This window comes from Oreochromis aureus, linkage group 9, assembly GCF_013358895.1.
Source record: "Oreochromis aureus strain Israel breed Guangdong linkage group 9, ZZ_aureus, whole genome shotgun sequence".
Taxonomy (NCBI): Eukaryota; Metazoa; Chordata; class Actinopteri; order Cichliformes; family Cichlidae; genus Oreochromis; species Oreochromis aureus.
Genome location: NC_052950.1, coordinates 6,912,591 through 7,039,111, shown reverse-complemented (window position 1 = coordinate 7,039,111; position 126,521 = coordinate 6,912,591). Strand labels below are relative to the sequence as shown.

Below are 126,521 nucleotides of genomic sequence, written 5' to 3'. Positions count from 1 at the left end.
AAATACGAAATAAAGAAAGCGCAGATCCGTTTGACTTCCACAAGATGGCAGTAATTCACATTTCAGGTTCCTTTGAAGTACACACAGAACGTCAGATCAAGTATTTACACGTCTTACAGAAATGTAAACCGGAGAGCTTTACAGTGTGAACATCTCTCTCATAAATACTAAGAGTCTAAAAAAGAAACAGTGTGTCAACTCTGTTAACTCTGAGATCACTCACCTGTTAGTTCTTTAAACTGATGTTTCAAGTTCTCCAGGATGTTGCCTGTTTTAATAAGTACACTGAGAACAATCCCAGTTCCTTGCATGTGTAGTACATAGACAGGATTCAGGTTTTCATTCTGTTCTTATGTGTTTATACAACACTCTGCATTTAATCATTACTTTTTGTAGCACCCTGAAGGATTGACGTACGCACGATGTAGTTATAGAACAGGGTTTATTCTGGTCTTGGCAACCCATGAGAACTGCTCACGGACAAACAAGACAAAAACATCACATCAAAATGCGCTCTTGTACTTAGTGTCAATCAATCAAAAATCCTTAATTACAGAAAATAAAACATTTAAAACACACAAACCTCGTGAGCTGACATCCAGGAGGTGCTAAATAGTCCTTTATGGCCTTATCCTCCATCTTCTTTCTCAATTATTTCCACTCTTTAAACGATATTTTCTCCATGTGTGGAGCTAACTGTGAGCTGCAGCATGCAGACACCGGTCGTGTCCAAATTCATGGGCTGCATCCTCCTGAGGCCGCATTTGTAGACCGATTACGTCACAGCGACGCGCCGAAGGCTGTCCAAATTCGTAGACTCCGAATGCAGCCGACAAATGCGTCCTCCTTTTCCCCGAATTTGAAGGATGGGTCGGGTGTGTCCTTCGTGGCCCACCATATCCCAGAATTCATAGCGCGGCCCAGCCAAACTCCAGTTTCCGGCAATGGCGGCCGCTACTAAGTTTTAAAATTACTTTTATTAATCTTTCTGGGTCACAAAATAAACTTTTAACATATTTTCAGGCGAGAATGTAGCTGTGTAAACTTCAAATATCTGCTCGGTTTATCAAGGTATTGCATATTTGCAAAAGTGCTTCGACGTTTTCGGAGACGTCTGTTACCCACCAGCTTGATAGCTAACCGATAGCTAACTGAGAGCTCGAGGGTCACTGAAGCCGCCGAGAACGGCACAACTCCCGGCACATCATTTTCAGATCACCGCGGACTTTCGCTACTCAGGTTAAACGTAATATATAAGTCACTTAGACAACCTAAAAATGATATTGTTTGGCTTTTTTCAGTGTTTTATTTGTTCATGAGTAAATCGGTTTGGCTGAGATTAAAGATATTAGATTAGATTAGATAAAATAAAACTTTATTAATCCCCTGGGTGGTTTTCACACAGCTGAATAAACGTCAAACAGAAAACCGATTAAACAGAAGTGTGAGATGGTCGAGAATTTACGCCAGTGTCCTGTTATATTTTAGATAGCAAGGAGCAGACGGCTGAGTTCATTAAACTCCACCGAGACAGCGGTGACGTTACTCAGAAGGCTAGACCGTCCAATTTCACAGCCGTTTACTTCCGGCCTACCCGACCTTCTGAGGACCCGGCCTACGTAGACCGCGAAGGCCGGGTCCTCAGGAGGATGCAGCCCATGAATTTGGACACGACCACCATGTGCGCTAGCAAAAGAAAAAAGTGGCTGGGTGGAGACCCAAACAGCAAAGCTGTACCCTACACAGTTCACCACCAGAGGGCGCAAAGGGACAAAATCCAGACATACAGCTTAACAAACATCAAATGCAACAAACATCAAATGCAACAAACGTCAAATGCAAAAGACCGTTACACTCCCACCAATCACTCGTGATTTTAAAGGATAAAGTATTGCCTATGAACTAATGAACGGCTTTTGAATGAACTATCATGAATTATCCTTTAAGCAGAGTGCGGTGGAGATTCTTCTTCCGCTTCCATCAGAATGACTGTCTTCTGAATGGGTCTTTCCAGGTGCACAGGTTTGGAGGTACGTTTTCCTGCTCTATCCAGGGTTGAATCACTCAGCAGCAATTTCACCTTCCTCACTTTTCCATCCTTTCCAGGATACATTTCAATGATCCTTGCCAACTTCCACTGGTTGCGTGGAGTTATCTCATCCTTCAGGAGGACAACATCATTGATCTTAGCATTTCTGTGCTCTTTGGTCCACTTCTGTCTGCCTTGAAGATTTAACAAATACTCCTTTTTCCACCTTGTCCAGAAAGTGTTGGCAAGTAGTTGAACACGACGCCACCTCTTAAGGAGATAAAGATCTTCTTTCACAAACCTTCCTGGAGGTGGAGAGATGATTGTGGACTTCATGGTTAGTATGTGATTCGGTGTTAAAGGTTCTGGGTTTGATGGATCACATAGTTGGTCAGTAGTCAATGGTCTGCTATTAATCACTGCCATGACTTCATACAGGAATGTCCTCAGAGAGGAGCTGTCGAGTTGTTTGGCTGATTGTTCCAGAATGGACATGAGAACACTTCTTATGGTGCGAATTTGTCTTTCCCAGACACCACCCATGTGACTAGATGCTGGGGTGTTCATCAGAAACTCGCAGTCCAGTTTCCCTAGCTTGGCTTGATCCATTTCCTTAAATGCTCCAATAAACTCATTTCTAGTGCCGACAAAATTCGTGCCTTGATCGCATCTTATCTGGCGAACTGTACCTCTGATGGCCATGAATGCACGTAAGGAGTTGATGAGGGAATCTGTAGAGAGATCGTCAAGCATTTCAAGATGCACTGCTCTGGAGCACATGCAAGTGATTAGCAAGCCATAACGCTTTAGCTCCTTGCGGCCTTCTTTGACATAAAAAGGACCAAAGCAGTCCATCCCACAGTAGGTGAATGGCGGTGTGGTCTCCATCCGATCCTCTGGGAGGTCTGCCATCTTCTGCTGCTCTGTGCGCCTTCTGAACCTTCTGCATTTTACACATTTATAGATGTAAGATGACACAATCTTTCTGCATCCAAGAATCCAGAATCCGTTAGCTCGAAGTTCATTCATGGTGATCCCTCGTCCTTGATGGTATGTCTTCTCGTGATAATGTTTGACATGTAATGCCGACACGTGACTGTCTCTTGGCAGGATCGCAGGATGCTTGACATTGGGGTGCAAAGCTGCATGTGTTAAGCGTCCGCCTACCCGAAGCATGCCTTGGTCATCAAGAAATGGACATAACTTGTGTAACTTGTTAACCTTGTCTTTCATCTGCATCACATCATGGTGTTGCAAGGTTTTTATTTGCTGAGCAAAGGCTGTTCTTGAACCATCTTTATGATTGTTAACTCTGCTTCCTTTCTCTCTTGTAGGCTACTGATGTCGTGTGATCTACTCTTGTGATCCTTTGCTTCTTTCACATACCGCTTGAGTCTAGCAACTGCCTTAACCATTCTCGACCAGTCGGAAAACTTGTGTAGGCGATCTAACAAGGACCTTTGTTCCTCCACTTGTATCTTGTGGACTTGAACCATCTTAACCTCCGGGTCACTGGTTTATAACTCTCCCACCTTAATTTCACCACTGGGTATGACCTCTGTGGGAGAGATAATTTCCTTTATTTGAGTTCTGTAGACATAGTGAACCTTGTTGGTGAAGTTTGAAGAAGGCTGAATGTCAGGCACCACTTCCTTCACAATGACTTGGTGACTTATTCCGAAGGCATCTCCATAATCGAGACATGGATTGCCATAGCCCACAATACTCCATCGCAGATCAGTTCGTTGGGCGAATGGCTGATTTTCCTTTCCAGACACAACCTCACGAGGAACAAGTGCTTGGGGGCAGTTATACCCAATCAGCAGACCAACATCACAGCTTTGTAGTGGAGCGATCTCACTTCCAATGCATTCAAGATGAGGCCATGCCTTAGCTGTTGCAGGCGATGGAATGTGATTTCGGTTTGTGGGAATAAAGTCTCTGGAATATGTTACTGGTAGGGAAATGGTCTTATCTGAGTAGAACCCTCTGACTTGTAGACCTGAGAGCTTGCAACAAGACACAACTGTGTTTCTTGAAGACATGATAGTGAGCTTTAGCTGAGTCGATTCACCTTTGATATGCAGAGCTTGTGCCGTTTCTTCAAGAATAAAGGTTGTATCGCTCTGTGTATCAAGGAGTGCGTACACAAGAATTTCATGCTCTGGCTCACCTTTGGTTGACACCCATACTGGAATAATGGAAGATGTGTGAGTGTCGTCAACATTCTGCGTGACTCTGTTAGAAGTTGCTTCACTTGTTGTTGGTGTGACACTGTTGTCTTGTGAGACGTCTCAGTTCGTTTGTCTTGTCCTGTCACTGTTCTTGGTTTGATTTCTCCTTGTTCTGTCTTCCTTAGTGCGATTGTCATGAAGACATGTCGGATGTCTTTTATTACATGTGTCACTGGTTTCTCTGCTTTCACAATCCTTGGAGCGATGACCAGAGTTCAGACAGCCAAAACATAACTTCTTGTCTTGAACAAACTTTAGTCTCTCAACAATGCTCTCATTTATGAACCTTCTACACTTAAGTAGGCTGTGACCCGACCTTTCACAGTACACACAACTAGCACTAACAGTCCTTTCATTTGAGCGAGTTGCTAGCACCTTTGCTCCATTGCCTCTGTTCCTTGTTGTTTTTGCCCCTTCAGTTTCACTTGGCTTCAGAGCATAGAGAGATGTTATGGGATTACAGGCAATTTTGGCTTCCTGTGAGATGAAATCTACAAATTGGCTGAAGCTTGGAAAGGTGTGGGTCTCTTCTTGCACTTCTGTAACCTTTCTGTTCCACCTTGTTGAAGTCAGCCAATCTGGAAGTTTTGCAAGCATTTTTTTGGTTTTCATTGCAGTCATTGAGCACTTCAAGCCCCTTCATTTGCGACATGGCTGTCTTACAGCAGCAAAGGAAGTCAGCAAATGCTTGAAGTTCCATACTGCCTAGAGCTTATCTTAGGCCATGCGTCAAGTTTGTCTCTGAAGGCCTTTGCTACGAGGAAGGGATTGCCATACCTCTCTTCGAGAACTGTCCATGCTGCATAGTATGCAGACTCTGTGCCAAGCGGGAAGTAGCCTTCTATTGCCTTCCTTGCGGGTCCACTTACATATTTCCTCAGGTAATAAGTCTTCTCTTCAACTGGTATATTTTTCCTGTCGATCAGAGTAATATTCCAACCAACAGGATACTCTCTATGACAGCAGGCCTGACACAAGAAAGAGGTTGCAGTTAGGTCATGTCAGTTGTGTCAGTTCAAATATTCCAACCATTATATCTGATAGGATCACCACTGAATATTGTTGGCTCTGGTACCGGAAGACGACTTGCATTAAGAGACACTGCAAATGCTTTGACCAGATCTTCTGTGCTCACCTCTTGTTGCGGTGTCACATTTTGTGGCGAGGAACACTGTTTCATATGCTGGTCATTGTTTTCAGACTTGACTTCATTTTTCTTGTCAGATCTGTGGTGAAGTAGGTAGGTTGTATATTTCTTCATCTGAACATTCACTTTGTTCATACACCCGCTGTCGAGCCTTTGCTGCATTCAGCTTTTTTACAGTCTCAAGTTGCTCTACTTCTCTGCGCTTAGCCTCTAGAGCCTTTTGTCTTTGTGCTATTTCTGCTTCTTGCCTTTCAATTTCCTTCATATGGATTTCTTGTTCAAGCAGAATTTGGAGAGCAGCCTCATTTGCTGCAACTTCAGCAGCTGCATCTTGTCTTTTAGCCGAGAGCCTGCTGGAGTGTCTAGAGGAAACCCTTGAATGAGAAGAGAGCTTAGTGTGGTGTGACTTAACACTCATCCTGTCTGAGGCTTCCAACTTAGGGATAGACTCAGTTTCCTTCCATTTTTCATCCCTTTGACTTTCCACATCTCAGGCTACGGATTTAGATGAAGACTCACTGTCCTTCCAAAGTTCTTCATCTCTTTGAACCTCCGCACTACTTGGGCTTGGACACTTTCTTACAGATTCGATAATTGTCTTTGTTATGGCTTCACACGTATCCATCCTTCGTCTTGTGTCACTATCTGGAGATTCAATACGTCTCAACTCATCATAGGCAGCATTCACATCCTTAGAAGCACTCAAAACCTTGGAAACATGTTCTTGTAGGAGATCCTTTGAGCATTGACCATCTATAGCTCCTTTGGCATCCTTAATGACAACCTTCCACTTCTCATAGCACACACTGAAACGATGTGCAGCCTTCTTTATGTGCTCACTGTACAGTTCTTTGCCCTTTTCCGTCAACGTACGGACTCGTTGGCTCTGTCGTACTCTTTGTGAGGTAGTAGAAACATCATCAGCTGTGCCTTCAACTGCTTGTAGTTCCTCATCTGCAGAAAGTTGTTCCACATCACCCTTTTCACTGACTTCTGGATTAGCGTCAAACTCTGCCATTGCTGGAGGGTTTGTTTTTTTTTAAAAATTGTATCTTACTTAGCCTTAATGTAAAGTGCAGCACCTTAAATTTGATTTGGTAGTTGAGGAGCAAATGGATATTAATCTAAGTTTACTGTTACAATTTTAAAGCACAGTAATTACTGTTACTCTTTAAACATCACTTAACGTGTATACTTAAGTCACTTTAGCTATAAGTCACCATTACATATGTTGTCCAAGCCAGTAATACTGTTTCTTACAGAAACTGCTGAAACCCACCATATGCACAATGCACAGGTTACTCATCACACATTAATTTAACACTGTATGAATATCAGTCACTTAAACAGCAGAAATGTGAACAATGAGAAAGAAAGAAAAAAGAAATATTCCAGTCCTTTGTTCATTTATAAAAGGAAACTTATCTTAATTATTTTTACAGTCCTTTTTCCTTTTTATTTCTCTTTCTTGTGGTTAATTATATTGAGTCCTTTAACTGAGGCAACACTTATTTTCGGGGCACCTGACTTTCCTGCGGGGCTGCGTCCTTTCATCTACCCGTGCAGAGCGGAGTTCTCACTGTAGCACCCTCAAGGATTGACGTACGCACGATGTAGTTATAGAACAGGGTTTATTCTGGTCTTGGCAACCCGTGAGAACTGCTCACGAACAAACAATAAGACAAAAACATCACATCAAAATGCGCTCTTGTACTTGGTGTCAATCAATCAAAAATCCTTAATTACAGAAAATAAAACATTTAAAACACACAAACCTCGTGAGCTGACATCAAGGAGGTGCTAAATAGTCCTTTATGGCCTTATCCTCCATCTTCTTTCTCAATTATTTCCACTCTTTAAACGATATTTTCTCCATGTGTGGAGCTAACGGGCTGCAGCACGCAGACACCATGTGCGCTAGCAAAAGAAAAAAGTGGCTGGGTGGAGACCCAAACAGCAAAGCTGTACCCTACACAGTTCACCACCAGAGGGCGCAAAGGAACAAAATCCAGACATACAGCTTAACAAACATCAAATCCAAAAAACATCAAATGCAACAAACATCAAATGCAAAAGACCGTTACACTTTTTATTCATTTCTGGCTTTCTTCCACAGCGTGTCTTTTGTTCTGTCTTCGTGCCCTCACTCGCAACTGAATTCCACATTAGATAAGAGTAAGACGTTGAGATATGTAGAGTAGATGGTAAAGTGATTAATAGTGCTGGTTGGCTGCTCAAAGCTTAGAATGGTAGTGTCAGATTTGAGTCCTAGTCCTGGATATCGGTGTTGAGTAAATGTCATAGGATTACGAGATGAGAGGGCATATGTAGGCTGCTTAAGTTGGGGATAGACTGCAAAAGTGTATCCCCAACTTAAACCTCAGTAAAAGGTTTCAGAACAGAGATGTGTGAGCCTGCAGGTCAAGCTGACCTTGGATTGCTGTTTCATATGGTTCAGTAAGAATTTTGCCCTATAATTTTAATTTATGATCCACTTTTAAGAACTCGAAACACTGAGGTGGAAATGATCTTACCCTCTAATAGTGCAATCAAGCTTCGTTCAGTCTCCAATAGGTGTAGAATGATAGCCTCCACCCTTCTAACTACACTAATATTCGTGGGGATGTTATTCCAGATGTAAACACAGCGCCTGGGAGCGTTGTGAAAATTAGCCAGGGCGAGATGTGAGGATACACTTTTTTCCCTCCAAACCACGTGGACAGCAAACAGCTGGCTGCAAGCTCTGTTTTTACCGGGGGGAGCGGTGATGTGGAGGCTACCACAGGAAATCTGTATTCTTGTTGACAAAAGGATGATAGTTTTTATCCAGCTTTAATGAGCTAGGTGTCTCTTTGGTTTTTACACAATATGTGTCTGTCTGCACAGCGTTTCAGCTCCAGTGTGCGTCACTTGACCAAAAAGATCCAGCTGTTGTTAAACCGCTGCGGTCTATCCACAGAGGAATTTTACAGAATGTTTCCAGCGTCTCAGTAAGAAGGCCCAAAGGTCCACTGCTCTAACTAACATCTTCCTCCTCCTCTACACCCTCTGTCTCTCCATTGTGACCGAGAGAAAAAAAAACAAGTAAGCATTGCAACACTAAGACTGTCGCTGTGGCAGGCAGTATTTTTTTTATTTGCCGGACTGAAAGAGTAGAAAATCCAGAGTGAGGGGAACATCTGGCACAGATCAAGCGAAGAAACTGAAGAAAGGCTCTGTGTGGATTTTCTGGAATGAAAACTTCCAAGGCAGAACAGCCTCACTTGAAATGACATTGCAAAATTATTTGAGAGTTTTGGGAGCACACAGTGAAAAACATGACTTCACTTTGGGGAAGGTACGCCCAGATGAGCATCATGAATGCTTGGCCAGCTGAGAGACTTTGTGCTTTGTACCATCACCAGCTGCTGCATTCATAAGTCCTGCATAACAGGCCATTTTTTAGTAGGCAGCCTCCTTTTGCATCTGACCAATTATGTAAATTACCAAAGTATATACTGTATGTCAGTGGAAAGGAAACCTGCTTTTAATTATTCAGCCTGTATAACAGTTGGCCATAAACATTACAAGGCCTAACCATCAATTATGGATGAAGGTTAGAGACCTGAGTGGCACCAGAGTTGCTTTGAGGAGACGAAGCGCTGAAGGTTTATCCTGTCAAAGCAACAAATAAACCTGTTATATACACATGTAAAGGCCCATGTATTGTGTTCAAAAGATATCAGCCTAAGTTTAACTGGGCTGGGTTTTACTTTTGTCTTTATACAGATATATACCACACTCATGATGGTGCAGCGATTCAGTGTTACCTTTGAAGTGAGGAAGATTTGTCTATTCCTGTCACAGAGGTGGCAAAAAGGACCCAAACACAGGACTCACAGACAAAAACAAAGTAAATGAAAACTAACATGTAATTAGGGTTGAAAATGAATGAATAAAAGTTGCAAAATCCACAGTGATGAGTGTTCAGTGAGTTGACCTGGTCATGGAGCAATGCACAGGAGCATTTCTGTGGGTCAGCCTGAGCCAGGCAGTACTGAAGACTGGTTCAGAGGTTCTACCCAGAGGATGAGCTAGGCTGAAAAACCCTTCAGGAGGCCAATCCGCAGGCTGAGCAGAGCAAACAGACCTCTCTGGAGGGCAAAGACCTCTGGGGCTGGCCCTGTTTCCAGGCAGCATCATTTCTGTCAGGCCAGGCAGCTGCCAGGTTTGGTACTGAGTTGCTGCTGCTCAGACGAGGCTTCAGTGCTGGACTGCCACAGTGATGAAGAGGAAAGTGGAATTTGCACAAAAGATAATAGAGCAGGGATGTCAAACTAATTTTACATCATGGGCCACATGCAGCCCGCTTTGATCTTATGTGGGTCAGACTCCAATTTCTGTCAGTGTAAAGTTTAACTACACATTTAATCTGTGCAAAATTTTAATATAAGCAATATCAATAGTATGTCTCAGTTTTTCTGCATGATAAAGAAATGATAGTGTAGTAAATGAAAGAAAGCTGTCAGCAGAGCTCTCTGGGGTTAAACTATATGTAAATGTGCAAAATGACAGAAATCTATCATTAAATTACTTTTTGATTGTTGTGGATGACCACAGGGGAGCACTGTATCTATAGGAAAGGCTGGAAAATGTGAAAATACAGCTAAAAGTCCACAATTTATGTCTCGCTTACATTTTCCAAAGCCATCCAGTGGGCTGGACTGGACTCTTTGCTGGGCTGATTATGGCCCCAGGCCTTTTGTTGCTACCAGGGTATAAAAATAAATAGGAAGCAACAAACAGGATGCAAATACTAGAGACCACTGGGGAAGAGAAATAAATATAAACCAGTACTCAAAATGTGAACAGAACCAAGAGAAGAAAAGCAACCAAAGCTAAAGGCTAAAAATCCAAACGACTAAACTGAGAATACAAAACTCAAAACTCTGAGTCCAAGACACAGGACCATGACAATTCCTCAGTTATTGTTAATGAATAAGCTTTGAGGTAAAAGGTTAAAGAATGCATCCAGGCAGTGAGGTTCCTCATAAACATGGCCATGCAAACATGTGTCCACACCCTAATTTAAAGTTGAGCAGGTCAGAGGTTATCAACAAATGGAAAGTTTGGAGGGTGGCACACATACAGAGAGCTAACCTTCCATTTGCTACTGGCTTTGTTGATCAATATGAAATTACCTGCAAACAATGCCAATTTTTAGCTGATATAATTGAAATCATAAAATATACTTTTGATATTTAATACCTTTTAATAAATGTTAATGAACAAAAACAGATGTGATAGCTATGGAATTTTTAAATATTTATGTGAATGACAGCAAACTTATTTCTTGTTTACTGTAAGTCTGTAATTGATTTTATATAACTAAGTACTGGTTACAGGACCTGTGTTTAGTTTATTATCCTGCCATGAGTCCACAGTTTTACTGTGAGACCCCACAGCTCACTGCACACTCACTGCTGTGGCCTGCTGCGTGGGTACTGAATTCATTCAAATGAATTCATCTTGACGGTGTCCACATTTTTGCACGTACAGTATGTCCAGTATGCACAGTAAGCTACTGTTGATGTGTATCATGTGTTCGTGTGGGCTGAACGCACTGGAAACTGAGCTTGACTGACCACAAGCAAATTCTTCAAGTTGTTGCCATGTAGTGATTAAACCTAGACTTCTTTTCCAAATAACTGGCCGATTACAGTTATCAGCAGGTTCATCGCATGTCCTGCTTCTGTCTGCTGCAGTCCAGAAGTCCTGTTCCTCTGAATCTACGAGGGCCGTGCGTATGAAACTGAAAATGCTGACTTTGATAAAGAATTTTTATGAGGATGTGAAGATCAGAGCAGGCCAAGAATTTATCTAAAAGATTTCTAGCCGGCCTGCAGCGGACTGAAATGTTGTCTGTGCTGACCACAAAGTTAGTTTAATTAAGTTGCCATGACAACTGCGACCTCCCCCAGTATCCTCTTTGCCCAGGGAATAGAGAGACCACAAGTTTGTAATCTTTCCCCCAAAGCCAAACCTTTCATTTACTTAAAATAATTTGTGTTCCCATTCCAGCCAGCTCACATTCCCAGGGTGTCAAATACTGCTGTTCTGGCTGTATCTCTGCTGTTTCTGAGACATGTACAAGCTCTGTTTTGACATCAGTGCCATAACTCACCAGATTATGGCACTCCAAACTCATCTCTCATTAATGACTTGGCTTCTCATGTAAACGCGCTGGGTAGCTTTACGCATCATTTTTTCACATCAGGGAAAAATTTTCCATTTGTTGAACAAGGACAACTGTGACACACAACAGCATGTCGGCATTAGAAATTCCAATTGTACAGAAGGTAAGCGATAAACTTCTTGAAAACCAAATGCCAAGCAAAGCCTGCCTTGTGTTACAGTTGATGGAGATAAATATTCAGTCCAGCAACAACAGGCATTTGCATCCTTCCACATCAAAAGAGCCACTTTAGTTCCTCCTAGCAAACTCAGCTCAGAAGGTAGAGTATGTCGTCTGCTAATCAGAAGCATTTTGGTTTGAGGCCTGGCTGCTCCAGTCTGCATACATAAGTTGCTCTCTGATGCATCCATTGGTGTGTAAATGTTAGATAGAAATCACTTACATAGAAAAGGCATTGCAAAATGAGGTAAGTTAAGTAAAGTGCTTTTCTACTCAGAGTAGAAAATCACTATAAAAGAACACATACAACTACCAACAACTCTTACAATTTGATCTCCTTTAAAAAAAAAATGGAGACAATAACTCTATGAATTGCGGCTTCAGCAGCTTCCAGCATCAGATTTTACACTAAAGTTGAAAACTTTTCCACTTGTGCAGATGTTTATTTGGCTTTATTTGCATGTCCCAGTGTGCATCAATTCATGATTACATTTGGTTTGAAAAAAAAAAAAACACTTCCAAAAAACACTTGGCTGTCTGATAGCTGTGATGCACATGCAAATAAGTACTTTGGTATATTTACATTGACTATAAATAGGTTGTGAGCAGTTGCAGTGTACTACAAGTGTATGAAAATGTTTCTAAAATACTTATCCACATTTATTACTCTTACAGTGTGGACACTGCTGTGTGTCCTGAGCAGAGAAGCTTTGTTATAAATGTATGGCAGCAGTGGGGTTGAGAAGAGGAGAGGATGGATGTACTGAGAGGTGGGAAGGAGTGAGGTAGTACTAGTAAATCAACATAATCACGCTGACAACAGGGGCGGACGAGTTGGATGACTGCGGTTGTAGAGACCACCCTGGATCTGGCAACCCAACAGACAGAGTCAGTGACCGAGAGGCCGGGCTACTGCTGTGTCGCTGACAGAATCTGACAGTGACCGAGCAGCTGTGGTGCCATAGAGGTTGGGTTTCTGTTGAGACAAACACTCATGCACATACAAGCCAGGGAGACGTAAACTAGGTCACACAAACAGGCCAAATGAGACCAAACAAATGCACAAAATAGCTCCAGGCAAATAGATTAGTGCAACTATACACTACAAAGTCATTGACATCCATTTTAGATGTCTATGACTTTGTTTTTGTTTTTTTCCACGTATCCATGTATATTCATTCATATGAAAAGAGTCAATCGGGTCTTGGGAAGCAGCAGATGATATTTGACTCTAAGGAGGTAACTGAGATTTATGCTTCTCCACAAGGTGTCACAAGTACAGACATGGTACTTCTTAATTCTCAGTTAGATACAGGCTAAACAGTCTACATTACCTTCCACCTTTAGCATGTTCCCAAACAAACATACTCTGTTCCCCACATTTGGTCTGTTAGTTTGTCTCATTCAGGAATAATGCAGCACTTGTACAGTTTAATCAGTTATGCCATATTTGTAACTCTTTATTTTGGGTACAAGGCTTTACACTTGTGCCATATTTGACTATTTCAGACATCACAAGCTCTAAAAAGTATTTTATAAACACATTATGAACTCAGAAGTTTTCATAATTATTTGAACTTGAGGAGAAGTGTAGATTGAAGTGATAATATGTTGCCTGGGGTTTAAAATTACACAGAAACATTTAAAGCATTTTGGAATTTTCAGTGAAGTAATCATGAAGAAGGAAATCAGTCATGAAACCAAAACCCTTTTTGTGCCAGGCTGCTGACATGTCTATTACCTCCGCCAAGGAGTTTACGTTTTTGCTAGCATTTGCATTCAGGCATGTTATTCTTTGTGTCTGTGAACACAATAAAGTTATGAAAAAATTCTGATAAAATTTTGTAGGGGTGTAGAGTCAGGGTCATGTAATAATTCTGCCTTAAGTACACCAAGGTCCTCAAAAACTGAAAAGAAAAGCTTGGGAACTCTGATCCTTAAAAGTGTGGTGTGTATTGTCAACATATTTAAAATACTATAAGTATTTAAATATCATGTCACACTTGACCTCTGACCTTTCCTTCAAGGTCTAGATTGAAGGTCAAAGTACTAATAATGCTAGAAAGAGCTATTAAAAAATTTAATTCAATTGAATTCAATTCAGTTTTATTTATATAGCGCCAAATCACAACAACAGTCGCCTCAAGGCGCTTTATGACAATAATAAAATGACAATAAGTTTTCACACTGACAAGAACATGCTGGCCTTGGATACTTTTCACATTTGTATGAGTTTATGTGCGTTACAGTGATACTTCATAACCGTACAGTAAAATATGTTTCTGAATATTTATTTATGAAAAAAACAAACTTGTGATCAAAAACCTTTTTCATTTATTATTTATTACTAAACATTTAAATGAATTTTACTAAACAATGAAATGAATGCTAAACATGTACAGTATCCACATGAATGAATAAATTAAGTATAATAAAATGGGTTTCAACAGAACAAACAAAAAAGCCTGCCTCAAGTGGTCATTTGAGGAACTGCACTCATGTTACAGTATTAGTTCCATGTTGCGATGCTGTATGTTATCTTGTCTTGGAGTTTGCTGCAAATTCTGCAAGACTGATGTTACAGTTTATTTACTAGGAACACTTTAATGTTTCTTCTTCATTTCTGGTCATTTTCTGCATTGATGCCAAGATGGAAGTACAGCAACTCTACCGTCAGCATAATAACCTTAAACCTTTCACCACTGCATCACCAGACTTAACACCTGCTTTACCTTTAGGCCCGCAAAAGAGAAAACAAAGCCTCTCATTTCACAGGCTTGGTCTTCACAACCATAGAAATACTGGATTACACACATGCAAACAAGTTGTTTTGATAATCAGCTCATACAGCTGTCTTTCACTTGTGTTTCCTCCCCTCTTTTCCTGTTCTCATCTTGTTATCTTCTCAATTTCGTCATGTTTTCTGTTGTCCTCTGTCTCTTGCGTGCAAAGATTTCCATCAACACAAGTCTCACTTGTAAGCAACAAGAAAATTGTTTTCTGTTCCCTCTTTAATCTGCACAGCCCGCTGAGCTGTTGCATTATTTATATGTTTGTCATTATTCTCCCTTTGAGCCCCAGAGGCACACGCTTTTCTCAAATATTGTTCATTTTTCCATGTGACTCTGGCAAGAGAAGAATACCAGGCGTGGTTACACAGATACTGATTGACTGTGGCATGCATAGTTACAAAGGCTGAAAAGGTTGTGTACAATGTAGCAACGGGACAGCTAATTAATGCCATCCGCCCATTTGCACAGATCAGGCTGAGAGTGTATCCAGCTGCCACTCACTAGTCTCCAAAATTTAGTTTAAAAGCAAAAAGAAACAAACTTTCTCATAACTTCTGTGCTTATGAAATCAATTGTGCTCTATTTGCGAATAGGCCTAATATAGTAGTTTTAACCGTGTATTGGGTAAACGAGGTCTTCTGCCGCAATCACCTCTCAAAAGTCTGTGATTATCCGTGAACCACGACTTTACTTAAAGTGACTGCACATTATATCATGCACTCCTTCCAGCCCACATCCCAGCCATCTCACATAGTTTGTTGTTACTTCACAATAATCAGCTGCAGATGTGAAATTCTCATGGCCTGGCCTCATTGCGGGGTTGTAATCTTAGAAAAACACAACCTTAAGAAAAGCCCTATGACATACAGTTTCCTTAATTCGCCAGCACGTAGGACTTACAGTTTTTACACCTGTTTTTCATTTCTACCCACACTAAAGGATGACATATGCACCATGATTCTTCATGCTGACTCTGATGCAATACATCAAAGGGCTAACAATCATGTTTAACACAGTACAGGGTCTGTTATTTACCAACTAAATAATTGTGAAAATCACAGTACTACTAGAGCAACATTCAAAGCTGAATCAGTAGTATTATTAATAATGCACACATGAAAAACACAGTTATCAGTTCTGTTTAAGTCTTCTCAGTAACTGATGTAATGCGTACAAAATGTAATCCACCAAGTGCTATTGTATCAAATTCTTTCCTGTTCGAGTCAAATTTTCCACACGATTAGTTCAAATATGACAATTTTAATGCCACACTTTCAATCTCACAGATTAACGTGAAATAACCACAACCTCTTTCAAACGCGTTATGTGGTGGTGGCATGTATTGTTTTACAATTACGCCACAGAGTAAAAGGCAGTCAGTTCACAGCATTGTTGTGGTAGATACATGAATTCCCTGGTGGTGATGCTACATAATAAAAAACAGTTGTCAGTAAGAGGTGCAGCATGCGAATACACGACTCACACCATGGCGAACTGGGTCAAAATCCCTTGTGGGGACGTAATAATTAGATGGAAGCAGTTTTTACTGTTGGTTTTGTAGAAGTTTGGGAAACAGAATTATTAAAATGTGGTCATGTGAGTAAACTGATTTCTACAGCGCAGGAATGGAAGCGTGGTCTTTTCATGTATTTCTGAGAAAACAAAATATTTTTAGCAGATACTATATGTACTTGTGCAGCTAGCAGCTAGTTAGCCTATAGTACTTTATATTCTTGGCTGACTGGTCTCTTGATTGGGTCACATGCTTTCATAATTTCTGAGCCTAATTTAATAAGGAGAACTGTGCTACAGGAATAGCTAACCAGGATTAATACATTATTTTTTCACCATCAACCTGTAACAGTGACAAACTGATTGATTGAAGACCAGGCCTAGCCTAAAGATGAAGTAGGTTTAGCTATCCAATAATTTTTTCTGCATATCCAGTCAGAGTCATGCAGGGTCTGGAGCCTACCCAGTATGTCATAGGCTGAGATTAAGGGCACACCCTGGACACTGCGTCTTTACCAGTCGATCACAGGCATAATTGAGTAAAAGACAAGTTTTCATGCACAGATTTAGACTTATGGCTTTGAGAGAACCTTCACAGGCACAGGAAGAAGAACACCACACAGAAAGACCACAGCCAGCTGGATTCAAACCCAAGACCTTGATATGAGGCATTAGTGCTAACCACCACTCTGCCCAAAGTTAAACACTTTGCCTTAATCTGTCAAAGATGTGTGACTCTTTCTTCAGCCTGCTGTTTGCTATCTCTTTTTTCCACAAGGCTATGCTAACGTAGCCCGCTGATATCTCCAGCTTTACACTAAAAGCACAGATACTATATAAGAAAGTTTGTGAGCTCCTATTAAAATTCTCTACAGGAAAGTCATTTAAAGATTAAAAGTTAAAGTCCAAGAAAATCAAAATGATAAATGTTAAAAAAAAATTTAGTAAAAGTTACTTTGGTGTAAGGGCCTCTTGCTTACATCAAAGTAGCGAATGCTCTCTCAGTCAGCTTAATACCAGATCAACTGAACCATCGCTTTCAATATATATGTTAGACAGGTATGAAAACATGTTGGGAAATAAGGCATTTATGTTATAATATTGGGTCAGTTTGATGCACTTTTATGTTTCAGTGCCACATTATTTACCTAATTTACCATTAAAACAATTCTGAAAGTGACAAGTTGAATTGGATTTTTTTCCTGCACCATCACCTCGAGCCAGTACTGTTACCAAAGGCCATTGAAAGCATGCAGATGTAATTTGTAGGGCTTAACAAGTGGAACAAATTTATGGGGTCAGTCTGGAATTAAATCCTAACAGCCAGTGACTTACAATAGGTCACTTCCACCCCCTGCCTTTATCCTCCAGTCAGTGATATAATGTGGGCACATTCAGAACCTTCATGGAAACAGTTAAGGAATCTAACAATCATCCGCATGTATTCCAAAACTGTAAGTATTTTTCAGGCTTAAATAATGTCAAATATGCAGGTTATTGGCTTTGATTTGATTAATGAGATTAGATTAGAGCTCTATGTTCAATTCTTTTTCTGCCCCAATTATTCTGCATAGTTCAGAGAACATAGTGAGTGGGCTGTAATCACAGTTTACAAGATCTTGCCCCAGAAATGTTATTTCCTGGATCAACATCATAGTAGGGTCATGACATTATAAGGTCATAGTTTTAAAGCAAGTTCTCATGGAATGGCTGAAACACATAAAGTATCTTTATGAATAAATTTTAAATTCACATGAATTTAAATATTATGCCATACACAACTTTGCACTGCTGACCAAAATAATAATAATAATAATCTCTCTTCATTGGAGTGCCAGAGATTGTTAGTTTTGTTGCTGTTGTACATTTGAAGGTGTAAACTCTAAAAATGGAAATGGTTTGCTGACAGCATCTTGGCTGGAGTCTTTTTAACAAGCGCATCATTTATGTGAGAACTTAACCTCATATTAGCAACCAAGCTAGCAGGCTAGCCAGTCAACAGTTGCAAAGGCCACATAACAATGAAACTGCAACCTAGATGGCCGCTTGTTAGTTTATCTGTATGTTATAAATATATAAATAAGTACATCATTTTAATAAACTGTGTGAACCAGTTAGAATGTAAACTTGGTATAATGTTGGAGCCATGTTACTTGCTAGTGGGTTAGCCATTGGGAGCTAAATGTCCATCCATTAAAAAAAAATTCCTTTTTCACCATAGGAATTTCATATATAGGAAGATTTATGGTACTGCTAAAGTCTTAAGGCACATAGATTTATTGGTATATGAACCAAACATTCGCTCAATAAGAACTTTGACTTGCAGAGCTTCCAAAGCAATATGGTGCAAACAAGTTTAAGTTACAAAACTTTTTGCTTATTTTTATGTTTTAAAACACAATAAACGTCTTAACTGTGGCAGATTCAAACCTTTGATTTTTAGGCATGTATCAAAGTGAGGCAAAGTTCAGCTTGCTGAGTGTGTTTGTTCAGGGTTACACTATACTGCATACAGGCTCTGGCTGAGAGCATGATATATTATTGCTGTGCAAAACTAAACTATGAAAATGTGTTGTGCTTCTTCTAAAACATAAAGAGAGTCAACTGGAAGACAAAGTTCTGAGCTACACAATGTGGTGTACAAACAAAGCTCTAGGGGAGACCGGGGATAGTTGTAACGTGGGTCAGTTGTAACACTTCCAATTTCTCCAATCAGGGCTAAGTTTCAAATGATGTGATTCATCCTGTGCATGCCCAATTCAGTTCTTCTATCACATGTGAAAAATCAGCACATTTTGTCAAACACAGACAATTTAACAAAAAAAAGTAATTTGTATGCCAAAAAGTAAGTTTTTCTACTTTATTTCAATTTCTAATAGCATTATCTGCTTTGCAGTTAAACTCATTAAACTTAAATGATGTTATTTGTATGTCTATGGGGATATATTCTGTGTAGGTCTTTAGTGCTAATGTTTTAGCCGTTGGCTGTAATGTTAGCTAGTTCATGGCTATAGGAGTCTGGGTCAGTTGTAACAACAACTACGGTGGCCCTGAGAGGCCAAACGGACTGCAACTTCAGAAAACACTTGCAAAAAGAAAAACACTTGCAAAAAGAAAAATGCTGCAAAAAGAAAAATGCTGCAAAAGAAAACACTTGCAAAAAGAAAATGCTGCAAAAGAAAACGCTGCAAAAGAAAAAATGCTGCAAAAAGAAAAACACTTGCAAAAAGAAAAATGCTGCAAAAAGAAAATGCTGCAAAAGAAAAACACTTGCAAAAGAAAAATGCTGCAAAAGAAAAACGCTGCAAAAGAAAAAATGCTGCAAAAGAAAACACTTGCAAAAGAAAAATGCTGCAAAAGAAAAACGCTGCAAAAGAAAAATGCTGCAAAAGAAAAACACTTGCAAACAGAAAAATGCTGCAAAAGAAAAACACTTGCAAAAGAAAAACGCTGCAAAAAAAAAAAAACACTTGCAAAAAAAGAAAACGCTGCAAAAAGAAAAATGCTGCACAAAGAAAAAACGCTGCAAAAGAAAAATGCTGCAAAAGAAAAACGCTGCAAAAGCACACAAAGCACAACGGAAATGGGAAAAAGACAACGGAAATGTTTCTGGGGAGACAATAACCGGACGGACCAGTTGCACGAACCAAAACGTATGTATGGCTGTATCCCAATTCAGGGACTGTTTCCCAATTCAGGGTCTGCAGCCTTAAAGTACGCAGCCTTAACGGTCCTTAAGGGCCGCACTCAAAGACCGCTGAGGCCGGCTTGTAGGCTTGTAAGATGGGACGGTCTAGCCTCCGTCGCGCTGCCCAGGTTGCCTAGCAACCATGATACTAACAGCTGGAAACGTTTCATACAGCTTTGTTTGACAGAAATGAAGGAGAACATATTTTGTACATTTGTTTCTACATGAGCTTTGTGTGATTTGATAAGTATCTGAGGCTGATGATTTTTGGGCTTCATTTCTGTACTGAACAGTCATTTAAGATTAGCTAGTAAATAACAATTAGCTCATGTTGTTCATGAGACTAAAGTCATCTCACTTTGGTAATGTAAATATAATATGGCCAATATTTTATTAATCATTATTAGTTATTACAGCAGTGAACATGAACTCTGTGCCAAACACTGAGCTTCAGTAAAGATTCAAGTTGCATTTATTTATATTTCCTATCACCTTAAATCTTCACTCAAAGACAAGCATCTTTGACAGTGTATATATAGATGTATTATATATAAGAGACAAATATTGTTTTTTTTTAATATGTTGGCATTACTAAATTTGGCTCAATGCTTATATATGTGTGGAAGAAGCAAATGTACAAGCTGTGATAACTGTTTCTGATAGAATGAAGAGTAGACTGATATATTAAATATTCCTTTATTGGGTGAGAAAATCAGAGCATGTCATAACTGCTTTAAGTCACACAGAATAGATATCAGAGCCTTAAACAGGCTGACTTCTGCTAAATGGGTCAAACTGGGCAGAAAGTACACAAACACATAACATCCTTATAGAATATGATGTAACACTATAGATCAACTTACCTCAGACTATATAAAGCATATAAACAGTTACAGCAATATGATGCAACAAACACAGCAGTGCTACTAATCCAAAATACTCAAAGCTTCATAGAACTGAAACAAACATTTTTTTTAGCTCCATTCTGCTGCTGATACATACTTTAGGTTTCTGAATATTAAACTTGTTGCTGCCTTTCATAGTGTGTAACTTGAAGGCCCTGAGTACTTTCTCCCACACTGAAAACACTGGAATGATAACATTATTTGAACATTACCTAATAAGACTGATTCAGGACAGACAATTAGTTATGTTAAACTTTCCTAGCAGTCCTTCACAAACAGGGAACAGTCTGTCTATTCTCTCCATCCGTCAGCTGCTGCTGGCTCTTCCTCCTCCTCTTCCTCACACACTGCTGAGTTTGTCCTGGTGGATCATCAGGGTGCAAAGCCTCACAGATGATGTGCAGCAGTGGGTCCCTCAGTCTGTCCTCACTCTGGACACTTGCAGTTGTCACACATGGAAATCAAATGTGTGATAAGCTGCAGGATTCAAACACAAGTGTAACTTATAAATACATGTTCATACTTTTATTCCACAATCAGAGAGAAAGAAAAAGGAGAGAGTGCAGGACAGACAGACAGGTGACAGTCTCAGGTGTATACACTGCTACAAAACAGCACAAGAGAAGGAGGATTTAGTGTTTGTGTTATTACGAGTGCTAAACAAGAAGAGTTCCCAGATGGTCCAGTGGACACATGTGTGACTCCTGTGATTAAAGCATCTTTCTTTCAGCTTAACGATTGAACCGTCAGCTCGTTCAAACACACGTTAAACTCCGTTTGGCTCGACACCACCGAACAGAGGCAGCAATATAACATAGCGAACATTAACAGTGCAGTGAATCCTGCTTGTGCCGTCATATTCAGGACTGCAAACCGAGCAGCATCACTGACTTTCAGCTTGTTGTGTTTGTGGATATATGACTGACTTTAATTATCCACAAAATCATCAGATTCTCTGTAAGATTAAGGTCAACTATCTAACGGCGTATAAAGTAAAGGCTTTAAAACAAAGTAAATGCTGAAAGTACAAACATCGCTAATGTCACATAACTTTGCCGGCATGTGGCCAACAGTAATGTTTTAATGTTCCTCATTATTAAACATTTGCACATAAATAAGTGACATAATATTCAGAACTTACTTTTGAAAGTTTACTCTTTGGCCGCTCCACTTCTTTGAAGTGTCTCCCAGTGCACTTGTTAGCATGTTTTGGTTCGTGCAACTGGTCCGTCCGGGTATTGTCTCCCAGAAACATTTCCGTTGTCTTTTTCCTATTTCCGTTGTGCTTTGTGTGCTTTTGCAGCGTTTTTGTTTTTGCAGCGTTTTTCTTTTTGCAGCATTTTTCTTTTGCAAGTGTTTTTTCTTTTGCAGCATTTTTCTTTTGCAAGTGTTTTTCTTTTGCAGCGTTTTTCTTTTGCAGCATTTTTCTTTTGCAGCGTTTTTCTTTTGCAGCATTTTCTTTTTGCAAGTGTTTTCTTTTGCAGCATTTTCTTTTGCAGCATTTTTCTTTGCAAGTGTTTTTCTTTTGCAGCATTTTTCTTTTGCAAGTGTTTTTCTTTTGCAGCATTTTTTTCTTTTGCAGCGTTTTCTTTTTTGCAGCATTTTTCTTTTGCAAGTGTTTTCTTTTGCAGCATTTTCTTTTGCAGCATTTTTCTTTTTGCAAGTGTTTTTCTTTTTGCAGCATTTTTCTTTTTGCAGCATTTTTCTTTTTGCAAGTGTTTTTCTTTTTGCAGCATTTTTCTTTTTGCAGCATTTTTCTTTTTGCAAGTGTTTTCTGAAGTAGCAGTCCGTTTGGCCTCTCAGGGCCACCGTAAACAACAGTCTGGGTTAGTTGTAACAATAATGCAGATGTTACAACTTACCACACTATTACTTTAACTTATATTAAACAAGTTGGGGCAACGACATCAGCAGAGAGAGGTTCACTGGTCGCCTTTGTATATGCAGTTAATGCCATTGGCAACACAATTCCTCCACTGTTTGTGTTCCCACACATACATTATGCAGACCACTGTGTCAGAGATGGACCAGTAGGAAGTATTGGTAGTGGTAATAAATCAGGATGGATGCAAGAAACAGATTTCCTCATCTTTCTGAAGCACTTTGCAAACCACACCAAGGTAAGCCATGATAAAAAGTAATGGATTTGCGATGCTGGTGCACAACTACATTTTTTCAGCTTCATTGTTATGTTCAAAATTGGTGCAAGAGTTGTAGGTTATAATGCCCACTGAGCCAATGAGGCCAAACTCAAGGAAGACCAACCAAAATTAATGAAATATTCAGTTGCAGAAAATTCCATCATTTGTCTTTTTTGGGGGGGTTGGAATATGTTCAAAAGCTAGATTTCTGCATTCTGTCACACACACATAGCTACATAAATGGCTCTAAGTGCATTCATGTGTTGAATAAAAAAGATTACATGTTAATGTTTTGTCAGTACCCTTATTTCATTGTATTACATTTCACCCCACGATATGTTACAACTAACCCAGACTATGGGGTTAATTGTAACATTTCACTCTTTGTGTTTGAGACCATACCATGCAATGGGTAATTGTGCTGCAGAGAAAATAGCTGCACTATTTAATAGCAGAGACATGTAAATACTTTGCATTAAATTTTCAATCCACTACCTTAAAAGAGCTCCAATTTACAGACAGAAATGTCAAAAATGTTACAACTATCCCCGGTCTCCCCTACTAAAGTCCAAGATTACTCTCATTAGAGTACATTATTGGCCTTGAATAACATCTCATTTAGCCAACTTAGGCAGCCACTATAATTTAAATGCAGAATATAGATTGCACTGGGTGAAATTGTTTAGCTTGAAAAATGCAAAATGTTGTAGCTGGTGGTGGGTTTTTTCTCTCATTAGGCCATTTCCTGCTCTCATGCCAATGGAGTTCCATCACCAGGCATACTGATGATGAAGAAAGTTTTCTTGAAATCTTTTCCTCATATAATTTCTCTGTGATAACCATTATGAGTCCTGAATGCTGCATTTTTCTCCACAATAGGCACAAAAGCTTCTGCTCTCAATCGATATTGTCAGTGGAAATTAAAAGCAATAAAGGGAAACGGCCTTTGAAAAAACATGGCTATAAGGTAAACAACACCGAGTCTAGTCCATCCAAAGATACAACAAAAGGGAATAAAAGAGGTCTTGTTAGTGTTTCTGAAGCTGCCAGAGTACATTGCTACTTTGACCTCATTACTGGGGGCTTACTAGTCACGGGGTTGATGAGGGGCAGAGCGGCACAGTTAAATGCCCAAGAATGCATACTCATTTACAATGCAGCAATGAGACAGACCCACGCAAACCCAGCTCGACCATTGCTCTGAAACCTCCCAAACATGACTATGTACAGCAAGGGCCTGAAACATTACTGAATAACATGCAAGGCTGTGAAAATAAGAGCACATACATGACAGTCCTTGTATTTCAGGTGACTTGTTCAGATAAACTTTCAAACTATAAAGTGGTTGTTTAACTCATCACATTTACTGGTGGAAAAATGCACAGTGTTGGTGCATTAAGTGTGTAACCACATGTTATCATCAACATGATGGGAAAGACATCATCTCCTAGCTGTGCCTCTGGAGTCACATTTGAAAACCTCTTTACTCTTTGATGCCTTCCCAGTTTGGTTGGAAGTTCCTGACATACATTCCAAGAGCCCAGTCTTATCATTTTCTTTCCGTTGGTGGCCCATGGTCGGCCTTTTTGAATTGGCCTTATGCATTTTGGTGTGACATTAGGGGCAAAACTGTTTTTGTTTTTGTGTTTTTGCTTTTTTTCACTTCTTTTAACCAATGGTCTGGAGGGCTTTGACCACACACCCAAGTCTGCTTTGAACCATGAAGATGCAGAAGCCTGTTAGTGGAACCCTGCCTCTGCCCAAAAAGCAAGAAAACACACGGTTGTTCAAAAAATCCATTCTTTCTTGATGGATAAAAGCATCACAGTAGCCCAAACCAGTACACCTCCTCCACCTCGTTGCCTTCTGACTCTAAGTGGTGTCCTTTGTCCACTCATGATCCAGCCGCGAGTCCATCAAAAGTCCTTCTTATTTCATCTGTCCATAAAACCACTGAAAAATCTGTCTTCAGTTAGTTCTTTGCCCAATCTTGACTATTCAGCTTGTGTGTCTTGTACAGTGGTGGTTGTGTTTCAGCCTTCCTTACCTCAGCCATGTCTCTGGGTACTGAGCATCTTGTACTTCTGGAAGCTATTAGCTACTTCAAAAGTGCTGCATCCTTCTGAAAGACTTTTTTTTTTTTTTTTTTTTTTTTTTTTTTTTTAACAATTTTTGAGCTATCTGTATCCTTTATGTCCCTTTTTTGAACCATTTTGCCTGAGGTAAAGAAGCTGCCTAATAACAGTGCACACTTTGATATAAGGTGTTCCGCATTCTGGGCCACATTACACAAATAAATATCACCTGAGAATGCTTAAATCCAACAAGTATTGCGGTTTATGTAGCTTGGAGTGAAAAAATATGCATAGAAATAAAGATGAGGTCAAAATACTCACTTGCTTAATAATTTTGCACAAAGTGTATATGCCACAAAAGTATTATGGCCCTGCCATTCCTACTGTAATAATACAGAAATAAATTATAGCCTCCATTAGCAACTTGGAGTTAGTGAGAATAACCTGGAGGTACCTGCAGCATCAGATTAGGCTAACAACAGTGTAAGCAACCTGCAACGGATCAGATGTTTCTGTACAAGTGCAGTTCTACAGCATTTTTTGCAAACAAGCAATTTTTTGTACCATTTCCTGACATTACATTTCACGGGAATTGGGAAATGGTCGCAGTTGTATTTTCAGAGGATTCAATTTTCCAGGATTAATCCATATTGTGTCCAACTTGAAAAGCTCTGAAAGTTCCCTGTGAATTTGTGAACTTGTTAAGCATATTAATCCTTTCAACTGAAGGTATTTCCTTCAGTGACACTCTCAGGAAAGACGTATTTTTAACTCCATTGCTTGTAACACTCTAAGAATGGACAGAAAAAAGATCATTGTTCTCTGCATCCGTTCATCCAACGCATGACAAATTTCAGGATGTAAAGAAATGACAGCCTGCAGGGATCACTAGAGGTGCTTCTGACTTTTAATTTTACTTGAAAAGTAACATCATGTCCATTTGGATTGTCTGAGCTTTACAAAATCACAGAAAACTTCTTTGGTGATATATTTTTTTAAATCATAAATTGTCTCTTAATTCTTTTGCTTTGACAAGATTTTGACAAGATGTACAAGATGATGATGTTTTTCAGATGGCTTCCACTCAGCATGTCTGTGTTTTATGTAAAGGCTGAGCACATCGCGGTTATCCTGGCTGTTCAACAGATGTCAGAATCATGTGTGCAACATGACAGCCTCAAAGGTCAGCTGGAGCCACATGTGGATCTTGTGGAGTGAGTGCCAAATGGAATTGCCATCAAACCAGTCCTGAAGTGCTGGAGAACCTGGTTTTGCTTATAAACCATAACACTCTGTATTTCTGTCAGACTAAAGGGTTACAGTTAGAACAACAATATGGAGCTCATGATACGCTTTCCCACCATTAAAAAGGTGAAATTAGTATTGGCCTTCATCTTTTTCCAAGAAACAGTGCTGGTAGAGTGCGCACACATACACGCAAAGGTGCTCGCTTGAAATGCAATATGGCAAAAGGGAAAGGGGGGGAAACATTACTGTAACCTAGATGTACTGTGATAATGTTATGTGAAAACAGCTTCAAAGCCTGGTATGAACCTGGGGAGCTAAGGGGGAGAAAGAATTCCCGTGATGGTTGGTGGTCCTCTTACAGACAAAAATGGACCCGGTGGGTTGTTTTTCCCCTGAAGCTCTACTGACGGAAGGCAGGATTCTCAAATTTGAACGACTTTGGTTTGTTAAAATGAGAAGTAAATACATTATTTTAAAAAGCAGACATTTACACCGAATATTTCACTGAGAGAATTCAGTTAATTTGCTGTGGCTAATTATTTCCCCACCCTCAGAAGTAGTAACACAAGCTTCTAACTTAAACTTTCTTACTTTCTTACATTTTTGAAGGATTTTTTCAACAAGTGGAACCGATAAAGTACATAAATCATCTTCAGATTGTTTGATTTGATTTTAATCCAAGTTTATAATTAATGTTAGTTTTGAATTTTGATTGCTCAACCATTTATACCAATTTGGTATGTTTCTAAAGTCCCATCTAGTCTGAGATCAGGCTTAAATAATGCTATAACTACCAGCTGGACTGACATAAAATATCCACCATGAAATGCTTTGCTGCTTTTAAAATGTTTGAACTAATGTTTTTTTTAGAGTCTTTAGAGCATAAAATCCCAGACCCTTCATTTAGCAGCATTGTTTGGTCTAAAGTTTAACACTTTTGTCAACCAAATACCTGCTTTTCCATTAACTTATTGCTAATTAGCATGTTAGCATAGTGCATATAACATGATATTTACATGTTGTCATTGTTCTAAGCATGTCAGCATTTAGCTAATAGCTGTGCGTACGAGTGAAAGCTGTTTGCTGGTCTAAAGTCTTGTGTCTTCTTTACCTTTTTAGGCCATTTTAAATACAAGACAGTAGTTTTTCTACAGTATTGGGTCCCTGGCACTTCCTTCAGGATAATATTATGCTGTTTATGAAAGATGGTAAGGTACTAGGTATAAATACTCTGTCTTTGCCGAGTCTTAAGGCTATGCCAGCATGAAGCATGTCCAGCTTATCAAGTTAAATAACCATTTGCACAACTGCTTGATGGACCCTTGCCAACCTGTTTTGATTATCAGGTATTCATTCTTTCATCAATAATTAGAGAAATCATACAGGAACAGGTGCATGTACACAGACTTAGCTGTGAGCTTGCCTTACTGAATAAATAAACATCACAGCTTCACTAAAAGCTTATGATATTAATAAACTGTTTCCTAATAGTTTTTATGTGGATGATACTGTAATATTAATATGTTTAATGTGTCCTCTCGCTCTTTCTCTCACACACACACTCACACACACACAAACAACACAGCACCTCTTGTATAGTTTATCTCTCGCTGTCTGTTACACTTGGTACTCATATGTAACTCATGCTCATGGTAAAAACAACTCTTTTGTGATCTGACCACTTCAAAAAGGAATGAACACTTTTATTTATATTTGTCAGGAAAATGAAAAAAACAAACAAATAAATAAAAATAATAATACAGGCAAATAAATTTCCTCAACACTCGTTTTTCTTTTTTTTGTGAGGGGCAGCAGGCGCTTCCCTGATGAATGTCTTCATTTCGGTCCGTCCAGAGTTTGGGCTCATAAATCCACTGTGATTGTGAGCTGTTGTTACAGCTGACCTCCAGATTAGCTCGCATGTTGTCTTGTCTCAGCAAGTTTAACGTTAACTGCTTCATGTTTTTATCTGAATTGAATGGATTTAAAAAAGTCAATTTTCAAAAAGGTTTCACATTCGTCATTGGCTAACCTCATTTCTACCTGGTTCATTTTTTTTGGGAAGTAGTCTATCAGCGATAGTTAGATGAGTTTGAGAGAAACTACTAATCTCAGCATTGCGGGGCACGAAGGGGCAGGTGAAATATGGACTACTGTATATAAGCAACAAATATAGGCCCAAGATTTTCTTTGCTTCTTTTCCCCTTTTTTGCCTCTTGGATGGGTCCCCAACTCTGCGTGAGCCCCTGAGCATGTGTCTTGAATGTCCATTACATAATCTGGCCAATGCAGAAAGTCACCCTTCGAACTGAACAGTAAACTCTTTAACTGTCTTTTAGTACAACTGAACTCCAGGGAAGACAAAACTGGATCCACTTGGACTCTCACTAAGAATGACATTTCTCTTCATTATTGAAAGCCATTAATGTAAAAATTCACACAAGCTGATGTCTTTCGTGAACTGAAGAATGAGCCAGAGACCAAAATGGTTTTAAAAATGTCCACTGGATGCTTTAACATGAGCACAATTTTAAGAGCTGCAGTTCCTGGCACTTTGAGCAAGGTGCCATAGGAGCACATCATGGCATTCATCAAAGTGCCTGTTGGAACCCACTGGAACAGATTTCAACATAAGAAGCCTTTTAAAAAAAACAACAGCAAAAAAACCAAACAATATCAGATGCCTTGTGTTCACATCCATCCAGTGTTTACTGAAAGCAACCTGTTTCTAATCAGAGAGAGCTAAGAAATCATCTGATATCAGCAGTAACAGCAGAAGGTCACTTGGCAGCCTTTGCTCTATCTGTCTGTCTTGTGTGTGTCTGATTTACAGCTTTTATATAGCTGGTGGCATTTATGGAATGCTCTATTGAACATCATAACTGTGATCCTTTTCAGCAGCGTGAAACACCTTTGGTAGCGTTTCAGCATCAACAGAAGCATTATGTATGAGTCCTCCTTTGTAAACAAAGAATCTTTGCTCTTTCATGGTTAGCACATAACTGCAACAATAAGACAGAGAACTGCAACCACAATTCTGCATAACTGGGAATATTATCCTACACTGCAACTAGCAGGTCCACCCCGCTCTCTCAGTGTTTTCCATATGGCTGCTGGAGAGTTTCGTGTTTACTACAGGCTCATCAACTATTCTGACTGTGGTTGGGGATCATTTGTTTGCCATTGGCCTGTTTCCCTTAGCAACCTGCCTCAAAACCTGCTGCTGCGCAGACCATTCAAAGGAGGCAACGCGAACAAAGAGCAGAGGTGACAAGTCAGTCAAACAAAGTCACATGGTTATCTTTCCACCTCAGCAACTCACATCTGATGGAACACTTTTAACCTCCAAATAATGTATCCTCTCTTTCAATGACAGCAAGTAAAAAAAAACCACACACACACACACAGACCTATTCACCTACAGCACTTTGCATTTTACAAGGCTGTTAAAGGATGGAGTCACAGAGATAGGAGTAGCTCAAACTGTGGTCACGCTGAATGTTGATCTGGGCTTGTTTTTAATGGAGGGGACATGTGGATGGTTAACTCTGCCATTAGAGCAGAATGGGAATTGATTGTCCTTTGATCTCTTGAGTGCTTTGCTTTGTGTTTCTGTGCATGTGTGAGTGTATCAGGGAGATTGCTGGCATACAGGCCAAGCAATACTTCATGAAGAATGAGGAGGAAGTAGCGGCTTCACTTTTAAACACAGGCGCAGCAGCGACAGATGGCATGCACTTCCACATTGATTCTGGAGAGAAAAGTAAATGTGCTGTTTGAAAAAGAATAGAGTCAAGTCATACTGTAGAGCTTAACCAAGATACTGAGTTCAGCGCTAATGGGATGTTGCCTTCAGAATAAAAGTCCAAAATGTATTGTTTATACTGTTGTGTTGGTGAGATCACTTTTGAAAATCAAAATCAGCTGTGAGTCATATGAAAATAATAAACTGAACTGACTGCTTTTGATGCACATTTCTCAGTTTTCACTTTTAGAGGGGTAACATGACATTTGTTCCCTTCTCATAAAGGGAACTGAAATGTGATGCACATTTGTCCCACTTTATGTATGACGACACAGCATTTTTATCTGTCCAACATTTTGACTGGCGCTGCTATTCAGACGCCTAGGCCGCAGGGAGGATACTTGTAAGTAACTAATGGCTTTTAAGTGACAGTATAACAGTGAAAACAAATACAAAAGAAAATAGTCCAGAAATAAATATTTTTTGTTTGTTGCTTATTTATTTCATGTACAAAATACATTCATTACACAAGGGAAAAGCTGTTTTGTACCAGATTTAGCTAGTAGCTAAATTCCACCTGCTGTCTCTGGAAATGAAAAAAAACAAACAAACCCTGTGAGATAGTTTAAATCTATTAACAGAGACACAAGTACACACAAGTACACAGATACAACTAATTGAAAAATACAAATATGAAAATTTGTATCTTATATATAGAAAATTATATTCAAATTCAGCTTATTGCATTGCAGAAAGCAGTTATCAGAATTAAATTAATGCCCACAAAACTACGAAACCACTAAAAATCTTTTTTTCACGTCACGAGACGTTTTTAAATTACTTGAAAACATATTTCAGGCAATAATTGCTTTATTTGCTGCGTAAAAGCGGTGCTACAGTCTCCCTTTTATGGTTCCTATCAGCAAAATATTTGAGTAAAATACCTAAACGCCAATCAAATCACGATAATGTTCAAAAGAAGAACTGAATTATGAAAGCAAACAGACGCTTTGTTACAAGTGTATGTTTGGTTGGCCAGTGTTGGCTATTTCAATTAAGCTTTTATTTTGAAAACCTCCTGCCGGCAGCTCTCCTTGTAGATGCAGTGGACTTGAAGTGAAGGCGTTTACAGAGGGCGGCGGATTTATGCGTGTGAGTGACAGTCTGTGCGCGTGCTTGTGAGTGTGAGAGTGTGTGTCTGCGGGATATTACCCGAGTTTGCGTTTGGTAGTGCTCTCACAGCCCTTTAGAAACAAGCTCTTCCACCCGGGACAGCGTCGGTAAGTGAATGCGACTGAGTGTTTGTGCGTGTAAACTGAGCTAGTGCGGCTTTCTAGCTCGACGAAGAACTTAAAACATCGTTTGAACTTGGCAGTTTTTTCTCAGAGCTGAAGAATAAGTGGAGTTTAAGAAGTTTGAAGGCTGTCAGCGCGATAACTTGTAACAAGACGCGATAGGAGCTAACGTTTGATATCAGTTCTTGAGCGTCGGTGCTTTATTTATTATTATGGCTCTTTATATAATGCATTTAAATGTGGGTGTATTTCAAACATAAAGCGGTGTGGCATTTATCACGTGAGCCTTGAAACACTGGGTCGCGCGCGGTACGGTACATCCAGGTGAGCCCATCCTCTCTACAGGTGGAGGAGGCTGCTCATATTAGGCGTCACCATCCACACATTACAGGACGGCAATGAGGCTTGGTTTAGACAGCTAGTGAAACTAAAGACCCGAAGCTTAGGTCACAGTAGACATTTTTCTTTTACGTTACCATGTACTATGACACCTAAGACCGCTGCAGGGAGGCCGACACTGCTGTATGGAAGGACAGCAAAGCCAAGCTGCGTTCTGTGTTGGTAACTTGTACATAGCCAGCAGGATGGACCTTTAGGTTTTGCACCAACCAGTACACCCCTGACTTTCATGCAGCATGTATGTGCTTACATTTACAGAAATGGAAAAAGAAACATTTTCTCTTCTAAACAGTGCTGGAGTCATCCATCATTGGACTGCAGGGTAGTGGCAAATGTGCTTACACACTTGGATAAATGCACATTTAGTCAAATTATATTACACACTTTATACAAACCCACACCCACATGCATACACAGAGTAGCGTCCAAGTGTATTTTATCCTTTCCTCCTTCTTTGGCCCATACTCTGCTGCTAGGAGTCTGCCAAAATAAATAACCTGCAGGTAATTAGGTAGGCTACTTCTGTGTTCTGTTTTCACTGTTGGAAGTGCATAGGGAAGTTAATTAGCGGCAATTCCCCTTCACCAAACTGATGTGAGATCAGCAAACACAGAGGGATCGTGACAACGCTCTAGTACCCTGTGCTTGATTACTCTAATAGCCACAGAGTGGACTGACTGCAGACTGAGGTGTGAATTTTGAGCTTTCCCTGTGCCAAATTTTGGCGCTTCCCTCCCTCTGCGGATCACATTTAATGTGACCTTTTGTGGATCCTTTTAAACAGCAAAAGAGTTTGTCATGGTTCTGAACAGGAAGCTTTTCCCTTTGTTCATGTTGCCCTGTCTACATATTGATGTGTAGCTTGAAGAAAGTAAGATCCATTTCAGTTTTGTTGCTGTTTTCTTTTTTTCTTTTTTTTCTTTTTTTGGACACTGGCTTCATAATCTTAATTTTAAGTGGTGGTTCATAGCTTTTGTACATGCTCCCGTTAAACTGACTCTAAGTCCACTTAAAAGCTTGGCCTTCAGGGCCTCTTGGCTTTAGCCTGCAAAAGAAACAATGTCCTAAAAGTATAAGAAGAAAGAACTCTTGATCGCTGGTGATGATACCTGGGCATGTGTAACTAGTGATTATTATCCAGAGCCTTTTAGAGAGACGCATATCAATCAGTGAGGATGATTAAGCCTCCAACCTGTTGGAGGACTTGATAATAATCTGTGGTGATTAGCTGTGTAACCAAGGTGTTAATGCATGGGTCCTGTCTCCACCTCAGACTGCTATTCAGGTGACTCTTGTCACCATAAGATGTTGGAGTTCAACTTTTATTATTGTTGTTGGGTAATATTGTATGTGTTGAACTATTTGTTCAATTATTTGAAGAAGTCATTATACAGTTAATGCACAATATATTTTCAATTTAGATATTGGTGTGGATCTGCAAAGGCATAAATCCTGGAAGTCTATCCTGGAACTAAACTACAGGCTTTTTTATTAGTCAAACAAATTTTAAAGATTTAGAAATCTTTTTATTTTTGCAGTCTTTTATATTACAGATTATTAGTGCTGACATCACTACACCAGCTATAGAAGTGGTTTTTTGTTTTGTTTTTTGAAAAATTGGAAATATTTAGGACTTTACTGCAGTGGTAACACTTTGCAAATCCATCCAGGGGGATAAAATGCACCCTTTGGTGAGCCGCTGCTGGCCCATGATGTAGGCCAGTGGTGTTAAACATTACATCTAGGTTAGATCTGAGTGAGCGTAAACCCCAATTTGGCCTAGATGTTACCTAGATGTGTGGCCCGTGAGTTTCACAAGGATGATCTTATGTTTGTTTTGTTTTTTACCCATCCTCTAAAATTTCACACAACTGTATTACACCAGTTGTTCTAAATCCATGATCCACTTGTTTTAGCTAGTGAAGTCCGTGGTGTTGTGTGTATGGGATAAACAGCATCCAGTCTGAAAACCTTGAACAATGTAAACATGGACACCATCTGCCGGAAAGGTCACAGTGTTTTAACTTTTTTATTCGTAGTCCTAATTTCTTTAAAAAAAAAAAAAGTGTAATATTCATGACTTATATTAAAAAGAGAGAAAAAAATTACTAGAATACATGTTTGAACAGCTTTATGATGACCTATAATTATGTTTGGTTGCTACTTCCCCCTCTACTGGCCACAGTTATGTCGGAAACAAAGGAGGAAGTAAAAGCCGTAGAATCAAGTATGCGTGGGGAAGAGTTTGGGTTGGATGGACTGATGATGATGGTCCTTTCAAGCTTTGACTCTTGACTTGTGGTCAATCTCTGGCATAAACAGTGTTTTATGTTCACAACCATGCCTTTCCTACTAACTTTCCAAGTTTGTGCTAATTGCAGCCTTGACTACGTTTCTGTTATTGTTACCTTGATCGTGAATTTCATCCTAATTTCTTTTTCTTTCTTTTTTTTTAAAAATCCCAAACCCATTCCCTCCCATCAGACTTGCAGATGTTTGGGAGTGGTTATTGCAGCCTAATGAGTTATCAGCTCAAGTTACGCCATCTTCTCTTTTCCTATTGTGCTATGTGGTTTACTTGTGGCGCAGCTATGTTTGATTCTTGATGCTGATCAGGAGGATGGTGTGATTTTTCTCCTCACAGCTTTTTGCTCTGCCAGTGATTATATTGTTATACATGCTTTCCAAGCTCAGTTGGGTCATGTAGGCATTTTGGAAGGGCCGTGTACCTTGATTTGCTCATTTTTCCTCCTCATAATAACTGAGCTCTAGCATGAGAACTAGTTTTTGCAGTGCAGCTTTATTTATTTACACAGTTAAGTGCAAATGGTGACCTATGTGAACTTGCTTTTAGGCTAAGTATCAATTTCCAAACAGCTGGTATGACTGGGCTCCAGAGGAGATGTGGTTGAGAAGAACCCTCCTCTGGGTCATTGTATGCAAGTACAAGCGCATGTGTGCTCTCAATTACAGTGGAGTGTTCCCAGGGTCTCCACCTTCTGTGTTTCAGAGTGAGAAGCTGCTAGAGGAGGTTGGTTACATAAGCCTGTTGGGTGTTGCGTCATTGTTTTGGGGGCCCCAGTTCAGAGAGCTGGGGCTGAGACTTCAGTTGGGTCTGACCCACTGCCTCCCACAGACCCCCCCCGCCCCATTGAAAGCAGGTGCTCAATGACTCTCCTGCTGGGAGACATGGCTCAGTATTGGCAATGAAATGAGGCTCCACCTGTAACATGGATGGACCTCTTGCATTTGTCTATCAGTGTGTGTTGATTAGCTGATGTGGAAATCTGTTTCGGGTGGGCTCGGTTGCCATGACATCAAAGAGGAAAACATGCAAAACAGCAATGATTTATAGATCTGCAATCCTCCAAACATCCCCACCTCTTTAGCCTCGGTACCAGTAAATCAACCTCCCAAAATCTCATAAATATTCATAAAAACGTTGTGGGTCTGAGTTGGTTTCTAGTTAAATACAGTGGTGTTTGAGAAACAAAACCAAAAGCAATACCCTCTGATTGTCCTCATCAAACGATCGGGAGTGGATGTTTTTGCTTTTTTAGTGTTTCTGTGAACTGGATCTTGGGAACAAACGGCACAGAAAACCCGAAAAGAAAAAGTCTGGAATTGTGTGCTTTTAAGTGGCTGAGTGACCTTTTGGGTCTGCACTCGTATTATGTTCCACATCAGTGCTCTTTGAAAACAAGCTTGTAAGTAACCCAGAGTTTCCCTCTGCGTGCTAGAAATTCCCCAGACCTGCAAATGTAAGAGCCTCAGGTGTGTACCAAGTAAGTGAACTGTACTGCAGAGTCTTTGGTGTCCCTCTCCTGCTTTATCTTGTAGTCTGGTTAATTTCTCTTGTCATAAAAATAAAAATCAGTTCTAAAAGCTGGCTCTCATTACAGTACCCACACCCTGTCTGTCGCCAAGTAACAAATGTAGAGCGTTGAGCAAGAAAAAATGAGCATGGCCGCCTTTATTGGGTGGAAATGTAAATGGTTTTGGAGGATGAAGTGTTAGTCGAGTCAGTTTTTAGCACAATTAGCAAATTCATGCAGAACAAAAATTGACCAAAGTGCTGCAAATGTTTAAGTAAAGGGATCATTTAAACCATTCTAAGAAATTACATTTAATGCACGACGGGAGGGGGGTGACCTGATCTGGAGGGCGAGGATGTTCCAGAATTTAGAAACTGCAACTGAGAAGCCCAGCGGGCTGTAAAAGCCAGTCTGAGAACTCACAACTATTAAAAACTGCTGGACAGCAGAGCTAAGCAGAAAGTGTAGCTGATTAAAAATGGATGGATAACCTGAGGGAAGCCCCTGCAAGTGAGCATTTTTATTTTAAACATGATCATACACTTCCCAGGAAGGTAGTGGAACAATGCAGAAAGAGATAAAATGTCTCAGTGTTTAGTCCAAATATGACGCAGCGTGCACTCACATTAGGACTACTTTACAGTGTAATGGCAGATAATGATGTCGTATGTCTACCCTGTTGAAACTACAGTGTCCTAAAGATGAACTACAAAAAGTGCCTCTTAGACCAGGGGTGGGCAATCTCAGTCCACGAGGGCCGGTGTCCCTGCAGGTTTTAGATCTCACCTTGGGTCAACACACCTGAATCACATGATTAGTTTGTTACCAGGCCTCTGGAGAACTTCAGGACATGTTGAGGAGGTAATTTAGCCATTTCAATCAGCTGTGTTGGTTCGAGGACACATGTAAAGCCTGCAGGGACACCGGCCCTCGTGGACTGAGATTGCCCTCCTCCTTCTTCTTCGTCTTCTTCTTCTTCGTCTTCTTCTTCTTCGTCTTCTTCGTCTTCTTCTTCTTCGTCTTCTTCGTCTTCTTCTTCTTCTTCTTCTTCTTCTTCTTCTTCTTCTTCCAAAATCCATCTTACTAAATGCTCCAAAGAAGGAAATACATTTAGAAAAAGGAAAACTGAATACAGCAGCACAATGTTCATCGTTTGTTTGCGGGAATAAAAAGTTTTTAAAACATAACTACATATTAGCAAGTTATCAGATAAGATGGGAAATGCAGCAGAAAATAACTTGGTGATCTGTGTCCCTCCTCAATTCTGTTGACTGTTTACTAATGGAGGTAGTAACAAAGGAAGTACTGAAGCACCTCTTCTTAATATTTAGATTTTATTTTTGCAGCCACGCGATGGTGCCACGTCAATCAATTAGGAAGTTTCTAAAGTAAAACTGACTGCAACCTGTGTTCACATCTACTAATCAGAAGTCCAGCTGTGGCAGTTTGATCCGAATGCAATCCTTCAGTCTCAGCTGGGGAGCTGAGACTGAAGTCACTTGGATGAGTGACGAAACGTTTCTTCCACTGAAAACGCTACATCCAGATGAACAGAATCCATTTTTTAAGAACAACAACAAAACTGCAGGAATCTTGTCATGATACGATGAAAGCATAAATGGCCTTCTCAAGACCATTAAAGGGAAGAATGTATTGGGCTGTTCAGGCTGGACGGTGTCTGCTTTGATCCTGACAAATCTTGAAACACCATAAATTTCATGGCATTACCCATGGTGTACTGGAACCTGCTGAGATTCTGTCATTAAGTGCTGTCAGGCACCGAAGCCTGTTCCTCCATATTGGCTGATGTAAGTCATGGAGACAGTGTTGCACAGGCATGTCATTAGCTTTTGTAATAGTTCATCAGTTCATTTCTTCAATTTCATACTTTTCCTCTTGTCCACAGCATTATGACCTGTTATGTTGTGAAGAATAACCAGATATTTTCACACTTGGTTATAAATATGAAGCTATACTCCTTGTTTTCATTTATGTCCGTGCAGTTACAAGAACAGCACACAATGTTAATTTGTTTTTGTTCTCTGTACTTGCTCTGATAGAAAGTTGAAATTTCCAGCATGCTAGTGACTGAGTTGATGATTTGTTGTTTCAGGATCAAGTGGCATTGAGAGGTGTGGATGGTGGAGGAAGAAAACTGAACTCTTAAGTGTTCATCTTGTAAGTATTTAAGTTGGGTCCATTTGTACCTTTTGTTAAAAAGTGACTCCTCTGAAACTTTGAATGTTTTGTACGATAGAAAGAAAGAAGAGGACAATCATGTCCTATATTTCCTGCGATCAGCCATCCATGAACCTCTGTGTGTTTGGCTGACCAGTTATTAGTAACCATTTATCAGGGACATAATAATGTGCAGCGATAATGAGGTGAATGAACGTTGGGCCCTGGCTGTGCATACAATACACGACTCCTCACTGGTGCCTGCTGTTATGTTATGTTTCCAATTTTCCATCAGTTGATATTTTCCTCTCAAACTCTCTTCCTTTTAATGAGCTTCCAGTTTTTGATGTGGTTTGATGTAGTCTGCAAACATTTACTTAATATTAAGTAATGTTTAATCAGAGTCTGGGATATGTTTATGATATAATGGGGGAAAAAAAGCTGAGATCGGTAAAGTCCTTTGAAATATTTGTATTCACATTAATTATGCTGTGTTTTTTAAAGCTGCCAGAACCTTTGTTTTTAGAGAATTTATCTTGCTTCATCCCTATGCAAAAATAATTCATGAAGGGGTATTTTGTGGCAATATTATATTGTGTATTCAGCTTTTTTTAAACAAATTAAAATACCCTGGAAATGCAAATAATTGCAGTTTAATTTATAAATGCAGACAGTTTGCCGTCAAGTCTGAATGCGTCTTTGTCAACGAGCACAGCTCAACTGGCTGCCAGCTCATTATATTCTGGTTATATTCCTATAGTGCAGAGACTGAGACCAAATGTAATGGTTAAATATGAATTTCTGCCTATGTAGACAGCTGCAGACGCTTGATTTAATTTTTAATTTTTTTTTTTTTTTTTTTTTTTTTTTTTTTTTTTTTTTTTTTTTTTACAAGTAATTGCCGTACTGTCACAAACAGATTAGATGTTATTGCCAGCCTGACTCCGTTTAATAGCTGGCTGATAGCTGGCAGTCTGTCTTACTGCAGGTTTTAGTGGCAGTAATTGTTTGTTTGACAGCCTCCTTTGTAGCTAAAAAATTAAAAAAACTGATCTCACTGGATAAAATTATATTTGTAGCTGCAAAAGGTGAAAAATTGCAATATGTATTACTACAATACTCAACCACAGTACCGCAAGATGTTAAGTTACAATAATGTATTGTCAGTGAAGTATTGTTATAATACTGTGTTGTATTCCTGGATCTAATTTATTGTAAAAGACAAAATATTTTAAGTTTTTAAAATATCAAAATAAAACCCAGCTCAGTTTGTTTTCCTAACATCCCTCTTCCTCATTACTTAAGTTCACTGTTGCCACCTTGATACTTTTGTCACTGGATCAATCCTCTTTATACCCATAAAGAAGGGTTTTACAATGTTGCTTTACAATGACATCTTGCTCTTCTTGCACAGGACCCGTCTTTGTCTCTCTCTGCTGTTTCTCTGCTGTTTTAATTGGATGAATGAGCAGTAAGGCAGAGCAGCATGTGATCAGTGCACATTGTGGTGGTGTGGAGAGGATGAGAACCCTTGTGCTGCGTCTAACTTTTTCTCTGAGCCATCATTTTGCATGTAAAAACAGCTGAAATCCCACCATAGCCTTTCTTCATGGTTTTGTTCATATTTGCTGCATTTAGAAAATCTGACCTGATTTGTTCTCCTGCTGGCACTTGCCGGCGTTATTTGCCGTTGATTACCACTTAAGCTCTAAAGCTCAGAGAATGGTATTTGGGTCGGCCCTTTTGTTTGCAGAAGTTTCTAGAAACTGACCAGATTTATTTACACCTTGGACTACTTCAGATTTCTCTGAAATGAAGCAAGCTCATTTAATGGCAGCAATGACACAACCTGCTCAAAGACTTGCAACACTGAGGCTCTTTTCTCATTGTTGCCTGTTTTCTCATTGTTCATTTTACTGAAGCTGAGTTAAAGGTGAAGAAGAAGAATGGGTTCCTGAAAAGCTTCATATTTCTCTGCTAGTCTTTAACAACCTGGAGGAACTGGCCCTGACAGTCTGTTCGGGTTTTATTGTTGGCTTCTGGCTGGCCTCGTGTCTGTTTCTCCCCATTGCTTTGTACCTCTTTGGGGAGCCTAGCACATACAAACAGTTCCTCCTCTGGGCAGCTGACTTTCTCTCCTGTCCACATGGATACCTGCAGGATTTAAATCACATCAACCAGTTCAGATTTATAGTGTCTCATCCTGCTGTTGTAGCAATCATGGTTGTGTGAGGGTACGCAGAGCTTATAGTTTCTTATTGGTTCTTCCAAAGCAGTTATCTAGGTAGTTTACACTAATAATTCAATATTTTATTATTAATTAGCTAGCACCGTCACTGCCATTAATGGCCAAACTTTCTGCTGTTTATGTTGTGTGTCTTTGTAGATGTTACAAAGATTGGACCTCAGCAGCTGTGTGTTGCCATAATAGGGTAGTATGTTGCCAAATACACACACACGGGCTTAAGTGGCCTAAATGTGACACTGAGTGGTAGAATGCTTATATGGAGACCCTCATTGAGTCACACCAATGTTTTATTTTTATTTCTATTGTCACAAATAATCAAATATATTGCAGTTCTTTTTTTCTTAAGAGTGATCGGTGGTCCTGTAATCTAGTGTAGTTGGAGAAAAGGTCAAAGTTATTTATTGTACAATATTTTATTATGAATATCGATTTGAAAATCAATTAAAGAGAACTTTTAAAAAGTTTACAGTGTATGCTGCCAGAGGTCTTAAAAAAAATTGCATCAGAGTAAATGGGTAATTTTTAAACCGAACTCGGCAGTAAAGCGGCAGTAAAGGAACAGTTGGTGTTCCATTTTGATCACTTGTGTAGTTTTATTTGGTTAATGTTTATATATTCAGACAGCTGGAATTTGAATGCTGGCAAGTTTTAAAGGTGGGAATCTTCAGATTACAACCTTCCTTCCCACAGAAAGTGAACCTGGCTTTAACCTGAGATCTGCAGTAACAATCCAGAGTTTTTCTGAGGCTAAGAAAACACATGTAACCCTTTAAAACCCTGTGCTTATTATCCATCCAGTCACTCATTCATTTTCTCCCACTTATCCAATTCAAGGTTGTGGAGGGATTAGAGCCTACCTCAGTTATTGCAGGCCAAGAGATGGGCCAGACTATTGCACAGATAAACCACTGAGGCTTCTATTCACAACTACGGCCAATTTAGAATTAACAATTAACTTAACATGTGCATGCCTTTAGTCGTGGGAGGAAGTCGGAGTACATGGATACGAGCAGGGAGGACTTGCAGACTTCACACACAGAGGCTCTAGTCGACCAGTGGGTTTGAATCCAGAACCTCCTTGTTGTAATTTTTTCTACCACTTGGAGGCTAATTCTGGTGAATTATCACCAGGCTGCCCTTTGTCACCCATAATGTTTATGGACAGAATTTCCTGACATAGCCAAGTGGCAGAAGGCTTTCCCTTGGGTGGTCTCAGAATCTCATCTCTGCTTTTCGTGGATGATATGGCTTCATCAGGTGACGGCCTATAGCTCGAACGGTTTGCAGCCGAGTGAGTATCAGCACCATGGCCTCAAGGCTAAGGCCTTGGTCCTCAGTCGGAAAAGGGTGGAGTGCCCATTCCAGGTCTGGGACAAGTTACTGCCCCAAATGGGGGAGTTTAAGTATCTCAGGGTCTTGTTCATGAGTGAGGTGAGAAGGGAGCGGGAGATCGACAGATGGATTGGTGCTGCAGCTGCAGTGATGTGAACGCTGTACTTGTGAACGTTGTGGTGAAGAGAAAGCTGAGCGAAAAAGCGAAGCTCTCGATTTACCTGTCGATCTATGTCCCTACCCTCACCAATGGACACAAGCTTCGGTAGTGACGGAAAGAACAAGATCACAGATACAAGCAGCAGAAATGAACTTTCTCTGAAGGATGCCTGGCCTCTCCCTTAGAGAGAGAATGAGGAGTTCAGCCATCCAGGAGGGCCTCAGAGTAGAGCTGCTGCTCCTCCACATCGAAAGGAGCCAGTTAAGGGTGGTTCGGGCATCTGACTAGGATGCCTCCCAGATGAAGAACCAGGACACACTGGAGAGATTATCTCTCGGTTGGCCTGGAAACGCCTTGATGTTCCCCCTGATGAGCTGAAGGAGGTGGCCAGAGAGTGAGAGGTCTGGGCTTCTCTGCTTAGGCTGCTGCCCCTGTGACCCGGCCCCAGATAAGCGGAAGAGGATGGATGGATTCCTTCCTTCCTATCTTTTTATATTGGTTGCTGGCATGTTGTCTTTCATAGTCAGATATTAGATTCTCACCCATATAAGGTAAAGTGCTAACGTATCAGCTAACAATAGCTAGCTTGGGTAGTAAGCCTTATTCTTAAAGTGTAAAGGAAGAATACAGAGAGACACATGGACTTCTACGTGCTAACTAACACATTAATAAAACACTGGACTTCAGTCAACAGAACTGAAGTTTCTGGAACTTTACATACCAGACAGCCATAATATTAGTCAAATAATCCACTGAAAAAAGGCTCTAACAGTGTTTATGCACACACAGTTTAATCATGGATGTGGCCTTTTCAGACACTGGGTGTCTGGCTCCAGTACACCTGTCAGTCAATGCGGCTATAATGATGCCTTACAGCTGGATGTTTAACATGGAAGCTTGTAGGGAATGACTCAGATTTTGAGTACCTACAGGATTCACTTCATGTTTCAGCTCTGGAGGTTGCCCAATGGTCTTGACATTCACTGTGTTTTGCAGCTTGCCTGGTTTGGTGGAGGTATACATAATTTTTTTCCCTCTATTTCTGAAACAAAACCTCTTGGTTTAAGCCTTTGGATGAAGTTGTTCTGTGAACTGGAAGAAACATTGTGGCCTTCAAAACCAGAATCTGTGCATATTTGAGTAGCAGAGGAGTCTTTGCTGACAGGTTTGTTACAGCTTCCTGCTGTTTGCTTAAACCATAATTTACTCCAAGTTTTCCTGAGTTCCTTCAGTCTCCATACATACACGGACCCACCTCCAGTACAAATAAACACTCTCTCCAAATCCACCCACATGGTTCTCTCCATAAATTAGGAGTATGTGTATGTTATGTGTCTACAGTACATTCTTATTACGAAACTTTTTTTTGACATTCACCCATCAATTTAACTTCTCTCTCTTTCTCACATATATAAAATCTGTGTATGTGTGTGTGAAACTTGTAGCTCACAGAGCTGTGTGAGATAAATATGACTCATGCTGAAACAGGATACTCTCTATGACAGCAGGCCTGACACAAGAAAGAGGTTGCAGTTAGGTCATGTCAGTTGTGTCAGTTCAAATATTTGAAATTAGTTATACTTAGTCATGTCTGACTGACTGTTATGGAGGAGCTCCACATGGCTTAATCATCCAATAAATGGATTGGTTTGGCCGAGAAAACGAGAAACCTGACGCAGCTGAGTGAGGTCATGATGTGTGATGTTACCAGGTGCTTCCAGGTGCTCCCATCATCACCCTTCCTCCACCCTGTCACGTCAAGGCAGTTAGGGCTGATCAGAAGTAGGTGATGACTTAAAGATAGCGTCATCACTAAGTGCCACAGGCTGACAGACATACAGGAACGCACACCTACACCTGGTGCCGCTCATCATTGTCCTTGGTCTACTGCCACACTGAAGCTTACTTTCCTTTTATAGGAAAGCATTTGTGCAGGATGCCTGAGATGGCATGGCCACGTGGCTGTATGTGTAACCTTGATACACAATTGTAGAGCTGCTGAAGACTTCTGAACACACCAGTGATACTTGTTTATTCGTTATTAATCTGATGATGCATTTCCTGCTGGTTATGTTGAAAACCAGTTAGGTTACCAAGAGCTATAAAAATCAGTAGTAGATTTTAAAAATGACAGTTTTACTTGTTTTCCTTTCCACATCTACACACTCTCTTGTTGATTTTGATTACCCTAAACCAGTCTTTACTTGGGCTGTTGGTCAGCTTAGTCTGAGATGGTTACTGCACTTTTTTTCACAATAATCATTCTGCCTTAATGCTATTAAGTCAGATTTATTTGGGTTTGCTGCTCTTGTTGCTCGCTGTTTGGTTCACTTTCTGTTCCAAGCAGCAGGCAGCTGCTAATAATAATAATAATAATAATAATAATGCATTGGATTTATATAGCGATTTTCAAGGCACCCAAAGCGCTTTACAATGACATTATTCATTCACGCTCACATTCACACACTGGTGGAGGCAAGCTACGGTTGTAGCCACAGCTGCCCTGGGGCAGACTGACAGAAGCGAGGCTGCCATATCGCGCCATCGGCCCCTCTGGCCAACACCAGTAGGTGGTAGGGTAAAGTGTCTTGCCCAAGGACACAACGACCAGGACAGAGAGGCCGGGGATCGAACCGGCGACCTTCCGGTTACAGGTGCCCTTCCCAACCCCCTGAGCCACGGTCACCTTGTTGCTCACTGTTTGGTTCACTTTCTGTTCCAAGCAGCAGGCAGCTGCTAAACCCTCTGTTCTCCGCTCAGTGAAAGTGGAGCATTCAACCTTAACATTGACAGATGACAGTGCATTGAAGACCAAACCGAAGGTCCAAATGAAAAATGTTGGTTTATGTTTGCTGATTGCTAACTTTTTAAGACTTTGATGCTTACAACACAATCCTCTTTAAACTGACTTATGGAAGAAGTGATATTTTGTTTTTATTTTTCACTTCTACAGATATTTTTTTTTTCTTTTCTTTTTTCTTAAGTCCAGGATAATGTAAAAGATGCTTGTAATCATATTTAAATTCAGTACTCTGTTTCTGAGGCTCTCTGGTTATGACTTTTTTTCACAGCAGATCTTTTGAGTCCTTGCGTCATATGGTCAAAGGTGGTTTGGTGGCATCCAGAGAACCAACAACACAGGGTTTTCACTCATCCTAAGATAACGTGGGTTTAGGTTATTCTGCTGATTTACCAAGTAGGCAAAAGCTTATAAAAGTCTTCATAAAAAAGTATTTGGGAGTCTAAGGCAAAGCTGAAGCTTTCTATAACCTTTGAACAGTTGTTGCTTTTCATAAGCTTTAAAATGGTAGTAAATCTCAAAACTTCAGAAACTTCTTTGAAAGCAAACAGTCTATTCAGGTCTCACTTATTGGCTTTATGTGCTTAACTTTTAACTAAAGATTGAAGATTATTAAGATTCATATTTTTCATATTTTTAGACCTGCTAAATACTCTCACAACATGTAATGTAGAACCTGAATCCTGCTTGTGCCTGCGTTTGTTGCTTATGGCTGTTGGGCTGCAGCCATATGGGAAAGTAGCGGCCTCTGTTTTTGAGCTGTTGCTTTTTCTGGTTTATTGTTCCTCTGTTTGAGTCATCAGGGCCGCTGGAAGGAATGGTAAGGGATTCCTCCCCTTCCTATCTTTGCCGGGTGACTCGGCCACCCCACCCCGTTTTCATTCTCGTTCTTTGTTGGAGCTCATTACGACAGATTCCCATTTCTGTTCATCACCAGCATGATGTTAGTGACCGCGGTCAGACACACTCCTAGTTGTACTTCCCCTGACTGGTTTCATAGTGATCCCTTCCCAGACGTCTTGCTTATTTGCTAACTGTTGCTGCCTAAACAGGTCAGCACTTGTCACTGCCAAAAACCCACCCTGTTTTGATTTGTAAGCTGTGGTTACTGGTGAGCCACCAGTTGATTCCACACTGGTCATTTGATTCCTAGTCCGTCCAGTCCTAACCTTCTGATAGTCTGACACTCTCTCCGTCCTGCTTCTTTCTTTTTCTTTTGACTGTGGATATTTTTCCTGGAGACAATCTGTTCATAAGGAAAAACTGGAAGCAGGGGAGCTATGAAAGGTACAGCCCACTCATCATGCCCTCTTTCTGCACTGGTCAATCATTTACTAGTCTCAGCTGCTCTCTTTTCTCATTTTTGTCCCTTTTGAGCTGTATAATTGCTCTTGTGTTGGACATATCCGCCCATTAATGTCCTTTGAAAGCCTGTTAGCCTAACTGGGGGCCCAAGCGGCAGGCTTTGGTGAAACAGGGGTCTGGTTAGTGTAATGTCATTTCTGCTGCTGCCGAGTAGACATGTAGGTCAGTGGCAGTGTAGGATGATGGAGGCGAGATGGGGAGAGAAGACTGGAGAGCTGATAGACACAGAGGGAGCAGAGAGCCTGGAACTGTTATCAACGGGTGCTGTCAAGATAAAATTTTGGCTTTGTAAATAAAGCTTTGGGGGGAAAAATGCATCTTTTATGGTCATCTCTTTGCTTTTCTTTGCAATTTTAACTTTTAATCCGACATCTTTTTTTACCCCCACTTTTTTTCCTTTTTGTTTGACCCTCTAACCCCTTTATCTGCCCTCTTTGAAGCTCTTATCAGCTCTTTAACTGGCTATTCATGGCCACTGAGTGACACCTTGAAATCTTGTGCTGCAGTATAAGATGCTCATGGAAGGTCTGGACCTAATGCACATTGCACTAGAAGCTGAAAGTAGAGACTGTGAACTGTTTAACAAGAGAAAGAAACTTTGAGTGCGGCGACTCATCTGGATGCTTAGTGTGTAGTTTGAGAGAACAGAGCTGTGTTGAATGAAGGTTCAAGCTGGGCTGTAATGGGCCTAAACAAGCAGCAAAATCAAGGTGAGGTTTGAAGTTTTGCTGTGTTACTGAACATGTGAATAGCACATGTCCACCTACTTAAATTTTGTAGATGGAGCATTTAGTTGCAAAATATTTGGTGTACTTTTATTATTATGTTTTAAATTAATTCACTGGATGTTATGTATTTAAAAACTAGACGTCTAGGTTAAAATAGATTTTGAAACTTGTCACTTTTCTGGAAAATTAGCAAACATTTGGGAGATCCAGCTTTTTGAGAGTGCTTGCTGGTTGTTCACATTTCATTGACTTGTTACATTTGCTCATTACAAAAGTATGACAGTGGCTTTTCTTTCATTAAAGTCTGAATCATATTCAGTCATGGAAAACAGTTGATTCTTTAGTTACTTTATTTATTTGCGGTTTACATGTAAACAGTCACAAGAAATAATCTCCATGCAACTCTTCTCATAAAGATTTAAAGGATTATTCAGGTTTATTTAAACAAATATTTTCGCTTATGCTGTGGTTTTGTGCGTAAAACCTGCTACAGGGATTCTGCAAAATGATCTATGATGGTGATTACTGTTTCAAAGCTAGGTTGGAAAATATTAATTATCCTTGCAGACACAGACTGAATGCATATGTTAATGGGCCAAAATATTACTTTCATTGAAAGCATTATTTAAATTTATAACTTATTTCTAATCTTAAATCTAGAGCCCGACTGATATATCAGCTAATATTTAATATTTGCTGATATATTGCTATTACCTTTTATCATGACCAATAAATGAAAATGTAAAAAGTAAAGAAGAGTCAAGAATAATTGCCCTTCATCAATCTTATTAAGAAGTAATGCCTGCATTAGAGAATTTTTTTTTTTTTTTTTTTTTTTGATCCCCTAACCACTTCAACTGGCTCCTTTCGATGTGGAGGAGCTAATGTGCTCCAAGTCCCACTTGAATGACTGAGCTCCTATCTGTAAGGCAGAGCCCAGCCACTCTTGGAATGAAACTCCTTTCCGCTGCTTGTATCCGCATCCTCATTCTTTTGGTCACTATCCAGAGCTCGGGACCATAGGTGAGCGTAGGAATGTTATTTTTTATTTTTTTTTTTGTGCTCAGCTCTCTTCACCACAACAGATCTGTTCAGCTGCCCCAATCTGTCAGTCTTGCGGACTTGTGGATAAGACGTCAAGACACCTAAGTCCACTTTACACAAACTGCTCCAGTCCAAGCTGGAGGTCACCACCTGATGAAGTCAACAGAACCACATCATCTGCAAAAAGCGGTGTTACAAATCAATAATGTTTAGAATGAATTTGAGTATTTGGGCTTAGAGTTTTAAGGCTGATATGGATCTGTTTTAAAAAAGGGAATTACCCCCCCCCCCCCAGCTCTTTGCTAAAACATTCATTATGGCTGTCTTTAAGTAGCTTTTTCATGCTCTAGGTGGATGTCATCCAATGCTGCTGGGTGGGTTGTATAGACACAGTGGGCATGCTCTATTGTATCTCAGTAGCCATCTACTTCACAGGCTCTAATGTGGTACAGAGTCTTCCTTTAAAAGAGGAGCTGCTGAGTATGCTCAGACTGCCTGCATGGCTGATCCTCATCAAAGGACATCAGCCAATGAGGGGAGAGGGTTTAATAGTAGTCATAGTTCCAGTTTTTCTGCATCCCGGGGCATTGTTGTGGTCTGTCTGCAACTGTTTATGGAAAAACAGGAGTGGAGTGCTTTTTGCCCTGATTTTTCTGTTTTGCTGACAGTTCAGTGTGGTCCGGGCATGTTTGCAATCAGCATTCAGTTCTGACTTAACAAGGGGCTAAATTGAAATCACATTTGCTCCCACAGTTCTCTGCTGGCTTTGGAAGAGCTAATGTTTCTCCAACTGCTTTGCTCTGCTAATTAGCTCTGGAGCAGCTGAACCCCATCGCTCTCAAAGCTCAGAGCACAATACTACAGAAGCTCAAAGCTTGGCCCTGTGCCCACAGCTGCTTTTTATACCAGCTGAAAAAACGTTGAATTACTTTTACAGTTTACCTTTTCACACAGCCATAAACAAGCCAGAAATTCTGGAGAATGAGGTGATGTCAGGAATTAGAAAGCTACTGAGGCCTGTATTTATACTGTGGTTATGCTGCATGACCAGCACTAGATGGTGCTGTTTGCTGTAAAGCTTCAAACCACAGTGGAAGTATTTGTCTCTGATTCTGTACTCCAAAATATGTATAATAATATTTATTATTATTATTATTATTTATTATTATTATTATTATTATTATTATCATTATTATTATTATTATTGTTATTATTATTGTTATTATTATTAAAAAACCAAAAGACATGTAATGTTTTCTCTGCCTACCTACTACACGAGGCTGCCTGTCACGATGTCCTGTCCTTTACCCGATGTTCTCCATCCAGTGGCCAACTGAAGCAGAGCCCCCACCCTTATCTTTGAGTCTTTGAGTTCCTTCCTCTCAGTCTGTCCAAAGACTGGACAGACTGAAAGGAAGGTGTGATAGAAAGATGAAGCTTTCTCTGCTTCTTGAACAGACTGTTTACAGACCTAAGCTCATTACTAAGCCCATGGTTTATGTGTTTGGAGACCAGTAAAATGACCTGAGCTTTTTGTGCGAGTCTGGCAAAATGCACATGCATTTGTCTGTTTAGTTTGTGTACACTGGAAGGATTACTGGCCTGACAGCTGAAATTGATCCAAGAGACCAGCAGAGGTCTATTTTAGGGAGATTGAGTGCTGTCAGAACCTCAATGTCAAAGTTCTTAAACCAGTTTTGCCAATGACTTTATTTGTAGACACCTTCCATTAAAAGCAAGTTACTTTTATGTCCGAGGGGCAAGCATGGAAGAAGAACTCCCAACTATTCCGTACAGTTTTCTTGACCTCTGCAGTACTATACTGCCTGTAAGAGGAGTGGTACTATTAAGTATTATAAATAGTACTATTAAGTGGGAATGTTTTGGAATCAGCAAATTTCTGCATAGATAACTGATGTTTATCAAAGTCACAAACTAATTTGGCTAACCTAATAACTCCAGAGTTTCTGTCAGGTTTTTATTTTTTTTTAAACTTAGGTCTTATCTTAGTTACCATCAGAAAATATAGTGTGTGTGACCACTTTTTGCATTAACCTTTTTTTTTCTTTACTCTCAAAAGAATACTTGCTTACAATTTCTCCAAAAACTACTTGGAGTTGGATGTTCCAGTTAAAGTGATGTGGGTTGTAAAGATGCCCTTTCTCACAAAATCTGTTCTGAAGACAGACTAGTTGTTGTGAACCATGCATGAACCACGTTGTTCAAAGGGAACAGATTGAATTCAGTACCTGCAAAGATTGCATCTGACCTTAAAGAAGTTAAATAGAAGCAAAGGTAAACTGCAAAGCACACTCAGTGACTCTAAAATGGTAAATGGTCTGTTATTTATATAGTCCTTTATTTATAAGGTTTATAAAGCAGCTGCTTTGTTTTCACAGTGAGCAATAAATTCTTAATTTTATCAATAAAATTTAGAGGAGTGTCATGACAGCAGTTCATAACCTGAAATCTAAGAATTGAGGTTATACAACAAGAAAAAGTGTGATGGAAAACGTGTAAGTAATATATTGTTTTTGTTTAGGTTTTTTAAAAAGAAGGAAATTCAGGTTTGGGATGGTCAAATCAGTCCTTACTATAACTATGAGCTTTTTTAAGTTCCTAAATTCATCCCAAGTTTATAAATGTAAATTTCAATTCCAGCTTTTGAGTGCAGCGTTTTCCTTTGATTTGACTTCCCACTGTCCTCGGTTTAATTGGCCTCATGACTAGTACTTGTGATTTTCATCATTTGATTGATCTGGCCTGCCGCTGTTGGACTGGGAAAGCACCGTTCTAAATTTGTCACCCACCTACCCACCTCTCGAGTTCACGCCTGCTGTAGATCTGGCCACCGCACATGCGCCCCTAAAGGAGGCTTGTAGATAGAAGGTGGGTGGGGGGGTATCTGGGCCTGTGGGCCTGTCAGTCTATCTTTATGTCCCAGTAGTCCTATCCCACAAGCCTCCAGAGCGCTGACCTTCCACAGGGCTTAGAACTGTTAGACCCCAATATCCTGGAAAGAGTTCTGTATCCACCAGAAACACTTACTAAGGATCCTTGGCTCTTTGATTACCTACATCATCAAGGTATGTTCTCTATGGCTAGACGGCTAGTTTTAGATTGTTTCCTATGAACACCATAGTTTTCAGACTTGCTGTTCTAAAATGTCATTTTTAAGTTGTGTCGTTAAAATACATTTTAGATTATAATACATACAGAGGCTTTAATAATAAGCCGGTGTATTTGAACGTTTCTCAACTTTAACAGCTTTAAATTGCGCCAGCCTATACATGCCTACTTTTAACAGCGACTTGTTGCATATTTTATATATGATTTTTGTGGAAAATATGTCGGGTGGGAGTTATTCAGTGATTTTTATCTGTGTACGTTTCAAGCAAACAAATGGCCTGAGTGAGATTTGGAATCTGGGGGGCTGGTGAGCTCCTCCATGTGTGATTCATTCAGTGGTGAGTGACTGGTTGGGGAGACTACAGTTGCTCATTGTGCTGCACCTGCTCTCGCTCCGTCAGGACACACAGACAGAAATAGAGCCCTGCCTAACAGGGCAACACACACAAAACATTTTACACAAGCTTTTCCATTTATACAAACCCCATCTTTAATTATTACTCATGACGAGCTTTAGCAGTGTTCTTGAGCCAGCTACAGTCAAACTGCCTGCAGGTGGTGTGTGAGGAAGTATTTCTCAAAAATGTTTTTCGTGGAGAAAAAAAAAACAAAATAAAGAAAACACCCAAACTGTTTGGAATGAAACATTCAGGCTTCATATACAAACACTCCTGTATACATCATTTAGTCAGAAAGCCCAGAGCAAAGGGAGTTATTTTTACCTCTGCTCCAAAAATACACGAGCCCTGGTTCACAGTCACTTAATTGGCTGAGGTCTGATCTGATTTCCGACTTTGAGGAAGAAGGGAAAGCAGAGCGGTGACGCTGTGACCGTCTTCGGTTACACATTGTCAGTGGTTGACTGTCATTTACTTTTCTCAGCTGTTTGTCACGATGTCAGACTTTCTATGATTTCACTGGCTGAGATCCAAAGCGCCTAATCCAGGAAGCGTGCGTGTGCGTGTGCGTGTGTGTGTGTGTGTGTGTGTGTGTGAGTATTAATGTATGTGTTCTGTCATCTAGAGAACTTGAGGCAGTGTGATTGTCTATCATTTCCTTCCAGCGACTTGAGTTCAGGATCTGATGGCTGGTTTACTTGTCAGGATGCTAGTTGGGTCCTGTGCTGTTCTATCAGAGGACATGATAAATTTGACTTGGACCTTTATTTAATAGAATAGAATAATCCTTTTATTGTCCCACAAGGGGAAATTTGGGTGTAACAGCAGCAAGAAAGACACATATACAAACAAACAGTACACAAGACACAGAACAGAAACATACACAATTCTTACATATTTACATCAGGGACAATGGTTACCAAAAACAGAGTTCTGGAACAGGACGCGCCTTTATGAAGGGTTTCTCTCTGACTGAACAATCTTCACAGTGTTGTTCACAGCTTTATTTTAGCCTGGACATCCTCTTGTCATTAGCCGGGGTTCACTAAACACAGGACTGATGCATTAAATAGTACTTAGAATAGCTTAAGCTTTGTTTTGTTTACTGTTCTGTCATTACAGATCAGCCTTTAACCTTGTAAGGTTCCTTCCTTTGACATACTTTGCCTTTGTCAAATCACTGGATCAGTATGACACGTGACTTCACAGGTCATAGCTTTACCTTTCCATTGTTTGATTAGCCATTGAATATTTTTAAGGTAAGTGATCATAAAATTGTGAAAAATGCCACTAGAAGTACACTGGCTTCCCGTGGCTTGGTTATAGCTCCTTCTGATCTTTCTGTGACATTTAAAAACTTTTTAAACACTGAATTTCACTTAGCACTGTGCTAATGTGTCCAAGTAACAAATCTGTGTTGGCACAGCACAAAAAGTATTTCTACCTTTTTAATGTTTTAGTCAAACACTGGAGAATCAAAAAGCATAGATTGCATCTGATGGATGGGTTTATCTCACCAGTTGGTTAGTGAAGACTTACCAGGGCGTTAATCCTCTTTTCTGACTCCAATGACCAGAATTTACTAACTGACCTTTCTTCAGTATGACCTTGAACTAGCGATTGAGCCAATAAAATCGTCAGGGAAGTGTTTGATGGGCTCACAGAGTGAGGAATCCACAGACTGTACAACCTAAATTCTTTTTGTAGCCAGAGCAGTCGCCCCCTACTGGTCTTTATAAGAATGCTTATTGAAGGCACTTCGGCACTGGCTTCACTTTGTGGAACCATGAGCGTAGTCTGTTTTTATATTGTCTATGGTACAAAGGTTTGAAATTTGGTACAGTCATTTGGAGAAAGTCCTCTGGATTTGTGTTTATGCTAGCATTTTTTTTAACCATGTCTCTGTAACATCTCACAAGGTTCTGGAATCCTGGACTTTTTAAAAGTTAGTATATAGAAAATTTAACAAGCCACAGATACTTCAGACAGACAAAACTAAAAAAATATATACTGAGGACAATTGCCGTGAAGCCACTTAGATGCATATACACCATTCTTTATGTAGCAGCCAGAGTCTTGCAGGAGGCTTATTAGTCTTTGTGATCCCATGTGGTGATGCTTGTTCATTTTTACTCCTACATGGCAGCTTTTCTTTTCTTTTAAAACCACAAGCTCTGGGTCTGATATCTTATGAATGGTGTATGTGTATGCATGTAGGAGGTGAAGTATTTGTCCTTGGCACTGACCTCAACTTTTGGTTTTGGACTTGTGCTCCAGCTGAAAGCATAGTCATTTGATTTTTGTTGCAGTCACGTGTGGTTCAAATGTTCAAATCAGATTGTGTCATTGAATCCATGTCCCATTTTGGCTGGTTTTCTTGCATGAAGTCTGCCTGGATTATCTTGAAACGTTCAGTGTTACCTGCAGCATTGAGCTGTGGGGTTGGATTTAGTAGATGAGATGTAGCTGATGTAAAGTGAGGGTGAACCAACTCTATGAGAGTGTACTGCCAGCACTGTATTGACAGTCTATCCGCAAGTCTATATGTTAATGAAGCTCAAGAACTCATCTTAAACTGATGTGAATGTTGAAAAACTGGAATCATTAGGTTTGATACTAAGAGAAGACATAATTCCCCATGTTCTGTAAACTAGGGACGGATTGATCTGATATCTGTGCGATCCTGGCTCATATGATTGAGCCAGTCAGTGGACTCGGTTAGTCATATTCTCTGTTTACTCTAAAAGTGTGCAAGTTGCTAGCAGGAAAGCTAACACATAATGGAGGAATGCAGGAAGTTTGTAGCAAAGGACCAGCGGAAATATTTGACATGTGCAATAACTTTTCTTTGAATGTTTGCAATAGTTTTTAACTGGACTGCAAACTGTTGTCAAGCAAGTTGATGAAAAGCTCGGACATGTTTTAAAAAAAAAAAAAAAAAAAAAAAAGTCTTTGTTTAACATTAACTAAACCCTGTTACTCTCTAACATTTTCTAATAAATTCCAGTAAAGGTATATATTTTTTGGATGCATTTGTTTTTTACATTCTGTTATAAAAAGTTGGATTGATTCTCTTCCTCAGAGATATAAAAATGAATGTAACCCTACTATTGAATCTGCACTTGGTATTGGGAGATACCTTTATGCTTCATGTATCTGCCAATCTTAAGGAATCTGGAAAAAGTTGGGACTTTGAATCCGTGCTTGAAATGCTTTCAAGGTAAAGCGTTGTTCTTTTTTTTTTTAATCAGCGTGTAGAAGTCAACACGGGGGCTGACTTGCCACGTCTGCTTTTGCTGGCCAAGACATGACGATCACTGTTAGAAGAGACTATTTAGCAAAATAGTTTAGTTTATTTAGGTATTTCAGTGCTTTTAGCTGAGTACCTGTGCCATTGATAATGTTTATTCGGACATAGCAGAGCTGGACTACCAAGCCCATAGTTCACTGAGTTCCCAGCTCTTAACTCTGGAAATAATTGCATCTTGCCAGGCACTGATCATTGTAGCTACATTTGGTTCCCTTTACCAGTGGCAGCCTCCACTCTGTTGGCTCACCTCACTCTGGGTCGAGACATGAGCTTTCCTCCAGTATCTCTCCTTACCCTTAAGCGTTCCCGTCCTCCAGGATGACAGTTCCTGGGAAGGTGTCCGTGGCGCTTGAGGGTGGAAACAAATTCTCTGGCAAGCAGAGTTGATAAAGAATCTTGGTTCTGTAGCGCTCTCTCCTCTCACCAGATGTGCAGTGTTTATCACTCTCAAGCACACACGTGTTTATTTAACAGCTCAAAGCCGTGTGTGCGGACGCGTGTATGTGTGTATGCACCCTGACTTGGGTATAGATGTTTCCCCAGGGCTCAGTTGGAATCGGGTAGTTTAGACTTGTTTCAGCATTGCAGGTGCATCACATGGTTCATGGGTCGCATAATCATTGAGGAACAGATGGCTTATATAATTACATATTAATCCTAATTGCAGTTACAGGTATGGAAAGCATGTTGTCCACCGACTGTTAATATTTTAATTTAATTACGGGAGGAAATAATTCATTAAAATTTGTTGAGGGTTTTTGTTTTTTTGGGGGGGAGTTGTGTTATTCTCTGGATAATTTATTCAAAGTAGACTTCAGATAAGCTTGGTCACATTTATTTGCAGGTATTGGATCTGCATTTGGTATCGGCAGAAAGAGAGAGCATATTTTCATATTTCTATACTGGCTTCTCTACATTTGCTCCTTGTTAAAAATCGGAATCAAATCTAAAATCCTTCTCCTCACATATAAGGTCTTGAATAATGAGGTCTTATCTTATCTAACCGTATCACCCCAATAGAGCACTTTGCTCTCAGACTGCTGCCTTACATGTAACTTCTATGGCATGGAAAAGTAGAATGGGAGGCAGAGCCTTCATCTTTCAGACAGGCACTATCTCTACTTTTAAGATTAGACTTCAAACTTTCCTTTTTGATAAAGCTTATAGTTAGGGCTGGATCAGGTGACCCCAAAACACTGCAATGGGTCAAGGCTCCTGGGGGCTACCCATTATGCACTGAGTATTTCTTTTTCACTCACCTTTTTATGTATGTATGTATTTATTTAAACAAAGATAATTAAAAATCAAAATGCAGAGGAAAAAACAGACAAGATTAACAAAAATAAGGGATGGCATTTTCCTAATGGCTTTATGGGAAATTCAGGTAATTAAATTCTTTTCTACCTCCGTCCCTCTAAAAAGTCATACAATATTAGAACATTAGTATAGCTGAAATCATGTTTTAGCTCTGTGTTGGTCCTAGAGTTGAGCTGCTGGAGCACTTCAGAGACAATGAAGTCTGCTTACGACCTCTTATCTGTGTTATTCTGGGAAAGCTATGCTGAGGTGTTTGTGGGGGGTTTTCTGGGGGTTAATAGAGCGCTATTGCCAGAGAAGGTCAGCGTTGCTGGATCTATTTTCAGTATAACTTTTTCAAAGACCGTTCTGAAAGCAAGTTGATAACGAGTTTTTAAGATCTTGTTCAGGAACGTCTTTTGAAGTCTGATATAGGTCTGATATATCTGACCTGAACGGCTTTTCAGAGCTCAGGCATCCCATAAAGTTTCATATTTGAGTCAGCTAGCCAACTTATGTTAACACTAGCCCTTTTAATAGGAATACATATGTCGGGCTTTTTTATTGGGTGAAATATGTTTAGAAGCAGTTCTGCAGTTCAGTCCTTTTATTTCACACAACCCACCCACCTTTAGGGAGCAGTTGTCACTTCTATACAATTTATGAATGTAGCTTGATAACCAAGGTTGCTAGCATTGGATGATATATTGGTGCTCCACCATCTGGTCTAATTATTTTCACTTCTGGATGGGGTAGACAGCCTAGCTTCAAAGTTACATCACATTTATTATTTTTTAAATATGATATATATATGTTCACTACTTTAGCAAGAACAGTTTTCTTGCATATGTTGAAAATACTATACCTTGTTGAAGGTTGTTCAAGTACCTCCCTTTTTAGGAAATAAATCATAAACAGAGGGGACATGGAGCTCTCACACTCAAACATGCCTGGCTTGTCTCCTTGCTCATACTATGGAACTTGGATGCAAAACATTTCTGTAGCAATGACCTAACAATGTGACATTTTCATATTGCATAGAAATGTGTGCAGATGCTATAATAGGGCACAGCCCTACTTCTCCATAAAACTGACGTGAGGCTAATGTTAATTGTTAGGTCTAATTGTTGAATGTTGCCATTGTGTTTCTTAAATTTGTACAGTCTTAGTGCAAGCAGTATTATCAAAGCCATTCCTTTGATCCTGAGCACCTCTAACCACTTTGTGTTGGGGGAGGTTTTATTGTAGATACATCCTATCTGAAAGATCTGTTTCTTGTGTTGTAAGCTTCCTGCTTTTATGACCCTTTTGGTCAGCAGGAGGTCACACAAACGCACCCCCAAAACACACACACACACACACACACACACACACACACACACACACACACACACACACACACACACACACACACACACACACACACACACACACACACACACACACACACACACACATACACACATTCCTACTTACATATAGAAGTTCACACATAAGATAAGATAACCTTTATTAGTCCCACACGTGGGAAATTTGTTTTGTCACATAGATACAATGCCTTAGAACCATGTGGGCGTTGCTTGCTGTGTTTTGTGTGAACTGTCTCTCAATAAAAGGCAGCGAGAGGAGGCCATCGTTGGGGTCATTCGTGATGAGCTAAGATACCAACGAGGCCTCCCTTGCGCAAGTAATCGATCGATCGACTGTCTTGTTTTCTTTCATGATGAATAAGTCTCTAGAACTAGCGGGGTTTGTGGGAACAGACCCAACATTAATGATGCAAAATGAGTCCAGAAATTATGATGGGACAGTAGCTGTGTCTTTCGTATATATTATAAAATATAACATTTCTAGGCACTCCTGTGTTTTAGTTGAAGAGAAGACTTAAAATCTTGTTTTATCATATTTGGGTGGTTTTGGTGTTTTATTTTAGATACAGAGCTGTTCTAAGAAGGGTCAGCAGACCCAGAATCACTGTGGGGTTACATTTATACGAACAAAAAATTAGTGATCATGGTCCAAATTAAAGTAGTCAAAAGTTCAAAAACCTCCAATAAATTCAGCATCCAGACTGGGAGAAGAACCAAACCTCTTTTAAAGTAATCGCTCTATATTGAGATAGAGTTGTCAGTGACATGTTGCAAAAAACTTCTGTCTTAACACACTATTTGAAGGTCAAAGGGCATCTAGAAGAATCTATTTGCTTCATACTGAAAACCCATCATGCCCAGTAAAAGACATTAAACAACATGGCAAATGGAGTTTTAGCCTCAGCCTCCCCACCTCTAACTCCTTTCACGTGTGCATATGAATATCTTTACCTTTCATTCGGCAGCCCCCCTATATGGAATTTATGACTGTGATGCCGGGGTTTGAGCTCTGTTATGTATCTGCAGAGACAGCAGGGCCACATGCACTGGAACCGTGCACTGCTCTCTGGCCAGACAAAACGGATATCTTTCCTCGGGGATGCTATAAATCTGGACTTTATTTCTAGGAGTGCTGCAAAAGAGCCCAGAGAAAGAGAGTGCCTTGGAAAAGCTCGCTCCTTTCCCTCTTTCTCCATATTCTGTCTTTAGAGAGGTTTTCCAACCGGGAATGTGATGCAGCCATTAGGCACTTCTCTCCTCGCAGACACGTTGGGATGCCTCTCCACACAGGGGTTCATTCTAAGTGCAAACATGTCCTATCTGGAAGTGTTTATCTAATAATGACCCCGTGACTGGCTGCACATGTGAGCTTGTCCAGACTGAAACAACGTCCACCTTGAATGTGAACATCTGGGGAATGATGAGTGGTGAGGTGTGTCTCTGCTATTATGATATTAAGCACAAACTTCTTCACTCTCAGTGATGCTAAACTTCAAAAACGTAAAGTGTCTTTCTCACAGTGTTTAACACCTTTACCTACCGATACATCCATGCATTTTAACAACCAACTGCTTACATACCAAATGACACTGTTTGTAGTACATATTTAAAGTATCTTGGGTAATGCAGCTTCACCTGAAATGTTGCTTTCATAACTTGAACAGTTAAGCTGCTTTTCTATTCATACTAGTTACATTTCATTTGTTTTCATGGCTTAAGCTATGAATTGATTAGCTGACAATTCAGTTGTTTTCAGTTTTTATTGGTTAGCTTTTAATTGAATGCAAACTAGCAGTGCAAACTTAAATTTGAAACATCTCACCAGAAGCTCAGTGACAACTCAAATTATTTTAATCCTTGCCCTTAATTTACAGTATTTTTTTTCTTTAGTTACTATCATCCCGAGTGTCTGTATTGGGCTGTCACAATCTCTGGCCATAACAAAAGCTTTGCACTCACACTGAATGCATGCTTAGTTTAGCATAAACCCATCATCCCTAAGCTTTGACCATCAGAACAAATTCTTACTTGTCTCCTTTAATAGATGAATTTTGGTACTGTCGTGGGTTCCTCAAAAAGCTCTCGTTCAATAGAAACACTGTTGTAGTCAGAAATTTACATACCCTCATCATGGGCGTCAATATTTTTCTGTGTGACAACAAAGATGTCTTAAATATCTGTGTTCACTGCCATTTGGTCCAGTTTATGGTCTCCATTCAACCATTCGTTTACGTGTTTTAGGCTTTATAGTCTGCATGTGAGCATTTACAGGAGCAAATGCAAACTGGTTCCCACAGAATTTCTAAGGAGAGTACATGGTCCCCCGCATGGGAATTGTTTTCTGTTTCATTATAATGTGGATTAAAGAGTTTAAAAGAAGTAAACACAGTGAAATTAAGCTTAAACACATTTATTTTTCAATTGGGTAATCTGTAGCAGGGTTAGGTCAGCTGATTTGTTTCCAGTATTCAACAATACTCTGTTCACATTTCCCATATTTGATAAAACAGTTTTTAAAAATCTTTTTCTTTTAAAATTATTTTGTGCGCACTTGTTTATACAGTACTGCGTCATACTTTTCTCTAAGCATCCTGTAATCCTGCCAAGTAAAATCTGATTATCCACCACAAAGACGAAGAAAACAAGAACAGTGCATCATTGCAGCAACCTGTATAGTCTTGCCCATCCTTGGCAGTGAAGACTCATGATTGGTAATAACAGGGCAGAAACAGTCTAGTGGTTTTGTTGAACTGATGTCATTCCTAAAACCGATGAGTCAAAATCAAACATTACATACAAGCCAGACATCCAGATGGGAGGTAAAAGTTTTTCTTCTTCATTAGTACAGTTACCACACACATTTAGAAATATGCGTGGGTAGTGTGTATGTGATTTTGTTTTTCTTCTTATTTTTTGGTGGGGGGGGGCATTGACATGTTGACATGAACGGCAAGAGAAATGGCTAAATGCACAAATTTAAAGAGGCTGGTTGACTTAAATTAAAAGTGAAAACTGACCTTAACTTCTGTAAACAGATATGAACATACAGAGACTGTAGGCAAGGACAATATTGAGTTCTGGTGATTAATCAGATTTAAGCAGGCTTTGGTTGCACGCATTTGAAAACGTTGAATGGTGGATGGAAACGGATAACTGCTTGATGCTGTAAGCAGTCCCACGGTGAGTGGATGAGACTTTCATACTAAAAGACGATGCTTCTGTTAACTACTTCTGATAACCGTTTCAGAAGGGGAAAAAAACATCCTCAGCACGTCCTCAGACCATTGATGGTTAAATAATTTGTTTTTCAGCACGAATCACTGCAAAGTTTATCTAAAGTATATCTCTAGCCTTCATACCCTGTTATTGAAAGTAGTAGGTCTTTTTGGTCATTCCATGTCGAAGCTTTGACAGTGCATGCAAGGCCCACTGATATGTAAAAGGCAGAAAGCTGAGGGTTAATTGAAACTTAGGACCTGAAAACTCACTTGAACAGGGAAGTTGCAGAGTGGCCTCTAGTTAAACAACAACACTCATAATATTGTCGATGGTTGTTTCTTGCATTTTAAAATTTCCACTAATCAGCAGTTGTGAATATCAGTAGCTAAAGATCGGCTAACGGCCAGCATTGGCTGATAATATCGGTGTCCTTTAGCTCCTTTATCTCCTTAGGTAAATTTCACTTATACGCAAATTCATTCATTTTATGAATACACTGCATCAGTTGTTAGGTGTCTGTCAGTCTGCGAAACCACTGACATTGAAAGTAACACTTTGAGCGTTGCGTACAGGTAGCGCTTCCCCCACCCCAGGGGTCCCCAATCTCAGTCCACGAGGGCCGGTGTCCCTGCAGGTTTTAGATATCACCCTGGGTCAACACACCTGAATCACATGATTAGCTCATTATCAGGCCTCTGGAGAACTTCAAGACATGTTGAGAAGGTAATTTATCCATTTAAATCAGCTGTGATGGATCAAGGACACATCTAAAACCTGCAGGGACACCGGCCCTCATGGACTGAGATTGGGGACCCCTGCCCCACCCACTCAGCCACGGTGTGAACTGGCAGCTCTGTGATGGATGTGTGCATGTGCGCCACTCACACGCTGAGCCAGATGAGTTCATCCTGGAGAGGGATTCAGACATGCCACCTCTACAGTTTACACACCATCGTCACTCAGTCCTGTTACATCTTAGCACACCTTTATAGTCCAAGGTGGTGGAAAAAGGCTGATTTATGTTCTTTGACAAATGTTATGATGTGATATCCTAGATGCATGTTTGTGCTTTTGATACAGTCCAAAAACCTAGTTTAGATTTGCAGGAAGTTTAAAAGAGCTCCATTGAGATGCATATATTTTAAAGAAGGTGGTTTTTATTTTTTTTCCCTCTTTGCCACCTTTCAGCCACTGAATTCAGAAACTGACATTTGTGGATGGTTCCATCCAAAAGATCTGCTTTATGTTGACTGCTGTGTGTTTGGTGCTGACAGCTTTCTCTCTGTGTGCTGCAGAAAGATAAGATGCTTTTTTTCCCCCCCACAGTATCTTCTTAAAGCCACCATCAGGCACTGTGCCAGCCTCCCTGTAGTGCCCTCACACTACAGTGATAAGCATGTCGTTGTCACATTGACGTATAGGTTAGGTGTGTGAGTGTGCAAGCACATTTGTCTTGTTCTTGGCAATCACGTAAAGCATATTCATACAATAGAATAGAATGGGTTTCTACATGCCATGACTCACTGTGTAACATTGGTTTATGTGGGCTTGAGTCACACAAACAAGTTTGATTAGTGTGTTAAAAGGAGAATTGTGGGGATATCAATAAATCAACCTAGTTCTCTTCCCCTTGCACCTCTTATTAGTTGTTCTAGGAAGAAGCAAACTGTTGGTGTAATGGTACCATTAGTCACGACCAGACACATTTCTGTTTCCCCCATTACAGCTCGCACGCTCCTTCGTTCTTTTTCCTGACTTTGTTTCGCTCTTTCTTTCGTACCTTCTCTTTGCCCTTCCCACCTTTTTCTTTTTTTTTCTGCCTAGCTCCATGCTGTTCCTTTTATTTTGTCCCTGCTGAGAGATGACTGGAATTTCTCATCAGACTGAGAGGGTCATTTGAACTTTCTCCTCTTCTCTTCATGCCCTCATTATTTCCACTCTCGTTCTCCAGACCCCGCACGATTTCTCTTCCCTCCCTTTTCTGACGCTCTGCACCGGTTTCTTTGGCATCCCACTCGAGTGTGTGAGCCAAGGGGAGGCAGTGCTCTCGTGGGACTCTCATAACTATCTCTCTCTCTCGTGCATGCACCCCCCCCCCGAGGCTCACTCTGAAGCATGCAGGACACTTTGCTCCAGTCTGCAGTAGAGAAGGGGCCTAATTTTGCTCCCTTGGCTAATGAGCTTAGCCCATGCTGAGCAGCTTTTAGTCCTGCAGGTTGTTGTTATAGCGGGTTGGTGAGAGGAGCCAGAGCAGAAGAGTGAATCTGAGAAGAGGTGTAGTGCAGCAAAAGCTTGAGCACTTCTGTTTGCCTGTCAGGACCACCACTGCTTATGCTGGCACTGCGGCTGGGACATCTTTCTCTCTCCCCCTCCCTCCCTCTATCCTGCTTCTCTCTAATACTACCTGACTCCCCTCTCTCTCCCTCTCTGCCTGTCCCGGAGCACTGACGGAGTACTTTTGTAGCTGCATCACTTCTCGGTCAGCTGTTCTGTCTTCCCGTGTCTTTCACTTCTTTTCTGTCTTAAACTCTCACCTGACTCTGTTGCCAAAATGTACCGGAATCCGTGGATCTCAAATTACCTGAGTCACGTCAAGTTCTGCAGCCAAGGTAAGTGCAGTGACTTGGGGCTCTGTAGCTCCGATTTTGTAGCTCAGGCAGAGAGCTTGGGGACAGGTTACTCTGGTTTGGGCTGTTGGGACTCTAAGCTCGTAGAAGTTGGCAGGCAACAAACTGCAGACTCCCTTCCTCTCTGCTCACTGTCCTGCTTTCCAGCCAGCTGTCCTTGCACTGCAGCTGTAGCCTCCAAGGACACTATGTAAAGATAAGGGATTCTTAATACTGCAGGGGGCTGTTTTATGTAGGCTCTATAGCTACTTGGACATTTGAAAAAGTAGTTTTATGGATATGTTGTAAAGTTGTATATGGTTTTGCACTGAATTAAACAAAATTTACTGACTTTGGAACATTTGGGTCATTAGGGGAGTATTCAGTAGTTTTTTTTTTTTTCTTATCAGTCTAGATACAGAGATACATATGGAGAAATATAGATAGATACATATATATCAACACACAGAGATGCTGTATGGATGTGATCTGTTGCACAGCACTTAAGCACTGTGTCATAAGAGAGCAGTGAATAGCTGAGCTCAGTAAGCTGTTAAAGACGGTCTCCATGTGCAGGGAAAAAAGGAGAACCTGGTAATCAGGACAAAGTAACTATTTTTAAGCAAGAAATGGGGTGTTGCAGAAATATCAACTTTCAACATATTTTTGTACTTGACACAATTTATTTGACTACATTTTGTCACTACACATGTCCTTCATTTATAACAGCGAATTGTCAGAGAAGCTAGTAGTGTAGAATCTGTCAGTATTGTCATTTATAAAAGCTGAAAAATGAAAGTGTCATTGCATAGGTTGACCAACAGAGGGCACACTGCAACTTCACTGCTGGCAACAATTTTGTTAAAATTTTTGCTTCAGAATTTGAGTTCCTTGTTTAAGGTTAGCTCTTTCAGACGAAATTTATCAACTGGACAGGAGCAGCATTCAATGGAAAGCCAGCAAATTTGTTGCAAAACACCAAAACGACAACCTCCTTAAAACTTGTATTGACTTTAAACTGCAGAACGATGGTATTTAAAGACAAACTTTAGCAGCAATAAATGATTTCATGTCACTCATTAATCAACAATTTTGAGTTCTAAAGGTTTGAATAGAACGCAAAGCTTGGTCTACTGCTCTAAATGACCCAATTATTCATGTCTTTGTAATATATAAATGTCATATTGTGCATATCAGAAGCACTGGCTGAAGTCCTGACAGGTACAAACATGTGAGAAGTACTGACATGTTTGTACCTGTCAGTACTCAGCATTAGAGACAATGTAACATCACAGATTAATATTATCACTGTTGAGGTCTACATTACAGTTTTTGCATTCTTTCCTTCACCCTCATTTATACACCCACTGATTGGCCACTAGCTGAGTGTTTGTCTGAGCACATCACATTATATTTTCTGTCTGAGAGCTAAGTGTTTAGATCTGCTTGTCTGTGTTAAGATGGATGTGAATCTGCAGCAGGTGGCCCTCAGTTTCAGGCTTTTATGTGAGCATGCAGAATAGTCTTGGGTTGTTCGGAGGAGGATGTGCTTTGAAGCTTGTTTAAAGAGTTTAGGTTGTAGAAGCATGCTTTCATTCAGACTTTGCAGCTGAACTGCTTTTATAGTCATTAATACTAGTATTTAAGACCTAATTGGCTTATTGTGGCATCCCTGTGCTTAGAACACTGTTTGGTAGCAGTGGCCTCATCTAATTTCTGTCTCTCCATCTGTTTTTCTTTCTTTTTCTCAATGCCTTAATTCTTAAGCTCCTGTTAGTGTGGAGGCTTTAGTTGCAGGTTGAGCCTCCAGCAGACAGAATAAGTGGGCAACTGGAAAATTGGTGGGGGGTGTTGAGACTTAAATGTCAGGCACTTCAGGTGTGATGTAATTCATACAGATAAAGGGTGGTTACTTTTGGGCCTGCTGTAATCCCAGGAATCAAAGTTAATCCTGGATCGTAAATTAGACATATGGTCAGCCACTGATGCCTCTTTGGCTGCCACACTGGGTGTATTGTGGGTTAAGACATGGAGCTTTAGCCTCATGTTACTGTCAAGTTTATCAGAGCCTTCCCAAAGTTAGCTTAGCTTCTTTGTTAACAGACAGTGTTATACAACAATCTTTGGACTTCAACCTTTGATACCATCACATAAAAGGCTTGTACACTTCAGAACCTCAATGGCACTCCACTGAATTGTGAAATGATTTTATCCTCATTTTTTACCAGCATCAAGCTGCCTTTACAGTCTCGTCGACACACACGGGACACAGTGCTGAGGAATTCCTGGCGTATTCCCTTGCGGCTATAGCAGCCATAGCGTTTCTGTAGATTACAACCAGCATCAAAGGCTGTGCGACATCTGTGATCTTTGTGGAGGTTTTTATGCCTGTGTCTGGAATGATGAATGAATTGAGGCCCTTTCTGGGAACTGTGGGGGGGGTGGTGGAGGGTGGTGTCACCCCTGATGGACCACATGCCACAACATATAGAGTATATGAGGTGTAAAAGGAGTACAGGTCTGGTTTGTGAAGAATTAAGTCTGAGACTTTACAATAGCATAAGGCTGCTGCTCCTAAGGGTAAGAAGGCGTGGGTTATTTTTGCAAAAGCAGCTAGTTAAACTTTACATCTGGTTTTGTTTCACACTATAATTTAAATGGAAATTAAGATATTTGTCAGCTTTGTTATTCCTAAACATTTAACTCCACTGACCACTTACATTATAGAGATCTGAAAAGAATGAATGATGCCAAGAACAATTGGGGTACTGGTTTGGTTCATAACACAACCACACGCGCACACACACGCACAGACACACACACGTTTTCATATCTTAGTGAGGACATCTAATTGACAATGCTTTCTCTAGCCGCTTACCCTAACTCTAGCCATGAAAAATTAATGCCTAACCCTTACCCTATACCTAACCATAACCCAATTGTAGCCCTGGCACTAAAACCACATTTTGAGCCTCAAAAATGCCTTCAAAGAAGCCTGATTATTTTATTTTTTTTTAATTCCTTATCCAAATGTCAGCAAATTAACTCCTTTATTTGGATGTATTTCCAGTTTACTCATTAAATTAACCACGTTAGACATCTTTAGATTTCATCAGACTTCACCTCCTTTAACTTGGCATTCATAGCTCCATGTGGGTATCACAGTACAGAAAGATGAAACGGCGATACAATATTGTGGATGTTTTTACAGTAATCTTGTGGTTGCTGTGGCCGTGGTAGTCTGTATTAAGACACCCAACAATTTGTATCAATTTAGTATGGTTATGTAAAACATAACATTAGTTGTGGAGAAAGGGTAAATGATAATTTTCTTTTGTTATTTATGCTTCTTGAACAAGCAGTGGGATATAGGACACACACTGGCTTTTTACCAATAACAAAGGTTTCGATTTCACTTAAATTACGAGGAGTTGTAATTGTTAGCTTTTGAAAAATGTTGTCTTTCACTTCACCTCGGTTGTCTCCACCATGGCTGTTAGCTGTGGTGTATGGAGCTCAACATAGTCTTCACTTATTGAATAGTTTTGGATCCTAACTGTGACAGTTGAGCCCGACTCGGTCACATGTTTAGTTTGGCATCTGGACCAGAGCTGGAAGGCTGGCCTCCAGTACAGCAGTCTAATATTCAACACTGCTTGTTTAAAGAATGCTACATTTGTAACGTCATCCACATGTTAAGTGATACTGCTTCGTGTATCATCAATATTGTGTATTGCTTTGTAGCTGATGTTTGGTCAGTAGTGCTCATTCCATTGTGCAGATAACTCATGTATTTATTACCTCCTTGTATATTATGTGTATTATTTATAGCTTTAACTCAAAGTTGTGAGAAGCTTAATTCAGGACCGTCTCATTTTGTATTGCTAATGCAAATCTCAACAACTGTAATTTAAAGAATACTGAATGATAGTGTTATTGGTGCTTACCAAAGAACACATACAAGATGAGGTAGACATATAGCTAAGCTTAACAAAAAAAAACACTGTTTGAAAGGAGAAAACCACCGAACACGAATACCTTACTGTTTGACAAGTGTGAAGCACGGTGGAGGGAACATCGTAGTCATGAGGGAGCAATGGATTCAGCTTTTTACAGGAGAAAGCCAGGGATACTTGTTCAAGATTCGAATCTTGGGAAAAAATTGAATGATGAAAACACTTTGACCCAAAGAGCACAACTAAATTAAGAATAAAATGGCCTAGTCCTGACCTTAATCTGTCTGAGATGATATCATAGAAAATAAGTATCATGATATCACAGAAAATAAATATCATTATAGATAGAATATCATCGATATTTGATAAAGAAATATCAAATATCAATAAATAATAGCTTCCTCAACCTTTTGCTGGTCTCAAAAATTAGATGTTCAAAAGTCTGTTACTACCAAAGATTATACAAGTTTAATTGTAACTTAGATGAAGTTAGAAACAGATTTTATGTGTGATCAGTAAAGAAAATCCCATTGGCCAGGATTTATCTAAGGCTTTATACCTGCTTGAATGATGTTGGCTTAATCTTTTGGACTCTGGTCAAAAGAAAACGCAGTCAACTCTGATGACTAAGATTATCATTCAAGGCTCACTGTGTTTCAGCAGCCCTATTCTATCCAGCTGAAACAATACACAACTACCCCTAAACCCATACCCGCACACCACCTTCTCCAAATAGGCCTCCTTTCTTCTCAAATTACTCAGATGATGTTTTGCTTAAGTAGGAGGGATTGAAAGCATCAACCCAAACATCTTTAACAGGGACTAACAGATCTGCAATGGGGAAAGGAGGGGCGTGGGTTAGTTTGGGGTGGGTAGCCACTGGGGAGATGTTAGGGGTTTGGGTGGAGCAGTGGGCAAGTTTAATGAGGGGAGGAGGGGTCATTTGACCTTGAGGTGAACTCGGAGGGGATGGAAGTGGGGCCACATGTTTCTCCCGAAATTACACAGCTCTGGCTACTCAGAGGTCCAAGTGCAGCCAGAACCGCACGTTTGAGGTTTAGAGCAAATAGCAAGCATAGATGTTCCCTACAGGGATGTGTTGCACAACTTGGGTTCTGTTGTGACTGTTGTGATGTTTAATACCCGCTAATGCCCCATTTTGGTGGGATGGGGGGTACTGAGGCTGTATTTCTCTGTAGGCAGGCGTTTATACCACAATGTTCCCATGTTTACCGACTTGAGTTTTCTTCCTAATACACACCAGACTGTAGAAAGTTGGTTTGTTTATGTAATTAGGTTTTATCACACAGTATGCTTCTGAGGGCTGAGGAAACTATCTGTGCTCTCTGTATTCCTGGAGGGTGCAGTGTAGAAATGTGACAATGATCCCATCTGCACTGCAACTTTGATGTGAAACTGCACCGGTACACAGGCCGTCAAACGCTCTGATGTATGACCTCATGCACAACACATAGACTGATGCTTAAGAAGGAGACAGTGTGTCTGAATATAAAGGCAACAATGATTAATGTGTCTGCCTGGTGTTTCGTGGGATGGAGGGCTTGGGGTGTGAGTGTGTGGCCTTTAACTAACATAGACTACTTATTGTGTGATACGATTCAGTGGGTCAGGTAGATTGTTTTCCACATCGTTCGTTTTCTCTGTGGAAGTCCCCTTAATTAATGTTGTCCTGTGCCAAGGAGCTGCAGAGAGAGCTGCTTCACTTTAACATGCCTAAGCTGCTCTGATCATCTGTTCATCTGAAGCCACAACCCTGGGTTCAAAGTGAAATTAATGAACAATGGAACATGAATAAATGTTACTCTTTTCTTCTTTCCACAGGAATTGGGAGTGAGAACCCCATTAAACCAAGCAATCCCAGATTGCTACAGAAGAGAGCACTTAGGTAAGATGTGCAAAAAGACATTTAAAAAGTAAAGGTGCTATGAGTGAAAAAGCAAACCAATGTGCACAGAAATACTTTAAAAGACCTCGAGAAAGAGTGAAGAATTTAGCTCAAGGCACAGTGCTGTATGCAGAGGAATAACTTTCAATACTGCAGAATTGCTGATGATAATGCATAGTGAATTGTAAGAGTTGCACCTTGTCCGTTATCAGGGCTTTTTTTTTTCCGGGATAATCTTTTTCCTTTTTCCTGTTTCGTTTGCTTACTCTTCCCATGGTATACAATAAAGAATAGGAACAATGACATTGCACAACACTGCTTTACTTGTTCATCAATACACGCACTTGCTGATATAGACTGCTGCACATAAACAAAGTGGCTTTGGCTCTCTTAGAGATGTTATTTTCTTTTCATTCTAGAACTAGGAAGCAACCTTCACAGTGGTCTCTCCTGCATCCCTCCTCCACGTATACAGACCTGTGTTCTCTTCTGCATACATGAATCACATTAAAAAAATATTCTCTTTAATGCAGTTTTTTTTAAGACAGTACTTCAGATGGGTGAGGAACTAACTTTGCAGGATTGTGCTCAATAATGTTGTTGGCTCTTTGTCAAATACACCATCAGGCCTCCTTATTAACACTCTAATCTGTGAAGTTTCCTTCACAACACTGAGACTGTTGGGCACATCGATGCCCAAAATCTGGTGCCAAAATATTTTCACATGGCTTTGATTTGAAAGCACTGTGCATGCATGGTGAGCGTATCTAAAGATGAAGAAGTAGAGATGAAAAGAGATGTTCCTGTGTTGTGATGAGAAAGGATCCACCATGCATGTGTGTATCAGGGTGTTCACAACTCCATGGTTTTGTCCCTTACAGCAGCCACAGAGTTCGAGCGAGTTGGGTTTTCCCAGTTCTTGACTGTTTCCTCACAGCAGTAATCTGCTGCCAGCTCTTTTATAGCTATATTGCAAATTTGTGGTTTTGAATCAAATCCATAAATGACTTCAATATGTTGTTTTTGTTTTTTTGGGGGGGTTTTTTTGAGAGAGAGATTTGCTGCATATCTGCGCGGCTCGGGGTGTTAACGGGTCAGAAATGTCTCATGTCTAGATAAATATTTGGAGATGGAGAGGTTGATGAAATTTACAGTCTCACTTCCAAATGTACAGTTTGGATGATTATTTGCATACTTTTGTAGCTTCATCCATAATCCACCGGCTGATTGACTAGATTCTTGACCACCTCTCAAACGGACCACGCTTCTAGCAAATAGTTCAGCGATTTGGACAAGTGTTTGATCAAATTCAGATTGATTCAGTGAGCCCCTCAAAACTGCTTACATTGTAGGTCTATAAACAAATCCAGTTTCCCACAGCTCAGCCCTGTTTCAATAAGAGTTGGTATTTTTTCTGCACCCCTCAGCTTCCAGAAAGAATTCTCCTGTGACGAAAAGGACGACCCAGCCAAAAGCACCAAGGATATAGATGTTAGTCTCTTGGCCAATCTCCCTAAAGGTGAGTGAAGTGATTTTATATTAAAAAAAAAAATAAAAAAATAAAAAAAAAAACTTGCTGAAAATGACCCTGACGTTGTCAATGTTCCCACACTTTTTCAGAGTTGCTGTTGTGTAACAGCAGCCTGTTTGCCAGGTTGGAATTAAGTCAAGATTTGTGTAAAACCAGTTTTTATACGAGGCCCAGCTTTGCAAAGTGTTACATATGAACTGCTGTTTTTATGCTGCTCTTGTTTTCTTGACAGGGTTTATTTAATGCAAAATGTAAGTTCCGATAAAGATCCTGTAGTGGTTCACACTCGAATGTGCACATAACAGTTTGAAGACCATTTTGATTAGCTGTTTATAAACTCTGACTCATATAAACTCTGTGGACTTTGGTAACATAGTAAGTAATCAAATCAAAAGTAAACATTTTGAATATGATTATCTGATTTTTCTTCACTAGTGAATAGGTGTTCAGTGTTTGAAATATACCTTTTCTTAAAAATAAAGTACAGAGAAACACCAGTGATCCTGGATTAGAGGAGCAAAAGTGAGTGGATGGATCCATCTTTTTAGGTTGTGACAAATAATTACAATAATTACAACCAGCTGTTTCTTCGGTGAACCCATCACTCCACAGATTGGCTTCATTCTACTCTGCAGTTCTTACAATACAGTGCTCTACAGTGACAAAGCCAAAACTTTGTATTTTCTTTTTTTATCTAAATAAATGAAAGGCAGACGTTTTTGGCTTGGCTGAAGTATCTCTGTCAGAAATGGTGGTGTCAAGCTTTCCTGAGAATGACCCTTGAAACTTGGAGGGTTTATTACTGGGGTTTTTTTAAATAACATAAATTGTAGCTTGGTTTTGCTTCTACATTGTGAGATTTTCTGTGTCGATTAGTGGAAAAAAGTATTTTGGAAATGATTCAGAAACATTAAACGTATAACATCAATGATTTAATCCAATTAAGATTTTATGATAATATGTATATGCGAGCTCAGTGGTATGTTTTCATATTACACATTATCAGAGCATGTCTACAAATATTTCCTGTGAGCGAAAAGCTATCCAAAATTGGTCGTCTTAGACCTATTAAACATTTAATTAGATCTGCTTATTCTGTACTGATTTTATTATTTATTTATTTATTTATTTATTTATTTATTTATTTTTCTTAAGTCTCTGAATTGAGGAAACTATTTGAGGGGATTACCACAAGCACAAGTGACTTGGAAATGAACAGGTAAGATAATGATGCATCTATAAATATGCTACAATAATAAAGATAATACTAAATAGGATAATAATGTGTAAAGATGACGCTTCTCTTTCTTTCTGTGCTTAGAAAGGAGCGCATTGCTCGGCGGTTGGAGGGTATAGAGGGTGAAGTGCATCCGTCTCTGCTGCCTACTTTGGTGGCCAACCGGCTTCTGGAGGAGGACACTCCACGATACACTAGGGCCTCTGACCCCTGTGAGCCCTGTGCTGGTGAGACAAGAACAGTACTGTAGACTATCGTGTCTCTTTCTACACAATAAAGATATGACTTGTTTATTCTTGCACCAGTTACAGTTCAGCGTTATGGCATGGAGGGATTTGAAAGCCCAGAAATGCAGTTGATGGCTCCAGAGCGCCAATCCAGAGCTCGGTGCAGGCCTGAGCCTCAGTCCTTCATCCACACTGAGCCAGTTCACATTTCGGGTCCGACCAAAGGTGTTCCTGAGTTGGAGTCCAAGGCTGAACGCATTGCCCGCTACAAGGCAGAGCGGCGCCGGCAGCTGGCCGAACGTTACGGCATCTCTTTGGATCAGGAACCCGACTTGGACCATCACTCCCGCTACCCCCGCTCTCAGAAAGAGTTGGACTGCTCAGAGAGACGTAATAGAGGGGAGCTGGTGGGAGAGGAAGGCAGAGATATCACCCTAAGTGCTTACACCAGTACCTTAGCTACTAGCCCAAGGGGAGGCCGTTCAGCTCCACCACACGGCTACCCGGACCCAGGCTGTGATATTGGTCACACCAGGGTGGAGTTGTTCTCGGAGAGAGAGAGGCTGATGAACCTGGAGAATCAGCGCAGGGCCGCTCCGCCTGAGCCTCCATCCTCCTCTTCATACATGGACGTGATGTCATCTTCCTCCTCTGCTAAGGTGCCTGCAAAAGACTACACAGTAACCGGCATACCACCCAGTTCACCCAAGCAGGGCAGGCACCCCCCCCTCTCCTCGCCTAAACATGGAGCGTCTCCTGGTGACCTGTTCATTGAGCAGCAAGCCCAGAATGTCCTCAGCAGACAGGGGTGAGTGTTTTGATCTCATCTTTGTTTTTGCTAGGGATATATTTTTTAGTTTTATTTATTTTTAATAAATCCATTTATACATAATGATGGTAAAATACACTTTTGCAAAAGTTTTTGGGGTACTTTAACTGTTTTTGTTTTTGAAAAAAGCAAAGAGCAAATTTTATACCAAAGTGCGTAGCACTCCCTCTAACACAACACATTGACTCTCAACACAACATGGAATAGAAAGGTCAGACATCACTGCATTTGGAGAAACATGGATGTATCCATGTTTTTCTGCAGGTAACTGACACACCATTGTTAAATTATATGCGCGAGATTAGCTTGTTGTGATTTGTGGACGGAGGAGGACACATTGTTGTATCAAACCTTTTTTCTTTTTTTTAGTTTGATTCAGTTGAAAATGGACAACCCTGAGTTTTCTAAGTGACTCCAGATTTTTGAGAGGTTTCATATTTTACTTTATACATAAATTGTACCTTGTTTCGGGAGGCTTTTTCTGCATTAAGCTCCCAAGATTCCCCTCACATCCAAACATAGGGTTTGAGCCAGAACCAGAACTTTACCAGCTGTTCACACTGCATTGTGTTTAAAGGATGGACTCGCTGTGACAGTGTTATCCATCTCTCCATCTATGTCTGTCACTGTTGCTCTGTTCGTTCCACATGTCCAAGGTCGTTGTCTTGGCAGGACTCTTGTTTGATACAAGGTCATGCAATCCGAGCTTGTTCTGGAACAGATCAGTTCCCACAGTCACCTACAACTGGGCAGATTAGTCTGCCTGTATGTGCTGTGCTGTATGTTTATTCTAGAGATTTCAGGTGGATGTCTTGAAGAGGAAATTGGGGTATTTTTCAGATTCACAGAGGAACTCTTACTAAGTTGTGGATAGTACTTTAGCATGTGCACTGTAATGATACACTACATTTACTAAAGGGAGGGATGGATACCACTGTCATTGTGAGTCCATCCTTTAATGGTATGTTTAAAATGGTGGCTAAAAGGACAAAAATAACACCCAAATATTAAAACACCTGCTAACAGCTAGCAGCTCAGTTGCTGCTGTAGAGGGGAAGTACTAAGAGTCGTTTCAGCTCCATAAGTGCTGGAAAAGAGAGAATCAGTGTGTGCACCTCTGTTTCTTGCCCAACCCAGATCACGACCAGGCTCTAGCCCTGCACTGTTCCACTGCAAACAAACATATGAAGGTGCATTCCTTGCTTCTACATCCGCCCGGGACATTATTCCCAATCCATTTGTGTTCCTCTCTGCATTGCCCCCTCTTTCTTTTCCTCAGTTTCCCTCTCAGGTTTCAAAACTTGGCCAGGTTGGATGTGTGTCCATGGTGCAGGGAGGGTGTTGTGTTACTGGGCAGCTCAGTGTGACTCCACAGCTACATCTCTGACCCACAGCTGGGTCTGATCAAGACCAGTGAACCCTGAGGAGAAGCAAGCAAATAGGAGTGTCTCCTCTCTCCTTTTTCATTGGGTGTGTGGGAGTCTAATATGAAATGCTACGTTTTAGCTCTTGTAGTGAAATGTTCAGAGTCTTAAACCAAAACCTCTTCTCGACCTTCGAAACAGTCTCTTTGGCACGTCACAGTTTGAAGTATTTTCAAGATGCTGTCAGTGTTACCCCCAGTATTCATCACTTGAAAAAGATCTTTCATTAAACAGAATCCATCCTGCTTGACTTATTATTAGCAGTAATGTTTGGATCCATTTTTTTGAAATTATTAGTTTATTTTGTTATTGTATTCTGACTGGTGTACACCTAGACCTAACCAGAAAAGATCTGAGGGCACTAGGAGGGGCTCAATAATAGCAACCCAAATGTCATCATTAGCAAAAGCTTGATGCACTTTTATTCCAACATAATCATTTTCATCTCCTTTACCAGCATTGAAACTTTCTGTAACTGGTGACAGAAAATAATCACTTGAGGTGATTTTAAAAAACTGGTAATTAACTGTAACGGTACTTATATAGTGCCTTTCCACAAAGTTGAGCACTCAAGCTCAACAAATGAATTTCTACTGCAAGTCTCATGCATCCTGGACTTGGAAGAGTGTGGGATCAAGTGACCCTTCAGTTTGTAGACCCACTCTACCACCCAAGCCACAGCTCTGCAAGCCTTGTTATAGTTGAGGAAGAGCCAGCTGATTGGTCCAGTCAGAAGACTATCTGTAATTTGTAATCGCCAGTTACTCGGGTAAAACATTTCTACCTCAGGACCTGCATCAAGTCTGTTTCCCCACTTGAATCCAAGGCTAGCAAATCTTTTTTAAGGATATAAGAACCTGAATTTAAGACCTCACTACACAACACAAACTGATTTTTTTTTTTTTTTCCTCCCTTGATTCTTCAGTTCGTCTCTTAATGTATTTATAACTGATCAATATTTTTTCCAGTTTTGCTGAACTCTGATCTGTGCTTAGTGAAACATTCACACTGTTTGCCTTTATTCAGCATCAGAGGGCCAGCATGACTCATCTGGCTCTGGTGGAGTGAGATGGCATTTCCCCCGAATATCTGCTTCTGCAGATAAAACCTCGGCTACAGAGGCGTACTTTTAAAGAGCCCTCTTTCCAGATACCCTCATTCGTTGATAACACTGATCTGCAGATACTATCTATAAATAAGATCTGATGTAATAGAACTGTACTGTCTGACCATTGGTCATAATTCAACAAGCATTAAATACGAGACTTATTATTCATATATTTAGTGTGGCAGTTAAATGTATCATGTGGGAATTAAACTTCTGTTCTTGGGATTGTGCTGAGCTAAACTCAGTGTCTCTTCAGTCAATCTTAATGTCAAGTCAGTGGAGTGTGTAATATAGTTGTCTCTGCTTATATGCTTCAAGAAAAAGACCACAACACTGAATTCAGACCCAACTGCCCAGTCAATCACATGTTTCCTAATGGGTTTCTCTTGGTGCAGTGCAAAGACGAAACTTAGTACTGATTGGTTCCTCCAGACTGATGCTGAAGGCGACACCCACTCCCTCATCAACTGGCCTTCAAGGTAGACCAAGGCTGGTTGTTTCTCACCCCCAGTTATCATCTACCATGTTCCCATTCATCTGGACTTAACCAAAACACACAAACCCTTATGAGCTGTGCTTTTTAAACAGCAGCTCATTACAGGGCTCCAGTTTTTTAAATATTACTATTATTATAGATTTCTGTGATGATGATGCATTTACTCACTTAGGGTCCTGAGTTGACCGGCAGGTGAATGTTTAATAATCTCTGCTTTTGAGCTTTGGATGTCTGCTGCACAGTCATCCTCATCCTCATTGTCACCAGCTCCAGTGCCCTTGGCTTCCAACCATAACTTCATTTTTTCACTCACCTTTTGCTGTGTTTAGCTTAAACCCCATTTGGTAACAGCTGTGTGATGGATCATATTATGTCAACAATGACAAATGCTAGTATTGCCTTTTTAACAATTATGCTGTCGGCAACTGGATTTTCAGGGGTTGTGGGTGGTTGCGTTTTTGTCTATTTTTGAACACTCTTTCTTCAAGAATCAGATCCAGTAAGAATTTAACCATTATTACCACTGTGAGAGAGAGTCTGGAAACAATTCTAAACCAGTTCATATCAGGCAAAGCTGAGATGTATGTTGGTTTTAATCTGGCTTGTATGGTATGTTTATGGTTTTATGAAATATTTGAGTCAGGAAGACTAAACATCTGAGCCAGTATTTATACTGGTGTTACATCCAAATATCAAATCTTGACCCTGCATGCTTTGTCAGTGTCCAGCCCTAATGTCAAACAAGAGGCTGAGCTCCTCCTTTAATGCTCAAAGGCTTACACACAAAGGATCACAATCAAAGTCATCTTTCTGAGCTTCTATGAGAGCTATGCTTTGCCTATTGATGTTTTCCAAATGTTAACCAGTCCTTTGTCTCCCTGAAGAATCAGAGTTAGGGAGAGGCTTGTCAGGGAGGAGGGCCGGCAGAAGAGCCCAGAGTTCGGAAATGTTACAGAAGGCCTAGTGTACCGCAGACCATTTCAGCACCAGCCCCAGGTTTCTACACGCTACCACGCAGACCCACTAGGCCCACAGCAGGCCTATTCCCACCATCATCCACAAGTTCAGCACAGCCGGTCCGGTCCACAGGGAGGGCAAGAAGTTGGCAATTACCCCAGTTATTTGTCCATGACCTCTGGTCCTACATCCAGAACTGGGCAGCAGCAACAGCAGGTGGAAGAGGAAGAAGCTGGTGAGGCTGAGGAGGTCAAGACAGAGGGCCTTCTGAGGAGCAGAAAAGCAGTCTTGCCTTCACAGATCCGGCGCAGAGAGAGGAGCACTGAAGACCCACGAAGAGGGCGAGGTGAGGAGGAGCTGGTCATGTACAGGATGCAAAGGGAGGCTGAGGCAGAGGAACCTGTTAGAGGGGGACTTGGAGACAGACCTAGATGGGAGGAAGCAGAGTATACCTCCTGTCTGCAGGCGGCAGAGCGCCGACCAAGAGAGCGGGAAAACGCTGATCGTGTCCACAAAAGACCGGCTGCAACCCACATTGAGCCCAGAACATCTCACACAGGGCCAGGAAGTTCCAGCTCCACCACAGCTCTGAGCCGATCTGTGTCTGATGCTGGAAATCAGCTAGGACCCAATCAGAGGAGCTTGCAACACCAGACCCAGGAACCCCGAGACGTCAGAGAAAGAGAAAGTTTGAGTAATGGAGAGAGTCACCAGGACACCAGAGTGTCTGTGGCACAGCTCAGACATTCCTACATGGAGAGCACCACCACTCCTCCAACCAGCCGCAGGAATGAGCTGTAGGTGGTAAAATGCTGCATGGCCTGTACTCGCTGGCTGGCTGCTGTCACTCTGACGCTTATTACCTAACATCATCTGGCTACTCAGCGACTAACAAGCAGCTACGTCTGGTGTGACGCTAACATCCAAGCATAGTAGTTCATTTAATCTGTAGACATGGCATACATGCATTAATTTCTGAAAATTAATCTTCCTGCAGTACGGTGTTTGTTTCTACTTTAATGGCACTGTGACTTGTTTGGATACTGCCTGGGGCTCGTGCGTGCGTGTGTGTGTGTGTGCGCGCGCGCGTGTGTGTGTGCGCGTGTGCGTGCGTGCGTGTGTGTGTGTGCGCTTAAACTATTAAAAAATCTGCATGGGCTTGCTCATAGGCTCGATTTTAAAAACCAGAGGTGTGGTTGAATGTTCAACACCTCTGCTTTTAAACAGTTTTATTTTGCACCATGTCCCTCTCTATTTCTCCCTGACAACTCTGTATTCTCTTTCCTCTGGGTTTTCTGTCTGTTGATCCCTCTCCCTGAATGGCCCCTCCAGTGAAATGGAGGAGCGTAGGGCACTGACGGGCTACAAGGCCCCATGGAGAGGGGAAAGGGACAGGGGGCGCAGGCCCCGGCAGTATGTCTATCCTGGGGAGAGTAGAAAGACCTCTGAGAGGTTTAGGACACAGCCCATCACTTCTGCTGAGCGCCATGAGACTGATAGGTACTGCTCTGGATTCGAGAATGCACGGCTGAGTGTGAAATGCATGTGTGTTGAAAGAAATCACGACTTTGTTTAATTTGGAATGCAACGAAATGTTGATTTTAGTCATGTTCGGGTGACCTGTAATCAAATATATATTAGTCTCTACCCAGGTACTGTTCCCATAGTCATATTAATATCATCACAGTAAAACAGGCCAGTGAGGATAATGCTCACATATACAGACCTAAACACCCTCCCTCTCCTTGATTTCCATTCTAACAACATTAGCAAACAAGGAAGCTTAAAGGCCAAAGGTCCCTCTGATTGGGCCTTGGCAGTGGTCATCACATGTGACCACAGTGGGGACGCATGAATTGGCCTTTGTCAGTAATCAAGTCCCGAGACCATGGATCAGAGCAGACTTCTGTAATGCTGTCTAATTCTCTAGCTTAGTCTGCTTTCTCTCCATTTTTCAATTCTAACGCGAGCTGTAACATTTCCAACATACCACAAACTACTGCTTTTCTCAGCACGCTGCTACCCTTCCTATCTCAAACCACTCGCCACCGTCTGATTTACTCACCTTATTTTATTGTTATACATATGCTTTGAACTGATTACCTTTTTCTTTCTGTGCTTTTGAAGGTCTTGTGTGAGTTCAGACTTTGCTTCCACTGAAGGTAAGTAGTTTTTCCCACTAACCTCAGATTTAGATTTTCAGAATACAGGAACAGTAAGTAGGTATAATATTAGGTAGATAAAATGCAAGGCTCATTGCATCTTATTTTCTCTCTGGTATAGATATCGTACAACAAAAGTAAATCTCATGAACTAAAATAACCACATCTAATATTTCTGTAGACGTCCATGTAGAAATGCTGAATCACATGGACATTGTTTCAGTTTCAGGGTTTTCTTGGTTAATTCTACATGAGAGCCAACTTGAACGCTACACATTGTCATACCACAGACTGACACAGCACAGTTTCTTTTTTAATTCTTTGGATGGCTGCTGAGATCACGAGGATAGAAAAAGAATGCAGTTACATTCATGCTTAAGTTTAACTGCCTTTCCATTTATATTATAGCTGCTCTGTATTATAACTGCATAGTTTCATCTAATAGTATCTGCAGTTCAGTGGTGAGTGCCTAACTATGAAAACAGCATTACTGATTATTTACAACTGCACTCATCTTTAAGTGAACAGAATGAGTTTTCAGTGGCTTCAGTGATAGACACAAGGATGGAGGCCTGGTGACTTAAATCAGTTGTTTTTTTGTTTTTTTTTAGGTGGTCTTTATTTTATGGGAAAGCATGATATTTTGAAGTGGAGTTTACGGAGTCATTCATGGTGCTCACAGTAGCATAACATCACTGTGGCCCCGCTTAGGGCAGAGCCAGCTCATCTGCTTCTTATAAACATGACTTGGCCGGGATGCTTTGACGAGTATTATGTAGGCCAGAGCTCAGCGTCAAAGGGATAGCTGTTTGATGATGTCATGGCATGTGTCTTGCAGAGAATAAAGCGTGTATATTCGTCACACCTGTCCGTCTTTTTATAGTCTCCTGAGTGACTCCAGTGACTGATTTAGTGGTTTGTTTGTTTTTTCCCTGCCATTAAGCCGGATGGTGTTAATAATGACTGATAGGTATCACACAATAGTTGTCATACTTCTGAGTGTTAAATAATTAGATTATTGGGAAAGGTTTATAGAGCGTAAATTTATCTTTATTATCTTAAGATGCTTTTCTGTTACCATTTTTATCCAAAGCTAGCTAGAGTGACTTCAGTTTTTTGCATATTATAATAATGTCACTGTTACTGCATAATATTCTTTTTTTATTGACTTATAATTTAGGAAATATATAGACTAAAGTAGGATCTTTAATCAGCGACTCTGACTACAGTCAGCTGAAATAACCACAGTTAGTACATTTTAGACAACTAGAGCAAGCTAGCTAATTGAGCTAATACTAGCTTAACGAGTTTGTTCAAATTGTCTGCCTTTGAAATGTCCTTATATGATGGCAGTTTAATGCCATATTATAAGTACAGGGTGGGCCATTTATATGGATACACCGTAATAACATGGGAATAGTTGGTGATATTAAAGTCCTGTTTGTGGCACATTAGTATATGTGAGGGGGCAAACTCCTCAAGATGGGTGGTGACCATGGTGGCCATTTAGATGTCGGCCATCTTGGATACAACTTTTGTTTTTTCAATAGGAAGAGGGCCATGTGACACATCAAACTTATTGGTAATGTCACAAGAAAAACAATGGTGTGCTTGGTTTCAACGTAACTTTATTCTTTCATGAGTTATTTACAAGTTTCTGACCACTTATAAAATGTGTTCAATGTCATGCCCATTGTGTTGGATTGTCAATGCAACCCTCTTCTCCCACTCTTCACACACTGATAGCAACACCGCAGGAGAAATGCCAGCACAGGCATCCAGTATCCGTAGTTTCAGGTGCTGCACATCTTGTATCTTCACACCATAGACAATTGCCTTCAGATGACCCCAAAGATAAGTCTAAGGGGGTCAGATCGGGAGACCTTGGGGGCCATTCAACTGGCCCATGACAACCAATCCACTTTCCAGGAAACTGTTCATCTAGGAATGCTTGGACCTGGCACCCATAATGTGGTGGTGCACCATCTTGCTGGAAAAACTCAGGGAACGTGCCAGCTTCAGTGCATAAAGAGGGAAACACATCATCATGTAGCAATTTCAAATGTCCAGTGGCCTTGAGGTTTCCATTGATGAAGAATGGACCCACTATCGTTGTACCCCATATACCACACCAAACCATCACTTTTGTTGTGCCAACAGTCTTGGAGGGATCCATCCAATGTGGGTTAGTGTCAGACCAATAGCGGTGGTTTTGTTTGTTAACTTCACCATTCACATAAAAGTTTGCCTCATCACTGAACAAAATCTTCTGCGTGAACTGAGGGTCCTGTTCCAATTTTTGTTTTGCCCATTCTGCAAATTCTGTGCGCCGATCTGGGTCATCCTTGTTGAGATGCTGCAGTAGCTGGACTTTGTAAGGGTTCCATTTGTGAGTAGCTAATATCTGCCGAAGGGATGTTCCACTAATGCCACTCTCCAGTGACATGCGGCGAGTGCTACGCTGTGGGCTCTTGCTGAATGAAGCTAGGACAGCCACTGATGTTTCTTCATTAGTGACAGTTTCTTGCGTCCACATTTTGGCAAATCCAACACTGAACCACTTTCACGAAACTTAGCAAGCAGTTTGCTAACTGTAGCATGGGAGATGGGTGGTCTCGTAGGGTGTCTTGCATTGAAATCTGCTGCAATGACCCGGTTACTGCGTTCACCAGATATCAACACAATTTCTATCTGCTCCTCACGTGTTAACCTCTTCGACATGTCAATGGCTGTGAACAAAGAGAAACTTATAAATAACTCATGAAAGAATAAAGTTACGTTGAAACCAAGCACACCATTGTTTTTCTTGTGACATTACCAATAAGTTTGATGTGTCACATGGCCCTCTTCCTATTGAAAAAACAAAAGTTGTATCCAAGATGGCCGGCTTCTAAATGGCCACCATGGTCACCACCCATCTTGAGGAGTTTGCCCCCTCACATATACTAATGTGCCACAAACAGGACTTTGATATCACCAACCATTCCCATGTTATTACGGTGTATCCATATAAATGGCCCACCCTGTATAATGCTAAGGCGTTGTACATACTGTACAGGGTTGAACTAGCACTGAGGTCGCAACAAGAGACCGTGCACATACAATAAAACTCACTGATTCGTAGCCATGCAGAGCTGTTATTGGGGTGAAGTGGTGGGCAAAAGACTGAAGTGACGGCTATGTTAGAGGAGGATATTGTTGACTGACAGAGGAGGAAATGCTTACCTGTGCAAGAAGCCTGGAATGTGTTGGTGCTCACGGAGAAGTAAAGTGTCTCTGCTGTTTCTGTAAAGTTGTACCCCGTGGTTTCAAGGACATTTGTTGAAACCCTTGTTTTCATTTTGTGTACTCAAAGTATACACTGAATTGAATCATTAGTGTATGAATAGAAATGTATGTAAATAATCACATCACAAAACTTACTTGCTCTTTCTGGCAATATAATTTGGTGTTTTAGTGTCTTTGGCAGGAATTTTAAGTAGTGTTTTACAGAGTGTCTGTGGTAGCATAAAATATTAAGATTAAAAAAAAAAAACATAAAACAAAATATAGATGATACAGAGAAGTGTGAAGCAGAATTTATGTAGTTGGAGACTGTTTCTAACTCCAACTTTTTTTTCCTTTGTTGCAGCTGATGAAGAGAAGCTAGATGAACGGGCCAAGCTGAGCGTCGCAGCTAAGCGCTCTCTCTTCAGGGTGAGTTTTTACTGTTGGGCATCTTATATTGTCCGAATACATGCAGCTTCCAAGCTGAGGAAAAACTTCATTCCAGTTATGGGTATGATTGTGGACTCTGGGATTAATAAAGTATTCTGATTCCGATTTCCTGTCCTCCTCTTACTTTGAGGATTTAGAAATTTTGATTGGAGATGTGAGTCACAATTGAGCCAGGATTATCCCTGAAATGATTTGTGCCATAATTCAGCAGCTTGTAGAATCACATTTAGCAGGAAGAAGTTGAAGGAAACCTTTTCTGTATGATTGCGTCAGGCTCTCACATTTTTGTGGAAGAATTGTCTCCGTCCTCTTCAGTGTTGCTTCAATCCTAAGTCTGTTCATTTCTCAGCCTGTAAAGTCTCAGATGTAGCTCTTATTTCATATGGAAGCAGTAAGGTGTAGGTAGTTTTTCACACACTGCTTCATTTTGCTTTAAAAAAAAAAAAAAAAAAAAAAAAAAAATTTAAATTTTTATTTATTTAGTTGCAAGATCTGCTAAGGACCAGAGGAGGTCTGTACAGTTTGTTTAATCAGCTGTGTTCATTTCTAAAGACCAATGTTTACCCTAATTATCTCCATCCAGGAACTGGAGAAGAGCGTCGATGGCGGAGCTCCTAAACTGCGGTCCAGGAATGCCGCTGTGGACAGGAGACTAAGACGGACACAAGATCGATCCAGAACTCAGCCGGTCACCACTGAGGAAGTAGTCATCGCAGCCACGTAAGGCTCTGTCACCTTGTTTGATGCTGTGTAATGTGAAAGACACATCTAACAATAATAGGGTAACTTACTTTCTTGATAGGCAAAGAAAAATTGTATAATTATATAGTTCTATCAGGAAGAATGACTAAATAAATGTAAGCTTGTAAATGAGCCCATGGTGAGTACAAATGTGACACAAGAAAAAGAACCTTATGACTTTTTACTTGAAAATGAGTACCATTATAGTAATAAAAATTAAAGTCATGAGAATAAAAACCCACATGTGAAACATTTTCAAAACCTTTCACAAAGAAATGTTTCTGGAGACTATTTAAAAGAAGCTAAAGATTTAATCGCTCAGTATGATGAGAGTTGCATAGTTTCGGGGCTATAATAGCAAAACCTCAACCCTCCTCTTTTTGTCACAAGCTGTGGCCGGGGAATGACCACTAAGACTCCATCTACAGATCTGTGTGTTTCTGACAGCACATATCAAGTCAATAAATCAGAGGTGTAAAATCTTTAAGTGCAATAACGTAAATACATGCGGATCTGGTGCTTCAAGGGGAAGTTCTCCTAGATTATCAAAGCTGAACAAACTCAACTGTGCACTTGAGTGTACGCATCTATCTGCAGAGAGACCTTGCTGTGAAAATGGAGTAAAGAATTTTTCCATACTGTAAACATTGCTGTGAAATTCCACTCGCCTTCATTATATTTGGGTCGCACTTTAGTGTAAATGTATGAAGAGTAAGTAAGACCATATCAGCAACTAAGACTTTTTATTACAGGGTATTACCAGTTTTTGTAGATTTAAACTTTTTTTTCTGTGTGAAATTGTTTCTTAAATAAAGCTGTGCCTCTGACTTTTTCACTGTCCTCACATCTACATGCAACTTTCACCACCATCCTAGTCTTTATGTTTTCATGGTCACCTTCCTGTCTTCTCTGTCGTCTCTGTGTGTGTGTATGACTGTGTCCCCTGTCATTGACCACTGTAGCGCCCCATCTCACGTGCCACAAATGGTGTCCACTCATGCTGCCGTAGCACGCGTCCCTAGCCCCACCCTAGTTTACAGCACTGTCCCACCATACAGGTACACAGCAGACGTGTGTGCACGGATATGTATGCTCACATCGAAGTGCGGTGTTTGACTAACACGTTTGAGTCTTGGCTGCTATGCAGTTTTTCTTTGTTCACTGTGTTTTAATCTATAGGATTGAGTTGCTGGTAAAGTTCTAATGCACAGTTTTAAGGATTGGTGCCCTCATGTGTGATCAGAGGAAACTACATGAATTAATTGCTAACAGAGGACCTCTTGGATTGTAACTCACTGCTTGGTGAGCATGACTCACCCTGCATGTGTAGCAAACCTTTTTAGCTCTGTGTTGGCAACTTTTACTGGCTGTCAGAAAATGCACACAGACCCACAATCCTCTCTGTGACATGCCACTCGCTGGCTTGCATGAACTCCTCCCATGCTTACAGAAGTCTCCGTTTTCTTCTACCTCTTTGTCTCTTGGATGTCGTCTCCCCTTCTCAGCCTGCAGGCATCCTCACAGCAGAGTGCTGTTGCCCATGAGCAAGTGAGCGAGGCCCGGCAGGCGCAGGATACCAAGGAGATCCGGGGCCTGACGCAGACATCATCGCTAAAAGAAAAAGATACGAAGCAGAGCGAGACTCAGGAGGAGCCTGACCTCTGCACCCTCAGCCTGGCTGAAAAGATGGCGCTGTTCAACCGGCTAGCTCAGCCTCCAACCAGGGTCACCCACACAAGAGGGGACACGCGACAGCGGAGGGCCAACGCTCGCTACCAGACACAGCCAATAACACTGGGAGATATGGAACAGGTGGGGAAGCAGCAGGGTCACTTTGTTTCTCCAGTGCTTCGGTTCACGAGGAGAAGACCTCTAAACTTTGCTTTCTCACTGTATACATTCAGTCTCATGTTAGTGTTTGTTAAATCACATCATACAAATGTAAAGAAAGAGTTTGCAGGGAAATCAAATGAGGAAAGAGCAAAAAACCCTCTGCAGGGGCAATAGAGGTATTTACTGGAGTGACACACAATACAAAAATGTAGTATAAATGTAGTAATAATGTATCGTGACTTACTCGGTCAATGCAGTGTCATATGCACAGAATATGTGAATTAGAGAACACATTTTAAAAACAAGAGGAAAAGTGAAAATTCTGTTAATGATTATAAATGATGATGTAACTAAACAGCTGCTTTTCAGCTCTGGGAGCAGTTTGCTGATTAAGGGTAATGAATGTTAACAGAGTTTTAAGTGGGCATATATGGAATCATATGACAGAATTATTCTAGTGTTCACTGAAAATTCAAAAAATGTGAGTACTGAAGTGATGATATATGGAAAAAGGGAAAAAAAAAACATTTGAAGGTGGAAAAATCGAAGTTGCAATGATGACATGTTATCTGTTAGTCAGTGGGTTTGCAGGGGTTATAATTAAACTCCTGCTACTAAAGTAGAAAATCCATGAAACAAGAACTGCAGCATGCTGGTGTTCCTGCTCCAGGAGCTCTCAGACGTAGACCTCAGGGATGAGCAGGAGCTGTGTGACAGTCTGGTAGAAGACCTACAAGTAAGCTTCCTCTGAACAGTCACCGAACCACCACTTGCCTGCATCAGTGGAGGCTGACACAGCCGGAGCACTCTTCTCAGAAATGACCGTCCATTTCTGTGAACAACACGCTCTGTGTGGCTTTTTTCTTTTTTGGCTCGTCTCCACATTGGTGTGATTTCATTCTGAATGTACGTTGCATGGCCCAGCTTGTAATAAAGCTCTGAGTCATCATCCCCAGTTCAATAAAGAGGCTGTGATGTGTAGATGGATGAAGCACACATATCAGCGAGTCTGCGGGCTTTAAAAGATGTCTCTGTGACAAAGAAGAGGGAAATTTGAAGCAAAGGGGATTTAATGGATGGATAGATGTTGCAAGTTTCCTTGACATGGCTGCTTTCTGTTGCTTGTCATTGGTTCCTCAGCAAAAGTGCCAGGTTAGTTCTCCTCTATGGATTATGAACCTAGTTGTTACAAACTGAAAGTGTTTGTCATGCATTGTGCGTCGGCGGATGCTGGCATGGCTTTGTGATGTGGGCTGACCATTAAGAGAGGCTGCTGTTTGATGCCCAGGAAGTGCACTGAGTCAGGCAGGCTGTGATTAGTCAGCGTGATTCTCTCAATTGTTTGTGTGTGCACTTTGCCCGAGCCGTTTCTCAGCCTCTGCAGCAAACTGACCCACTTTGTCTGTCTGCTTTACACAGCTTCAAAACGGCACAGGCTCCCATTTTGGACACCACCTATCTTCCTCATCTTCCTCTACACTCAGAGCAGGAGGGACGGTGTCCAGTGACCACGCCGGAGACATCCACATATCCACGGCAGCCTGCGTGGAGCCCACCTATGCCAGCTCTGACAGGTCTCTGCCCCCTCGCCAACCGGACAGCCCAGTCAGGGGGTCCCAGGGATCCTCAGATCACCACAGGCATCACATTTTGCCCCAAGTGGAAGACCAGATTGATCTGGGAGGGGGGAAGAGGAAGCTGCCCTCTCCTGAGAGAGCAGTCAAGCAGACCACACTGCCCCAGCCCCAGAGTGGAAGAGAAAGGAGAGAAGAGGAGGAAGAAGCAGAGGAGGAGCAGCTGCAGCAGCGGGCGGACAGAGTGATAGAAGAGGAAGTGCTGTGGAGCTCAGAGCGCCACAGGCTCCAGGACAGCCAGGAGCAGAGCCAGAAGAGCAGGGCCACCAATGGAGGTAAGAAAACAGCAGGAGGAGGAGCTCAAAAGCATCAGTCTGCTTTTTATTGCCTGAACTACTCTGCTGTTTGTTCTGTCTTTACTGAAGTTTATAAAATCGCTAAGTTTACGTTAAGATTTGGGGAGAATGATAACTGTAACTTGTCTATATTAGTATTCAACATACAAAAGTGTTACAGACCCTGAAGAGGAGAAACGGAAGAGGATGGATGAATGCATATTTCATTTTTTTTTTTTTTTTTTTTTTTTAGTAACTGGAAATATTTGGATCAGAGGGTAGTGCTGTGGAGTTGTAGGTTAAAGCTAGCAGTAGGTTGTTATCTTGGTTAGTAAGGTGCACCTGCAACTTAATTTGGTGTTAAATGGGAAGCTTATTTTGGTTACCATGCTGAGTTAGTGTTTCTAGTAGAACTTTGGAGTTTTTAATTTATTTTATTTCTGTTAAAAGTGAAGATAATCAGAACACTAAAATAGGTTTTAAATATTTTAAAGAGCAAACTCTGCTAACAGTTGGTATCAGTTTCCGTCAACAAGTTCTAATCCAACCCCACTTCCTGTGTGTCTGAGTGAAAATGTTGAGTTCAGACTGTGGTTTTCAGGCTTCCTTTGTATCTGAGCACTGCAGTAACACCGGGCCATTCACTGTCTCTGTGTCAGCGTGTAGCTTGTCAGAAAACATAGAAAACAGTCAAACTGGAACTGTGGAACTTGTTTCGGGGCAGGGGGAAGGAATAGTGCATTGACCTGAGTCTCCAGTGTGGGTTATTTGACAGCTGTGGCAGAGATGTTTAAAGCTGTGAAAAGTGTCTTTGCTGCTTCTCACGAGGTGGATGGGATTATTTTGGTGAGCATGAAAGATGATTGCTGCGATGCTGCTTTGAGATGCTGAGTCTGCACTGTGACACCTCTGACGACTGTTATGTTAAAGGGTTTACACCCTACACAGCGATTCTCAGTTAATGTATTTTAATGTGTTTTCAAAAGGTCATTAAACCTGTCACTGTTAATGTTTATGGTGTTGCTGCTGAGTTACTGATTTTTAATTATTTTATTTATTTATTTTCTCTCTCTCCTCTCACTATTTGCGTGTGCTCACACTCACAGAGCTGCTGGAATCCACTGTGGTAACATCCAGAGCAGCATCTGGCTTCCCCGAAGCAGCGGACCTGCACACGGACAGCAACGCACACCCAGCCGGCCCGGTTGAGCCTGAGCAGGGAGACGAACTGAGTGACAGGATGATGGCCCGACACATGTCCATCAAAGAGAGGTGAGCATGGAAGTGTGTTAGGATAGGATTTAATATATATTTACTATTTATTTTATTTATTATTTATGAATGGCCATCAGTCGTAACACATTTGTGATCAACTCTTTAACTTTTAAATTAAGAATGGATGAAATGTGATGACTGAAAATTACATCATGAGGATAAAGCGGAAGGAGTTTTTAGGGTATTAGGGTTTTTTTCTTAGTCTTTACTGTTGAGCTTCCTGGGATGAAGTCTGGAGTATTAACAGAAGCAAAATGCTGGCTATGATAGAGAAACTATAGATTTTTGTTTCTATTGAATGAGTTTAATTACATTTCATTGTTGTTACATAACAAAACTAAAGCTGAGTATTGGATTCCCGAGCAAATCCTTACATAAGTCCTGTTATGTCATACTGGGATAATTGAGCTGTTCCTGCTAGTTGACTGGCAAACATAGGACACTAATCATGCTCTAAATTGACTGATGATATAATAAAGTTGCATGTAAACTGGTGTTAAAGCGTGTGGAGTCTGTACCAGTTATTGTGCTTCTCCTACAGCTGACTCTTTGACCATGTCTTGACTAATTTGTGTCATTCCCACGTTCAAAGCATTTCTCTGGAGCAAGGGTCTGTATCCCAGATACAGCTTGCAAGTTGGACTCAGTGCTGCTTTCATCCTGTTTTTGCATTCGCTGTGTAGCCCTGGGGGCAGAACAGGACATTTCCTCGCTGGGTCACAGAGGGGTGCTTGTGATGGAGGGCAAGTGGGGCACAGCCAGGACCCTGACCTCTTGCTTATATTGGTCCTGTCTGCCCCCAGCTCACAGATGAGAGCTCAATAATTGAACCCCTGTTCTTGCTCACATTTAGGTTTTTAGACTTGTCAAGTACTTTAACCCTAATCCCAGTTTTCCTTATTAAAAAGATGAAAAATTCAAGTTTGAGGTTTGAGTTGCTTTCCCAGCTCCTGTTACACTGACTGGCTTCTCTAATCAATGTTTATGTGTAAGTGGATCAGAGCTGTCATTGCTCTGTCTGTACACTGTTTACTTCCACGGCTCTCAAACGACATGCTCGCTGCCTCTGTTTAATGTCTGCTGTCTTCTCATTCATAAATGTAAAGGAGCATGGCTGCTTTTTGTTGGCTTTACTGTTGTGACAGGTTAGGCTAAAAGCTCTGGGGAAGTAAGGTTTTGTTTCTTCAGCACATGTGGAAATAAAGAGTCTGCCTGTAGCTGCAAACTCAGTGGCTCTTCATTCAAACCACAGCATGTAATTGTTTTTGTGCCATCCTTAACATACAGTTTGTCATGTCACATTTGACAAAGTGTCTCAAAATCATCTTCATAAAACTCACCTATTAAACAAATTGCTCAAGTTTTCCATAAATGCTCTGGATTAGATTTGAAAGCCTAGCCAAAATAAGGATTCATTGCGGTTCTTTGTTTTGAAACGTGTCCTCTAACTACAAAAAATTCAACTGAAAAACATTATTTGTATGCTACAGCCCATGATCCTCTCCCCTTCCCCACTCAGAGTCGCCTTGTTGAAGAAGAGCGGCGAGGAGGACTGGAGGAACAGGATCAATAAGAAGCAGGATGTGGTGAAGATTGCTGCAGCAGAGCAGAACGCTCAATTCTGGGAGGTGGAGCAGAGCTTCAAGAAGAAGGTAACCACCTGACGTGAGCACTCACTGCTGAACTAACACTTCAACAGAGAAGCCTGAGGTTGTCCCTTGTATCGCTCATGTTTTTGCACGTAGTCATAGCAGCATGCATTCATGACTGACTCTGCTACTTTATGTCCACGAGACCTGAATGCAGAAGCGATGCAGTGAGTTGGTTAATTTGATTTGATCGACTCTGCCACATTACGAAAGCGAGTATTTCCTGTGTCAGCCTCTGAGATCATGCTGCTCAGTAGGTGTTGTCGATCTTCTATTGCTGACGTGTACAGAAAAAAAATCTGATCAAAGACTGATACTCTTTAAATAATCACTTCTGTAGAACAGAGCTACAAGGAACATGGTAACAATTTTCAATATCTCTAAACAGAGAGGTCGTGTTTTTGTCTGTGTCTTTTGATCTTTTTCTCTTTTCTCTGTTCTGTCTCAAGCAGCTGTTGCATGTTTTTGTTCTTGGACTGTATCAAAAGATAATCTGCATGTATTCCATCCTGGCAGTAGAATACATACTGTGGTGTCTGGATCAGTCACACAATACTTCATGGGGCATGCTGTTTTTATTTCCTCAGTATGGAAGCCTGCGGCTGCCACTATTCAATCATGAACGTTTTTTTCTTTTCTTTCCTTTCTTTTTGGGATACTAATTTTTGCATACGTCATTCATGCATAAACCTTTAAAATCCAATTTGATTTTAGGCCGAAAATGCATAAATACAGTGAAATTAAATGCATGCAGTTCAAATACTTAGGTAACTTTTACATTAGCCAACATTTTAGCTTATCAGATTTCTAATAGATAGTGAAACCCTATTTATAATAATAATAAAATCCCAATTCCTTATGAGGCTGACAATCACAAATGTAGTTTTGCGTTGTGATGAATCATTTCTGGAGTAGCAAAAGGGAAAGCACGCTTGCTATAATATTCATAGGGCCACTCTTCCTAAGCTATTCACTTAATTCTGATTAATTTAGCCCCGCATGAATTAATGTAGTAATAATTAATACATTTAGCCATGTAATAAACTATACATAACTGTACTTATGATAGTATACCTGGTACTTGAAATGGATATTTCTGTAAGTCATAACATCCTCTCAAGTCTCTAAATAAGTTTTGGGGGAGTTGGCATAGAATAATCCTGCTGTTTAAGAGTCTTGTTTCTCTTTATGAAGATAAAATATTATGAGAGAATTAATCAGTCATGATTAAATCTCATGTAAAGAGTGTGTGTATATAAATGTAAAATGTAAAAACTTGAACATCTTGGAAACAGTAGCCAGTCACTCATAAAAACTTTGTTGGAACACATGATTGAACATCAGTATTTGCAGCCTTTGACTTCCATATTTGGATGTTTTGCTTTATATGTTTTATACTTGTTATCAAGGTTAAAGAAGCTTAATTAAGCTGGATTTGAATCCTATTTGTTGCCTGAATGACTCACTTACTGAGATGGTTTTCCCCTCAGAGAAAAGCTGAGAGCACTTTGTAGGGTTTTTAACTTTTCTCTGAGAGTTGAAAAGTATTCAAACTGTCAGCAACACGTGAGAGTTGTACGAACTGAACTGTAAAATGTAGCCTCTATGTTTAGTCATGCTAGGCCTTTGTTTCTATTTAACTGCATGTTACATGTAAAATTTCACTCTTCTGTTTGTCTCTGTTTGCATGTCCTTTACTTTTTCTTTTTTAAATAAAAAAATAAACCTGATTTCTTTCCTCTGCATGTTGACTGCGTTTCTGTTTTTGAAGGAAGGGTTAGGTCAGGCACAGGACACGCACCTCTCTGTTTAGACATATTCAGCTGCTGTGGCACAGCTGTTTTTGTTTCCAGCAGCTTATCAAGGTTTGCTCAGCTCGACAGCTTTACACATACATATTTTCATTTTGGGTTAGTAGTTTATTTAAGGTCAGGAAGTACTTTGCTTATGTAGCTTTGGCTCATCGTCTGCAATCAGACACACTGTGATTGAGGAGCCTTTTTTTTTTTTTTTTTTTTAAGGTATGATGTCTTAATCAAATCAGGGAAATCTTTCAAGACTTAATCAACTTGAAGTGATGGCCGAGTCCAGGTCAAGGGGAAGGGCAGTTGATGTTTTTCATCTTGTTTCCGTCCTCCAATTCATCCGAGCGAGTAGATATGATTCAACAGGTTTCCTGTTTTGAATCAAAGAAGTGCAAAACTACAGATAAAGCAGATACAGAACAGAGTCAGTGAAAAACAGCAAGTAGAGCAGAATAAAGGCTGTTTGGACAACGTAGCTTTTTGATGGACTTTGTTTCTTTTTACTCCACACATGCTACAAACTTGATATTTACCTAGAAATTAAGCATTCGCCCACGTGATAAATGTCATACCTGGAGTATAGAATTTGTAAAGACTCACAGGGAGCGGGTGTTATGTGCTTTGGCCTGTGTGTGAAATGAATGCTGGGAACTGTCCCTTTTTCTTTGGCTGCTCGTCTGTAGGATGATGAAGCGATGATGATGATTGACGAGTTTGCTGTGTCCGACCAGCTTTGGGTAAGGCCCGTGTGCAGAAAGCAACCGTGTGTGCACGTATGTGTCAAATGCATTCAGTTTTGATTTGTGAACTAAATTTTTCCATCTTTAACTTTGTTTCCTGTAACCTGGAAACTCACTCTTTTGAGAGGTATAGCCTTGGTGGAACACACAGAGCTACGTGTGTGTTTCTGGTGGTAGTGGTGGTGGAACTCCGTGTGGGTGTGTCTTAAGGAAAAATTGTATTAATAATCATTCTGATTGTTGTAATTATGCTGTGTTCCTCATCCCACCACTGCTCATCAGGTTTCAGGTTTATAATTGTGTTAAAATTTCCTGGTCTGTCTTACACTATGAATCTAATTTAATTGAGTTTAAAATTTCCCATTTATCATATTCACTTTACCACATAACCTCTGCTTCTCTAATCGACTCACATTTATGACAAATCTTTCTTATGGCGTAAGATTTGTCTGAAAGTTGGTCTAAAATCTCAAGCGTCAGTTCGGCACGCTCCAATCTGCTTCCAGTTTCGTCTCTGTTCCAGTGGTTCAGGGCTGTGGCTGGGCATGTCCTTGGTAATATTAATGTGGCCGCAGGGATTTTTCATTAATTTATTATTAATGTGTATTGTTTGCACAATGTGTTTGTTACATTGGTGGATACAAATAACAAGAAAGAATGATTTAAAAGTGAGGAAAACCATCAATAACCACTAAAGGGAAATTTTTAAATTCTAAAAACACAAACATGACATGATTCTTTAAATTCAGCTTATGGTACATTAGTGAAAAAGTAAACAAAATATCCATGAGAAAATGTTTTTTTCCTGCTCTCATTTTAGGCCTGATTCAGGCCTGATAGTTAAACCCTCACTGTGAAGTTAACCATCAGCTAAGCGAGCATGGTTGTGCACATGTGAATACAGAGTAGACCAGGCAGCTGTACGTCTTGGGGAAACACTACTGAGACAATAGCTTTTTGGTAATAAATGAGAACCATTCAACCAAATGATTGTCTTATACACAGTACTTACCCGCAACAATTGAACCAGATTGAATGAATGGTAGTGGTATATGACGCACCTGACTGGTTTGAGTCTAAATGCTGTATTTTGTTGTAATTTGACAGCAAAACTAGGTTTCTTTAAAGTAACTGAACTGCACTTTAAATTAGATTATCTTTTATTGTTACACTCCCTTGAATATGACACAGGCTAGAATACCCTGACTTTTACTTACTAATGTGAGTCAAGCTCCTCATCAGCCCCTCCCTTGTTGGTCACCACACTCTGGAATGAAGACTTTCTGTTGTAGGTTTGGAGCCTCTAACCCCAAACTGAGATCATCCCAATGCCTTGTCTGTGACACAACTTGTTATTTCCTGAAACTTGTTGAAAAATCTCCGAAGCCGCAGAGTTCATTGTACAGTTGTTTTTGCAGAGAGTCTCACACTACATGTAACTAGAAAACTGATACATTAAAGCCTTGTTTCGCATGACGCCAGTGTTTCTAAAATCCCAGCGACACCCCTGCAGCTGCAATACTCCTGATCATCCCCTTCATGTGTATGTGTACATTTCCTATTTCTGTGGCTTCCATAGGAGCCAGTGTTTGCTGCTACTTTCTCTACTCCTCCTGAGCCTCCTTACAATGCAACCGAATCAGCCAGCCAGGTAGGACGTGTCACCAGGTCTTGCTGCCTTACATTGCTTGTTGTACTTGCTCACACACCTGCTTCACTAAACTCACACATTACAAACCCTACTCTACAACTTTACTCCTTAGCCACATCACTGTGGTTAATATGCACTATTAATGTTTTCCTTCTATTCTCAGGTTCATAAATATTTGGACAGTGGTGGAATTTAATTTTTGCCTCTGTACACCACCATTTAATTTTGAGTTTCTGAAAAACTGAGACTGTATAAAAATGTCCTAATGGTTAATTAATGAACTGGTAATTAGTGAATTAAAGCTGAAGTCTGCACTTTTTTAATTTAAAATCCACTGTGGTGTATGGGAGGCACTAGCACACTGATATTGATATAAGTCACACATCTTTATCAGCACAGGGCCGGCATGGCAGCCCCTGCAGCTTCTTGTGCTTGTGCAGAGCTTGGATCTTTTCTTCCATCTTTTCATCCATAATCCTCATCTTTTCTTACCTTCCTCATCCATCCCTCTGGTTGTGAAGGCCATCAGATCTCGCAGACCCGTGCAGGTGGATGAAAAACACCCCTGGAGACGGAAGGTGACCCTTTCGAAACTATACACGGCTTTCTGGGCAATTCCTCCCCCTCCCACTCACCGCTGCCAGCCTCCACACAAACACAGCAATCAAAGCTCCAGTCATGATCGGCACCATGAGTTGCAGTCTGCTATATTAAATAGATTTCTTCCATGTTACTGTCACGAGTCACTTTAAACACGCACACAGTCACATTTCATTTCTTAATATTGTTCAGATGGAGGTGAATGACTTTAGCGCTGTGTGAGACAGACTCATTTGCTGTGTGTGTTGTCTTTGTGTATTTGGGCACTTTGTTATTTATAAATGTGGGAAACATTTAAACACAGGGACTGCAAAAGATGCAGTACTGTGTCTATTTTGATGGGTAGATTTTAGTGACAACTGCAGTTTGAACAGGGGTGTCAAACTCAAAGGCCACACTCGAAAATGAGAATCACATCTGGCATTTCCCCAAAATGTTGTTGATTTTTGTCCAAATAAAACCCACATCCAGGCACTAAGAAGTCCAGAAAAAGTTTTCATAATAGCCGTGCCATTTAGCCCAACAACATCGCTACCTCACCTCACAGCCCTGCTGACCACAGTGTTAATTAAAAGCCTGAATATTACAGCAAGTAGGAGACTGAAGGTGCTTAAACAAAATCATCGTCTTTACATTACAGATTTAACAGAGCAAGTTAGCTGCACTGTACACCCAAATCTTCTGGCACCAAGTTTCTGTGCATAAATGCCTGAAAGCTGTGAATAAACTGCAGTTTAAGTGATTCGTCCTTCTTCATCGCTATTTGGATCCAACACATATTTTGCATTACAGTTCAGCAGCTTCCTGCAGCACCTCTATGACTCCAAACCTCTGCTGACGTGCAGAATAAAATTAGAGGCCCTTATTTGAAAAACTGAGTTTATATCTCAGCAAATGGATCCGTGGGCCTCTCTTTGGTCGATGCCGAGAAGCATTCGGTCTCCCATGTCTCTGGAGACTTTCTGACTTTATTATCAACAGTCTGTTTACTTCCATGAAAGTAGAGGAAACGCTGTTTAAAATTCTGTGTGACACAAATGTGGTGCCTAATGATCATAGTGCAGCTTCAGCTAAGCAGGGTAAAATTTATTGATAGTCTTGCATGATTTTGTGGCCACATGACAATTTGTGAAGGGCCATATTTGTCCTGTGGGCTTTGAGTTTGTATAGCAAGCACTTTTATGAAGGACATTTAAATAAATGCAGGGACACGATTGGTTACCCATTCACAAAATGCTCCCTGGAATGCATCGCACATTACAAACGATGCAGTAAGGCACCTGAGAAGTGTTCTCTTACATTTGACACTGACTTGTCCTCCCTCTTTTCTCAGAGGTTAGCAGAGGCTGAGATGGAGTCTCAGAGCATCGAGGCTCACATGTCCATTGAGGAGAGGAAGCAGCTGATCGTGGCCCGAGAGGAAGCCTGGAAGTCCAAGGGCCACGGAGCTGCCAATGACTCAACCCAATTCACTGTGGCTGCACGCATGGTGAAGAAAGGTGAGAGGGCAAAACACACTCGCTTTCCACTGGTATACCTGTGCTTGTTATGCACTGCTGCAGTGCAATAAAGAGTTAACTTCAGCCTCAGCTCTGTGTCCTGAATCCTTAAAAAAAAAAAGCTTACTCCACAGCTAGCGCTTGGGGAAAATGACTCTCGTTTTCCCTCCATCAGGCCAGAGTAGCTGCTCCAAGGCCTTCGCTGAAGCAGAAAATGATTTAATGGTTGGAGCTTACCCATTAGCTGTGCACTTACCCTGATGTGGCAAATGATGGACAGTTTCATTAACTAGTCCTGCTTATTATTCCAGAGCTCTGTAACATACAACACATGTAAAGACACCCACACCTGTTGCTTTCTGTGTGAACCTACAAACTGATAGTACTGCATCCGCCTGTGAAACTATGAAAACGAATGAATTTGTGTTTTTACTAAAGTCACAAACAGCCCTTCCCCTTCAGATTGCACCTGAGTCATTACATGAATATGTACGTCTCTGTTCCTGCAGGTCTGGCCTCCCCTGCTGCTCTTCAGACTCCTGTGCCGTCCAAACCCAAGAATGGCAACATTGCCATCTCTAAACCACAGGATGGTCAGTTGCACTTCATTCCTGTTTTTCCCTGTTAGAGCATGTCACCCTGCTTTCATGTTAACAGATGGTTTCAGGAGGGTTTTTCAGGACTTTAAGGGTTCAGCCATTACTTAAATCTGATTTAAATTAATGACACGACTTTGTTACCTCGTTAGCCTCTGAGCTCATGTTGCGTAGGTGCTAAATGTGTACTTTTGATGTTATTCTGTTTTTGCTTTTCTTTCCAAAGACATGGAACAGATGTCTCATACTGAAGGTTTAGTCTTTTTGTCTTTTTTGCCATTTATCACGCCACTCATCCAAACCACCAATATCACCAACACTAATGTGACTTATGTTGTTGTGAGACTTCGATTGGCTTGTAAAGCCTAATAGAACGTAGCCCAGGGGAAGGCAGTCACCTGGATTAATGTGCATGAGTCTGAGGTGCTGAAGAGTTCACATTCAGTGGCCTTGGAAGTGCTTGTGACCATGTTTAGATTCATGGCATTGTGACTGTAACTTTCCATCATACTTATTATTCAGTCAACAGAAGTAACATTAGTCGTGACATGTACGAGCAGAACCTCACGTCGCTTTCCTTTTCACCTCAAATCAAACGCTTTGTTGGCTCTGTCGTGTGTGCACGTGCGTGCGTGTGTGTGTGTGTGTGCGTGCGTGCGTGTGCAGAAATCAAGGCCATGCCAGATCTGAACCTGGAGTCAGACAGGAAGCTAGACAAATTGGAGTCATTCCTGGGCAAGCTCAACAATAAAAGTGAGTCCTTCACAGACACATGAGCATTAATGGTGCATGCTTACATGTAGATAGCTGCAGAAACAATCTATTCTTGATATCATTAGACAATACAAGTGATATCAAACTATTTTCTACAAAAGCAACATTTGACATGGAGCAGTTGGTTTTCCTTTCAGGACCTGCTGCAAAACTGTTCTTTTTAAATTTTGAAGAACCAGGTAAACTTCGATCTTTTCACTCAGACGTTTCTGAGTGGGCTTGTGTGACAATCTGATGCATATTCATCTTTCATTCATTCATTCAGCTTTCAAATGAAAGTCAATTTGTGTAATTATGTGTTAGATAAAGCCCTTACGCAGAATGGTTGGTGGTTATTTGTGAGGCTGGTTAAAAGTCACAAAGAAAGTGAATAATTTCCATTTTTTTGTCTTAAAATCTGTATTTTTGTGGTTTTTAAAGAGTCGCCTTTTTGTGTCTGTCCTCAGTGTCTGGACTGCCAGAAGCAACCATCACAGTGACGGAGAAGAAGGTAAAGGAAGTGATGACCCTCGAAGACGAAACTTTTTCCAAGTTCTACCGCCAAGTGGAGGAACTCCCTTCCATCACCAACAAGCTGGAGATAGATGACGACTTTGATGCCATCTTTGGTCCCCAGGTGCCAAAGTAAGCTCTCAATGCCTGATGTAGTTTTGACTCATCACTGAGGGTGAGACTTGCTCCTGTTAACTGTGACCCTTTACCTCTGACCTCTCTGCAGGCTGACCTCAGAGATGGTACAGCACAAGCGGGCAGTGCGCCCAGCGCGTAATGTCCAGTCATCCAGGAACCCTCTGAAGATGCTGGCTGCCAGGGAGGACATCAGACACGAGTACACAGAGCAGAGGCTCAACATCGGCCTGCTGGAGAGCAAAAGGATGAAGGCTGAGAAGAGTAAGTGAGGATGGATGAGGAGCAGCTGTTTAAAATAATATATAGTCTCCTTCACGATGCTCTATTTGTCCAAGTACCAACAGGTTGTTGTAATTTATCATTCCTGCGGTTGTTGCCAGGCGCATTGGACACTGCCTTTCCTACTTTACCCTGCGTGTCAAACTGTGCCGTGTTGTGGGAGACTGGTGAAATTGACAGATGCACAAAGAGGCCAAAAATCTCCTCTCTCTTCTTCCCTGTGATGTGTGCATTCATGTTATCAGCAAATGCAAATATCTTGCCCCTAATATTGACAGAGACATGTATTGACCAATTGAGTCAGTGTTTCTATGGAAAAAGAGGGCAATATAGCATCACTCTCATATAGAAAGGCTCACTTGTATCATGCACTCTAAAACCTTCTCCACTTGCTTTGAATGAACCCACGCACACCGCTTTGGGATGTGAGCAGACCTGCATGCATGTCCCTTTCCTGTTATTGTGCCGAGCAGTCCTCGGAAAAGTCAGCTTTGTTTACGAGCTGCACGTGCTCAGCAGCTTGTTTTGACTGTGAAGATAAAGAACCCACACTCTTTGATGTGTAACTTCCTCCTTCACCTCCTCTCATAGCATTAAACCTTCAGTACCTGCTGTAGTGAGACACAGTGGAGCTTTGCGGTCATGACTGTGTGTACTGGGTGGAGGTGTCCTTGCTGTATAAGAATGAAGAGTAATGAATTAAACTTATATGTGTGTTTCTTGCAGTCTCATGACGGTTCTCTGTGCTCTGCTCTGTTTCCTGCAGTGAATAAGAACTCTGGTTTCTCTGAAGTGGCTCTTGCCGGTCTGGCCAGCAAGGAGAACTTCAGCAACGTCAACCTGCGCAGCGTCAACATCTCAGAGCAGATGTCCAACAACAGTGCTGTGCCTTACAAGAAACTCATGCTGTTGCAGGTCAAAGGTCAGTTAAATATACTGGAAACACTGCACTAAATGTACAGAAACACCTACCCACACAACAGGAATACTTCTACTTCTCTTTTTATTCAGTCCACTGCACCATACTTGCATACTTTTGTTAAAAGCGAAGACAATAGCTCTTCGGTTTCTGCAATTTTTCAGAAATTCTTTGATTAATGTGCTGTGATTCTTCATTGTTTTATTCAGGTTCACATTTTAGGCTTAGCACTCATGCTCATGCTGGTTTTTTTCCATTAATCCCACATTTTAACCTGGCAGCGTCTTGCTAAGATGCTAAACTGTGTGCTGCCTGCTCAATGTGTTTGGCCAAAGAAAAATAATAAAATAAAATAAAGACAGTGCAGCTGGTGTAGAGTGGAAAACAATTCCAGGCAATAATTTGTAGTACAAAAAAACAAGGTAATAAACTGTGTGTGTTCAGTAAAGATGCTCAGTATTTTTAAATTGCAGTCAGTGAGTCTTTAGCAGCTGCTACAATTAATCGTTTAAGAGGATGGAAAAACAAAAACCAGTTCACACAAAGCTCTGGAGGATGCTTCTTCAAGGGTGTCCTTTCCAGAGTACCAGAGGATATCTAAAACTGGAGATGAGAGTTGGTCTATTCCTGGTATCTGTGCATCTCCTCCTTATGTCTGTTGGTGACAGCTGTGGCTCCAAATCATTCTCCCCAGGGTGCCTCACACTGCCCCAGGGTGCCTCACACTGCCCCAGGCTGATCCACTCCTCTAAAACCCGCTGTCTGTAGTTCAGAGTAAATCCTCAACACTGGGGTCACTGTTTTGCTTGGAGGTTAGCTGTCCCAACCTGATGGTTGGTAGATGGGTATGCTTAAGCATTGCTAGTTTCTTATAAGCCAAAAGCGTCCTAAAATCATAAAATTCTAACAAATATTTGTTTTGCTGCCCTTATTTATTTGCATAAGGAAAATTAGAAGTTAAATGTAGATAACATATGTGGTGAAGTGGTGAGACTAACAGATCTTTGCCCTGTTACTGCAAGTGCAATAATGTGATAATCAGACTACCTGTCTGTGTCTGTGTGAAACCAGGCCGCCGGCACATCCAGACCCGGCTGGTGGAGCCACGAGCATCCTCCCTGAATAGCGGCGACTGTTTCCTGCTCATCACACCACAACACTGCTTTATCTGGATCGGAGAGTTTGCCAATGTCATTGAGAAGAGCAAGGTGGGTTACGTCTCAGAGCGCTGCAAAACGGTGATTAGAAAACAGCTTATTGTTGGTACGCTTAGATTTGAGTGCAGTATACTTACTATTTGGGAATTTACAGCCCTCTCAGAACTAAAATCATGTGGTATAAGAGTCTCACTGCTGCATGTGGGACGGGCTTCAAGTGCAGGATGTGTTAGGAGGAAGCAACCGTGGCATAACTCAGGAAGCTGTGTGTGTGTTCTGATGACCTTTTAGCTGAATAAACTAGTGACCTAAATCTGACACAAAGGATTGTTGTGAGCCAGTGTCCACAGCTTTCATGGGGTCATTCTAGCTCACTTCATAAACTTTGGTAGTTTATATTCTAACAGTTATTTCGTGTGTTAGAGGACAGCGAAGTTCTTCTTCTCTAAAATGATTAATAGATTTGTCATGTTTTTATTCCAACTGTTTCTACTTTTGTGTGTGTGTGTATGTGTGTGTGTGTGTATGTGTGTGTGTGTGTGTATGTGTGTGTGTGTGTGTGTCCCCGTCTGTCTTTCAGGCTTCAGAGTTGGCCAATTTCATCCAGAGCAAAAGAGATTTGGGTTGTCGAGCCAACTATGTCCAAGTCATTGAAGAGGGCATTAACACAATAAACCATGCTGTCAAGGAGTTCTGGAAGATCCTGGGGGGGCAGTCGAGTTATCAGTGTAAGGATTCAAAAGTGAAAAACTCCAAGAAACTGTTTCAATAACATGAAATCCAATGCCTCCGTGTTTGCTTTTGCAGCTGCAGGAACGCCAGATGAAGATGAGCTGTATGAGGGCGCCATTGTGGAGACCAACTGCATTTATCGCCTGATGGATGACAAACTGGTCCCAGATGATGATTTTTGGGCCAAGATGCCTCGCTGTTGTCTGCTCAATCCTAAGGAGGTGAGACAAATTAAGTTAAAACTGTTGCAAACTGTAAATCCATCTCAAATCTAAAATAAAGTTTGAAAATCATATGCAAGCATGTAAGATTTAAAATGACTTTTGGCTCCCTCTAGTGGTGATAAAAACACCAACGCTATTGAGAAAACGCCACCTTCTCTGTTTTCTGCAGGTTCTAGTTTTTGACTTTGGCAGTGAGATGTACATTTGGCACGGGAAGGAAGTGACTTTGGCGCAAAGGAAGGTGGCTTTCCAGCTGGCGAAGCACTTGTGGAATGGCACCTTTGACTATACAAACTGTGACATCAACCCACTGGACCCAGGAGAGTGTAACCCACTCATACCCAAGTATGGATACACATACTACAGCTTAGATGCAAGGTTATGTACAGATATTGAGAATGTCAATCACAGGAAGTCTGCATACACATGGTGTTTTTGTCCTTTGTGCAGAGAGCTTTAAAGAATACACTTATATCAGATAACCTGAAAGAGACGGTCATGTTTTCTCTTTGTGGTCCAATTTTTCTTTCTGCTCAAAGTAACGCTTCAGAAATTCACTGACATTGCAGGAGTGTGTTTCAGGCATTTTCATTGGTTTTAATAGTAATGTATCATGTATACACTGTGTCCGCTTCACATGTAGAAAAGGCCAGGGTCGCCCTGATTGGGCAGTGTTTGGCAGACTGACTCAACACAATGAGACCACCCTGTTCAAAGAAAAGTTCCTGGACTGGAGCGACTCCAGGAAAACTCCCAGTCCCATAAAAAACAGCAGCGATCACAGTACTGATCAAAAGGTGTCAGCAAACACTTTATTCTACCAACGTCTTCATTCTTTGTTTTTTGTGGGAGTTACATGCTTCAGCAGATTCAGCACAAACTTATTTCTTTCTTCTACTTCAATCCTCACCAGGAGCAGCCCAGCAGTGATCAGCCCAGTGCATGCAATGCCTCACTGATGCTGACCCTCCATCAGACACCTGTCTGCACCATCCTGGATGGCTTCAATGTGGGCCGGGGCTACGGCCTGGTGGAGGCAGAGGAGTGGCGCAGCTACGAGATCAGCACTCTGGCAGTGGAGGTGTGGCACATCCTGGAGTTCGACTACAGCCGCCTGCCGCGCCAGAGCATTGGCCAGTTCCACGAGGGTGACACCTATGTAGTGAAGTGGAAATACATGGTCAGCACTGCTGGTGCGTACTGAGCTCATAGATTACACCTTCATTGTAAACCTTGTAATTTAGCAGTAGTTGATGAACTGCATTCCTAAAGGACCACTTTTGTCAAAACAGACTGGTTATTGCCTCTGCAGTAACATTTAGTAGTATGAGTTCAGAGATCAGCAGACCTTCACTGAACAGAACAATGACAGCAGACATTGATCGCACGAGATAGAGATCCCAAGGTGGAGGTGGGTAACAAAGTGGCTTGCAGAGGGAGTAACAACTGTGGGCTAGCTAAGTCGCTTATGGTGTCCAGTCTACCACTTGTGCAGGGATGTGTTTAGAAGAGTCAATCATTCAAACCGGCCAGCAAATGGAGTGATGGAGACAGTGTATCAGTCATGTTTATTATAATTTCTTCATTTGTATGCAGTTTGCACATAATGTTTTGCTTTTTCCACTGCTAAAAGTTGTCCTATTGAGTGAGTTGTAGTATTGACTACAATACTAATACATTTATTTCTAATTTACCTAAACCACAGAACCACAGGATCCTTGATTTTATGTCTGTTACTGCAGATCTAGGCCAATTTAACCACATAGCACATCCTCTCTGACTCACTCCGAGTACTTCCAAGAATACCAGAGTACACCTTTGGGGAGGACTGTTGGTGAAATCAATTATGTACCACGCAGCCAAATGTCTGCAGATTCAGTGAAGCTGACTCAGCTCCTGCCGCTGCTCTTGACTTGCGAAGCAGAATACCACAAACTCCATTTTTTTTGTTACAGATTAAACAAACTAAATGCTTGTTAGAATACAAGAGGGGGAGAGTACAAGGAGGAAAGAAATAGTTGGTTTTGCCACTGCTGTGATCAGTTTTAGACGCAGCCACAGAAAATCAGTGGTTATGCTGGACCTGTCTGCTATGTTTTAATCGAGTAGTGCTGTGCCTGGTGCCATGGTGGTACACTACGGTTTTCCCAATACTCAATTCTGTAATACTACTTGTATATTATTACTAATATTATCCTGTAAGCTACATCCAAAATTCCACACTAACATGCCGTTAGCAGGTCAGAATAGTATGAGATTTAGTTTGTTTATGGGGACCGCTTTCAGAATATAAGCAGTAGCAAAGGTGATGGTCTTAATCACTCATACAATCACTCGGTGCTTTGTAGGTGGGTCTGACTATGGTCTATACTCTATTCCAAAATCAGAAGAATTATGTGACAGTCGGTCTGTGATATCTGTAGCTTTGATCAAACGTCTATAAATCAGTCTCATTGCTGCGCAGCCTTCTTGAAATACCTCAGAACCATATTTGAGCGGTTATGTTGAAGCAGCATCTAAATGAACTTTAATTTAAACGTCCACCAAGACATGAAAAACAGATGTATAAAATCACCAGTCACATCTGATTAAAGGCTGCTTGGCTGCCTTTGCCTCAGAACAGGGTTTTAAGAAGCTGTATTTCTCCTGGAAGTTGTACTTCCAGCAGTATCATTGCTGTTGTGGAATTCCCCCCAGATGTCGATTCACGAGCGCCAGGTCTCTGTCAAAGAGTTTTGGAAAAGGGCACTGACTGAATATCGATACAGAAACAGACATTTATATTTGACTTGTTATTCTGTTACATAATCTGCTATATTCTTTGTGGTTATTGCCTAGCAACATTGAAAAGATTGAGACCACGCATTACTCGAATGACCTAAAATAGGACTCTGCAGAAAACTTGCCAAGTTCGAAGCAGGTCAGACATTTTTCGATTTATTAGAGAGCTCATTTGTTCATTGAGTCACACACCAGCTTCATGCCTGCAGATACAAAAACCTCTCATCAGCTCAGAAGAGATGACAATCATTTCGGATCTTCATAACTCGAACAAGTCAGCTTAGGATTTTTTTAATTCATACCATAGGTAGATCTACTAAAATTCTCAGGCGAGTTTGAATCCTGATGACTTTAACCTCAAGGTCAGAGGGCCTAGGATTTTCACATTTATATCACAGGTGCATCTACTAGGACGCTGAGGGGTAGCATGTATGTTCATGAATCGTGGTTTTGTGGCCGTGTGCAGACACAGTCCTCAGATGAATGTTTCCCTTACAGTTGGGAAGAGACAAAACCCGGAGCAGCTGAAGACGACAGGAGCGGGGAAGGAGAAGTGCTGCTACTTCTTCTGGCAGGGCCGCAACTCCACCGTCAGCGAGAAAGGAACATCAGCACTCATGACGGTCGAGCTGGATGAAGAGCGTGGAGCACAGGTACAACAAGAGTGTCTGAAAGACCAAGTTTGCATGTAATAGAAATTTGTTTCCTGCCTTCCTTAGTCTACAGTTTCATTTTGTGGGAGTATGATTGCTTTGACATCTTTTTTTCTTTAGGTTCAAGTCCAGCAGGGAAAGGAGCCTCCATGTTTCCTACAGTGCTTCAAGGGAGGGATGATCATCCACTCAGGAAAGAGGGAAGAGGAGGAGGAAAATTCGCAGAGTAAGCTTACTGCAGTGGACAGCTTTTAATTTCTTCGTTTTAAACACCTCCAAATAACTTGGCCATCTCCTTCACTTCCGTTCGTCTGCCCTCTTTGTCTCAGATGATTGGCGTCTGTACTGTGTGCGTGGGGAGGTGGAGGTAGAGGGCCATCTGCTGGAGGTCGCCTGTCACTGCAGCAGCCTGCGCTCAAGAGTCTCCATGGTACTGCTGAGCGTCAGCCAGGCCCTCATCTACCTGTGGCATGGCTGCAAGTCTCAGGTGCACACGCGGGAGGTGGCATGCACTGCTGCCAATAAGATCAAAGAACAGTGAGTGCAAACCTCTGTTTTCCCCTTGTCAGGACTTCAGTTGACCCCGTAGTCTGACACACTCTGGTTTTTTGCAGTTGTCCTCTGGAAGCCGGCCTTCACAGCAGCAGCAAGGTCACCATCCAGGAATGTGATGAGGGAGCAGAGCCCACGGGCTTCTGGGAAGCCCTCGGGAGGCGGGACAGGAAAGCCTACGACTGCATGCTGCAAGGTGGGAACACTTGTCAAAATTCTCCTTTCCAAGTAAAAGTCCTGCATTCACAATTGTAGTGAAATTACTTCAGGAATTTCAGGAATTTCTGAATAGTATCACTAGTAAATATGAGCTTAAGCTGTGGTGGTCAGTGTATGTTCAAAGCAGGATTTTAAATCAAGCTTTAGCATAAAATAATGCATTATAATATATAATGCTATTTTAACTCATGACAGCAGAGAGTAGATTTTCAGTCTATTAAGCCCAAAGTTTGTTCCTGATTACCTTTAAGGGACCTCTAAAACATCAGTAAATAAATTATTAAAGGCAAGAGTGCTGATTTTGTGTTTTGTCAGAAATATTCTGTTCCTGGAATTACTGAGCACATGAACTCAATATTCATCTCCACTGAACTAGTAAATATCGTATCTGCTCAGAGGTTATTCCCCTGAGAGATATTTTTAGTGTTTTTAATTAACTGATGACTTCTATTACTTACTACGACCAAAAAAAAAAAGAGTGCTTTCAGCAGTCAAGTGCATATCTTGATCATCTATAGCAGTTTTAATACTTAGAAAAGTATACATGACATAATAACATGTACAGATGGTATGGATCCAGATCTGGGAAGCTTTGGAAAGAATTTAATTAGTGTGAGAGGGCAGAATTATTTCACGTCATACCTCCAGAAATGCATGTCATGTTGCAATAATAAAAACTGGAATTCACCTTTTTTTTGATGTTAAGAAAATATCACAAGCTAAACACTTAGTGCAGATCCATCGACTTATTTCTTTCATCTGTGCCTGCAAGTCCAAACACTGCAGCCTCACATAATATTGTTTCTTTATTGTCCCTTTCTGATGGAGAATACGGATAATATTGTTAAATATAACATTTATTGTGGCCATGAGATCATCTTCCTGTCACATGATACCATAAAACGGTAACAAAATGGCAATGACACCCTGACTGTCATTAAGTATTCTGAGTCCTGGGCCTCATGTGGTGAGAGTATGCAGGCAGTTCCTGGAGGATAAAGGAATTTACACCATTGACTGGCCCCCGACGCTCGCCTGATCTAAATCCAATAGAACATCTGTGGGACATTATGTTGTGGTCTATCCGATGCCACCAGGTTGAACCTCAGACTGTCCAAGAACTCAGTGAGACCCTGGTCCAGATCTGGGAGGAGATCCTCCAGGACACCATCCATTGTCTTATAAGGCACATGCGCCAACGTTGCCAGGCATGCATACCAGCATTTAGGGGTCATACATTCTTATTGTATATATTGTATATCTTATTTATCTGTTCCTCTGTCTCTCCTGCTGCTTTGAGCATGTACATGACAAAAGAATTTCCCTCGGGATAAATAAAGTTATTCTTATTCTTACAAACTATTGAGTACCATTGTTGCTCCAATGAAATTTCACCAAATTGTACTAGCTTGCTGCATCATTTTTTTCACTTTAATTTTCAGGCTGTCTTTGATTTCAGCTGTGTATAGGTTGATACTGTAGTTTTCATTTCCATCAAAGGATGTGGCATCCTCGGGATGTGGTCAAATCGGATATGTTTTCAAAGTATTCCTTTTATCCATTTAATTTTTGAGCAATGTATTTGTAAATTTCTTTTCAAAAGGAAAATCCAGCAATGATATTAATCCATCCCATATCTACATCATTGAATTCATCCAGCTATAAAAAAACATGTGAATTGCTGTGATTTCACAGCTGTTCATAGGATTCAGATTTTAGAATGTAGTAAAAAAGCATAAGTGTATTAGTACAGTACACAACAAACACACAGCACTTAAGTAACTGTACTATTATAAAACATTATAGTAACTATTAATGTTTTCAGCTGTAAATTTGTCATTTTGTTGTCTGTTTCTCCCTCTGACCTACAGATCCAGGCAGGTTTAATTTCACACCTCATCTGTACCAGCTGAGCAGCAGTTCAGGAGAGTTTGCAGCTGTGGAATTTCTCTATCCCGCCAGAGACCCCAAGCAGGTCAACTCCATGCCCTTCCTACAGGAGGACCTGTATGCAGCTTCCCAACCAGGTACAGTAGACACACACGGTGTCTGCACTCATTTTGAAGCAGCGTTAAGCACAAGTCCAGACAAAAACTTTCTAAATTTGTCTATTGAGGAATGTTACAGTCAACTTGTGCTCAGGATTTTAAGTTTGGATGCAGCTGATGAGATCAGCAGAGTGCTACAAGTAAGGGTCGCACTTTGGACATGGTTGATAAAGTTTTTTCAATATGAAAACAACTTTAGAAATTCAGCTAAACTCAGCAGAGAAGACCAAATATTTTTAATAATTGGAAAGGTAGTAGAATTTCAAAGGGCTGTGTGATTAAGGAGAAATTAAATGTTTGTAATGCAAGTTTGGGTATCCTGCCAGAATCACTTCCCTATAGGTTACTTCCATAACTCCAGTTCTCAGAATGACATGCATGAGATCCCTCACTCTGGGGTGCGAGTCCTTGCATACTCCACGTAAACAATTTATCTTATTACATCAATGCTGACTGGTTGGTGACCACAACAACCATGTCGAGCAGAACCAACTAAGTAGCTTGCACTACTATGCAATCATTATTCAGGGTAATCAGTTTTGTCTTTTTGGTATAATTTTTCCTGTCGTCCTTCCCTCACCCCCCAAATGGTTGCAGCAGATGGCTGATCCCCCATGAGCCTGATTCTGACAGAAGTTTCTTCCTGTTAAAAGGGAGTTTTTCCTTCCTACTGTTGTGAAGCGCTTGCTCAAAGGAGGTTGTCTTCTTGTTGGGGTTCTCTCTGTATAATTGCTGTTTGTTTTTGCAAGAAAAGCTTATCTCAGCAGTACCAGTAAGGGTGCAGACCTCAGCATTGCTTGAGGCTACACTTGGAGCAGAAACGTCCCATTGCTGGAGACTTTTCAAGCAAAACAAGCTGGCCTGGTGTCTTTACTCGATACTTTGTTCCAAAGCACAGTTGAGCCCAGAGGAAAGAGGGTTCCATCACTGCTAGCTGGAGTGATAGGAAGGAGGACTGTGTGTGATACCTGGCATTTTAACCTACCTTACCATGCAGCTGTCTGTAGAGAGTTAAGCTAACTAGTCTGTCTAGCCCTCGGTTGGGAGATGCTCCAAAACAAGACAAGTTGTTTGAATAATAACAGCGTAGTAGTGCACGCTATTAAAGGTTAGTTGGTGAATGGTTCTGTCCAACATGGTCATTGCAATCACCAGCCAATCAAGAGTTGCTTAAGGACATAAATGCTTGTGAAGGGATACAGATTGAGGCACATCCATGAATGCTAGGAATGACAACTTTAGTGTGTGCTGAGAGTTTTCACCAGAGCCAGCAGGAAGGTTTCTGTCTAGGTTTTCAACTGTTAGGACAAATCCATCAGTCATGTCCAGCGCTACACTGAACAAAAACGACCACTTAACTGAATACTTGAAAATCTGACAATGATGCATACCAGATGTGATCATCTTGTTTTTTTTTCCCCACCTATTTATCAGCCCTGTTCCTGGTAGACAACCACCATGAGGTGTACCTGTGGCAGGGCTGGTGGCCTCAGGACAGTGAAAGCACTGGCTCGGCCCGAATCCGCTGGGACTCGGACAGGAAGTGTGCCATGGAGACGGTTCTGCAGTACTGCAGAGGTATTCCACTTTCTTCCTAATAAATATAAAACCCATCCAGTAGTTGTGGAAATTTTTGCTAAACCAGCCCCAGGATCTTGGAACCCAGATAAATAAATGAAATCTCGGATGTTAATGAAGGATGTTTGCCTGTTTTAAAATAAATTTCTTGCTTTTTTTCACCTCAGAAAAGAATGAGAAGAAGCCTCCCAAAGCATATTTGATCCATGCTGGTCTGGAGCCACTCACCTTCACAAACATGTTCCCCAGCTGGGAGCACAGAGAGGACATCGCTGAGATCACTGAGAGGGTGTGTGGACCAAACGTACTAATATCAAATATATGAAGCACAAATAAATAGTGCACAAGTCAAAGACTCGCATACAGGTCCATCTGGAGATCAGCTCAAAAAATTATCTTATCATTTTGGTGTCTAGGAGGCAGAAATTTATCATCAGATTATTCTGGTTGAGGATGTGTTGGCCCGGCTCTGTAAGACCACATATCCACTGGCAGATCTCCTAGCACGGCCGCTGCCTGAGGGAGTGGACCCCCTCCGCCTGGAGGTCTACTTGTCTGATGAGGACTTCCAGGTAAGAATGTCCAGTGTAAAGAGCCTGTGATTTTATTTTAAAGGTTGCTTCCTTTTAGAACTGAATGACTAAATGACTTGTCAAGAAGTCTCTAAGAAAACATTTTCCAACTAAGCTGACAACAATATTTTTTTTTAAGTTGGTCTGTGTTGGCTTATTTCAGTCAGAAGAACGACAGCCTTGGGTCGATTTAGCTCACCACCATGAATCAAATAACTTGCTGATGTCAGCCCTCCACTTTTAAATTTGGCCAGATGGGCTGTATTAGCTTCCCTCCAGCTAATGATGGTCAGCATTAATTTACCTGGTAACTTGGGCATTACGAGCTAAGCTTAGCTTGCTTCTGCTCTAATGTTACTACCGAAACACGCTCTGAAGCCACATAAGTTTGTGTCCTCATAGAGTTTCTCTGGACTCTATTTTGCCGGTCACAACATAGACTACATCGACTGTAGTCTGTAGTTTTAGACTACTCTGGCTGTTAGTATTCACTACTGTAAAACACTGCAAGAGAGCACAAGACAGGCACTTAGGGAAGGCACTCAGGAGCTGCCTTTGAATTTTCCAGAAAATCTGTCATAGGAGGTGGGGAAGCACCAGGAAGGAACCTCAGTTTGTTTGTTTTTAAGTTGTTTTAAGTTCATTCATACATAGGCAACAAAAAGTAGTACAAACCTCTACTGAAGTGCTGCATACAGTACATTGTAGTTGCTTGTTGTGATGAACCAAGACAGGATCGCCCCCTAATTTTACAGCTCAGTCAGCACTTCAGGGAAATTGTCTTTCAAGTCATTGGTTTGGTTTAATGACCCAGAATGTTAGCAACTTTCCCCAGAGCATGAGTACTGCTGTTGCACCTTTTGATTCTCCATCTTATCCTCTCTGCTTGTCTTTTCCTTATCTGTGACTCAGCTGAGGTCATGCATCTTTGCAGCCAGTGTGTAGTTTGCCTTTTTTAAACAGCTGGACAGCTGGACGTTACTTCTCACTTCTGTTTGTTTTTTTAAGGATTTTCTCTTGTTTATTCCTCTTTTCATTCCTTTTCTCCAACTTCTTCCATTTGTCTTTAATGGTGTCATGTCTCGCTCCTTTTGTCCCTTCATGAACTTACCTATTTCATTGATTCCACCCTCCAGGGTGTGGGGGCTTATGGGAAGGTGAGTTGTCTGATTTGGGATGTTCACTCCTTGTTCAGCATTATCACCCATTTTCTCTCCTTTCTAACACCGTGTTTCTACTACAGCATGTTTGGTTACAGGCTGTTCACTCACAACTAGGGATGGGTATCGAAAACCGGTTCTTGTTGAGAACCGGTTCCCACTGTTTGAATTCCTTGGAATTGTTTGCCATTTTTGCAAACGATTCCCTTATCGATTCCAGTCGCCCCGAATGACGTCACCACGCTGCGGAGCGTCATTTACCTGGCAGGGCGCCTAAGCGGCTCAAACGCTAAAAAGTTTGGTTATACTTTACGAGAACGGATGACAACAGGGCAACTTGCAATACTTGCAAAGTAGATATTTCATTTAAGGGAGGAAACACTACGAATATGCAAAAGCATTTGCTCACAAAACACGCGATAACCTTAAATGAATGTCGTGTTTTTAATTCCGCTCCGGACTCGTGAATCTCAACCCAGCAGCAGCGGTAACGTTTGCACGTCCTCTCCCGTTAATGCAGCAGGTAAATAATCAACTAACAGTGCATATTATGTTAGCGCGATCTGCCTTATTACAAAACCTGCCATTACTGTGCGCTGCATTTAGGTGACCATGATGAGACAGAGTCTGGCTGGCAGTTCTCGCTGCAGTCTACCGGTAGCGTCTCCTTTCAGGCCAGGATAGACGAATGTCACCGAGCAGTGACTAAGTTTGTGGTAAAAGACTTGCACCCATTTGCCCCGATTTTCGGTAAGTGAATGTGTTTAATTGTAGGCAGGGACATTACTGGATATTCTTGTGTAATTGCTACAGAATAAGTTATGTTATACTTTGTTATTGCTACAGAAGAATATTTATTTTATTATTTTACATTTACAATTTTTTTTCCTGGGGACCCTGTGACACCCCATTGAAGAGCCGTAGGCTGTGGATCTCTTAAGATCTCACTGTTGGGTTCATAAGGCCATGTTACTCCTAAATTTCTATCTTGTTCAAAGAGAAGATATAAAACAAAGTTCTAAGCTAATCGACCTGTGTGTTCTCCTTTTTTAAAAAGAATCGACAAGAGAATCGATAAAGAATCGAATCGTTAAACAGAATCGAAAATGGAATCGGAATTGTGAAAATCCTATCAATACCCATCCCTACTCACAACCCACACGCGTGTGAACTGAATCCTGGAGATGTGAGCACTTTGGAAGCTCGAATGTGTGTTTAATCTCACTGACGCATGAATGTGTTCAGATGTTTGTCACTCACAGTGTAGGCTACAGGACTGAGTGCTTTGAGTTTGCAATCAGCGTGTGCAGCAGAGCATCATGTGTGTTTGATTCTGAGTGTGACTGATCCCACAGAGAGCCCTGGAGATGAGCAAAGAGGAGTTCGGCGCTCTGCCCGGCTGGAAGCAGATGAACTTGAAGAAAGCCAAAGGACTTTTCTGAATGATGAAAAACTGGGCGCTGCTGATGTCATCAGAAAACTCCGAGACTCCAAGGGTGGGGCTGCCTCTTCTGAGTTGACCCTTGAGCAGATGAGGATGGATGAGAGGAGCTGTGGGCATGTGTTTTGGTTGTAGGAGAGGATTGTGAGTGGATGCATGTTTTTAATGGCAGTCATGTAAATTCCCACTCTGTTAATGTATGTACTTGTGTACTTTGAGCAGGAGCACCTTACACTGTCAGCTTTGCAGCCATGGTGTCGGCAGGTCTGTCAGCCTGCTGAACTCCCTCCACATGATACTCTCTGCTATGTATGTTTGTGCATTAAAAATAAATTATATTTATATTAAATCCATGTAGAATTTTTTAAAAAAAAGGAAAATCTCAATAGATATTGAAAACCTAACAAAATAAAGTGTATAATAAATGTTGCAGAGGTTTGCGTCTCATGTTCCAGCTGTACAGATCAGTTTGCTGTTTACTGATCAAATGAAGCTCTTGGTATGACTTGGTGTCATTACTGTGGGACAGATACAGACTTGATTAAAGGCAAAAAAAGAATGATGAAATGTTTGATTTTTAATTCTTTCAGTGTATAGTGCCTTGCTTTGTGTACAGTTTATATACAGATCCTAGTCTGCATTTTGGAGACTGTTGTGATATAAAGATGTATTCTAGAAATAAACCTGGAAAGTTTGATATCTGAATATTTTGGGTTTTTTCATTTTTCCATCTTTTTCAGCTGCCCAAACAGACACACTACATACACTCCAGTTTCCTGTCAAACTCTTGTGTTTTTGGAGTGATCCTCAACTCACTCGGCTGATGTCGCAGTGGCCATGTCCTTTTTTGATAGTGAAAATGATTTGTCTCTGTTACGTTCCCCTGAGGGGTCTAGGCGGCGAGTGGGAAGTAACAAAAAGTGTCCGGGTCAGAAAAAGGAGTCAAGGAGGCAAAGCGGTTAAATTAAATAATTTTATTAAGGTAGCTCAACTAAAAGAGACAGACAAGCCGCTATCACCATTTAAGGAAAACAAACAAAACTCAAGCGTTGGTCAATAAAGGAAAAAGTAAGTCAAAGAGAGAGAGCAGCTCACTAACTGCAAATACACCAAACACACAGCTTGCTAGCTGCAACCACACAAACACACAGCTCGCTAGCTGCAACCACACTAATGGCACACTGGCCCAGAGCTCACCTTTCCCTGGGCTTAAATACTTTTAATTACTGACGAGAGTCAGCTGCACAAAAGAAAAAAGGTGGCAGCTAAGGCAGGAGAGATGGTCGGACACGCCCACACAGACACAGTCTCGAGTAAATATTAAAGTTCTGATTTAAAAACTTTGTCTATGTAAGATCTTACCTGCTCCCATGAGGTTCACTGACATCACAGGGAAACCTCGTACACCTTTGTGAGAGTACAAACATCCCACAGGATGATGGTGCCCTGGGAGCCAATGGAAGCTGACTGCTAATCTTGAATTACCACCTCTACCTCTTCATAAGGTGGTGTCTGTGGATCATCTCTGCATCTGCAGTTTTTGGATTTAAAGTCAGGCATCGATCCACACCAGTAACACCATTATAAAATTTGCTGATGACACCACTGTCATAGGACTGATCGACAACAACGATGATTCAGCCTACAGAGAGGAGGTTCAGCATCTGAAGAAATGGTGTGACGACAACAACCTGCATCTGAACACAGCCAAGACCAAGGAGATGGTAATTGACTTCAGAAGAACAAAGCGATCTAAGCACTCTACCCTCTACATTGATGGGGAGGAGGTAGAAAGGGTAGAAAGCTTTAAGTTTCTCAGAGTCCACATCTCGGCCGACCTTACCTGGTCCACAAACATCTCCCACCAGGTAGGGAAAGCACAACAAAGGCTGTACTTTCTCAGGAAACTACGTCAGGCCCAATTACCCCAAAGACTGCTAGAAAACTTCTACCGCTCCACCATTGAGAGCCTTCTGACTTACTGCTGCACACTCTGGTTCAACTGCTGCACCGCGGAGGACAAGAGGAAACTGCAGCGGGTGGTGAGGGCAGCAGAGCGGGCAATCGGCACTTCACTAACCCCCCTCAGAGACATCTATACTGGCAGACTTCAGCAGAAAGCCAGCATCATCATCAAAGACCCCTCACACCCTGGACACTCACTTTTTTCCCCCCTTCCCTCTGGTAAACGCTACAGGTCCATCAGGTCAAAGACGAACAGACTCAACAGAAGTTTTTACCCACAGGCTGTCAAACATGCCCTACCTCCACCCTGATTGGAGGATAACTGCACTGCCAACACTCATGGACATTACACCTTATTTATAAATCGTATTTCTGTTTATACTTCAATGCAACCAACACCCCTACCTCTTTATACTGTATTTATTATAACATTATTCAGTATAGTTCCAACAGCACCCCCCACTCAATGTGCAATATCATTCCCCCCCACACACACACACACACTCAGTGTGCAATATCACTGATCACACTGCACCTCTCAATGCACCTGCTAGTTAGATGGTATGTATGTGTATGTATATAGATGTAAGCGTGTATGTGGAAATATGTGTGTGTAGGTATGTACGGATGAATATATGTATATATACATATATGTATGTATGTGCGTGTATGTTTGCAGGTGTATGTATAACTTGTACATATCTTTGTTGTGTAAATGTAAATTTGTCTGTTATTGTGTAAATACTTACGCTATTGTGTACTCCACACACATGGAGAGATGCCAAACTGCCTTTCACTGTTCTTGTAACAGTGACAATAAAAAGCTATTCTATTCTATTCTATTCTATTCTATACCTGTATCTGGGCCCAGCACTGACCGGTGGTCATGTGAGGAGTACCTGCTCTGTGGAGCTTCTCACCTGCTGGGTGCAGCTTTGCTCTGGGCTTTCTCTAAAGCTCTTCTCTGAAGAGGACCTTCCTTCATGCATTTTAAGTAAACTGTGATTTAAAAAAAAATAAAAGCATTTTAGCTGAGAAGTCAGTTTAGTTCCAACTAGTTTCCATCATTTGATTGTCATAGTGAACTGATTTCATCACAGTGATTACCACTTATTGCTTGTTAAAAAAAAAAAAAAAAAAGATAAAATTACTATGATCTTTGGAAATTACTTTTTCACAGGACTGCTTCTGTGTCGGGTGAAGCCTGATCCAGCTGCCATAGGATGAGCAGTGGGGAACACCCTGGACAGGTTTCCAATGTGACACAGGGCTAACACAGAGACAACCCTTCACACCTATCCGCAATGTAAAAGCACCAAGTTCACTAAATACACATCTATGGGAGGAAGCCAGAGAACACACAGACATATTCCAGCCAGTAGGTGGATTTGAACCAAGGACCCACTTCCGCCATCATTAAATAGTGAATTTGAAAAGGAATATTTTCAAAGAAAAATGAATTGTTTCTGTTAAATATTATTGTTTATTAACTGACCTCTGGTGTCATGTCTTCTTTCGGAAGAGGTCTCAAAAGGGTCATGCATACCAAGCTAAGACACTTAAATCAAAACTCAGAGTGGTGTTGGACTGTGTGAGACCAAAGTGTCAACCCTTCTTAATAAACCAACAGAGGGCAGTACAATACAAGTTTCTATGACTACAGAAACTCTGGGGTCTGCAGATTTCTCTTACAGTGCACAAAAAGTGAACCTCGGGGAGTCGCACTCAGCACATGATTATTAAAATGGGAAAGAAGCACAAAGTCAGGTCCTTTCTCATTGCAAGGCTTCTTTTTTTCAAATAAAGGGAAAATAATTTATATCTTCTGTATACTTTCTGTTTAAAGTCAGTAAAACTGGAGGATGCACTTGTCATATTTTACCAGAGATCTTAAGGCGAGTGTGTTAGGAATCACTGGTGTCAGCTGTCACCTCTGTCTGCGTCAGCATGCACTGAAACACGAAGCAGAACAAAAGCTGACTTAAAGTACCTCACAGGTCTTTTTCACAGCACTCTCGTCATGGCTGGGTAAGCAAAGGTGCCACTGTTAACATTAATGGTGACTCCATCCCAGAGAGGCAGCAGGGCCCTGAAATTCAGACATCCTTCATTACACAGTTCACACCTGCTTTTCTTGCTGTCAGGTGTCAAAGAGTGTTCTGAGGAAAGCTCCGCTTTGAGAGAAACAAGCAGAGTATTATCATTAAAAACATGTGAATTTGGAATACTGCTTTTTTATGCTTCTTCTTCTGAATCACCATTATTAGTAGTAGTATTTTTTTGGACATGTGTAGTTACAGGACCTTTGATGCAAAATATGACACATGACTGAAGACTTGTGTGTGCTCAAATATTATAGAAAGGAGTTAAAGCAGAGGATCCCAAAGTTTTAAAGCCAGTGTGTGACTCGTCCAGTCATTTGTCTGATCAGAAGATGGCAGTTGAAGTTATTATTTCTTCCTTTCAGACAGTTTTTCTGCCATTTTATAGTTTTCTAACAACAGAGTGAGGCATTCCTAATGCTCTTTGGCCTCAGCTGTTGCTGAAGGTTCAGTCAACTTTCACAGTTTGAGTTGAAATGGAAGCAAAATGGTCTTGTGCTACATCATGTAATGTGCTTGCATATAGCTCTAGTCTTACTGAGCACTTTTTTCCTACACCTGAGTGCTTTCTATCGAACCTTCCTGCTCTGATGAACACATCAGAGAGCAGCCAAGGATCAAATCACCAACATTCAGTTTAGCAGGTGACCTGCTCTACCTCCCGAGCCACAGCCAGCCCTAAATTAGTGTTGCCACCTTAGTTTCTGTTAATATTATTAAAGAGGACTGAGACTGACTGAGGACACTGAAGCTAAAGATTCTGAAGGTTCTGCCTCAGAATCCTAAACCAGTATTGTTTTCAGTCTGGTGAAGCTACTTTCACCTAAATAGAGCTGCCTACACACTGACAACTTGACACAGAGGAACATTTAACATAGATTATCTCATGCGCACTATGGAAGTTTATTAGAAACAGGAGGGAAAAAAATATGCATTATATTTTTTGTAACTCTTATCCAGTTCAGGGTCTTTTGGGCGGGGGGGGTCGAACCCTATCCTGCCACAGAGGGTGACCTGGTCAGGTTGCTAGCCTGTCACAGAGAGAGATGATTTAGAATAGTCAAACTCTATGTCGTTCTACACAGAGACCAGATGGGGGGACTCAAACCCAGGACCTGCTTTCTGTGGGTGGTGGGTGGTGCAGCACTAACCACTGCACCACCCTCATGCCAAACTAAGTCCTTGCGTTTCTTTTCAGGCTTTTACTTTTTTCAGCTTCTAAAGGCAAATTAAGAGGAAACGTTCCAAAACTACAAAGATGATAATCCTCAGCACAGCGTTGTTCAGAAGAGAAAGATCAGATGTATGTCTTTGAATGAAGTCAGGGGCACATCTGTCAGAGGCTCCTGTCACTTTTGATCTGTATGGTCTCCATATGGCAGCTTTATGGACCCCTCTATGCCCACCTACACCGAGTCGCAGGTGAAAGCTACAATCAGCCGTCCAACCTGTCAAACATCGCTGCCTAATTTTCCAGGCTGTCCTCCAACTCTACACATAAACACACACACACACACACACACACACACACACACACACACACACACACACACACACATTTACACTAAGAGCTCTCAGATGTTCTCAATATCAGCTGTTGGCCTGTGTGGGGGAACAAGAGCAATTAGAGGGGAATTTCATGCAATCACAGTAGAACAATATACACAGCAGGTTTCCACCCATCCAACTGTTGCTCAAATGTGTTACTCAATGTTTTAACAGCCTGCCTAGAAACAGCAACAAGAGCAAGAAGAAGAAGAAGAAGAAGCTGCCGCCTTCTCCGAAAAGATTGGCAAGGCTCTGCGTGCTTCTCACTGGTTTTCATCTGCTCGCCCTCTCTTGCATGCTAAGTTGCTGGATGCTGGATCGTTGCGTTACACATGCCTGCTCTGAACTCCTCTGGCCTGCGAGGAGTTTGATGTGGCGACCCGGTGCATATCCACCCACCCGCTCCTCCACATCCCTCCCCTCTGTGTCTCCAGGAAGACAGTGGGATGCTGCTGTGCACCCTGCAGGTGTGTGTGTGTGCACGAGTGTGTTGTATCTCATTTTTTGACTCCGAGCCCAGTTTCTGAGCTTACCTCCACCAGCTTTCCTTTGCATACTACCCCTTTACAGAATGCAAAACATGAATGCAGCACACTCAGATGCTCCTGTTGTACTGCGGAAAAACGAGTGCAGTATCAGTGTTTGAAACTCCTCCTGTATTTTCTCTTTCCTGATTGGCCAAATATTTAGACTTTTCTTGCCTCCTGATGATTTTTTGCACTAGAACATTTTCCCACCTTACATCATCATTCATCAGCTTCCTGTGACGTGTGTTAAATGTTTTCATTTGGACTGAAATGTTCCAAAAGCCCCGTTAAACATTTATGTGTCACAGTAAACTCAATAAAAAAAAAACTAAAAAAAAACCTGCTGCTAAGTCTGGGGATTTTGAGCACATTTCATGGGCAATGTTTTACCCAGAGGGCAATGCTGTCTTACAGTGCTGGGAAAAAGCATTCCTTCAAATTTTAATATTAGTCCAAAATAGCCTGAGTAAATAGAAAATGTATTTTTTAAATGATGATTTAAGCTATTCAAAAAGGTTAATCAGGCCTGGGTGTGGCTAGTGAAAAGAAGTGATTAATGACAATTAATTTATGTTTTAAGGTGGGCCAATTACTTTTTCACAGCACTGTAGATAAAGTAAGCCTGTGTGCTTGTTTCAGAAAACAAGCGCACAAGCTTATGCATCTTTTTGCATCTTTATGCATCTTTGCAGTTACAAAGAAAAGATTACTTTCAGAAAGTAATGTGCTTAAATTTTGTTCCAACTTTTAAATGAGCCTACATTTTGCTAATTGTCCGAGATGCAGGTCTGCAGCTACATCCATGCAGTTCCTCAGGTGGCCACTTGACCCGGGTCAGTCTAAATGTGGGTCAGTCTCCAGACTATTTACATATTTAGAATGTATTTAAATAAACTCCAGCAATGAAAAGATGAAAAGTTGAGTTTTTAAAATGTGGAATTGCAAAACCAATTAGTGCTACGTCCATCTTTTATATACAGTCTGCAGTCATGACCTGAAACCTGTTGCGGTTCAGCACAGAAAAGGTGTGTAGACTTATGGAGGCTCTCTTTGGGATTCATCAACATAATGTAGTCTGTCATTAGGAGCTGGTTTGCTTCCCTTTTAGGCCGCTTTGAAGAAGGTCCACAGGTTGGGTCTCGGGTCCAATTCCAGTCTCTCCAGCCTGGATATACAATTCGGGGGAATATTATTTTCAAGCATGTGAGAGCCAATTGGATTTGTAAAATGTGCCCTAAAGTCCACAAATATGTGTTCAGATGTAGACTGTGATAGAAAAGAAAACATTTGATTAGATGATGAGAGAAACATTTGCTGAGAAAAACATATTCAATGCAAGCACCGGAAGGCATTTCATTAGGAGAGAGTGTTTGCTCCATGACGCCACATTAAAAATATGAAAAACTCTTAATCCACAGAAAGTGACTGTGCCTGTTTAAAAGCGGCACTGGGTAAAGGTGAAACTGTAATGTTTGTGATTAATTATTAGATTATGCAGAGGGTAATTAAAATATCAGTCAATATTTACTGGGCCATATGCCATGGGCGCTTTTGCAGGCATGACTCGCCTGTGAATTGTAATAGCCCAAACAGGGGGTGAAAAGCACCCTTTGGCGGGTATCTCCCTAATGCTCTTACCCATCTGTCGATGCTCAGCCCGCTGCCGCGTTAACATAATGTTTTGTTTATGATAACGGTGTTAATTCAACACAGGCTTAGGTGCAAAGTGGCAACGGTTGAGCTTTAGCGCCATTTATTCCACAATATTTGCATTTGGCAGCGAGCCTGCACAGCGCCACTCCTCCCCTCTCCTCCTCCTCTCCTGCATCCACAGAAGATGACAAGCAGCAAACAATGAGAGGCCAAACCGGGCTTAGCACATATTCTTCTGCATGCTGCGCGGCATTTCTATTTATGTGTGGATTACTACTTGCTCTGAGCATCACAGCACATATGTGTTCCTCCTCTCATCTCCTCTCTTGTTTTTCCTTTCCTTGCCTTTCCTTTCCTCATTCCTCCCCTCTCTGTCTTTGGGTTGGAAAAAAACCCTAAGCCCGACACTTCCTGTCCAAACTCTAAGAAAGCCACTTCAAAGAGTGTGAGCCGAGATGATTTATGGGAAATGAGTTTCAGACAGGAGACTTTTTCTCTCTTTTCTCGTGCCCTGGGCTCTTAGCGGTAAGCTCTGCTTGTTAACCCAGATTTAGATCTCTACCCTGATGGAGCCCATAAAAGTGCTGTGGATTTATATAATGTGGAGCGTAGCCACGTGCCTCAGGTCGCCCTTACTCATTGCGTCTCTTCCCTGTCTCCTGTCCATTCCCTGTCTCCTGTCCAGACCTGGACAATCTCTTTTAAAGGCTTGGACAGAGGCTCTGTACTACCTGAGGCTGCACAGCTGGAGGAGAAGAAAGAAGGGGACCGCACACCACATTATGAGATCTACAGGAGTTTAGACTTCATTCCACAGGTTTAGACTTCCTCTGCACACGTTCTGAGTAATAGATGGGACATCAGACAGACAGATGTGGGTAATAATAACATTGTTTTTTCAGTTTGATGATGAAAATCTTTTCGCCATATTAAAAAGAGACTTGACAAGCTTTATTCTGAAATACTGATCATTCTTCCACTGCACACTTTATAGTGTTAATGAAAGAGTAAAATGGGACAATATCAGCTACTTGGAAGATGAAATGAAGAGACTGACAAAACAGAATCGGACCTAAATACATGTCACAATTTCCTGGAGGAAGTGTGTGAACAAGGACTTTACATAACTGAAGTCCTTCATTTAAAGATTCCCCCATTAAGTTTTCTTGTTTACAAAATTACTGTTTACATTTACTGTCACCAAAAGTCATTATTTACATCAGGAGTTCTCAAAGTTTTTAAGAACATCTGGGTGGGGTGTACATGCCCACATCAACATTATATTTTTTGTTTCAGTGAGTTTTTGCTAGGTAGGATGTGACCATATATTCTGTGATACATTATGCTTTATTCAGTAACATTTTTTTCAGTTCAGTGTTCTCTATATAGTGCCAAATCTCAACAACAGTTGCCTCAAGGTGCTTTATATTGTAATGTAAAGACCTTAGAATAATACAGACAAAACTTAAATGGTCAGATGGCCCTCCTAATAGCAAGCACTTTGGTGACAGTGGGAAGGAAAAACTCCCTTTTAACAGAAAGAAACCTCCAGCAGAACCAGGCTCAGAGGCAGCCATCTGCCACAACTGTTTGGGGGTGAGGGGTACTTTTTGGGAGCTTTGGGGTCCATGTTGATATATTAAGTTATTAATTAATTAACTGTGATTAACAGGGTTGCACAAAAAGTAACAAAATTTTTGATATTTTTTTCCCGTTAACAAATAAAATCATAATTTAAAAACTGCAATTTTTATTTCTTGGGTTATTTTTGTCTAATATTACAATTATTTTGATGATCTGAAACATTCAAGTGTGAGAAATTACCAAGGGGGTAACGTATTATCAGCCCCTCTATCACAATGGTCATATCCAACAAGTGGTATATCAGTCACAGTGCAATCAAGGAATCAAGCAGATCCCCACCACCTAATCACAGCAGGGCAGGGAAACTAGGTGATTACCCTTTGCTTGCTGTCCCACCTCTCAGCATCACTGACTCTGTACTCCAAAGTAGTTCCTTAGAGGAGTCACTGAGTGGTTATGATACCATTTCACATTGTGCAGGTTGGTTTCTCCAATCAGCAATCTTTTGCTCTAAAGAACCACGTCCTGCTTTCTTCATTTCTGCATTTCCCATCTGTTGCCACAAACAGTAACAGTGTAATGAAGTCCCTGTTGAAGTTGACAAGATTGCCACTTTCTTCCACATTTGGTGGCTCAGTGGTCTGAGTGGGAGACCGTCAGAGCCAGCAAGCCCATATTCATTGGTAGCCGATATTCCTTCTCTTTCTTTCTTTTTTTTTTGTTGACAACCATCCACTTCCCCACTGGGACTATGTGAGGTGAGTAATTAAATGGCTTGATTTTGTGGAGAGGATCAGCTTTTTCTTCCTGTCTGTCTTCAGTATTGTTGAAGTGCAGGATGCCAGCTCCTTGGTACACTTGGCTGGTTTGTAACAAAACACATGGTTCTTATATCAAACTTTTCTGCTATACAATATGCCTCATTCACTTAGGTCCTTTTTTTCTCTACACCTCAGAGCTATAGCTACCACTCGCACACCGATGGATGCAACTTGGGGCTCAATTTCCTGCCCAAGGATACTTTGACATGCACACTGGAGCAGCCAGGGAATGACCTCTACCAACCTGTACCTCTACTACTGCCAACCAACCTCTACAAATTAACCTCTACTTTCTGACCACCAGCACATGTATAACAGTACCTAGGTGATTTGTTAGAGGTCACATTGTGTGGTATATAGATTTGGCTGCTCTACAGCTACACACTTTTTTTTTTTTTTTGCTGTTATAACAAGTCATGGATGACTCATTTGCACTCCTCGTGCTCTACGTTATGTCAAAATTCAGAAATCAGTTTTTGGGTAGAATAAAGGTTGATGACTGGCTGACTCCATTTTAACCCAAAAAACACAACTTACGTGGTGCTTGGTGAGATGTTGGCATTCATTTCCCTCTTATGTGGCTCCAGCTTGTGCATGCTACATCCTGCGTATAATTTCTTTTCCCTCTACAATTGAAGGCTCAAAGCAGAAGTCTGGGTCAACTTATTCCCTTCACCAGGGTGAAGGGAATAAGTTGTAGTTGCTGCGTGAAGAATCTGCCAATCAATCAAAAGTATCTTTTTAAAGCCGCTCCCCTACCACGCTCTTCATCATTACGTGTATTTGTTTGTGCGCTTTTCCAAGTGTTCAGCACACCTTCAAATCGAAAGCCTTTGGACCGGAGTCAAGAGACTGCCCTCCCACCGCCACCTGGCATCATTAGAGATCTGATCCTCTAATCAACACCAACAAACACACTCCCATCCTCCTCCTGCTCCTCCATCCGCAGCCTCTCCATTCTGTGGCCCAGCCCCGGGCCTGGCAACCTGCTGTGGAGAGCAGACTAGTTGATGGTTGAAGGGGCGGGGGTGGGTGCTGCTAACCAGGTGGGTGATGATGAAAGCAGAGCTGGCTGCATGCTGGGTGGTGGTGGAGAGTTTAGTGAAGGGGAGTTTGCTAAAATTCCAGCTCAGTTCCACTGACATACACAATGCTGTGCCTGCTTTCTGTTCAGCAGCTCGCTGCACAAGTTATTTTCTGCTACACTTGTAAGCCAGAGGTGGATTTTTGGATTTACACAGCAGGAAGAGGTTGCTTGTGTCATAAAGAAAACATGTGTTGGTCAGAAATTTTTCTTTTTTGGAGGGAAGGGGTGGGGGGAGGGGGTCAGGTGTGTAATTTGAGACAAACAGGGACCCAAACACAAACACAAAGCAGTGTAACCAAGAGGAGCGAGTGACTCAGCCTCAGGACTCGCTGCCTCAGTGTTGGGCTCTCCAAACCCCAAAGCTGGGGAAACAAAAACACCTCACTCTTCTCTTTAGTTCATCTCCAAATGTTGAAGTGTGTAATCCCAGTCCAAGTCCTCAGCCACACTGCAGAGTGATGAGGAGACGAGCTGAAAGCTCCGAGGCCCCTAACAGCACATTTCCATCACTGTTATGGCACTGTTCAATCTCAGGTGACTAAGAGACTCGTTTAATATCCCACCTTCTCTCTCTCTCTCTCTCTCACACACACACACACGCACGCACATACAACTGCTATCTGGAGAGTGCGAGAGCTGCAGTGTGCAAACATCTGGCTGATGTCTGAAGCGTAATTAGCATTTAATAAAAGAGGCTAATAAGGACTTACCTTGAGTAGTGAACAGCTGAATGAAATCAGTCAGAGGAGGAGGACATCGACAGGCTGGCGGACTGATCAGACTGATAAAATGTTTGACCTACACCTGTCCTCCAACGCTGCTCCAAACTTTCTCTGTTCAGGGACTCCAAATAAAATGTTATGTGTTGGCAGAAAGAATGCAGTTCAAAATGCAGGGTTCATATCATTCTCTGGATGACTTTAGCCATGCTGCTGGCAGTTAATTGGTCAGTCACTTCTACTCGAAGGATGTGTCATCACTCAGCTTTGCCACCAGGAGGTTGGTATTTGTGGTAATGTAGTGTTAAACCTTGTATGGCAAAGTTATTTTCACAGGACCTGGACTGTTTTTTGGCTAAATAAAGGCCATGCACATGCTGAGCAGGTGCATGAAAGAAGTGTACAGACTTCATGTGCTTGATGGGCACTGCTGACAGAAGAAGTTCTTTCTAAACCGTGTCAGATAAGACACATCACATAATGAAACAGGAAGATAATTAACATGGGGTTTTTTTTATGTTAAAAAGGGTTAAGTCTTTGTGCATGGAGTGGACACTATGTGGTCAACCTATTACAGTAAATGTAAACTGTACCTTAGTACCATTTATAAAATTTAGGTGTTACTGTTGTTTCTCTTATAGCCTCACAGTCAGAACAGTTAAACCATTTATCTGTGATGGCCTAGGCAAGGGCGTAGATTTGGCATGGACGGAAGGGACATGTCCCCACCAATATCCAGCGATTATTGAAATGTCCCCACCAATAATTTGATCTCTGCGAGTAAAGAAAAACAAACCCGATAGAAAGAAAAAAACGATCTGTCAACGTCTCATTCACCCAGCGGTGCAGAAAGAGTTAAATTACGTTCTCTCCTACATCATGTGACAAATATGGCCAATGTGATTGGCTGTGCCTTTCAGGGCGCTCTGTTTAGTTTTAGCAGCGGCAAGCCTGCGCTGCGAGGACCTGCAAGGAGGAGAGGAGGATGGCAGCACAAAGGAAGAACCTGGATATAAGATAGTATTTTTCAAAGAAACCTGTAAGTCACTTAAAGTCAAGTTCACTCATAAAATATGTCAGTCATAATAACGTTACAGGCTATGCTAGGCTTTGGCCCACATCAGCACTATTAGTTATCCTAGTCTCCCAGAGTAGCATTTCTAATTAGGGCCCGAGCACAAAAGTGCGAAGGCCCTATTGTATCTGCTCTGTTTCTTATTATTAGGGCCCGAGCACAAAAGTGCGAAGGCCCTATTGTATCTGCTCTGTTTCTTATTATTATTATTATTATTATTATTATTATTATTATTATTATTTCGGCAAATGAATCGGCCTTTTGAGGGCCTAAACATGCTCGAAAACTCATGAAATTTTGCACACGCGTCAGGTCTGGTGAAAATTTACGTATTTTAATGTCCGTAGACATGTCCAGATAAAATTGGCTCAGTAGCGCCACCTAGAAAAATGAGAAACGCGAGCCCCCGAGATGGGTATGACCTACATGTATAAAACTCGGAACACATATCTAACGTTCGGAGACGCACATAAAAGTCTATTATGGCCATGTCCTAAACCCAACAGGAAGTCCGCCATTTGGAAGTGACGGTGACATTTTGGCTCTAATTTTGCCATTTCCATGCCTCGAACTTTTGCGAACTCCTCATTGGAATTTCATCGTACAAGCTTCATATTTGGTCAGTGTCAACTACACACCTGGGCCATGTTAAATTGCGGAGCTTTTGAGTTTTCGGGTTACTGTGAGGTGGGCCGTGGCGCCACGGCGAATTTCGATGACTCGCCATGAAAATCTTATTGCCTCTCGTTCTGTCATACATTGTCCGACCTTGACCAAAGTGGACACATATGATAAGGCTCCACCCCTGAACATATTTCAACTGCCATATTTGACACCAGGGACAGCGCCACCTAGTGGGAACAGGAAATGTCATGTTTTACACTTTGGGGTACAGTATTGTAATGGGTGACATCTGCAGCCTCAAATTTCTCCAGGAAAGCCTTAAGGAGTTGGTCTTGGGTTACAGAGAAAACTGTGAGTTTTCGCTGAAGGGTGTGACCCCAGCAGCATGGCGAACATTGAGGTCTCGCCATGAAGAAACAAATTAGTGTAACTCAATGAAATCCAATCTGATCAGTACCAGATTTTACAGGGATGATGTCAGACCCGCCCTGAACAGATTGATATGCCCATTGTCAGGAATACGTAGAGCGCCACCTAGTGGCACCAGGAAATGTCATGTCTTTCATTTTGTTGTACTGATTTTCACAGGTTCATCGTGGCCACCTCAAAAGCGGTGAATATCACCATCAGTCCCTCTTGATGCTTCA

The 126,521-nt window shown here is 41.1% G+C and overlaps 1 protein-coding gene across 14 annotated transcripts; it reads left to right on the top strand.

Moving 5' to 3' along the window:
- The first annotated feature begins 31,025 nt into the window (after positions 1-31,025).
- svila (supervillin a) lies at positions 31,026-112,874 on the top strand. Of its 14 annotated transcripts, XM_039616933.1 has the most exons (42): positions 31,026-31,190; positions 37,533-37,597; positions 68,401-68,464; positions 69,892-69,983; positions 71,151-71,214; positions 71,317-71,459; positions 71,538-72,267; positions 76,201-77,070; positions 77,606-77,773; positions 78,401-78,435; positions 82,067-82,131; positions 82,736-82,872; positions 83,769-83,951; positions 84,399-84,705; positions 86,146-86,635; positions 87,742-87,907; positions 89,430-89,562; positions 92,048-92,101; positions 93,684-93,755; positions 94,277-94,333; positions 95,689-95,854; positions 96,364-96,447; positions 97,117-97,203; positions 97,671-97,848; positions 97,943-98,115; positions 98,900-99,055; positions 100,124-100,260; positions 100,790-100,937; positions 101,017-101,162; positions 101,335-101,510; positions 101,809-101,962; positions 102,079-102,358; positions 104,445-104,599; positions 104,720-104,825; positions 104,929-105,136; positions 105,214-105,347; positions 107,242-107,397; positions 108,853-108,996; positions 109,164-109,285; positions 109,413-109,568; positions 110,705-110,725; positions 112,084-112,874. In XM_039616933.1, exons 5-42 carry the CDS (start codon positions 71,207-71,209, stop codon positions 112,168-112,170), a joined length of 6,792 nt encoding a protein of 2,263 aa, XP_039472867.1. In that variant the 5' UTR covers positions 31,026-31,190; positions 37,533-37,597; positions 68,401-68,464; positions 69,892-69,983; positions 71,151-71,206; the 3' UTR covers positions 112,171-112,874. The 14 variants fall into 14 exon arrangements, with proteins under 14 accessions (XP_039472867.1, XP_039472856.1, XP_039472855.1 ...); XM_039616922.1 differs by lacking the exons at positions 31,026-31,190; positions 37,533-37,597 and adding an exon at positions 62,127-62,605 and having other exon boundaries at positions 71,544-72,267; XM_039616921.1 differs by lacking the exons at positions 31,026-31,190; positions 37,533-37,597 and adding an exon at positions 62,127-62,605.
- The last annotated feature ends 13,647 nt before the right edge of the window (positions 112,875-126,521 follow it).

Coding starts and splice junctions, on each gene's coding strand:
- svila (XM_039616921.1), top strand. CDS start 62,548: ATGTACCGGAATCCGTGGATCTCAAATTACCTGAGTCACGTCAAGTTC. Junction 77,071..77,605: donor ACCAGCCGCAGGAATGAGCT/GTAGGTGGTAAA, acceptor TGGCCCCTCCAG/TGAAATGGAGGAGCGTAGGG. Junction 100,261..100,789: donor ATGTCATTGAGAAGAGCAAG/GTGGGTTACGTC, acceptor TCTGTCTTTCAG/GCTTCAGAGTTGGCCAATTT.